The sequence below is a fragment of the Pelecanus crispus genome, chromosome 1 (genome assembly GCF_030463565.1).
Source record: "Pelecanus crispus isolate bPelCri1 chromosome 1, bPelCri1.pri, whole genome shotgun sequence".
NCBI classification, from domain to species: Eukaryota; Metazoa; Chordata; class Aves; order Pelecaniformes; family Pelecanidae; genus Pelecanus; species Pelecanus crispus.
In genome coordinates this window covers 102,521,543-102,652,978 of record NC_134643.1, presented here as the reverse complement: position 1 = coordinate 102,652,978, position 131,436 = coordinate 102,521,543, and the positions used below count along the sequence as shown (strand labels likewise).

At 43.4% G+C, this 131,436-nt stretch overlaps 1 protein-coding gene across 1 annotated transcript; it reads right to left on the bottom strand.

Moving 5' to 3' along the window:
* Positions 1-47,712: 47,712 nt before the first annotated feature.
* BBX (BBX high mobility group box domain containing) lies at positions 47,713-115,245 on the bottom strand. Its single transcript, XM_009488291.2, has 14 exons — positions 115,235-115,245; positions 106,876-107,046; positions 105,083-105,325; positions 98,677-98,875; positions 92,212-92,279; positions 85,572-85,652; positions 83,276-83,356; positions 77,936-78,016; positions 71,438-72,356; positions 70,405-70,543; positions 66,974-67,122; positions 51,692-51,889; positions 50,818-51,010; positions 47,713-47,985 (listed from the first exon to the last, which is right to left on the bottom strand). Exons 2-14 carry the CDS (start codon positions 107,035-107,037, stop codon positions 47,898-47,900), a joined length of 2,601 nt encoding a protein of 866 aa, XP_009486566.1. The 5' UTR covers positions 107,038-107,046; positions 115,235-115,245; the 3' UTR covers positions 47,713-47,897.
* Positions 115,246-131,436: the final 16,191 nt, after the last annotated feature.

Below are 131,436 nucleotides of genomic sequence, written 5' to 3'. Positions count from 1 at the left end.
GAGTAAGAGGAGCGGCAGTGCAGCAAGCAGGGAAAGCAAAAAGCAGTCACTAAGGAGCGCTAGGCTGATACACAGTGAGGCGAGCAAGCCCAGGGGCCTGCCAATTAATAGCTAAAGAGCAATAACAGCTCTAAATTCAATCTAGCGCATTCCAATCAAACCTGTTGCTATCTCAAACCCTTCATGCCCCACGTCGGGCACCAAAAAGGAGTGTTGTGGTTTAACCCCAGCTGGCAGCTCAGCCCCCATAGCCACTCGCTCACTCCCCCCCAGTGGGATGGGGGAGAGAATCGGAAGGATAAAAGTGAGAAAACTCGTGGGTTGAGATAAAGACAGTTTAATAGGCAAAGCAAAAGCTGCACACGCAAGCAAAGCAAAACAAGGAATTCATTCACTGCTTCCCATGGCAGGCAGGTGTTCAGCCATCTCCAGGAAAGCAGGGCTCCATCATGCGTAGTGGTGACTTGGGAAGACAAAAGCCATCACGTCCTCCCTTCCTTCTTCCTCCAGATTTTATTGCTGAGCATGACGCCATATTGTATGGAATATCCCTTTGGTCAGTTGGGGTCAGCTGTCCCGGCTCAGCAACAACGAAAACATCTCTCTGTTACTAACACTGTTAACCACAAATCCAAAACACAGCCCCATACTAGCTACTGTGACAAAAATTAACTCTGTCCCAGTCAAAACCAGCACAGAGATCTTAGTGTTTTCCCTTAAAAAGGTCATCCAGTTGGGGAAGGAAGTATGTAGGTTGCCCTCTGACAACTCAAACTGGGCTAACCAAGCATCAAATGTCACCAGAATATGCTGTGGGAGGAAAAGTGAGCTGAATAACAAGCTCCTAGTGTAACTTTAAAAACAGAGTGGAGCGGTGCATACTTCTAGTCAGTCTTCACAATGCTGAAATACTTCTGTGAGAAGATAATTTTTTGTGTTGCTGCTAAAGCACTACTGCATAAGTTCCAGATTTTCTGAAGTTGTGTTTGATATTCGGTTGAGAGTGGAGAAATGAGAGAGGGCTGTAAGTCGTGTCTGGAAGTGTTTCCCCTCACACATCCCTTTCACTGGAGCTGTGCTGATGGGATCAGTTACAATTATTAGCAATTCCCTACTTGTTCAGGGTGATTTGAACCATGGCTGTTACTGCATGATCTCTTCTAAAATCTTGTGATTTCCCTGCGCACACACTTCTGTCCTTAAAGGAGCAATGAGCCACAGTTTGAGCTATGAAATTTAGAAGTTTTAGAATTTTGCTGTGCAGGGACCTAACTGCAGGGTAAGCTCTGAGCTCAGAGTGACCCTGGTCCTAAAGCTCAGAAAAACTGTGTGCTTGAGCCTTGGGGTGAGAAAAATGGTGCTAATCTAAATGTAAGTGGTTGGAGACTATCTCAATGCAACCACATCTCATGCCTGTAATTCAGACTGTTCCAACCAAGGAACAGTTCAGGAAAACCAACCTGAACCTGAACTGTCCAGAAGCCTTCTGAAAGAGCGTCAGTGCTTTAGCAGAGCTCCATGGTTGAACATTTGCTACCGTAGTTACCTGCCTAATAGCAAAAGTGGGCATCCTCTAGTTCCTTCCGCTTAACAGAAGAATTTTTTTTTTTTTTTCCCTAAATAACTCTTGTGCTTAGTGTTCTTTTGCCTTTGTCTTATGCCTTACCATACAGCTAGTGTGGTCTTGGAGTTAAATACATCTTGCTTCAAAACTTTCACAATGAAAGAAGTGCATGAGCTGGACTGTCTCTTTGCTAAGTGCTCACGGTTGTCTTGTTGCCTACTGTGCGCGCTCCTGAAATCTGGCGAGGGTACGGCGTGACCTGGTAGGCGCGCTCCAGACCCGCCACGAGGCGCTTGCAGTGCCTGCAGCCGTGTGTCAGCGCTGAGGGTTGGCTTTCACAGGCCACCTTGTCTGCCACAGCTGGGCTGTAGTATAAGGGGAAGGAGTAGTCATAAAGTGGGAGAAAAGGGCAGAAACAGACTGTATTTCAGTGGACTGATGAATTAGCAAGAAACTGTAATGCACAAATGTAAATAGCACGGAGGCAAGGGTCCTCTGCTTTGGGGGAGGAGAGCTGCAGCGTTGAAGCAAGTTTTGGTTTCCTTCTATTCTTGCGCTTGCTTGCTTGTTTTTGAAGACTGCAGAAAGGAGGCTTTTGAAATTACTGGGCTGGAGAGTGGATGCAGTGAAGGGAAGAGAGAGACTGTCATGAATACACATTTGGTGGGAGAAGTATTTTAAAGAGCTTAGGAACTGCAGATTTGCTGGAAGAGCGTGAACCATTTCTCCAACTTGACTCCAATAGTGGCACTTTTGGACCCTTTGGGAGTTGTAGGACTATTTATATAGTGCCGGCTTCTGTGCGTGACCAACCAACTGACCGAGTAGAGGTACCTGGGGACATATAGTTGTCATGTGAAGTCAGCATGCTACCTCCACACCTCAGTGATGTCACTCGGGCATAGTAACTAACTGGTGCAGAGTAAGGTCTGGCATGCCTTCGACTTGAATTGGGACTTGTATTTAAAGAAGTACTAAAGTTTACCTGTCATTCACAATTTATGGACTTGCAGATAATGAAAGATTTTGAAACTGATTGTTGTAACTAGTTCATCTTTTTTTTCCCCTTTCTTTTAAGATTGCACAATAGGTAGGTGCAGGTTAAACTTTGAATGATTACCAGACCTGTGGAAAAATGAAGGATGACAACATTTTCCAGAACTTCTTACCTTAGGGTCAGCTTGGTAGTAGTTTAAGTTGGTTACATTCATTTCACTTGCCTTTTTTTCTTTCATAAATGCAGCAGGAATAGCTTTTAGAGGAAGAGCATTTGGTTGTATTTTGGACGTTTGGGATTTTGTTGTGTGTGTTTGTTTGTTTGTTTTCTGTGTAAGAAAGCAGTATTCTTTAATAAATCAGGTATATGCAAAAAACCCAGCAGAAATTCACTCTGCTGTTGACCAGAAGATTCATCCGAGCACAAACAATGAAAAGCTCAAAGACAACAGTATGGAGAATCAGGATCTTTAAGGTCTATTCATTACAGTTAATTTCATTTAAGGTCGGGCATGGCCAGTCAAGATAGGGTTTCAGTGAAGCAAAAGGTGATTTAGGATTTTCTGACGTCTCTTACAAGTTGAGCTCTGTGGAAAAGAGAAAATTCATCACATTAAACATGAAGTGGAAGGAAAGGTGCTGTGTGGTGGTGTACAGACCTCTGCAGGTACTGGGAATCAGGCTAGGTGGAACTTGGAAGCTTTGATTCAAGAAACACTGAGAATTTAAGGATTATAATAAAATTGTATCAGTTATAATTAAAGGAGCCCAGCATGGAAACAGATTCCTCTGAACCCTACACTGCAATTGTAAAATAGTGAAGTTTTCCAAAACACAACCCCTCTATAGCTGGAGTTACTGCTAAGAACGGAAATGTTGCAGCAAGTACGTGGGGCTTTGACAGAGCAAGGCAGTTTCTATTCTAGGAAGTTTGTGAGGTTTTGGCTGGCATAGAAACAGATAAGCAGGTACAACTGTAGGAACCTAAAATGTCCTTCCTGCTTCCTCCCCCCTTACCTGGTATGTAGATAGTAAAAAAGAAATTGTTTTTTGGTAGGCTGAGGAAGCTGAACAGTACCGTGATACTGCTTTTTATCGTAACAATGTAAAGAAATTTGGATAGAAATGGTTGAGAGGAGGAAGAGGGCAATTGGTTTTTCTCTACAGTACCCCTTATCTGCCCTTTTGTCTGATACTGCAGTCACTGGAGAACATCCCAGCAGAACAAGATTGGGCAGGGGGGCACCGGGCCCCCGCTGCCTTCCGGCGCCTGGTTTGTCCCCCCCGGTGCCTCCTCCACTGCTTCCCCAGCGGCAGCGTGGCTCGTCCTCTCTCAGGCGGTGGGGGAGAGGTGGGCACGCATCTCGTCATCTCCTGCCTGACTGCCCACAGGAGGTGGGGAAGGGAGCCCCAGCCTAGCTTTGAGGAAGAGGACGAGGATGAGTAGGGATGGATGTGCAGTAGGGCCAGTTGTTTGGAGCAGGGTGCAGGATTTGCCTCGTAGATGTGCCACCCTGCCACCCTTGCAGCTGTGTTTAATAAAGGCGATACCTTGATACTGCCATAGCCCTGTTAGGTTGCCCTTCGTGCTACCCTTTTTTCCTCCTACCAGCTCTCCAGTGAATGATATAAACCAAATAGTAATGGGCAATCGGGGAATAAAAAAAAAATCACCAAATAATTCTGGACCATGAGGCTGCTTTTGGTATTTGCAATGACAGTACACCAGAGCGCCAAGGGATGAACAGCTTTAAATGTCATACTGAGTGTGAAATGAAGCTGGTTACAGCATCAGTAGGGAAGTATGATTAATGTATGATAGGCTATGTCATGACTCTGCCAGTCACAGTGAAGGCGACGGGGGAGAAGGTGGTTCCTGTCCCCCTGGGCTGGCTAGATGAACTACATATAATTCATTGGAGACGGTGTGAGCTCTTGCCAGGCTCTGCAGGTGAATTAATAGCATGATGCATGTCAAAAAGCCAGGAGGGAAAAGATGCTAAACCAAACCAAGCAGCACAAGAGAAAAGCCCTGCGCCAAAAGGTACAAGACGCTACTTGTTTATTTACCAACAGTATGAAAACACCCTCTTCACCACGTGCACTTGGTGAGGGACTGCTCCACACCTGAAGCTGCTCTTAATCCAGATTGCAGCCTCAGGCTGGGAAACCTGAACAGAATAACCTTCTCAGTACATAGCAGGATCTGCCGGGCCAAAATCTGGCTCTGAGTGAGCAGCAAAGAGAAAGCGCTGGGAGCTCACAAAGCTTGAAGAAAAGAGCTGACACTGGCAAAAGGGAGGAGGTGGGGGAGGCTTCAGCTGCATCTTTTCCATGTCAAGCTGGTTGGGGGGGTTTAGAGGGTGGTCGCATCAGCATGAAGCAGCTGCAATTGGTGATATAGTTTGCCAAAGTATGGTGCTAGGCCTTCCCTTGCCTTTAGCACAGCTCTGTGCGGCTCCGACACCTTTAACTTCCCCAGACGTGCTCCAACAGGACACTCGGGCCCCTTCGGCAGGTGACAGAATCCTCTGTCTTACTTTGATACTTACCCCTGTTCTTTGCCATCACCAGTTCAGCTCAGGTTGGTTTCAGCCTTCCTGAAGACGAGGAATGAGACCAGCTGTTTCGTTCCAAAGCATCCCAGCATCTCAAAGTTGCACCTCAATATAAATTTCTTCATTTGAAAAGTGTCCCCGCCTCCCCAGCCTCCTCCCCAGGGAATGATGCTGCCAGCGAGATGCAGCCCATTGCAAGGCTTGCACTTGTGGAATCCCGCAGTGCTAGAGAGATCAATGTTAAGCCTACAGGACAAGAGGAGAGTGTCAAAATTGCGAGCTCTGAAAGCATCGCCCTAGAAGGATTTCATACCAATTTGAAGACCTGCGAACCTTTTGCTGAAATATTTCCTGATCGCAAGAGGTACGGTTTCTACCAGGAGCTGGTATGCATTCTGCTTTGATGGGACTTGATGATCCACACAAAAAAAAAATCAAGCAGAAAGGGAGCTATTTTCTGGATTTTTAGGTAACTTTACTGGGCCAGTCCATCTGTGGCTAATTTTTATTTTTTAATAAAGCAAATGTACATGCATTTGCTGTTGTAAGCATGTCTTTAGCATACCACTCCTGAATGTGGTGCTCTCACAGATCTGAAAAGGATCCCTGTAAAAAAGTAGCTTTGCCAATGGAAAGATTTTAAAAGCCGTACATGTAGGCGACAGTCATATCTCGTTGGAGTCTGAGCATCCCTAGGTGCCAAAGGTCCCTCTGGGCCAGCGAGGAACTGGTCACATTTGCAAGCCCTTGAGGTCCGCGTCTTCCAGTAGCTGGATGTCTGGAGAGAACATCGCTGCCTCTGAGATGACCTCTTACTGGCCAGCTTCCTGAAGGTGTTATGGGGATCCCAAAGGAAGCAAAAAAAACAGTTTTGCCAGTGAAGGACTGAAGATGAGAGCAAGGCTGAGTGTTGTCACCAAAGTGGCACGGGGGGGCGGGGGGGATGGAGTGCAGCAGTGAGCAGAGCTCCACTTCCATCACCTTATTCATAGCGATTACTCGATCTCTTTACACCTGCCACAACAGTGATCTTAGGGAAGTATAATGGTGGCCTACCTAATGCAGTAAAAAATGGGCTTTTTTACTACAGTGCTAATAACCTACCTCTTTTACAGTACTGGATCATGCTTCCCGTGGTCTGATTGTACCAAAGTGACCTTCTTCTAACTCTAATGTGTAATCAGGTCACCCAAAATACACAAGTAAGAGCAGTGGGAGAGATGGGGAAAGAAGACAGCAGCTTTGAAGGCACAGCCACTGCATCATGCAGATAGTACGAGACCAGTGCTTGTTCCCAGGCTGCTCAGTCTGGAAACCCAAACTCACAGAGGCTCTGAGAGCTGTGCTGTGCAAAACACTCTTGGCTAAAAGAGGCAATCCCTCTTCCTGTTACTACAGAGTTACTCCTTAGCAGATTTCCCCATATTCTAGCCTAAAATAGCCTGAGTGGGGATGTTGTCTTTGCTTCCCTTGGGAGCCCACACATGTGCTCGTGAGCCTCCAAAGGGTGGCTGGCGGATCAGGCTCCTGTTTTAGATTTTGCCTCGTCACTTTTAACCCTCACCCAAAGCAGCTGCTGCTGGAGCCCCCACATCCCCATAGGCTGCCCATGTGGCCAACGCTGCCAGCATGGAGCCGCTCCCCATTATGCGGCCAAGCTGGCCAGATTCTGTGAAATGCCAGTTAAAGCATCCAAGACTCCTACAACATGACACCAGTACCAGATTTCATTTGCTTTTGATTTAATAGCAGGTCTTCCTCTGTTGGCACTGCATGAGTAAACTGAAACTGCTCATAAAGAAATTGCCTGTGCCAACAAAAGCAAAAGGTTATTTTCACTTTGGTGAAAAGGCGAATAAAGAAAAAAACCCATGCTTTTAGGCTTGAGCCTGCTAGATGTTTGAGGGCTATGGTAAGAAATGTAGGTTGTCTGCCTGGGAACCTGTAGTCCCTTCCAGTGCTCTAGTCCTAAACCTATTCCCATTTTGAGACCTGTCAGTGCTTTTGAGTCTCAAAGGAATTTTATAGTCCACAGGTGAGAGAGAGAGAGAGAGAGAGAGGCCACAAGCAATGAATAAAGAAAGAATGCAGACCGAGTCAAAAGCTGCTCTTAGAGCAACACGTCAGAACATCGATACAAAATAAATACCTTGGAAGCTGTTAAATTATTTAACTTGAATGTACAACTATGTGTATTTACACGTTCAGGTACATATGTACAAGAACCACGTAAGTAGTTCAACCATGTAAGTATTTTCTGTGCATTTGCAGTTAGGAGGAGATGGATGACATGCAGCCGCCTTCAGCGGGCTGGGAACAGCGGCGCAAGTGCCACCACCTGGAAATGGTCATCTGTAGCTATAGGAGAGGTCACGGAAGGAAAGGAGAAAAAAGGGATGTGCCACAGCAGGCAGATGCACACCAAAATCCAGATGGTGTAAGCAGAGAGGTGACTCTGTAGCGTTTGAAGAATTTGACTGAATCACAAGCTGGCTGAGTCACCTCGTGCTGTTGTTGAGAAACGCATCGCATCAGGCTGGAGGAAGAAGAGGATGGCCTAGAAGAGGCTTGTCACTCTTCCCTTCTGCTCAGAGGCATTAGGGTCCCAGCTGGATTTCAGGGGCTGTAGATCAGCTGTGGCTCTGTTGGAGGCAATCCTGGGGAGCCCAGGGGAAAAATGACTCTAAGTCTAGAAAAACATGGCATTAGAGGAAGGATCAGAACTAACAGGTTGTTTAATTTGAAAAAAAAAAAAAAGTCTGGGGCAAGGCATGACAACAGAAGGGATGAATGGGGCAATAATCACCTCCCCAGACCTCTGGCAGAGAGGACAAAAAGCTGACTCTGCGCTGGGGTGGAGAGACAGCCCAGACAATTTTAAAGCTACTTTTCTGCCATGCAAATGTTTATGTTTTAACAGCTCAGAAAGAGCAACCGAGGAAAAAAACCTTCCACCGTGGCAGTTCCTTCCCAGCTGTCCCAGTGGGGAGCTGCTGCCACGTGCGGGGCCGGGAGCAGGCACCGACAGGCTCCGTGGGCTTGCGGAGCCGGGCACGGCACCAGCACATGGCGGGAATGATGGCCTGTGGAGACCTCTGGTCCCTGCTGACCTCTCATCCCGGGGATGGTCAGCCACCGCCGTGGTCCGGGGAACAGAGCAGCCGAAGGCGAGGGACGGTGAGGACGGGGGGAACTGGCACCAGTGAGCTGCTTAAAAATGGTGGTTGAGAACTGCTGGTCTTGCAGAATATGAAGGACTCAAAGCGACAACAAAAATGAGGCAATATGTCTTTAGCTGTTACTTCCTCTGCAGCCGCTTGTGAGATCAGTGAAGCAGCACCTCAAGGAAGCAAATTTTAAAGGTTTGTCCGACTTTAAAAAAGTCAACCTGTCTGATTGATGAAGTGGTTGATTTTTGGAGAGTCAGCAAAGAGACGGGCAGAAATCCATACCACCTGTTCTGCCATCAGATACACCCAGTGCTGACTCCGAGCTTGCACGGTGCTGTGGGTGAGCCCTGGTGGGCAGCTCAGCCCCCATAGCCACTCGCTCACTCCCCCCCGGTGGGATGGGGGAGAGAATCGGAAGGGTAAAAGTGAGAAAACTCGTGGGTTGAGATAAAGACAGTTTAATAGGCAAAGCAAAAGCTGCACACGCAAGCAAAGCAAAACAAGGAATTCATTCACTGCTTCCCATGGCAGGCAGGTGTTCAGCCATCTCCAGGAAAGCAGGGCTCCATCATGCGTAGTGGTGACCTGGGAAGACAGATGCCATCACTCCGAATGTCCCCCCTTCCTCCTTCTGCCCCCAGCTTTATATGCTGAGCACGACATTATATGGTGTGGAATATCCCTTTGGTCAGTTGGGGTCAGCTGTCCCCGCTGTGTCCCCTCCCAGCTTCTTGTGCGCCCCCAGCCTGCTCGCTGGTGGGCTGAGAAGAAGAAAAGGCCTTGACTGTGTAAGCGCTGCTCAGCAACAATGAAAACATCCCTGTATTATCAACACTGTTTTGCTCACAAGTCCAAAACACAGCACCATAGGAGCTGCTACAAAGAAAATTAACTCAATCCTAGCCAGAATCAGTACACATGGGAATCCCAGTCTTCCCTCCCAGAGCAACAGTAACAGCCGTAGGTCTGCAGCCCCCATGGCCATAGCTGGGAAAAATCAAATGCTGCAAAATCTACAAACTAAAATAACCTGCACCTTTTTTCCTCTCTTTCTTTTATTTTGTTCTCCGACATTTTTGAAAACTCAAGGCTTGTGATAATGGGAATGGCATGCTATTTGTATTTCCTCTAGCTTACTTACGGTTCTTCCTTGCAAAAGGAAAACTGGTTATCAAGACTGAGTGTAGTGCAACTATTTAACCTCATCCTAAATTTTAACCACTCTCAGTTCCTAAACTCCTTCTAATGTCATATGGCATATGCGATGCCTAGAGAGATCCCCATGCACATTTCAGAGTCCTTGCTCTTCCTGCAGATTACACCTAATGAGGTAATCCTGCAGATTACATCTGATTACATCCCACAGTAGTCATCTAGCAGCTGAACAGCTGAGTGTCAACCCCTCACCTAAGCTCCCTCAAGAGCCAAAAAAGAGAAAAAGAACATCCACAAGGCAAGAAATGTCACCTGTTTTAGGATGGGAATGAGTCACCCTTGGGCAAGTTTGATGTTCATAGCCGAGCGGTAGATGATTGGAAGAGCAAGGCCAGGCCAGGTGATCGCCACCATCAGGGACAGCCACTAGCTGGATGTCTCAAAAGGGGAATGGCCACTCTTAATTTAATCATGAGTCTTTTTGCTGGTGGTGCTTTCTTTAAAGCTTCAGTTCCTGGTGTCACATAACTACGTGGGAATCTCTGCTTTCATTAAATGAAAGGCCATCCCCCCTGGCAATTGAATCCTTGAAGATGTCAACCTTCCATTTATCGTAAACATATATATGTGCACACATGCACTCATACCAGCTAGGTGGTATCCCAGTGCAGTTATTTTTAAAGGCACTGTCCTGGTTTCAGCTGGGATAGAGTTAATTTTCTTCCTAGTAGCAGGCATAGTGCTGTGTTTTGGATTTAGTAGAAGAATGTTGATAACACGCTGACGTTTTTAGTTGTTGCTGAGTACTGCTTATGCTAGTCAAGGACTTTTTCAGCTTCCCATGCTCTGCCAGGTGCACAAGAAATTGGGAGGGGTCACAGCCAGAAGAGTTGATCCAAACTGACCAAAGGGCTATTCCATACCATATGACGTCACGCTCAGTATATAAACTGGGGGGGGGGTGGCCAGGGAGCAGGGATCGCTGCTCGGGAACTGTCTGGGTATCAGTCGGCGGGTGGTGAGCAATTGCATTGTGCATCACTTGCTTCGTGTATCATTATTATTATTATCATTATTATACTGTTACTATTAGCATTACTATTTTACTTTATTTCAATTATTAAACTGTTCTTATCTCAACCCAGGAGTGTTTCTCACTCTTACTCCTCCGATTCTCTCCCCCATCCCATCAGTGTAGGGGGAGTGAGCGAGCGGCTGCGTGGTGCTTAGTTGCTGGCTGGGGCTAAACCACGACAGGCACCTAATGGGTTTTGGCAGACCTGGCACGTAATTTCTGAGGTTACATTTCACGGGTTGGTATGGTGAGAAGGTATAAGGTCAAAACAGAAGGTTTGGATGGACTGAGCTCCTCAAACAATGTATTGATGCAGCAGAATGGTCTCCTACATGTGTACACTTCCAGTGACGTAGGACTCGGAGCTGCACTGATTGACTTCTCCATTTTGCAAAGCCATACTACAGTCCCATTGCTTTATCTTGGCCTGTAGGAGGTCAGAGAGATTTGTAAAAATGGTAATCAGATTGTGAGGATGGATATTGCTATTCTGAGGGCTAGACCTGCAGGCAAAACCTTCTGTCAAGATTGGACAGACATGACTACAGCTGGGGAAAAGTGTGTGAGAAAGGACACAGTGGAGGGTGAAATTAAGTTTTTACTTTCATTAAAAAAAAGTCCAGCCACCAAGCCAGGAAACATGAAATTACTACTCCACCCTTAATTGCTTTAGTGGTGGACTTGGTAGTGTTAGGTTAATGGTTGGACTGGATGATCTTAAAGGTCTTTTCCAACCTAAACGATTCTATGATTCTATGATTCTAAGTTTCTATGATTCTATGATTCTAAGTTTCATGGAAAGGGAAAAAAACCCCTTGTGATTCCAGGGAAGGTGTGCATTTGACTGGAAGCAGACTGGGGACTTGAGGACTCGAGGACTCATGCATGAGGCCAAATAGGCTTCTGCGTCATTAGAGATCATGAGGACAGTGGGAGCAGTGAAAATCATTTCCATGAGGTGTATCTGCACCCAACTATTGCTTTGGTTTGTAGCAGCTCCTTTTTTGGGGAACAGCCTGCAGGACTCACAAAAAGAGAAGCAAAACACTGTTTTTCCCTGGGAATACCTCTGAAAATATGTGTATGTCCCATGCCAAAAAGGCACACAGCCATCCTCCTGTGAGGAGGAGGATGGCCAGCATGACATTTTAATGACCGGTCCATGTGTTTTGGAGAGCGGGGCCCATCTTACCTTCAGAGGCTGTTTGTCTTTGAGGACAATGCTCTTCAAACTGGCTGGGGTTCTTTTATGCAGTGGATTATATCTGCTAAAACAAAACTAAGAGAGCAATTGGGGAAATATGTCATGATTATTCATAAAGGCCAATTAAAAAAATGTTTTTAGTGGCTTAATTCTCCCTTAGCGAGTGTGGTTGTTGGATCCGTGCTTTGTTTTGATTCAGATGGGATCTGCAGCAGGGTGAATCACTTGAACTGAAGCCCTGAGCTTTTGAAATACCAACTTTTCTTTTGGGAAGCAGAAAAACAGAGCCAAAATTTAAATTCAGCTGATTAAAATAAGCAGTTCAAAAATACCTGCTTAAAAACTCTAGTGTATTTTAACCTCTCAACTTATTAAAGCAAAGACAAACCAGCTTTTGGGCAGGCTGTTTCAATAAATATGCAGGTCCTTAAACTGCTTTGAAACCTTGTGATGTTACCAAACGTAGACTTTGGGGCTGGGGGGTGGGATGGAAAGGTTAGCAGAAGGAAATGTCTACCTTTCTTGGTGTATTTTTTGGGTTTTACACAAGAGAAAGACAATGTGGAAGGCTTATAGGAACTGCTTCAGCCCAGACAAGCACAAAGCAGGTAAGACCGAGCACCACAACAGCCTTTGGCACCACACCTGGCTTTCCCAGCCTACAAGGGGCCAAGGTCCAGGAAAAACCCTAATCTTTGTTCCCTAGGGGCAGGGGATGCTGGCAGCATTTTGCCTGCTGGTGTGCTACTGACAAATGAAAAAGTCATTAGTATTACTAGAAGATTATTTTTTCCAGCCCCAGCAGTGTGACACACCGAAATAAGTCCTGCGCACTCACCTGAGAGCTGAAGTGCAGGAAATGCAGTGCCATCTCTTATGCAGCACCACTTTTAAGGTACAACAGGTAGAAAACCAGCCTTGAGGTACTGGTTAACGCTGCCTCGAGCCCTCTCCCCACACTGTGCTTTTCATGCAGTCGTGGAACTCAGAGCAGTGAAACATGGTAGGAAACAGGGTTACCGGCACTGAGCACGCCAGGTGTTGGCACTGCTCACTGCGGACCGGTGCGTTCCTCCCTTGCTCGTGGGTGATACAGCTGAGGGCACGCCGCGGCTGCCCTCTCCTGTCCCAGCCATGTGGGACTCAAGCTGGGAGGAGTCAAAGCTGCCTTTCTGTTTTATTTTTCTTTAGCAATGTGTTGGCGGTGGTGTGGCCCCTATTGCAGCTGTAGTTATGCAGACGCAAGGAGCCCAGTGCACATTCCTGCTTTTCTGTATGGTAACAAATATGAGGAGATAGAGGGACTTTTACCATTGTACTGGTGTATATAAGGTAAGTTATCAGATATATGCACACACATATGTACATAAATACATATATGCGTATGGTATGTACATTATACCATACAGTGAGTGCACCGTACTCTGGGAATACAGGCAAGGGTGGCCTTATTTTGGAATCAGAGATGTGGTACATCAGCTTGGAAAACAAATAAAGAGATGGTTAATCAGATCTTTTTTTCTTTTTCTTTTTTTTTTTTTTTCACTGTACATTTGCTTCACTCCAACAGCTTGCAGGCTTTATTAATACACTTTATTAAAAGCCTAATCCTTCCATCCACTCAGCTAAAGGCTGAGAAGCCCTTAATGCATGGTCCCAAAGGCAAACCTTCAGCAGAAACCAAGGAAGGAAACTTGATAGCCCAACCAGACATTTTAAGGGCCAAAACTATGTTTCCCCCTCCCAGGAGAGCTTCTACCTACAACAAGCCATTTATAGAGCTTTCCTTGGCTTAGAGAGGTGGAAAGAACTCCTCCGGCAGCATCCAGAGCATCAGCTGGGCTCCTCGCTGTCAGGGCCAGGGGCTTGCAGGCGGGCAGGCACGAGCTGGCATCACCCCACCACCAGCAGCAGATATGGTCTTGGGTTCCCCGACCTCTGGGTGAGGCCGAGGAGGGGTGCCCATGCGGGACGTGCGCAGCAGTCGTGCGGTGCCAGCTCTCTTGGCAGCCGTGCTGCAAAGGCTTGGGCAAGGGAAAAGCATCTGCACTGCCACCCCAGCTGTAGCTGCTCCCTGTTAGCCACAAAAATTACACTATGAGGAACAAGCAGTCAGTCAAAATCGGTAAATGAAAAGTGTATCTGCAGATGTAAGTTGTATTTTATTCGAGTCAAAGCCTACCTAATATTGCAACAGCTATGCCACGTTTGGTAAGCCGCAAGGAAGGTATGTGGGCATTTTGGAGGTTTCCAGCAGAACGTGAACACTGCAGAGTAACACAAGCTTTTCTAAGAGGAGTGAAAGCATCAAGTCTCAGAAGGAGAGGGTAGAGCAGCAGGTATTTGCAAAAGTAGCCAGTGGAAAGGAAGAAGCACAGGCTTGGGGCTGGCCAGTAGCCAAAAATGACAAAAGGAAAGAATTCAGTGAGTTTGCAAGGGTAGAAAAGGAGAATTAACGCATAAAAGCTATGGTGAAAACAGCCATATCCTACAATTTCCCCCAAATAAAGGTGTCCTGGTTTCGGCTGGGATAGAGTTAGTTTTCTTCCTAGTAGCAGGCATAGTGCTGTGTTTTGGATTTAGTAGGAGAAGAATGTTGATAACGTGCTGATGTTTTTAGTTGTTGCTGAGTACTGCTTATGCTAGTCAAGGACTTTTCAGCTTCCCATGCTCTGCCAGGGGCACAAGAAACTGGGAGGGGGCACAGCCAGAACAGTTGATCCAAACTGACCAAAGGTCTATTCCATACCATATGACATCATGCTCAGTATAGAAACTGGGGGGGAGTTGGCCAGGGAGCAGGGATCGCTGCTCGGGAACTGTCTGGAGATCAGTCAGCAGGTGGTGAGCAATTGCATTGTGCATCACTTGCTTTGTATATTATTAGTACTATTAGTACTATTATATTATTATTATATTGTTGCTACTATCATTACTATTTTACTTTATTTCAATTATTAAACTGATCTTATCTCAGCCCAGGAGTGTTTCTCAGTCTTACTCCTCCAATTCCCTCCCCGATCCCATTGGGGTAGGGGGAGTGAGCGAGCGGTTGCGTGGTGCTTAGTTGCTGGCTGGGGCTAAACCACGACAAAAAGAAAAAACAAAGATGCTACAGAAGTGACTGAAACCAAGAATCTGAAGGTATTTATGGAAATCCTGGTGCCCTGGGAGTTTGTAAGTAGTATAACTCCATACTGAAATACAACAGGTAATAAATCAGTTTCTGGCATGTCCCACACCCCACCCTTGCACAGATGGACCACCAAGCTGGTGCTAGATTGGAGAAGCTAAACCTTTTTTATCTCTTAAATGACATCTGTGAGTGCTCTTTTTTCCTTCCATTTTTCCTAGATAGGCTCATCACCATGGTGTGTCATTTTTTTCTAAATGGCAAACCACGGTTGCTTTTCAGCTAGCTTGTAGCAGGGGGAGTATTTTATCTGAGTCACCAGAGCCATCTGTTTCAGACAAATATTTTAGTGAATGATCTCTCTTTTATAGTTAGACAATTTCTTTATTCTCCTGTTAAAGGACCGATTGCGTGAAGAAAAAGGTGGGCTGGCCTCTCACTGTCTTGCTCACCCTCCCTCCATGAGCACCTGCTAGCATTAACCCATGCACCTCAACACCACCAAATATTAAAATGGTCCATGGAAATATTTTCAAAGCTGGGTTGGAACTATGGCTTAAAGTTTAAAAAGAAACATTTTTGGCCTCCTGGGCAGCTGCAAACAATTTCTCTCATTCCCTGTGGACCGCTCAGGAGATAAGAACATCATGTGGAGGTGGGGGTTCCTCAAAACATTGACCTGTGCCTGCTTCTTGTGGCACTCAGACTTCATTCAAGGCCCACAGCCAACTTGCCTCAGTATGGCAAGTTTCTCCCCTCTTTGCAAGGAGTTTAAGTGGCTTCAGCCTCAACTTCTTCCCTTGGTTCCTGCTATCGGCAGCATTTGCTTCCCCTTCTCCTTTCTGCCCATCCATAAAACCGCAAGTGAAAATCCCTTCACAACACATGCGTCGGGGTGGTTTCCCCTCATGGTTGGCACCGTGAGACTCGGCAGCATCCTCTCCCATACCACGCTGCAGGCAAGACTGGTGCCGCCGGGCTGGCCACCTTCCTAGGGTCCCTCCACACACAGCTGTGCAGGGTGGGGGGCTTCAGCTCAGCGGGGCTTCTGCCCCCAAACTTGCTGCAGTGCCAGGCCAATGCCCAGGCTCCCGGCAGCAGTTTTGGCCGAGGCCAGTAAGGAAGGTGGCACACACGGGGTTTCTGTCGGCAACATGTTGTCACCCATAGCCATGACCATACCCATCACATCTCTGAGGCCAGCTGTCCCTGAGCCACGGGATGTGGCACTCCAGGGTGGCCAGCCCAGTTACAGGCCTTTACAGCCTTGGGATATTGTTTAATATGATGTTTAAAAAAAAAAAATCCACTGTTGCTGGTTAGTGGCAGTGTTACACATCGTGTCTCCACCACTAGCCCTGCCATTCTCACACAGCACCAGAATTGCAAATATGTGATCCAATAAAAAATATTTGATCGGATAAAAACCTTCCACAGAAGCAGCATAAGAAAACCATAAAGCAGTTAGTTAGAAATAACATTTTCTCTGCATAGCAATAGGCTAGCTGTTTCAGAAAAACAGCTGTTTCAGAGACTTCTGCATTTATAGCCTTAGCAGTGTTTAAGTCCCTGCTTGTGGTAATGCCACGCAAATGCAGAAGGAAAAGAGAGCCCAAACTTGCAGCTGAAGACCCCACATCAACATGGTTCTAGAGGAGACGCCACCACTGCTGCTCTCGCTCAGCCCATGTTACCTGAGGCATGTGGCCCAGACCCTGGTGCCTTGCTCCTACTTGCACACCAGCCGCTAGACCCCAGCACGTGGAGGCATGATGCTCTGGGGTGAAGGCCAGAGAAAAAAATGACCTTTTTTTTTTTTTTGTCATGGGCCAGTGTTTGCCCTTGGTTTCAGCGCAGCTCAAAGCTGGCTCTGCACAGAGATGGGTTTGGCTTTCCCTTGTCTGCAGCACAGCCTGCACGTAAAAACTGGGAGGTGCACACCCCGCTGAGGTGTGTGAAGTCTGGACTTTCATCTGCACTTGCTCTCCTTCGCACCCAAGGGTGGGTGACGCTGCTCTGCTGGCTCGGCGGCGCTCCCGGACAGGCGCCTGAGCTGAGGTGGGCTCTCCAAAAGGCCCCTCTCCCTCCCCACTAGCCAGCAAGGTGAAGCAGCACAACGAGCTCAGCTGTGGCTAAGTCATTTTTCAAATGACTCATTAGCAAGTAATTTGCTGCAACAGACCAGAAGATCAAGACAGCTGAGTGGCTGACTCTACATTGAAATTCCAGGTGTTTTACATATGACTAGATGTAGCCTGTCCATCCGTCCCCACGCACACGCACTGCAGGTCCCCAGTGCATGCGTGGCCGGAAGATGCCCAAAGGAGGATCCCGTACGTCCCCCTTGGGGCTGGCTTGCATTTGGGGCACGCTGGCCCAGAGCTGCCAGGTTATTAAATGCCAGAAGAAAATCAATGCATGTGCACCACCATCTCCCCCCACCGTGCAGCGGAGTGGGGTCACCACAGCAGCTGATCCAACGTCACACAACTCCTCCACACCAGCACAGCCAGGAGGAGGTGGACTGAGCCGACACACTATCGAGTGCACCAGTTAAACAGCAAATCTGGCACGCCTTGGTGGTTGCATGGGGTCCCTTGGGCTTGGGTGGGATCAACCCACCCTTACTGGGTGTTTTGGGCCAGTTCCACTGTGCTTGCCTATGGTAAGCTGCAAATTGTTAGTGTGGACATCAGGCCAGGGCTTGCTTATGTTTCAGTTTTGTACTAAATAGATTTAACAGTGCCTTGTTGTGGCTTGGCTTGAAACAGCAACTAATCAGTGTGAACTGTATGGATGTAAGCGGCTCTGAAACCATGATGTGAGTGTAATCACCCAAGTATGTGCTACTTAAAAAGCATTGGTGCTTGGCTGGGTCTGCAGAAGACCAATAACCTAGGGGCACACTGGGCTGTCAGAGAGTTTGAGAATCACTGAATTTGCTGAATAATGAAAATTAAGAGAAAGCTACAGATTGGGTTGCATTATTTTTAATGATTCTGCACTGATTTTAGTCTTATTGCAATAGCAAACTCCTCTCCCAGCAACTCAGGAGTACTTCCAGGAGTGTCACACCTGATGTTTGATGCTGCTCTCAGAAGCATGACCCCTAAATCTTGACTGCAGAGTCAAAAAATGATGAAACTACAGCTGAGCCTAAGAGCTTGGCCTCTTTATGCTGCGCTTAAACCTGTAGCACTTTACTTGGGAGAGGCTCGACTTGTGCCACAGCTCCCTCCATAGGGCTAATTATTTGCGTTATCATCAAACGCTGTCGCTGAACTATGCCTTTACCAACCAGCCAAAGTCTTTTCATGTTCAGCCTGGATCACGTCACTGGCTGAAACAAGTTGGGGGAATAGCGATGAGAGTGAAATAAACTGGTTTCCATGTAAATGAGTGGTGCCAGTTTAACAATTCCCAAGAGTTGGAACAAGACCGGTGAGAGCTCAGAAATATCGAGTGCCTCACCAGGCTTGCAGTGATTTAAACTGACTCTATTTGATAAAAAATGGCCGAGTCAGACGGGAGGGGTGCTTTCCCACCCCCCACCCCCGCTCCTGGAAATGGGAGGAACTGACTCTATTTGATAAAAAATGGCTGAGTCAGACGGGAGGGGTGCTTTCCCACCCCCCCCCACTCCTGGTAATGGGAGGTGGTTTACCTTCAATGGCTGGTTATAAAAAGGGAAAATAAAAGAAAAAGCTGCCTCAAAATCAGATATCTATTGGGAAAGACTTTACTGGGCAAAGAGGAACCATTGGAGGCACTCTCGAAGTCAAACATTTTGGGGAGTAGGAATTGACTGCAGGGACAGAGCCAGGGCCCTGGGGTAAACCTCTTCAATAAAATACACCCGCAAGCGGGCGGCAGCTCAGTGCCACGAGGTCTGGTGCCTTGGACAAACTTATTTTGGGCAGTCTTGACCTTCTTTCAGCTTGTATTTTGCTGTAAGAGCAAATTGCCTGACTGTTGCCTAACTTGCTTTTTTGCTTTAGCTTTGCTTTGTGCAAGGAAATGACAGCAAGGGTTCGTCAGACCCTTACCAACCACGTGATCACCGTGTAACTATGCCTGCAGACAATTAAAAAAAAAAAGGCAAGATTGCTCAACCAGACTGCTTAAAATGTGTAGAAAATACCCTCAAACGGGCTCTTGACCAAGGAGGAAGAAACCCTGCCATCAATGTCCTTCTCCTGGCAAAAAACCAGGGATGTAGAGCATATGCCATACCAATGCATAGAAAAGGTAAAATAATAAATAATCAGCAGTAATTAGATGACTGGGATTATGGATTTCAGTAACATGGTAACTGAATTAATAGAACCTGTTGGGTTTTATTTTGATTAGACTGGCAAGGCTTTGTTAGAAGATGAATATACTTGTTGCTCCACATAGCGGATGTGGTTCCTCAGCCCACGTAAATCAAATTAAACTTGTGTGGTGCAGCAAAGCAGAACAGCTTTCCATCAAGGTACTCACAGAACCTTTTCTGACCAGACCTAGGAGAAAATTGTGGGGCCAAGTGCATCAGCTAGGGAGCAGGGAAAAGCAAGCAGCATTGTCTTTCATATCCTTCTATTAAATGGCTCGATCAGGAGATTAGTCCTGCTCTACATGATGACAATCATTTCCAACACTAACACCAACACCTGGAAAATGGGAAAAGGGGTTGGAGTGGGGGCCAGCAGGAGGGGTGGTGGCACACTGCAGGGGTGGGGATTCACACCCATTGAAGCTCTGCAGTCCTGGCCTTTAAAGGCATAAACCTTGTGGCAGGATTATTCAACTCCCACTGGGGATTTTCCCTTTTCCTTTTTTTTTTTCTTTTTTTCTCCTGTGTAGACATCCCCAGCTGTGCTGCAGGGGATCTTCCCCTCCCTCCCAGTTTAATCTTTAAATCATCTTTGTCACTGGTGCTTTTCCAGAGCTGCTGTACCCAGCCCTGGTGCTTTCGGAAGAAGAAGAAAGCAAAGCGCATTGGAAACGGGTGTCAGTAGTGGCTGCGTGCCCTGGGGGGCAGTGGCAGTGGGGCAGCTGCTGACTGTGAGCCTTTGCATGCATGTGCTCTGCATGCTTATTTAAGGAAAATATTGAAGTTGAGATTTTTCAAAAACATCAGCAGGATAAGCATGTCTAATTCTTATTAAAATCAACAGGAACTAGACCTCCAGCCAGCTGGGGGAAAAAGAAAAGGAAAAGGACATTAAACACCTGGCTCAAGCTGTGGTGATGACTCAACCATACACCAGCCACCGAGGATGAATCAAGTATACCTGTAATCCAGCCTATTCTAGCAACTAAAATTTGCCTTAAAAGTCCATGTGTTATGAACATGCCACTTTTTTTCAGTAACATGCAAAACAAGGGAATAATTATATTACACATAAATACATACTGATATTTTCCATTAGCCTTTAAAGGACCTGGTTTTAAAAAGATCTTTCCTGGCCTTCACTCAATTATACAAATAATTTGGAGATTTAGAAACCAAAACCGGGTGCCAAGCCAGGCCACTTTCTCATGTGGTGAAACTCCACCAACTGCAAGTGCATTCAGGGCACGGCAGCGAAAGCATCCCTCCCAGAAACAAAAGGAAAATACTGGGGAAAACTAAATCCCCTCCGACAGCCGCCTGGCGTGCTGCCTTCCTGCTGTGGGGCCGTAGCTTTTACATCAAGCCCGCCATCACTGTTACCGGTGGCTGTTGAAGAGACCCAAGGACTAATGAGCTGACCAGCAACGCATCGTTGGACAATGAAGTGTGCAGGTGATAAAAACAGGGCTATTGACAGAAGTCTGGGTTTCTATAGCTCTGGGCTCCAGACCCCCGCCCGGCAAAGTGATTTACCGGCTCCAGATTGAAAGCAGCTCTGCTCTGCCCGCCCCATGCGAATCACAGATGAAAGGCAATCACCTCTGGGGTGGATGATGGCAAACACGACACGGTCTCAAAATCGGCTTACAAGCAACAGGGAAACCAGAAGAGCCAGAAGGAGAGATGAGCACCTGCGGGGAAACGCCTGCCAGCAGCTCGCGGGCTTTTCGGCAGAGACGGAGGCAGGAAGCCCTGTGGTGAAGCTGCCGAGATGGAGACCCACCACCGCCGAGGGAAGGCCTGAAATCGCTTGGGGCTCCGGATGAGGAGGCTGGGAAAGGAGGGAGCATGTCTGCAAGCGGCAGGCCACGAGGCAGTGGCCGCGGTGGATGGGATCGCTGCCGGGAGCAGCAGTAGCAGGCTGTGTGTGTGTTGTGTTGTGTGTGTGTGTGTGTGTGTGTGTGTTGTGTTGTGTGTGTGTGTGTGTGTGTGTGTGTTGTGTTGTGTGTGCACGTGTTGTGTGCGTGTGCAGTTTGGGGGGAGGGCTGGCTTGTAGCTCCCTGCCACAAAAATGCAAACACAAAGACCAAACTTCTGCATTTACCACACTCTGGAGAAGAGACAGTGACTGAGGGCAGGGGTAATCCAGACTCAACAGCTGAACTTTCCTTTGCAACATCCTAAAAAAATAACCAACCCCACGCCAGCCTCTGACAGCTGGTGCTTGATTACTGTTATCTGTAGGAGACTTTGGTGGGTTACTGTGGCCCTCTCCTTGCTTTGCTTCCCAGCCCACCGCCCTTTCAGAAAGCTTATTTTGGGAGACCCCGCTTCCGAGGGCCTCCGACAGCTCCCTTTTCCCCCAGGCCTGGTGACACCCCTCTATCTGAGCTCTGCCGCCTCCAGGGCCGCGCAGCCCTACCGTGCTGTGCCTGTGCCACGGGAGCCTGCCTGCACCGGTTTTTTGGGAAACCAGCCTTTGATGTCTTTAGGGGCAACTCTTCCTGACCACCACTTTGCAGAGAAGGAATTGTTTGTCTTCAGAAATGGCTCAGAAACAGAAGATTTTTCACACAGCTTCAAACCCGAGCAACTCAGCTTACATAGCTCTACTTCTTTCTTCTTTCCCTCTTGCAGTATGGGGAAAAAAAAAGGATATAATCAGAGGCTCAAGTGCCAGCTTTGCGTCCTTGTGCTCTGCACCCCATGTTTGCCTTATGTGCCTCTTCATTACATGTGTTCAAAAAACGGGTAGACGTGGCACTTTGGGACATGGTTTAGCGGGCGTGGTGGTGAGTTGATGGTCAGAATGATGATCTTGGAGACCCTTTCCAACCTTGATGATTCCTAGTTTTTACTTTCATTAAAAATAATCCACCCACCGAGCCAGGAAACATGAAATTATTACTTTACCCTTAACTGGTTTAGTGGTGGACTTGGTAGTGTTAGGTTAATGGTTGGACTGGATGATCTTAAAGGTCTTTTCCAACCTAAACGATTCTATGATGCTATAATCTCCTGGGAGGTTGGCACAGTTAAATCTCACTTAGTAACTAAAGGCATCACAAGCACATTTGTGGCATATTTGCAGAGCCCCCCCACCCCTCCTGCTGCTCGTAACTGCTGGAGACCCTGGGAGAAAAACCCTCTTCCCAGGCTGGTACAATAAGAGATTTCCCTTCCAAAGGGATGGCTGGCACTGAGAATATTTGCATTTGGTTTCCCTTTCTCCAACTCCATCTGAATAAAAAGGAATTGCTGAAAGTTCACAGGCAAATTTCCCGTCCCAAGTGTCCATGGTATTTTAAATCTCACGGCGTGCCATCAGGAGAAAAGCAGACTCGATAGCAACCATTTGTAGCATAGAAAGTTCAAGAAAGTTTAAGGAGTGAGACATATTAGTGAAAAAAAATCCATTTTTATTTGGCTAGGGAGAAATTAAGACCAGGAAAGGTGGAGCACTTTGGTTAAGATTTTTACATCCATGAATGCTGCTGCCCCTTAGGATTCCTCTCTGTGCCTTGCAATATCAGGCTTTTAATTAAAGACTCAGGTCCTTAAGACAAGCAATAAAGTGCCAGCCCAAGCGTGCCCTCAAATCTATCTGAATGAACAATAGGAAGCTGATGAGATGCAGTAAAGGGGAGGAGGATTTCTGCCCCAAATGGTTTGCAGTCCCTAGCTTTATTTTGGTTGCATTTAATTTTTAAATTGGAGGTTATCACCACCGCTCAGTGACACACAACCAAAGCTTCCCTTTGGTTATCAGACGACAAGGAAGCCATTCGCTTTTCACAGAACAAGTCCAACGCAAGGTAGCACTTGCGTGCCAGGTGCGTGGGCTGCCCTGTCCTGCTCTTGCAACCGGCCCCCCAAAAAGTCCCTGTGGTGCCAGGGCAGGCTGCATTACAGGGTGTGTGCCTCCCTGCAACACCCACCGGGAGGAACAGGGTTTAAGGGATTTGCCTTGGGCACCTGGGTGCCAGTGTTTCCACCCCAGCAGCAGCCTTTTCCATAAACGTTAAAGTGACAGAAAACGAGCTCCCGGTGCCAGTAGCGACCTTCTACCAGGGAGGGGAAATGCGGTCGGTGCAAGCGTTTCACCACCAGCCACCGCTGGTGGGTCTCGCTGCTCGAAGGGGGCCTGGCTGGCACGGCCACGGGTCGGAAACGAGCCCTGGGTGCAGGGACCCGGATCAAGGGTCTTGACCAACCCAGCCCCCGCGCAGCGGGGTGGAAAGCCACGAGCTGTGCCGATGCTCTCACAGCTGAGCTCCAGGGCTTGCAGGCTGCAACAGCGTCTGTTTTTTACCCTGAACCAATTGGTTTAATTAAAGATACCTCCCCAAAATCCTGCCAGAAGTATGCCCTGAGACCACTGAGCCCATAACCAACGCTACTACCCAAACCCACTGGGTTGGTACAGCCAAGGGACTGGTCATTCTCTGACCCACTCCGATTTCACCCAAAACAAGCCTGTCTGCAGAGACTTTTGTTGGACTTCAAATCAGCTTGAAAGTGCTCCTTAGTTCACAAGGGTGAGCCAGTTTGAAGTGCTCACCACATGGTGAAACACTTGAATCACAGAAATGCAGCAGCCTGTGCCTGAATGCCTGGAGTTTGCCAAACCACAGCTTCTGGAGGAGCCTGGAGCACACCCAAGCCTTCCCTCCACAAACCTGGGAGCATCTGCTGCCCGGGGTTTCCTTGGAGGACACAAGGCCCAGCATGAACACAGAATTCATTTTATCGTACAAATGCTCCCTGTGACTGCCAGATGGATTAATCTGGAGAGGAAGGCATTAACCTCCCTAAGCACCTGCAGCAACCCTTCTTTTCTTACATCTAATTCGTACTGGCAAAAAAGCCTGTGTCGGATCCAATTTGTTCTATGGAAAAAAAAAAAAAGAAATCCCATCAATCATAAATATGCCATAATAAGCAATTTTAAAAAGGAAAAAAATACATAGAGACATGCATATAAAATATGCTTAATAAGTGAGGTTTTATTCCAGCACTCACTAGTTGCTGAATATAGATGTTGTGGGCTGTTGTACTTACTCAGAGCCGCCAGCTTTGCTGCTGCCTACGCTACCAAGTAATTTCTCCAGGTGGAATGTGAAAGTAAGGCCAAGTCTTGGCACAGGCACCTGAGGATGTTACCGCTGTGTTTTAGGTCCAAGGGAGAAGCACCACTGCTTAGACAGGGGAACCAGCTTTTATTCCTGTTCCCCCCCCTTCCTCCCAAGGCAGCAAGCACAGCACGATGAAGTCAGGCATTTTCCAGGTGCAAGTCTCTGGTTTGCCTTCTCTGTTGACTTCAAAACAAATCGAATAGTCCTCCACACACTTTTATTAACAAAAAACACTTTTTTTCCCAGCAGGAGGTGCGCCAGTGGTAGAGGACCAAACTGAAGGTTCCTTTCAAGGGGTCATGTTGTATTCCCACTTCTAAACAAGGACAGGACAGCTCAAAAATGAGCAGAAAATAATTTTTTGACTTGCTGAGCCCTTTGATTGTAATGGTGTAAAATGAAGAGGTGCCCCCCTGTGGAGTAATTGCTGGAGGTGACTTAGACATTAGACTTAGATTTACGATTTCAAGAAAGGCACAGCATTGAAGAAGCTTTCCGGGTGGAATGCAACTGGATGCAAGGAATCTATCCCACAGGGAGTTCCCTAAGCCTGCAACCTTGGATGTCGGCAACATCAGGGGAGCCTGGTGCACTGGCTCTAAGGGGAGTTGCCCAGAGGGAGGAGTGGTGTGGAGACGCCACGGCCAAGCTCTGTGATAAGGGACTCAGAAGAGGACCATGGCACTGCATAAGCTGCATAATTGATACCCTGAGCCAACAAACTGTCATGATTTTAACGAAATGCTGTCCTTTTGGTAAACTTTGCTCATTATAATATCATTATAATACCAAAACACACCTCCATCCCAAAACCTACCCGCCTCTAAGGTGAGACCACTCCTCACTGAGCCTGCGCTCTGAATTTTTCCGAGCCTGTACCTGTAAAACGAAGTGAGAAAGTTTTACACCAATCGTAACAGAAGTATGTATGACTAGAGTCCCTCAAGTTCCACCTGAAAGGTAAAAGTACTATAAATTGGCCTAACAGAGAGGGGATGTTAGGGAAGACATCATCGTGTACTACTGTGACTTCTGGGATCAGTCGACGGGCTGAGCCTCTCTTCCCCCCCATCGGGACGCCTTTGGGTAAGAATCTAACACTCGGTTATACCAAGTGCCTCCCCGGGAAACTTAGAAACCTCTATATAGAGTCGCTTGATATCTTTTGATGCATCTGTGTTACCTATGCTTTGGTATTTGCATGTGCCTTGCAGTCAGTGAATTTATCGCCAGTAATCCAAAGAACCTGTGTGTCTGTTGCTTTAATAAATTGCTTTGATTCATTGGTCTAGCTGTGATAGTTCTCACTGAATGCAACCAGATGCTTTAAGTGTGGCCATGGTAGTTCATGCAGCATGACTAGACAGAAGGTGCCTACGTTATTTGTGCATCCGTAATCGTGATAGTTCAGTGCACTGAACGCGACCGGAGTTAGAACGACAAATTGGGTACCTTCCAAAGCCCTCTTGATGCAACACCCCCCCCTTGCCCCTGCATCCCCACCTCGAACACTTACTGGTGAGGAGCCCCTCTGTCCCCCTGCCAGCAGCCACGGGGCACCCCTTGCCATGGGGCTGGCTCCCCAGTGTCCCCGTGTGATGGCAAGGGCACTTTTGGGGCCCTTTTTTGCCCTCACTGAGGGCGCTCCGTCCCTCCACGGAGGGCAGTAGCTCCTTGTTCCATGGTGCGCACGTGGGCCACTTTGCAGCTGCCCAGCTGGGCACCAGGGCTGGGGTGGGTGCAGCAGCCTGTGTCAGTCCCTGTCCCCCCCAAAAAACCCACCATGTGGTGCAGGGACCAGAGCGGTGCTCAGGCATATGGACTAAGGCTTTTCAGCTGTCCTTCCTTGTGTACCTGAATACGCATACATTCGCCCACACAAAAACTAGCAAAATAGGTGAACATCAGCACCGAAGTAAAAAAATTCCATTTGATTTACAAATGAGGGTTTGGTTTTTGGGTTTTTTTTTTTTTTTACTGCTTTTTGGGAAGCTTTGCTGCACAGGCAGCACCACCATTTCAACCTTTGCTCCAGGGTGGAACGGGGAAAAATAAACACCAGGAAATCCTGTTGACCAACGAAGGCTGAGTTTTTTAGCAGCTTCACCTCCCCAGACACCAAAGCTGTTTGCTTCTTACAAGATTTAGCGGGAAGCAGCTTTGTCCTCTTACACCCCGTCCCCTGAGCCACCGCACGGGAGCGGGGCCACGCGCCCAGGTCCAGGTGAGTGACCTGATCGCAACCCCCCGGAGCTGCTGAGAGGAGGGCAGAGCACAGGTGATGCTGTGTGTCCCCTCGGGAGGTGGCAGGCGACCTCTGAGCAGCGACAGCTGAGGAAGAGGAAGGGAATGGGGTAGCAGAAGGATGCGCTCCTCCTGCAAATGCAGTACCTGGCATGCTCCCACTAGTTGCTTCTGGGATTGAAGTTTTTGAAACGCGAAAAAAAATGCCACGGATGTCAGGAGGGAGAGGAATTGCCATACAGAACTTGACTCCCCATTAAAAACAGAACAAACCAAAGCAATAAAAACCCAAACAAGTGGACCAGGTAAGTTCAGGCAATTTGACATGTGCACGAGCGTGATCCCAGGAGCAGGGTTTCGGCACACGCTGCCTGGGTGTGTGGCTGCTGAGGATGGATGATGCATTGCCTCGTGTGTGGGTGTCCTGGTTTCGGCTGGGATAGAGTTAATTTTCTTCCTAGTAGCTGGCATAGTGCTGTGGTTTGGATTTAGGATGAGAAGAATGCTGATAACACACTGATGGTTTAGCTGTTGCCAAGTACTGCTTAGGCCAGTCAAGGACTTTTCAGCTTCCCATGCTCTGCCAGGTGCACAAGAAGCTGGGAAGGGGGCACAGCCAGGACAGCTGACCCAGACTGACCAAAGGGCTATTCCATACCATATGACGTCATGCTCAGTGTAGAAACTGGGGGGGGTTGGCTGGGGGGCTATGGTCGCTGCTTGGGGACTGGCTGGGTATCGGTTGGCGGGTGGTGAGCAATTGCATTGTGCATCACTTGCTTTGTATATTATTATTGCTATTATTACTACTACTATTTTACTTTATTTTATTTCAATTATTAAACTGTTCTTATCTCAGCCCAGGAGTGTTTCTCACTCTTACTCCTCCGATTCTCTCCCACATCCCACCGGGGGAGAGGGAGTGAGCGAGCGGCTGCGTGGTGCTTAGCTGCTGGCTGGGGCTAAGCCACAACAGCAGGAAAGCATGGAGTGTCCCCACTGTTCCTGGCCAGGCCGTGGACCCGAGCTTGGCATATGCGCTGAGCTCTGCCGATCTCCGTACCCTGGGGCAAAAACCCAGCACTGCCGGGGCACCAGGCTGTTGAGCGAGCCAGAAGCTGCCAGTGGCAGCGGTGATACCTGCCACTGCCACCACTGTCTGCGCTGGAGAAGTAAAAAGGGTTGTTGTGTGAAATCAGAAGATACGCAGTAATTCCTCTGTGTCCACGCGGTCTCCTCGTGTCCTTAGGGACGGCTGGGAAGCAAGGCTATGACTGCTCCTGGCTGCAGCTCCTTCCTTTTCAGTAGGAAATGCCAGGTTTTTGTCTTGGGCGCTTGCCTGGCCCCTGCCTTGTCCAAAAGCTGCTGTGGGAGAGGAGCCAGCCGCGGCTGGAGAGCTGTCCTCCTGCCAGGCAGCAGCCGCAACTCCACCGTACTGACTCCCCCTTCATGGACAATTAAGAAGCACACCGCTTGGCTTCAAAACATACAATATACTTTATTGCCTGCTAGATAATCAAAGTGAGGAGTAAACACCATAGCTGGAAAAAGCAGAAAAGGACCAGGAGAAGGAAAAGAATATCCAGTCACCAAACAAGTTATCAGGCAATAAACCATACACAATATAAATAATCTGTTTCCCAAACAACTAAATCTTTATTTTGCTAATGGCCATTATATGGTTAATTATCAGTAGTAAAATCTCTGGATTTCCGTTTCTACACAGCATTAGTAGTAAGAAATATATAAGGGACTCTGCAGAAAGCAATACAAAGGAGTTATATACACAGGCACCTTCTGTGGAGCAAGAACAGAACCTCATCTAATAAGGAAGGGCTATCTACAAACCAGAAGACCATGGTAATACAATATTAGCTCAGACTTAGTTTAGCTGCAGCCTTTCCACAAGGTAGGCTAGCCAACTTATGTATACATATATATTTTAATATAGATATATATATAGATTTATTATTTTAAAAATAATGTGAACTACCTGTAGTTCCTAGACTAATTTTAAAGAGGCAGTGTACCTTTCTGAAGCTTCATTTCAGGAAGTATATTAAAAATGGTATATAAAAGACTAGCAGACCCAAGCTCGCGTTTCAACTTCCGATATCTTCCCTCCAAGTTTTTCTCTAATGCTATAGCTGCCATCCGCATTGACAGCAATGCCTTTAGTCATCCGGATTGCTATTTATGTTGCTGTAATTGCTACCACTAAGTTTACTGGATTATAGTGTTAGTAATTGTTGATTATAAATAGCAATAATGCTGCAGTACACTGTCAAAGCCTGGCCGCGTTATGAAGATCTAGTCTGTATGTGCATGCAGAGTTTTGTTGTTTAATCTAGAAGAATATTTCTCAATCAAAGTGCTTCCCCTGCCAACCCCCACATGTTGTTCAAACCACGTCGCAAGGGCTCCTCTCTCTAAGGAAGATGCGATGCCTCTCACCCACACCAAACTCTCAGCACTCCTTCGCGCAGCATCCGTCCATCCATCCAACCTATTTTATGTTTAGGGCATAATCCTTCCCTCTCCCACAGCCGGTGTCCTGAGGGCTACTAAATATGACTTATTCAAATTGAAGCTGGCTATTTGAGGAAGCGCTTTTAACACATTTTGGGCCACATCTCCAGCTGGGCTATTTCGGCCTCGTGCTCCCCACAGCAGGCAGGCAGGCAGGCAGCAGGGCGCTGCCCGTTGCCGCTGCCCAAGAGCCCAGCCCAAGCCACCGAGCAGGGATGGGGAAGGGAGAGATGTTTGCTGGGGACACCATTAGGACCCTGCGAGACCAAGGGTGCTTTTTGTGCCACCCATTTCCAGTCTGCTCTCTGTTTGTGTCTTGGGGTCCACTCGCAAAGGCAAAGCGGGAGCATGGACGTGCAGACGGGCAGCAACTCTTCCGATGGGACTTTCTATTAAAAACAGGCATCAAGGGGCAAGGCCCCTTTCATAAGAAATGTCATTTTGCTCTTGGCCCAACCCTCCCCAGGCTTTGCTGATCCTGAAGTGCTACATCACTTTTGTTCATGACGCAGACGTCACTTAACCCGTCCCTGGCCATAAAGGTTTCCAGAAGCCTCTTCCCAAATCAGTGATGACACCCTGACACACAGTTTTTCTACTTTGGGTACCACCCCGGTGGTGAGGAGCCGGGCTTGCATGACCTAAGTGGCTCAGACCCAGGGAAGACCTGAAACACAGCAGCGCAAGCACAGGGGTCTCCCACTCAGGCAGAAAACCCGGTGGAGAGAGATGGCTGGGCGGGTGGGAGGGATGTTTTCTGGCTTTGGCTCCATTTTCACATATGCCCAGGTATCCCCCCAACCCTGCCACGTTTCCTTGTGAGCTGCAATGCCAGGATCTGTCCCGCGTGACTCAGCACGGTCCCGCCAGTGCGAGGGACCGCTCTGCTCCCCTGGGAGCCCCGGCTTGGCACAGGATGCTGGGCAGAAACGACCTCCAGCACCAGCACCAACATCCAACCAAAAGCGTACAACACACCCGCAACAGAAGCTGTCTTGTGAGTATAGCAGAAAATGTGTATCAAGAAACATGTGGCAATAAATAAACGGCTTCCCATACTAAGCCTAGCATTTTGATAGGGAATCTTAAAACCGGGTATTTTTCAAGAAGGACACCCTGGCAGAACAGGATGTATTTGCAGTATTACAGAATGAAGGATGGACCCTATTTAAAAGCATACCTGTCATTAGCACTTTGCCAGGCAAAAACGTCCTTGCTGAATTCAGCATTACCCTCTGCACCTTTGCTTACGAAACAGTAAAGCCAGAAAATTCCTGACTGATATTTCATAGTGACCTCAGAAGCAATCGTAGCTATCCAAGCAGCAGGTATCCTTCTCTATCTCATCCAGGTACCCATCCGGAGCATGCAGGTAAGTACCATAAGAAGAGAGGCACACACAACAGCTAGAAGCTGACCTGTACGATGTAAATTCTTCTGCCTAGACTGGGAAAGCCACTGTGTACAGATGCTGTTTAAAACTCAGTCACCTCAGTTCCCGCATCACCACAGAGTATTACTTCATCTTATGAACCTATCTGGACCTTCTCATACCCTTGGTGTTACGTGGATGGATGTGCAAGCACAGCAGAAAGGAAATGCTCCTTTTTTTTATATTTTGGTAAGAATTTTGTGCCCGCAAGGGTTACAGGATTAGTGTTATTTTTTCAGTTCTGTTAGTAATTCCTGTTCAGCTTTACAGGACTCAAAGCACATGCTGATACTGAACAGCAGGGAAAACACGAGAAACACCCTGCTACATTGGGAAGAAAAGAAAAAAAGGCAAATAGAGAAGCACTTATATTGGATATAAAATCAACTAAAGATTCACCTTTACTGGCTGCTCTTGTGGTTTTTTGACTAGGGAGGAAAAGGGTGTAATTTGGAAGTCATGCTCCGGTTGATCTGCTGCAAAATGCAGCTTTTTTTGTCGCTTTTGACTGTGCCGCAACCTATTTTTGCTTATCCCGGTTGCTAGGGCTGAGCAGGAGTGAGGAAATCAGGGGGAGCGTGAAGGATTAAGAGTCTATTGGAGCAGGAGAGAAACCATGAGAAACGGAGGGAAACACTTTTCCTTCTCCAGGCATCGCTGAAGAGTATATCGATCATGAAAGCCAGGAACTGCTGAACATATTGGTTCATTTGCAACTGAAGTGCAGTTTGATGGGCATCCACTGTATTACATAGTTTGTGTGTAAAACCAGGAGCCAAAAATTCCTAGTGCTAGGCCTTCCTTGCTGGGGTGATTACTGCGCTTGGGGAAAATCAGTTCATCCCTTCCACATACCTTGTTGCCCCTTTTATAGGAGTGCCATTTCTGCCACTCAGAAGGTTTGTGAGGAAATTGCATTTTCTGAACTGCTCCATTGCACCCATTTCCTTTTTAGCCATTAAATGCTGCTTCTTGCAACACTCCGAGATTGTCAACTACTGCAGCAGGTTGTCTGTGGAGATACTGCCCTTAAAAGTCAGCCTCTGGTCGGTACACAGTTGCACTGGGTTTTGTCAAACGCTCTTACTGGAACTAAATAGACTTGGGTCCCTCACCCATCTGTGCTCCTTGCCATACTCATGCCCATAACTGGGCCAGGTACCACTGGGAGCAAGCACCCGGAGGAGTCCAATGCTACTAGGGCCTCTGCTTTGTGCCCTGCCTACGGTTTCACTTATTTTAGCTCTTCGATACAGCACCCAGTCCCTGCTTTTCTTTGTTCTCCCTCCCTGGCTGTCAGTGCCGGGGTCCGTGCCACCACACGGAGCAGCTTAAAGGGGGCCTTGGGGCCACGACGACAACCGATGGGCACTGCACGCCTCCGGCAGCACCCGCAGGGCCACCTCTGCCGCAGCTTGCTGCTGTTTCTTGTTGGGCTCCCAGCAGCCTGTACAGCCCTCGGCGGTGCCGCTGGCCCCTGCCGTGGCGGCGCAGGGCCGGCGAGGGGCTGCCGTGCATTGCAGAAGGTGCCAACGCTGCTTGATGCCGGAGCCAGGGGACTTTGCCGTTGCCTCCCCCTGCCTCCAAGCTGTGCGGTGCCATGTAGAAGAAGAGCAGGACTGGTGCGACTTGGGGCTAGGGCCCAGCAGCATGTTGCCACGTCCGGGGCGACCTTCGCCCGGTGCCTGGACCATTAGTGCGGAAGAGGTTTGCCGACCCGTTCCTGTAAGCCTACAACTTTTGCTGAGTGCAGCAAAACTCTGCCCTGGTGCCAGGCACAGCGACCAGGAGTGCAGGCAGGGAGCTTCCCGACACACCGGCATGGACAGAAAATGAAGGAAATTGCCTCCCTTGCTTGAGGGATGTGCTCTCCACTTTGCTTCCCCGTTGGAAGCCTCTTCCCTGGTATTGGGTATTCTGCACGGAAAAAAGCATGGTCTGTCCCCGGGCGACTCCTTGGCAAACCATGGCATCTCCCCGGGTAAATCAGCGCACTGTCAGCAAGGAAGCGCACTGCTCTTGCTAACACACTGGACTTGCTCCATTAGTCTCCTAACTGTTTCAAAACTATTCCACTAGTCCTGGTTTTGGAGGTGGAGAGACTATCACAGGTACAGCCATGGGTCCCCGTCCCAAAGCGAAGACCCAGGGATGTCCCGGTCCCTGCGCTGCTGACACCATCACGGGCAGCTTTTCCCAGGTCTCCTGGGGAGAGGCTGGATCGGACACCAGCAGGGACCTCACTGCGAGTGCAGGCGATGCCTTGCCAGCAGCATCGCACCAGAGGACAGCCACAAAAATGCCCGTTTGCAAGCCTGGAGGCAGCTGAAAGAGGATGGCCACAGAGCGAGGGCAGGCTCTGGCACCCACCCGCTCACCAGCCTCCCGGCATGGCCTAATGAAATGCATGCTGTTCTCCTTTGGTTCCTCCTCGCAATATGGCTTTAACGATGGACTCGTAGTGTCTGAAAAGGGTACCAAGGAAAAAGCTGGCAAGCTGGGTTGTTTTGGGTTGGTTTTTTTTTTTTTTTTCTATTTTTTACTGTCAGAACTCTGTAAAAAAACTTAAAGGCAACTGCTAGATAGAAAACACAGCACAAGGAGAAAGGTCTCTTTGAACCTCTCTGGTATGGCTATTAAGCGTCAACCTGACACACCATTCAAAGGAAGAGATTTTCAAAGGAATGGAGGAGTCCTGTGACTAGAAATAAGGTTGGGTTGGTGCTCCTTGAAAATCTCATCTCAGATTTTATCTGATCATTATTTCTAAGGTTGCATTTACAGAAACAGCTAAAATGCTTCTCTAACATCTTTTGAGGACACCATCTTTTTCTCCTATACCTTAAAATTTTATACTTAGGCACTGGGGGAATAAACCACCCTCAAAATGTAAAGATAATCAAGCACTGGAAAAAACAGCATGGGAAAATGGTTGAGGCTCCACTATTAAAGGCTTTTAAGGACAGGTTCAACACCCACCCGTCAGGTATATGATAAGTATAGCTGAACCTGCCTGAGGGCAAAGAAACTCTCTAGCTGACGTCTCCAAGTCCCTTTTGGCCCTGTGGCTCTGTGCCAAGTAACTACTGCCAAGATCTCATCCTGCCACCACCCGGGATGTGTTTAATATCCTGACTGGCTGCTCGGTTTTCTGCCTTGGCTTGCTGTTTGTCCAGGAACACACATAAGCTCTTCAGACATCCTATTAAGAGTCAGCTTACATCTTCCTCACAAATCATCAGAAGCCTGTCTACTTTTACAGTCTCCCTGAAAAAAGTTGGGGAGCAGCAAACCAAGAAGAACGCAGAGAAATGTTCACCCTAACATTTCAAAAGCTGCCATGGAAAGCTTTCCTTCAGCCTTTTGTCGTCTTGAAAAATGTTGACCGAACTGTTGGCAAGTTGATAACGAGCAAGAAAACCCCACACTGATAAGAATCACCAAATCTTTTCAATATTTGCTGCCGGTTCTTGCCGATAGCTTGCACGGGCTGGGCCTTCAAAGAAAAAAGAAAAAAAGCCAAGCTAGGAGCCTGGGACATCTAACAGGCACTCACAAACATGGAGATGAAACATCATTAGGAAATACCAACACTACTGCGAAGATGGATCTGCGACATTGCATTTCATGTAATACGACTGCCCAAAGCTGACCTCGCACACCGAGCTCCTATCAGCTGGCTTACAGTGTGCAATTAATGTTGACAACATTAACAGCAATCAACTTACAAGGAGTAAAAGGAAGAGAATAAACAGCAGCAGCGGCAGCACCGGTCCGCTACAGTCCCCTACGGATGGCTGTGAGAATCCATCTGTTTCCCATTTCTGCAGCGAACAGTTATTGTAGCAGCTTGCTAACCTGCCCTCACCATAGACACGCAAGCAGAAAACGCAGAATTTGATGCTGGCCTTTCCTATAAGCTTGTCTGCACCCTGAATTATTTTTTTCCCCCAATTTATACATTCCACGTGGGTTAAAAAAGACCATCTGGTGACACATTTAATTACGAAAGTCTGTGGCACCCTTCCCGATTTCATGTTTCTTGATGAAATCAATGCCCAGTAACAATAATAGAAGGATAAAAATGTCTTTGCATCAGCAGTAACTCCATGCACACAGGGCCTTGAGACAACCACCACCACAGTATTTCAGGGAGACGGCCGGAGATTACAACGGCAAGTATCCAGTGCTGCTACAGCCTGCATGAAATCTTGGACCGTAACAACTCAAAACCATGGAGAACTGCTCACCCGACACAAGCTCTGTCACGCAAAGCGCCCAGGACAGCTTTCAAACAGAAGTAGCCGAAAGATACGGAAATTAAAAGCAATGTTTTACTGACTGACAAGACATGCAGAGCAACGGCCCTTCCTTTGATCCAAGAATCCTGCAGGTGCAACTCTTACTGCAGCTTTCTGCAGCGGGCGCTGAGGGGGCCTCTCCACACCCTTCAGCTGGCATCCCCATCCGATCCTTTCGGATGCAGTGGGGCTGCTGCACCGCGCTTCCCAACGGCCAGGGTGCCTGCTCCAGAGGGAAAGTGGTGATGCTTCACGTAAATGTGGTCCTGATCCCGCAGGCTTCCACCACATGTACCTGTTGGCCTAGGTGAGGCTATATGGGCAAGGTAACTGGAAAAGCTGGTATTAACATTTATTTGGTCTGAAGGTTTCTTCAGTAATTTCGAAGAAAGAAAATCTAATTGACTTTTTTCCCCTCTAGGAAAGAAATTTAGAAATGTGGCAAGAGTTTTACTTTGCAAGTTAAGGCTTATTATGAGTTAACGCAAACGTCGCAGGTCTAATGCAGTGCTGAAGGGGGTTGTGGTTTGTTTTTTAAAAAACGCACGCGACTTCAAGGTACGTTAGTTGCTATAACAAGCCGTGCACTAAAAAAATGAACCTGGCCAAATCCGCAGAAACTGTGAAACAAGTGTGAAACTATTCTCAACAATAAACTGTTAGGAGAAGGAAATAATTTATCCTATTTCAAAAGCCTGCCGGGTTCCCAACACTGCCGCTGCTTGGGCTTTTCTACAGAAAGCCGGGGCGCAAGACGGGCCCAGGGAGCCCAGCTTTGCTGCTATACCCACTTCGCTAGAGGATCCCACCTCCTTGTGCCTATCTTTTTGTAGAAGCTGCGTTTGATGTTCAGCCACAGTTGGGGAAAATTGTTGTTAAAATACCACTAGTTAAAAAAATGTGGGTTTGTTTGAGAGTTATGCACTAGCTCGGGAAGGTCTGGGACACTGTCCATCCTACTGAAAATCAGTAGGACGTTTTGCTACTGATGGCTGTCAAGTTTTTAGCTGCTTGAAAAAAGAGAGGAGACGGAAGGCAAGATGACTGAAAAGGAAGGTGAGAAATTTGTAAGTGAAGCTCAACATTCCCAACTCCCAGCAACGCAAACAAAACCATACAGCGAAGAGATTTGCCTCTATCAAATAAAAAGCATTTTCAGTTGGACAGTAGAATTGACAAAAGTGACAAAACCCAACCGGTTCTTATTTTTAAACAGCTTTTATGCTGTTTATGCCCCTTCTATCTTGATGGCAATAGATTTCCAGCGGCTGAGATTTACAAGGCGGTGGTTTGACGCCGAAGGCAGCTGCACATTCCAGACATGCCACCACGTCCTCACACAAGCACTGCCAAGTGTGACGGGCTGGTGCTGCCAAGGGGCCCCCACCTAGGCCTGAGGCAACGTGTGGCATCTAAAAAACGACATCCACCATTTTCTACCTATTTGAGGATTGTTAAAATAACTGTATTTGTGGTTTTATTAATCAAAAGTAGTAAAAAGTTACTCATCTTGCAAAGCACTTGGAGTATTTTCTGAATTGTCTAAAAGCCCAGAAATTTTTATTTAAGAACACATTTTTCTCTCACTATTAAAGATGCTTTTAAATCCCTGCTGGCAACCCTTGGCTGTCAATTATAGAATCACTTTGCCAAGGTGGGACAGCACACATGTATTTTTGTCTAAGTTTTTTAAACTAGTTGCAGATTAACAGAGTCTGTGCATATGAAACGACTGCTTTTATATTGACTCTTACATATTATGGTGTTTTCATGGTTCTTACACATGAAACATATGAGTACCACGCTCACAAATTAATTATTTCGAAAATGCATCTGCATATATGCTATCTGTTTGAAAATGGTAAAATAAGGACCCAGCCCTACAGATAATCTGGAGATTATTGTTCTTCTAACCACCCGACAACCAAGGTACGTCAGGTACATTTTGCCATCTGGTAGATACAGAAATCTGTAAAATGTATGTATACTTTCCCCTCACTTGTTTATAAGAAACCAAGTGCACAGCGCACACTGCACGAGTAGTGCAGCTGTCAGAGCTCGTGGCAGCAAAGACGGTGTATTCCAGGCAATTTTTATACAAAAGCCATAAAAGACTGAATGGATCCTGTTGCTACGTGTGTATGGATGCAACTGAGTAAAATTCTGCTTCACTTTTATAAGGACTTTTTGTGAGCACCCTCTATTTCTGCTGTTCCCAGAGCCCGGCCCAAGCGAAGCAGTCGGTGACCCAAGGACAGACCGCCTTCTCCCTGCGTGCTCCTGCAGCACGGAGGGCAACACAGCCCGTCCAAGTGACTCGCTCAGGCTTGCCAGGGCTGCCACCATAAAACCAGCACCCCATCCTCTGAAGCAGGCAGTAACTGCACTTGGCCACCCCAAGGAGGCAATCCCGGAGGACCTCGAGAACTGCTGGTTACCACTTCATTGCCTTAAATCTACAGTGGGGCTGCTGCACCCATCAGTGGACAACACTGTTGTACCAAGTATCACTATACCTCAGCTGTGACTGATCTAGGAAGCCGTGACCACCTTCATATCCAGCTGTAAGCTAGAAATGCTGAGTTTCAGAAAACCAACAAACAACAAATACTTAGGACAAGCAGCACAGCAATGGAGCCTCCCGCCACAGCAACCCTCAAACTCCCTGTGGCAAGGGCACATGGTGCCGACGACAACGTGTTGGACTCAGTGAATCAAACGGGTTTAAAATACAGCTGTCCTGACATTTAAACCATAGGCTCTGTTGTTTTCCCCTCATGCAATCAGCACAATTACACGGTGAACCTGTGCCGATACCTGCCAATGCCTGGCTCCTAGGTCTGCAATCACACATCTTGTATGCCACCCATCTTAAAGAGATCTAGCATTTGCATATGGCATCCTTTAGCAATCCTCTTCTAAGAGATTCCCTTGCTGGTGTGGATTTCTGCATGAGAATTAAGTGGTTATCTTCACTTTAAAAGATCCCAGAGCTGAATTAACTATATCCTAAATACAGTACACTAAAGATAGTTACTAGTAAAGATGTTTTGAAAAAAAATATGCACCAAGATTAAACAGTCGCAGAGCGAATGCTTCCAACCATTACTTTCCAGGGTAAAACTATGCCCTGTGCCAGCCAAGCACAGTATATTTTCCTGAAACACAGCAGGAAGAATTTTCTTAAGCACTGATTAAAATGACAATGAACACTCAGTATTATTTATGACATACATACAAGGAAGCACTTAGCAACACTTATGCCACATGCCAGATACATCTGTCATCTAGAAGCAAATGGGATGGTTTAGAACTGCATCATACCTCAAGTAGCTCACATACTACTTCTGACTGAAAAACTATTGCTACAGTCACTGAAGCAAAACAAGGCATCCATTCCAAGCCACAGACTAGAATTGCAATTTCTCCTTGGTTTTTTTTTTTTTTTTTCAGACCGGCTGGCAAACCTCGCTCTTGAAATTGGAACCTCCTGAAGGTTGATGGAAATAAGTCCATCTGCTGCGATGGTAATTTCCCTGCCACCTTACTTCCACTAGAAAACACTGCTCTCCAAAACAAAAGGAAACCCAGCTTTGTTGGCATAACCTGTCAATCTCTGCACACAATTTACATAGCTGCTCTAACTGAAGACACGTTACACCCCTCACTCAAAACTATCGCCTACTGAAACTTGTTGAGCTCCCAGCTAGGTTTGTTTTAAAAAATTGTATCTGAGCAGCTGTGGGCAAAAAGAGATCCCGGCTGCATGGACAAAGTTGCTGTGGCATAGAAAACTTTGCTATCCTGGAGAGGCTGGGAGGCTTGTGGGGAAAGAGTGTCCCTCTGCCAGAGCCCTGCTTCATGACAAACGCCACAACTGGGAGTCCCAGTAAGGTTCACCCATGGGCAAGAACGGGTGTTTGACCAAGCCAGCAAGGACCAAAACAGGTGGAACATCTCAGCCAGTATTACTGGACACCAACACCAAAAATAAATCTTAAACTGCTGACAGACTGGGACTATCTGACTTCCAAATCCTCCTTAACTCCGGAAAGATAGTAAGATGTTTTAATAATCCACAGTGACAAGACAGCAGCATTTAGAGGGCCCCAATTAGAACAGAAATCCCATTATAGTAAACTTGCTGAGGTTGGTATCTGAGATACTAGACCTTGAAACTTTTGGCAACGTGCTGCTGAGTTTTAAGACCTCCAGCAGCAGTACCATTTTAAGAATCTCACTTATGAAAACACCCAGGAATCAAGATTTTTCATACAAGGAAAGCCTGAAATGAAATCGTAACTCTAGATGTTGACCAGGTATTAAAGGAACCCACCCCGACCTTGGAAGGAAGGTAATTGATGCTCGGATTAATCTGACTGGATCCTGATGGTCTGCCATGACTGGGAAGCCTTTGGTGGGCCATATATCAAACTTTTAAGATGTACTCCAACTAATTGTTTTGGATCAGAAGGACATCTCCTGAGAGCTCAATTTTTTTCTTTCCTCCTTTTTTTTTCTTAAACCGGATGTTGTTTGATCCCACACCAGCCTTCTCTTAGCGTGCAAACCGTAATAAATGCCCCTGACACTCTCGATGTTGCTTCTCCATATCCAAACACTAAGGTAACAAAAGTAATAAACAAAATGCCACGGAGTGGATTAAAACATTAGGTGTTTGCATTCATAAAATTACACTTCGGTGCTAAGCCTGACACTAACTCAACTGGTTTGATTTTTGGGTCTAGTTCAAATAGTTCCTCCTGTTTCATGGGCTGACAAGTAGGTTGAAGTGCTGCTCTGTGTGGAATAAACTTTTTGTATCACTTTATATAGGCTGGATTTTCAACTGGAGTTTCAGCTGGGGTTGACAGCTACACCTTGTGCTAGCTTACTTCTGCTGAAGAGCTAAGATTATCTTCTCCTATCAGAAAGTAACTAATGAAGCCTAGCTGAAATCTAGAGTACATCTTAAATACAACTACATTAGAATTCAATTTCTTACTGTTTCTGTGCCAAGAACAGTCCACCAAAAGAAGCTGACACTGAATAGACAGTAGGCGTTATCTCTTACAGGTTTTATTTCCGAAGACAAAACAAAATAGAACTTTGCAGCAGATATAGGAATGCATCTCATATTTTGTTACAAAGTGCTAGTGTCCTACTGAAGAATCGAAAGCTTCACGAGCTATAGCATGGTTATGGTATGCTGAAGTATACTTTGTGTTTCAATGTTGTCACACTGTAGGAAAAAAAAAAAAAAGTGTTTGAAAGCAGGGTTAGCTGCACGTTAAAAAACCCTGGGATGAACAACGGAGAAGAACCCAACAAATGGTATCGAGGGGAGAATGTTGGAGTGCCTGGCAGAAGCATGGTGCTTTAGGAGGATGATGCCTTTCTAACCCGTGTTTTTCCAAAAGTATTAGGGGAAATTTATCTTACCTGACAGTTAAGAGAGTGTCAGTGTAATGCCATGCAGCTGCAAGAAGCAACATGAGTGAGAGCTGGGTAACAAACTAGATGTACCGAGAGTTAGCTGAATTCAGCAGGTGTTTTGTTGGAAGAACAAAATGAGAGCAGATGAAAGAAGATGGGAGTTTGAGGAATGAAGATGACTGGTTTAAGGTAATTTGGTAATCAAAAAACCAGAATAGTGACTTCAATGTCCCTGACTGGGCATACTATACTGAGAGAATATATACTTTACAAAGAAGATTCCTTCCAGCTTTTTTTGCTCACTGAATCAGAGCTCTTCTCTCCCTTCCCAAAGTATGACCTTTATATGGCCTTTAATGCTGAAGCTCTTCCATTCCTGGTGTTTCTTTGCAGACATACCGATGCATACCCAGTAAAGGCAGTGCAAGATTGCATACATTTCTTCTTCCCTGAGTAAATGGCACAGTTAAAAAAAAAACCCGACAAACCCAACCTAAAGGCTTCCCTTCTGCTACTTTTGACTCGTAGACAGGAGTTCTGCTCCCATGTGAACAACTGGTGTCTACTGGCTTCATGAATTCTGTACTCGGGTCTTCTGTGATCAGAAAAACACATTGCAATCAAAGAGGCTTCAGGCATCCAAGGACAGGAAAAGACAAGATCCCCAATGGTCTAATTTTCAAGCCTCAAGAGGGTAAAATATATGGGCAGAACACAGTCCTGGTTTAAATGAGTTTCTAAAGTAGTGGGGACCTTTATGTTTATAACATTGATGACACTTGCTACTTATTTCTAGAAGAGAATCCATTTCCGAGTAAGTTCTCTTAGTGTCCAAAGACACAAAACATAGCAAGGGCTTCTTCACGTGACATGACTTCTTATACTTGTGTGGACTACAAATGAGATTCCCAATTGCGCAAAGAAGACAAAATCCAGAAACATGACATGGATACCTGGACAGCTCAGGAGAAAAGGCAAACTTCTCCCACAGCCCAACTGCACTGAGTCCTGTCTCTCCCTGTCCCACAATCTCCAGCTTTATGCCAATATAACTCCTTGAACTCTGGGGCACTTGCAGGGGTCTATGGATCTTCCCAACAATGTCAACAGTGCTGAACCAGGCTCAAAAGTTTTTAAAAATAAAATGGAAGCTCCCATTATAGACATGTGTAAGCAAGAACAAATAGGCAGAAGTTCTTTACAAAATATGTGACGACTTTATAGTCATTGTGTAGAAGTTGAATGGATGAGCTGACAGGAAACTACAGCTTACAGTTCTGAGGATCCATCTCTGGGTTTTGGCATCTTGCATTTTCAGGTGGAAAATGAGCTTGTTTAAGTATAAAAAAAGTCAACAAATTCATACTGTAGCTAAAAACAAATTCTGCAAATACTGCTAACTCAGCCATTTGTTAAAGTAAACAATCATTTGATAGTAAAGCAGGTGAAGTATCAAAGAAGCTCCATTTGAATAGTATTTATTTGCAATCATTAGGTTTAAATGGGAAACTGTTTACAGGCACACACTAGATAACCAAAATAGAATGAACATAAAGAAATCTATTTGAAGGTCCTTTTCAAATATTTCAAATATTTTATTAAATATTTTATTCAGTTTAATTATCACAGTTTAATGTACTTTAGCATGTTATACACATGACTTAACATGTGCACTTAAAAATATCAAATTAGAGGTTTCTGAAGAAACTATGACATTCTATAAATGTGCTTATTGACTTTTAACTACACACATCTAAGAAGGCAGTAGCTCTGTTATACCATTGATGGAGATGAACTATTGTAAGGCATGTTTACACCAAACTTTGGAGAGAATAAAGCCAAATACTGGGTCAAAATTCAGTGGAATTATGTGTGAGAATAGACGCTGAAGGATTGGGCCCTAGGAAGAAAGACCAGAGCAAATCAGTTGTGTTAAAACTGTCAACAGATACTGGTTATTAAAAGCAAGCACTGCTGAGAAAGAAGGTTTTGGTAGCATCCAGGTCAGCAGGATCTGTGGTTTTTTTCAGGTGTGATTTTTGAAAATCACACCTTATGGTGTAATGTGAAGGAAGGAGACTGAAATCTAGCAAGAAAGTTGGAAAACTATCATCTGAGAAACCTCATGTTGTTTTATGACCTAATATGGGAACACTTTTCTACAGAGAACATGTTGCAAGTCACTGCCCTCTGATGCGTGTGTGTATGCGTATGTATACATACACACAGACACATGCACGTATGTGCCGCTCTTGCTTTTGTCACCTTCAAAGCCCCAACCACTGATTAAAGTGTAGCAGTGTGTGGGAGAAAATAAGGTTTCAGTTGCAGGGGTGAAAAGAGTAGATTAGACCATTAGATTTGGAAGCCTAGTTAGTTAGTTAGCCTCTACAGGTGTGTTTTTTTCCGGTAGAGTACAGTGTGGGTCTGCTGATATATGGTAACAGTTAAGACCCAGAAACTACAAAACAATTCTTTGGAAGAACTCAAGAAATGATAAACTATTTGCAGTCGTTTTTAAAATTCTGCGTCAAAGAAGGCCCTAAGTCACAATGATGTGCCTCCCCCAGGAACATCACACGCAAGCCCAAGCTTAACTCCAAGAGCGTAGTGGTCCGTAATCAGGGCTCCTGCACTGTCACAGTGCAAACAACAATGCTGCCCCGTAAGTAAGGATGGTTTTCAGCGTAAGCTTAGGTGTGTTGCTGAGTGGAGATCGCATGTCAAGTCTTCCTAGGCTTCTGCCTTACAAGAATTAGTGGGGGAACATAAAATATACATCCATCTCATAAGCTTCTTCGAAGTTGCAATTCAGTAGAAAATACTGAGTATATAAATGACTATAATAGTACTTAGGTGACAGCATAAACCTCACTGTGCCTTTTTATTGGGGAATTCAGCGGAGGAGGCAAGTGACTCTTTCACAGACTAAATGCACTCATTCACGGCGCTCAGTGTCCTGAAGTGCCTCAGCATCCTGGCAGCTGTAGGTGACAGTTCCACAATATGTACAAGGTAGGGAGAATGCCACAAGTATTACAAAACATGGCAAAGGTACCTAGGAGCTCTACAGTCTAACAAACAAGCACGGCAATCAAACGGCATCTAATGGATAACATACGGTATACAACACACAAGTTGCACAGTTACGTTTCCTTGTGAAATCAGGATTGCAAACGTAAACTCCAGAATAAGTTTCAAGAGCAGCATCGGGCTTAGTGCGTCACCTCTGGCAATATCTGAAGTCCACCGCCCCATGAGAACTGCATTTTCTGCTGTTACAAAAACCGATCTCACTGAACCAACTAGAGCTAGCGGGCCCATGTCCTGCAACCCATATGACTATGGCAGAGGTTAAACAAAAATGCTCCAGCAACATAATTTGGCTACCACTGTATATTCAGCCTTTACGTTGTCTGCGCTATATAAACGTTGCTCTTGCAAAGTAAAGCACACAGTGATATACAAATGATATCAATGGCTGAAGAGATTACACGATCAGGCCTGAAAGCAAATGGAAGTTAACGAAAGTAGTCTTTTAGAAGAGGTAGCCATATTAGACTCAGCATTCAAAAAAAGGGAGTGCACTCAAAGGGTCAACATACGTTACAGTCTCTTGCAGACCCATCATGGTTTTGTTTTTCCTACATTTTTTTTTGCAGAATGTACACACCCAGGCACACACGCACACACGCATACACACATATATATACATATACACATTTATCTTTTTTCCTAATTCCCCTTTCTTGCCATAACTTTGCCATACTGAGAACAAAGGCCAGCTTTCCTTTCATCCTCAATCTTATCTGTCCCACGTCTACAACTGTTGCCTCCAGTCTGTTCAGTATCCGTACAGTAGCTAAACAGGCAGTGGAAATCAAAACTGCTTCAATTTAATATCCTGTTCCAAAAGATAGCATCCAAACTGTAAGGCATTCCCTCGTTCTGGTGTGAGTTACAACTCTCTTGGGTTTCTACTTGATACAAACTGCAGAGTGCTCTTCAGCCTTGTGCTACAAAGGCAGCTTTCACCCAAATAATAAAGACCAAAGCTGGAATTTAAACACCGCAAGTTCACATGCTTCTACCAGTCCCTTGTTCCTGTGCCCATTTCCAACAACGCTTATCACTTTAATTTCAAAAGTCATGCACCAATGCTAGAAAATAGATACCCAAACTACCAAGAAGTCTCTTGCTCATGACTTTGGGATATTGTATTAGTATAAAAGAGCATTCAGTCATCTTAAATAAATATATTCTATTTCTGAAATCACAGCACATTCAAGGGGTAGTTACTGCCATAAGCAGAGCATTAAGTAATCTCCATAGATGTTTTTAGAATCATAGAATCATTTAAGTTGGAAAACATCTTTAAGATCATTGAGTTTTGATTGATTTGGTCTAATATCTGGAAAATAACCTACTGTGGGGATAAGAATCTGCATCTCAAATGTTCTGCAGAACATTTTTCCCATATTTGTATACAGTACTAGAACAATTAAGAAGACATTACAGTCATTTTCTCCCAGCTGTTTAGATCTGTAGCTTTGGCTACGACAATGCATTTTGAATACCTCAAAACTCCATATGAAATATCAAAGATCACTAAATAAATAAAAGCCAAGGAAAACTGGGACAGTACTGCATTTTACACTTGAGACAAGATTCCCCCCTCCCATGGGTAAGTCACAGAGGACAACTATGGTAAATGCTTTTTTTTTTTAAAGAAAGATTTATACACAGGTTCAGATCCAGAAAATAATGTGAAATGCATAAATATCGATAGCTTTAGCTAAGTTAAAATGGGTTCAGTAAAGTATGATACAACATATTCAGAATAAACAAAGCAGAAAAGCATCATATTTTGGTTTGCTTGAGATATACATAAGGTGCAACAATTTCTTCTCTAGAGGCATTTGTGGACAATGTGTTAACGGGTAACAGTGTTTGCTGGTATACTGAAGTACACACAATAGCAATAAGATTTTCCAAAATGAAAGCAGCTGAAATTAATAAAAATTAAAACAAAACAAACAAGGAAAAAACCCAACCCCAATACAGTAAGATATTGGTCTGAAATTTTTGTTGTGCTAACAGACTTTGTTACCTGAAAATACTGATACCCCTTCTAGTAGATTCAGGGAAAATTCTACCTACTGAAATCAAGACATCACTCAGAGAACCAATAAAGGCAAATGCCTAGTGAACTATAAAGCTTTGCAGGATTTCTGCTACTCTCAGTGCCTAATCGCTTAAAAATTAAGCATATCTACAAAAAGGTTTATAAGTATCTGAAAACAGTCATATCCAGTAAACTGACCCAATCCTACCCCCTCTCTAAGGGAAAGTCAAGGAAAAGCAGATCAAGATATTAATTCATATAGTAAAAAGTAATTTTCTGTTTCTTTTAAAAAAGGTACCATTAATATACAGAAATATCTTCAGGAACAATATTGAAATTTAAATCGAGGAAGGATGGGGTGCTTTGACAAAAATATATCTACTCTAAAGGCTTCTAGAGAAATAAGTTAGTACCATTGTCAACGTGAACGGCCTGCACTGTAACATATTTGGATTTCAGCTAATTATAAAGTGGTCCAAAACTCCAACAGCCACCTTGCTGTGACCCAACAGTTTTAAGTCTTTTAAGTTTTTCCTGTCTTGTTAAAATAACTTATAAAACTTTAATAAAATCTTATTAAAAATACTGCCATAGGCTGCAATGGCATTCTAAGGGGTCTTAGTCATATATTCACCTGAATTTTCAAAAAGCCTTTTCACTGACTCATTGGCTCGTAAATTTTGTTGTTCTTTTGCTGTTGTTCCCTTCTTCCCACACATGCATCCTCGACGGTGCTGTTTCAGTGACACTTCCCCAGCTACCTGCCTTCTGTCAGACCTTCAATCCTTTGTTACAACTCGTGTGGTATGTTGTATATTGTTTCCCGACACTGAACCAAAGACTTTCACTTAACTACAACAATGAAAGGCTAAACCTAGCAAGCATTAATAGAGTTACTGTCCATATGGCTATTACATCAAATTAGTTACAAAATAACCCCAAAACACATTATCAATTCAGTCAAGTATAAATAAGAATGCCTGATAGAATGATGTAAACTCGCATCATTTAAAGACTTAATTCAAAGAACTTCAAACTCAATCTAATACTATCAAAAGTTCAGCCGGTATGACGAAGACTAATAGAAAATTATTGCTGGAGTCCAATTTGGTAAATTGTTGTGCTACAATGCAAAAAGTAGGGAAACATCTTGTGCTATAGAAGAAGTACCCTGTTGAATTTGTAGCTTTAGATCAATTACTAGTGATCGTTTTGCATCTGTTGGTAGGAATCAATGCTTGGTTATACAATAGTGTAAGTCAAGATAGCGAAGATAACAGGCCAAGTGATACACTTGGCCTGCTTTTGGGATGTATTTATGAGAGCAAAACACAAAAATTCAACATAAGCAAAGACAGAAACTGGCAGATGGATCTGTTTGGTAGTCTGAATTCAGTCAAACGTTACTCTTCGGTTGTAGTTTATCTGTATACAACTTGCCACTTTACCAACACAAACTGTAATTGGCCCTTTATGCAAACTCTGAAGCCGATTTGGACTGTGCATAGTAACTACAACAATGCCAGTGTCTGTAAAATGTAAAAGGTATGTGTATCGGTGTACATGTATATCAAAAGTCACGGTTTTAGGTTTTTCAGAACGGTGAAATAATACTAAGGTCACTTTTGAAAAACGCATTTGCAGTACTTTTTGTTTACAGGAAAGTTTCACCAAGTTGCTCAGGTATCTATGCAAAAATAAAGGAACCCTCCAAGGCATGAAAGACAAGTCAATTATCTGCAGTATTTTCTTTTCCATACACCACTCTTTTTTCTAATGCACGTCATCCTGGTTATTCAAAGCTAAATTAAAAAGAAACAAACCCAAACATAGCCTGTCAGAATTTTTGCCAGTAAACTCTACCACCCTGGTGGCAAATATAAAAGTGCAGAACATCTGGACCACATGGCTGCCCAAACACCGCTAACAATGGTACATCTGTCCAGGCTGCCTTGAGTTCTCTGGAACAGGTTTTAAATTTATTCTACAATATAAACGTAGGCATAACCTATTAATATAAACCATCTTAGAACTTAAATCTTCATGTACAAAAATGACTAAGAATATCTAATAATAACTAGTGCAGTGCGTCAGTGTTTTTGTTGTTGTTGGTTTTTTTTTTTTTTCATTTTCATTTAGAATAGCTAGGTATTATACGAAACTAGTTGCCATACTCTCTGGTTGGTAAAAGAGATGCTGTGTGAGCTAACAGTAAAGGCAGCCTTTTTCACATCAACCACCTATTTACTGTTTAAAAGCCTTCAATAGAAAGCAAGCTCTGGGATCATTCCATTTCTGTTCATTAATAGACAATTAATATCACCCTCCTACATACTGGGTTCCGATTTGAGGACCTGGCCCAAGTTGCTAACGTCTGGCTTCCAGTGAATTCTGGGCCACTCAGAGCAATAAGCACTTGCTTGCAGTCTATAGTTTCCATCATATGGACTGACTAGCTTCCCTTGGTAAAGACAAGGCTAGGATATTAGGTAAAGCACAATGTTTTACAATAAAGTGGAGCTTCACTGGTCAGCGCAGGAAATAAGCACTGGAGCCTGAGACATTTCATTTGGCTGTCCGTCATGTGGGAGAGGTGTGGCCCTCTGACTTCTGCAAAAGAGGAAAACAAAGCCACCATCATTATCTGGAGCATGGGAAGTGCTTTTGTGAGACCAGAAAGGACGGAAAACGACATGTGATATGGTTTAACATCTGACATTACAGCACTGTAACTCCCTGCTACTACAGTTGCCCACATACTCCTGTTACACGCTCTTTTTAAAGGTATTCCTGCAACAGCAACACAATATCCTGAGGACAACCTGCAACACAATGCAAAGTCAGGCAAAACCAAGACATGATGGTATTTGACTACACAAAGCAAAATGCACAGCTGAAGAGCAAGTTAAGAGTGCACAAGTGCTGTTACTCATTTTGTAAGGGAGTGGCTTCAGCCCTCAGAAGCAGAGAATACAGCTCATGTGTGGCAAAAGAAGGTAAATGCAGAGAGGCATATATCATGTTAATTCAAGTCATTAACCAGCTTTTAAGCAATATGGAAATATACTCATCAACAGAGTTGCACACTGGGATTACTCCAAGTTTCATGACTTAACACTTCATCAGCCCAGCACAACATCTCTTTCATTACTACAGCAGTGTTAATTTACAAATGATCCCCTGGCACAGGGTATCATAAAAATAAACTGTGCCAGAATTATGTGCTGGAAATCAACATCAATCATTATAGCAGATGGACTTGGGAGAGCTCCTTTGCAGCTTGCCTTTTAAAACACATACATAGAGCACATCATCGCCTGTTATCTAATCTCACAAGTCAGGTTCTATTTTTGTTACAGTATGTGTCATTTGCAGCAATGACAACCTGGGGCCCACTTCTTACTTACACAAGGGTCACTCTACTTCACTCTGGCACAGCTAAGACCCCAGCAGAAACGAAAGCACCAATGTGCTTTGCACAGCTGGACTCCTGTGAAGTGACCTTGGCATAAAATGCAGCTCAGGCTCACAGCACTTAACTGGGGCATGCACAAGGTCAATAAAGCTAAACAGAAGCCTTCAAATGGAAAGCATGATGCCACTTCCAGGCAAGCTCTAACTACAGTTAAAAAGGAGTTTGGCTTCCATGGCCCAAGGCTCTGTGAAATTATTTAATAATTAAATTCAGACACTGAAGAAACACATCAAGCAAACCTCTAATGCTGTTCTTCTCATTTCCGGCTATTTGCAAATAAAGAAGAGAGTTGCAAAAGACAACAAGCAGTCAACAGAGTAGAAAACAGAGAAGCATCTAGACCATCAGACTTAGGTTTTTGTTTTGACTTCCATTTGCCGAGTCTGTGAGAGACATGGCTGTTTCTACTGGGAAAAAGTCCTCCCCTGTTTTCATTCCCCCCGGGGTGATGACAAGCTGGCATTTGCAACAGTTGCTGGACATTTGGCGGTTTGGTGTTTTCAGGCCTCATGGAAGGTGCTGCATGATGAGATGACAAAAGGTGGGAATGAAAAAGAAAGACCTGAAAAGAAGGCTGTGTAGAACATTAGCTCACTTCAACAGGGACAAGAGGAGGACAAGAACTCTTAGAGGAACAAAGAGGGAAAAACCACAGCGAAGCGAATCCTGTTGCTCTTGTGCAATTCTGGTCAGTGCTAATGGAAATCAATGAAACCACAAGGGTGTGAGTGAGAGTAGGCCTTAGTACAGCACTTCTGCAAGTCTCATGTTGTGGCTTTGGACCACAGAAGACAACAGAATCGAGTTCAGACTTTTGCGTCTTGATAACAGACACTTGTTTTGCAGTGCTGGGAGGAAAGGCCAGGCTGACTGCAGTGTGAAAACACTTCTCACCCAAAACAATGTTGCTTCAGCAAGACAACAGTTTCTGCAGAGAAGAGCTAGCAGGCTGGGTTCAGCTGACTTTTCTTCTTGTAGGGCCCCTGGGCTTCTAAGAAGCCTTTCAATTTTTGATCCGCAGCCTGAACACACAGGACTGGGTTGGCCAATGGGGACCATGAGATCAGCAGTAACCTAAGGCTGTGAATGTTTTCATCAACTGCTGCCTTGTGGAGTTTCTTAGGCAGCCAGCAATCTGTCAAATGCCATTTGCAAAGGCTGTGATGGTTTTGAACTGGCCCCAACATTTCCTCACTGACTTTCCACTGCCGGAAACGATGGGGTTTTACCTTCAGTAAGCTGCAGCATCGAAGAACAACACCAGATAACTAAGAGCCAAGGAGGAGTTGCTGTCATTGGTTTCCTCCCATCACAGGTCTAGCAGGCACAATCTGACCATGCTGAACTGATCCAACAGCCCTAAGCAAGCTGCACATTTTCCAACTTATCTGTGCGGATGGTCTACTCAGTAACTGAGAGGACCAATCCAAACTAACACGGCTTTCCATCATCCAGCGTTGTTCTGCCCTATGCCATTCTGCAGACGCTTTGCCTCCTACACAGCAAAGCACAAGAGTAAAAATAACAAGCTAGCTTCCATCAGCCACATTCAGCATAAAAACTTCAGCTGAAGTTATATGAAATTCTCTTCACAGTGTTAGGCCACTGAAAAAAGCAAATTAGTATGCAATAGCTACTTAAATCTGCTATTATCTGACAAATGGCATCTGATAATAACAAACCCTCAATCATTAGGATCTCAAGGAGCATATGAACATGTTTATATACAAAAATTGGTAGGTAAACTTACCAGGGAGGATCATTTTACCGAGTACTGAAATAGATTACATTGTCATTTAGGTGAAGACTTAACACTACTAAGCAAGTGATGTAAACCAGACATTCACAGAAAGCTGTGGAAGAGGAAACACAGGCCAAATTACAGAGTCTGCAATTCACATGCTTTCTGAACAAGCTGGCAGCCACATACTATTCACTTAGACAGCAAGGGGAAAAGAAAACCATACCTGTGTACATTTTCCATGGCTGCTACTTCTGCCAGAGCAGCTAAGCTAAAAAATGCAGACACTGCTGGCATATCTGATGTAATACTATGATTTTCTTCTGTCTCTGCATTTCTGGAGCATTCACTGTTGCAATCTGCTTCTGCACTTGATGTTTTTTGAAGAGTACTTTGCGGCAGCTCTTTTGGCTTCTCCTCTGCAATAAAAGAAATCTCAGCTTGCAAATCTAGCCCTTAAATTCACAGCAGCCCATCAATATACTGACTAGTCTGGTGTTAACAGAATCTTTACCTTTAGGACTTTGATTTTGCAAGTGTAATCTGATTCATGCTGCAACCTCTCCTGACCCAAGCTATTGGCAGGAGCATGGTACTAAGGTTTATGAAGCAGTTTACTGGTTTTGCATTCAACGGAGTTTTATCTTTTAGGTCAGGCAAGAGAGCTTTTGTGTATGTTTTCGATACAGAAGCCCTGAAAGACTCTCTTAACTGCAGAGGACTCCTGCAAGGACTGTGGCATTGATTGTCATATTATGGAATTCATTTTTACATCCTGTAACTAGGTGCAGTGTAATTTCTTTGCTGGACTGCAAACAAATTATGAAAGGTAATAGTTTTCCATTTCTCTCTATATCAGCTCTCAGTTCTTAGAGAGGAATATCCAGGGAGAGAAGACAGATTTGGGCATTCAAACAAAAGAAATTGGCTATTAGGGACTGATTTCCTAGTTGATTGATACCTGTATTTTAAAGAATTACCTTTCTGAAGCAGGTATGAAACCAAGCTAACTGAAAAATACTTCCCTGACAGGTTGCTTGTACTCCCAAATCTTCTCCAACCATGCAGTTTAACAAAGTTTAAACTCCCAATTTCCTTACCCAGTGTCCCTCCCGCTGGTGAAACTCGACCATCTGCTGTTCGGACAAGATGTGTGATCTTAGTTTTCCTTGCTTTCCTTTTCTGGCTGCCAACTAAAGGCTCATGCATCATTGCTGGCTCTGGAGTGTTTAGGGCAGATATAGAAATTTTATTCTTCCAGGCGGACTCACTGGAATTTCTGTCTTCTGAGAATATGGCTGAAAGAGGATAAAAACGCAGTTTTACACATAGAATAATTCAGCTACTAGCTATGCTCATTTACCATTTTGCATCTATCTGCATAAAGCCTTCCCTCAAAGGTACTCAGAGCATAACCCTCAGCAAGATACGATCCAAATGCTGCAGATATTTGCAGGGCGATAGTAGCATCAGCTCTTAAAGATATCCCGGAAGGTTCAAGTTTCTAACATTTGCAAAGAAAACTGTGAGCCGGGCAGTAGCACTTCAGCTGGGAGCAGGGTATCAGTCTGTATAAAACACTCTGCGACAGAAGATGCCAGCAAATAGCTGAGAGACAAAACGTATTTAAGGAACAATAATGGTCCCCACGTAAGCTTATCTTAGCTCACAGACAGACTCACAAGCAGAATTCAGGAATTCCTGACTAACCCCCAGTCTTCCCTCTATAGTCACTCTACCTCATCTCCTCTAAGCAGAGGGAAATACTGCCTTTTACAAAACAACAAGCCTCAAAAAACACGCGAAAGGCAGCAAATACAAAAGCAGAGCTGGATCACAGTTGAAGACAAGAATGCTAAAAAAAGGAAGCAAGCATGGGATACTGTGACGGAAATACTGCCTACATAAAGTCAGAGAGTGAGAAAGGAACATTTTGAATCTTTCTCAACAGTACCAGTGTTGGCGTTTTGAGATAGCTTTCTGTCCTGAACTGGAACAGGATCACAAATTTTCACCTGACTGAACAGTCACTTTAATCTTGTTCATGAAGAAATTGGTCAGACAGCAATCACAAAATGTATTTAAGCTTCCAAAGTCTGAGATCAGTGCATAGTCGTCAATCGTTTGTAATTTCCACTGATTTAAAAAGCCATATTGCTGATACCATAGGGTATCGCTAGTCCATAAATTCAATCTGTGACATCTTTTTTCCTCCTTTGATAGACGTATTATGAGGCCTACCCCATCTGCGATCACTGTAAGCTAGGGTTAGAAATGGAGTACAGGTAGCAAGGGCAATGCCCAAGTCATTTCTTACAGATGCCTGTCTAACCTGTTTTGAAACTGGGAGCACTCATGGCATCTGCACCAAGTCCTTGGGGCATTTTTTCCCAGTGCACTGCCATCCTGAATTATTTTGTATTTTTTCCTAATGCCTGCACCTCACCTTCCCTGCTGCATTTTCAACTTGTTATTTTCTTTACTACCTGTCAGGTTATACCCCATCTCTTTGCAACAGTCTTTTATATATTTCAGAGCTGTTACTGTGTCTACAGTTAGCTTTCTCTTCCCCACAATTTCTTTCAATCTTTCTTCCCATTTTAAAGATATATTTAAGACCCATTTGTTAATTTTCTGGGTGGTAGGACCAACAAAAATTACATGCACCAAATTCAAGCTGGAGTGCAAACACTGCTCTTTCAGAAGGGTTGATGCTGAACAAGATGAACCTCCTACACTGAGAGTCGCCGTGTCATGCGGGAGCACCCAGCCCCACAAACCATGCATAACAGCCAAGCAGTCTGCACAGACTTTGCCCTCTTTCATTTTAGTGTGTATTTACTGTTTATTTATCGTTTGTTTTGTACATTTAATGAGCTTCCTATTCAAACCTATGGCTAACATAATCTCTGTCTTTTGCCAGCTTCTTTAACTGTTAACTGTGAGGATGTGGACTGAGTGAAGTGAATAGCTCTAACACATTTTATCTTGTTAGCTGTTGCCCTTTGCTCTTTTGTTTTAAGTGGGAAGGGACCTTTTAATGTTTTATGGCATAAGAATACAATCAAATCTAGTACGTGTGTGTCAAAACATTTCGAAATGTTTCAAACCTTAATTCATTTATGTTCTTAATTCACCTTCATATCTTGTCTTGTAAAACATCTTTGAACTTGTGCATGCTCTTTATTTTGAAAAAAAGCACACAGCTTCAATTAGCTTTTCTCAGTGTTTAGCTGTAGCTGCTAACCTTTCCAGAGCAGAGTTACACTATAAAACTTACTTTTTGTAAAGAGAACAAGAGAAATCACAAGAAAAGATCTCCCCATAACAGTCCAATTAAGTAGAAGTGCCAGTGACTGCAAATGTGACTCTTAGGTAACTCAACTGGGCTAACAGCGAGATGTTCAGATAAGCTTACTGCTCTGAGACCAAAATCTTAATTGGAATGTATAATTAAATGGGCAGTTTTCTCTCTAGATTTCTTATTTGGGAATTCATAAGTGTTGATTATGTATTAATGTAATGGTTTGGTTGTAGTTCAACAGTATTTGTTAATTCTGATTTGGGGATTTGCTGTAATTAGATAGTACTTTGACAGTGCTGTTTCATTCTAGCTTGAGTTTATAATGGCTTTAATCTTAATAATACAAGTAATATTTTTATTAAACGTAAAAAAAAGAAGTTAAGACATGATTTCAAACAATAAACAACATACGATAGAAAGAAACCTGATGGGGTACATTTTTAATTAGATGCGTTGTATATTACAAGCCATTCAGGTCACTGGAAATTAACTTGATTGGTCAATAGAGTAGACAGTTCCCTTTTACATTTGTTTTCTTTCTCATATGGTATGTGTCAAAAAGCCCAAGAAATTAAAGATAAGAAAAAACCTTGAAAGGTAAAATAAAGAGGTGATAGTTATTAAAGACATAAGAAGGAGTATACGATGTTAGTGTGTTTGACTAAGAAATAGCAGAAGGTGGCTGACAAACTCAGGATGCAGCAAGTATATTCCCTCTTCATGTTTTAAGGTTTTTCAGTCCTTGAAATGAGACTTGAGAGTCCTCTACTTTTTCTCCTCCTCTAGCTCTAACGTAAGCTCTTTATCACTTCATAACATTGCTGCCATACAATTTTGAAGAAGGAAGGATTAAAGGTGAACAATGAATGAGTATTTTTGTGTATGTGTGTGGGTGGAGGGTGTATGCTGAAGGGAAGAGCTTCTTTTTTCTTCTCGAGCAGTCTTAGTGGACATTGGGTAAAAGATCATTTTCATTGACTTCTTTACAGTTTATTATTCAAGCAGACATAAAACCTAACTTGGAGGAAATCACACAAAGGCTTCACTCAAAGACCCTTGGCACTGAACTCCAGAGGAGAAAGGAGTCCATGCTTCAACAACTGTATAGCTAAGCTAGGTGCTTAGGAGTCCTCCTGCACCTCCTTCAAGAGGAACAGTATGCCACTGCTTCAGCTGAGAAAGGTATATCCATATGGATGCTGCAAACCAGGACTTGGTTTTGCTGCGCAGAAAGGACAGGGCTAAACAAGTTTAATTCCCTGTATTTTTCTTTAATAATTTCTTTAATCCATTTCACATCCCTTCTGCTTCCAGACAGTTCAAGAGCTGTCCCATGTAGAGCTCAGCTAGTTTTTAGGAGAATGCTGTCTAGAAATGAAATGAGGTTCCACAGCTGCTGTGCAGTCCTGCAAACAGGTATTTACATGGTTAGCTTTCCACATGACAGTAGCGCATGCAGAACTACAGGGCTATTTTGGCAAGCAGGGCTGAGCACATGACATGAAGATGTGGGCCTTTTGGCATGCTTACACCACAGTGACAAAAATGACTTTGAGAGAAAAACATGAGAGCTCTATGCCAGATGGTTTCCTGAGCTAGATTTGTTGAAAGTTAGCATGGACAGTTTACCCTATTCTGCAGGCATGCAGAGTACATGTAGTCTCATTTCCCACCCATCTTTGTGAACAAGAAAAATGAAGTCAATTGGACTGACTCAGTACGCCACAGAAGAGGACAAGCTTTTCAGATTGCATCCCAGCAAGGCACAAACAGATTTAAAAGAATTTCTTCAGCAATGCCTATCTGTTACGAGAGAGCGCTGCAGAAGTTTAACCACATTTAGTGGAGAATGAATGCTCTGTGGGTCTAAGCACATCGAGAAAGTGTCGAGAAAGAAAGGTGGGCTGTAATGCTTTAGTGGTCTTTATGAAGTTAAAAAGGGGAAGCCTAGCCAGGCAGAGCAAAGCTTCAAGTCACCAGTGCCTGGGGAACCACTTTACCAAGGAAGTGACACCAAGCACACTCTGACCTACAGCCTGGCAGAAATTCCAGCTCTTCTGACAACAGGACGCTGCCACGATACTGCTCACGGGGTCAGGCGGCACACAGAGCTGCAGCAAGGGCTGGGGACTAGCAAGCAAAGAGACACCAGCTGACAAAGCAGCAGATGGTCAAGCCAGGTGTATGGAACAGCTGCCTGGATGGGAAGCTCTGCTGAACCAGCCTATGCTGACCCAGCCCTCTTCCAGCCTGGATGGATGCCAAAAGCACAGTGGCACAGACTGCTGGCTCCTTCTGGGCTGCAGGCCCCACGCAACAGGGCTTTCTCAGCAGGGAAGGGGGGAAAAAAAAAAAAAAAAAAAAAAAGAGCAGAAAGTACAGAAAATTAGCAGAATGACCTTTCTCAAACATATGTGCTAAGGCTGTACAGACTGCTGGGCGTGTGGAGGATCAGTGGCAGGCAGTTAGCTCTACCAGCCACAGGAGACGGGGCTCCTTCACGCATCAGCCAGCGTTGAGACTGCTGCGTACGTTCATCTCCTCTTCTGGTGCAAAGGCCAGCATTGCATCTGGTTGTTACACAAACCATGCAGAGCCCTCAGCACAGCTTGCTCAATGCACCTGCAAGGAGTCAACGGTTGTGGTTTACCCCTTGTTATTTAAAGTATTGTTTCCCACCAGAAAGCCTTGACAGTGTGGCAGAAAATAAATCTCTCAGCTGACTGGTGTTCAACCTCCCCAAACAGGGATGGGTCCAGCTGTGCTTCTGTCAGCCTTCCCAAGGAAGGGACATCTCTCTTAACATATTCAGCTGCATTACTGTGTGCTCTCTGCTAGGAGGAGCGGGGATTGTGGCATGTCCACTGGCACTTTACTGGGCTGCATCTACCTCTCTAAAACCTGCAAACTCATAATATGGTGATTTGCACTGGTGATGCTGTGTATGATGTGGTCACATGGAATCAAAATTCACTGAGATACTCAAACTAGAGACAGACCCAGACAACATGATCCAAATACATCAAAATTTACCTTTTCTGCACTTACTTTTCTTCGTTCAAAACACAAATGCACACAGGTACACGTTTTTCAAGATGACAAAACATGAATCCAGTATGACCTCTGCTGACAGCAACCATTCCAAGTGTCTCCTCTCCAGCTAGAATAATATTCAAGCTCCTTCCTCCAGCAAAATTAACTCCATAAAAAACAAACCCACACATTATAGACTTGTGAGTCCCCACAAGTATAGACTAACCACAAAAAGGAGTTGAAATTTTCATTTAGTGTTCACTAAATCCTTGTATATTTGAATTGAAATGAAGATGCTGGGATTCCCAGCTTGAATGCTGCAGGATATGGGACAGTGGAGTCAAAGAGTTTAGTGCCCCGCTGCCTAGGAACTCATGAAAGGACAAAGTTATGTAGGCAGCACATGATGGCGAGGCTGTACGCCACCTGCCAAGGCCATACCCACACTGCACTTTGCTGATCAACGCTTCGCTTTCAGTGGCACTATGTGGTACACTTAAGAGTAGGCAAGACCCCAGATTTTCTTCCCTTTGCAACTCAGAGAAAATGCAGTTCCCCACCAACATATATATCCACTGCCTTTCCTTTGGTGATTTCTACGTGGGCTGTGTAAGACTGGTAAGTTCCTCCTGTCTTTGCTGCAGTCTTGGGAGGAACTTAGCAAACTGGCCCTACTCCAGCAAATGCACAGACACATCTTCAATGTTTAGACACGATGACATTATTCACATGCTTAACTTCCAAGGACATGCCTCTGTGTTATGCTGGAATGAGGCCAGGGTACTCAACACTCGCCAGGCTTGAATCTTTGATCATAGTACACACTTCACTTTATATCAAAACAGGCTGGTTTCTTTTAATCAAATGGAGGTTTTGACACATTTTATATCTGCAGATTTTAAGATATTTGTGTTTTTTATGCTACCATGTATTAAATGCTTTCTGTTTCTTTTCCTATAGGGGAATGTAAACACCCATTTTTCTTACTGATTTGTCTTCATGGTCTATTAATAATTCAGAGATAAAAATCTGAACGACACCCAATAAAAGCTATGTTAATATATGATGCCATTTTCACACCAGCATGGAAGCAAGATAGTTACTTCTCATGAGTGACTCCCACAACATGTTTGTTGTACAAATACAATGTAACAGAGCAAGTAATTTCAAAATATTTGCACTGTTGAACGCAGCAGAGCTGGCAGAGCCTATGTGGAAAAATAGTGCATGTGCACCATAGAGGCATAAAATATAGCATCAGGAAAGGAGAGAAAATGACGTGGCCAAGCACTAAGGAAAGATACTAAGCATAAAGGTAGCTGGGGGAACTGGAGACAGGGATAGTAATTTTATTATCTTAAAAAGAGACAGATATGGATGGGGAAAAAAATGGAAGAAATTAATGGAGCTACCTAAATAAGAAGAACCAGAGAGGCTCTTCTATACCACAGGGACGATATGGGAGAGAACTCCACCATGGAAGGGCTAAGAAACAGCCTGGGTGTGATTTGGATAGCATGGGCAACGTGACTACAAAAGTGGGGGGCGGGAGGGAAGGGCCCAGGGAAGCAGGCTAAGCTATAATCCTGTACATACTGTACACCTGAAAATGCTCCTCAGTGTTGTGAGTATGTAGGTATGCAGGACCACAATACTGTAACAAGAAAAAGACTTTGGAGAGCTACCAGCAGGACAGTGGGCAGAGCAAGTCCAGGACATAACTTAAAAAACTGTTGAAGTTATATTCAACCTGAGGCAAACAAAGTTCCTTAAGATTTCTACAGAGGGAGGGTTTAGTTTAGGTTAGTATTTCTGAGAGCTGGTGCAGAAACAAGCTCTTACATGCTGACCAGCTGCAGTCTGCAAGTTCTAGACAGTGGGAAATCACAGGGAGAAGAGATAGGGATGTGGATAAATGCTCTGGCCAAGGGACAAATAATAAGGTCTCTGATACAGAAGGGATGGAGAGAAGAGGAACCAAAGGACTAAAGAGTTATGGGCTGTGGAAGATAAAGAGTTCAGGGCCAACTGCAGAACTGCCCTTGCTTTGTCAGCTCTGCTGCATGGCGTCTGGAGCAGGGAAACTGTAATTAAGGTAGATGCCAATTAAAACCAGAACAGCATCATACTACAATAAGGTAATATGATCAACTGGAACCAGGAGCTAATGGAATCAAAGCAGACAGGGAAATAAGGGACCAAAGCAATCGAAGACTAGAGAGCTGAGCAGCCTCTGTCTAGAAGCATTTCCCCAAGACTGAATTCAGAGAGAAGGCGGCCCAAAACCTTAACTAAGTAATGCACCAGTACCTGTGTCCGGAACATTAAGCTTCTCCTTCCTGTGCTTACATTTGCTGACAATTTTGTGGAATAAGTTCTTTTTCTGAGACTGGAATGAACCTACAGACAACATTAATAATACATACTTTTAATTAGCAGTTTTAAAAAGAGTACAACAGTCACAGTATGTACTATACAACCTCCCCTTCCACTAATACAGGATGCCACTTCATGGGGAAGCACAAAACCTGACCTTCTACCAGAATGGACTCTGAAGGCTTTCAGCAGGCTGTACTTCAACCCATCAGCTCCCACTGCTTAAGTGCATACAAAGCATTTGAGAATGATGACCTTAGGAAAGCTCAGCCATACAATAAAACATGGTTTTTGCTTGCTTGTTTGTTTAAAGATGTGCTCTCTTTTGGATGTGTACTGTGTTTGGCTGGAACAGAGTAAACTCTCCCCACAGCAGCCTGGATGGTGCTGTGTTTTAGTCCAGTGACCAAGCCAGCATTGGTAACACACCAACGTTTTAGTTACTGCTGAACAGTGTTTACAGAGCATCAAGATCTCTCTTTCTCACTCTGCCACCCCAGCGAGTCAGCTAAGGGTGCGCAAGAGGTTGGCAGAGGACATAGGTGGGATGGCTGACCCACACTGACCAAGAGGTATTTCATACCACGTAACATCATGCTCAGCAATAAAACTGGGGGGAAAGTTTTTTCCAAAGTTGTCATTGCTCAGGGACTGGCTGGGCATCAGCTTGTTGGTGGTGAGTGCTAGCTTTTGCATCACTTGTTTTTCCCCAGCCCCCTTCACTTATTAAACTGTCTTTATCTTGACCCATGAGTTTTTTTTTCTTGCTTTTGCCCTTCCAATTCTCTCCTCCATCCCACTGGGGAAGGGTGAGCTAGTGACAGTGTGGGGGCTTGCATCCTGTGGTGGGTTGGCCCTGGCTGGTAGGTAAGAGTTACATTTGCCTTTTTAGTGACCAGAAATGAGTTTACACTAAGTGCAGAAGTAAAAGCTCCCAGGAGAGGAAGGTGAGGTTATGCCCAGCTCATGGTATCATTCCTATTTTTGATAGCAGAGTCTTTGCTAGGGGTAGTCAGAAGACTTCTTATGTGATATCAGACCACAAAGTATGCCACTAGCAGAGGTCATCAAGAAGCCATCCTTTGTCTCATTAATGGAGTAAACAGTGATATAGCAGCAACATAAGACGTAACAGACCAAAGATACAACACATGCATAATCTCTACACTGCAAAGCCATTTTTATGGAGTTACTTTTCAGACACTGCACTTTAAAATCTTATTTCCAAAGATACAGCAGGCAAGCAAGTCTTCAGGCTAGCTAAGAACAGACCTGCCCAAACACCAATGAGATGCACAGCAGGTGACAAGACGGCTTATAGCCTAACAAGAGGGTGTCCTTCCCATCTGCAGCTGACTTGGAACAGGATTCTACCCACCACAAACACCAGCCTCCTCCACTCCTCCTCATCCTTAAAAGGAACCAGATGCACACATTAGCTACTGAGACACAGCTGCAACCATGTAGCAACATGCGATCAAAGTAAGTCTACATCACGCATCTGCAATTTGCCATCACTGACTCTCTATATGCAGGGAAAGAAGAGAAGTGTGTGCAGCACATGGAAGGATCTAGTCTTATGAGGGGAAAACCATTCATAGGCACTAGGCTGTTTGAATAACATTGAAAATTACTGAGAGAAAGCTAAAATCCAGCCAGAAACAGGCATAGCAACCCTAACATTTTGTACATGTTGGCTTTGTGGCTCACTGCTGCTTGGTTTTTTACTACTGAAGAAATCAAAACTTTGGGAAAAGATTAATAATCTCCCAAAAATCTAGAAGTCAAACAACAAACCAAATAAAGTCCAAGTGAGAAACCATCTTAGGCAACATCAGCTTGAATCTGAATGGCTTCACTAGAACTTGTATAGAAAATATCAGAATAGAAGAGGCCATATTCACTCAAACTGATTCAAGTGTCATTCTGCAAATTTTACAATAGCTTCCTGAGTATCACAGAGTTGCATAAGCAGTCTAGTGTCAGTGCAATAAAAATGCAAAACAAGGAATGAAAAAGCTCAGGCAGATTGAGGGAAAGCCTAAGTGAAAAAAATGAGCTTTTCGGGAGGCTAAGGTCAAACACTTCAGCCACATCAACAGAGACAAGCCTTTCCACAACAGATCCACAAGAAGACAGAGGCAGAGGTACATAACTAGATGATTCTTATGACAGTCTTATTATTTTATTTTAAATTAGCAAATTAGTTATTTTTGCAGGTGCTTGGAATAAGCAACACATTACAGAGTATCACAGAAGTCTCCATTTCTACAGCTCAACCTGCACACTGTAGACCGTTTCAATCAGTATACTGACTGTCAGCCAGTGCCAGCAACTCCAAACAGAATAACTGAGAACAAAAACTCACAAAAAGATGCAAGCATTGCATGAAGAAGGAAACCCGTGTCTTTCATCTCTTTTCTACCGCCCAAGACACCTGTCATAAGCTTGCATCTGCAACATGTAGGGTACTCCAAGGCACATGCCACTTGCATGTAAAATTTTGTTCCCAAATGGAAAATCCAAGGACACTGACTTCAGTGGGGTCAAAAGAGAAGCCGCCTTTTCATAAGGAAACTTCCAATTTCCTACCCTTTTAGCTGTTATTCCTGTGAGACAGTGCCCACTGACACTTGAATACCCTTCGGCCATGACTGCAGTGAAAGAGAAGATGGGCTAATAGCTAAATAGGTCAACATGTCATACTCACACCTGAGAATGTAGCTTCTGACTCCATGAGAAACTTCATCCACACTCCCTGCCTGAACTACTTAGAGTGAACTAGAGGATATGCTCGCTGTCCTCTCTGAAAAGCCAAATCACAAGCACTCTCACACTTACACATACAAATTGCCTAGTAATTACTGAATAGACTATCTGGCGGTTCTTTGAAAATGGCCACACCCCATCCTGCCTTTAGATTAAGGCTTAAGCCAATGCACTGCCAAATACAGGATCTCTGCACGGTGTATTCAGGTATGAAACACAGAGCTTTTCTTTTACTAGAAATTAACTGAACTAAACCAATATGGAGAAGGCAAAATATAGTCTGGACCAGAGAGGATATCTGCATGTAGGGAAAGCTGAACAAGGGGACATGCCTGAGATCATGTGCTGGTTTTGGCTGGAATAGAGTCAATATCCCTTTTCAGGCTCGCCCTAGCAGGTGCCCCAAGGGGCACAGTTTAGGCACACTCACCCATGCAGGATTTTACAGGAGGGCTGGCTGGGCTACACCTGTTTCATGGGGACAGCACGCAAGTGCTCCTAGACTTTGAACAAATCCCACTTGTCAACATTCAATCCAGAGAAAATCCATGACCGAAAAAACTAACTCATCTAAAAGGCTTGCTGTTAGGCAGTGGACCCTGGATGTGACTGCCAACAGAAAGCTGAAAAAAACTTTCAATGTTAGTTTACTCGCTATTGTTACACAGCCATCTGCAAGCAAGTCCTTTTCTCCTGCTTATCGTTCTCTATTGGAAATATTCTACATGTCTCTTCCTTTCCCTAGCACGTCAGCAGTTGCCACAGGATTTAACCACCTGCTAATCCCTGGCTTGTCCATTGTGCTCACTGAGGGTGGTAAGAATTTCATCCGGGGAATACTCACTACAGCCAACGGCAACTGCTCGGGGAAGCAGCAGGCAAGAAAATGAACCCACCACACATAACAAACCATAACTGCACTTCCTCCATGTTTCTAGGCATACGCCCCTCTGCTCTCACGAAGTTCCCTATTTTAAAGGGCCTGATCAAATAGAGAACACTTCAACATGATTGTAAGAAAACCAGGACAAACGGATTTGTCTGTGCATTTCTGTATCTCTCAGGAGGAATATGCTGTATTTTTAGGTCATGATCTTTGGAATGTTATGGCATGCGATCTCCAGGCATCTGAATGCTTTGAACTGAGCCAAAAAAACCCCCAAGCTAAGACCAAGAGGAATGCCACAAATAAGCATCCATTTTAAGCTGATGCTTTATTTCTAGTCCTAGAGGCCACGGACAAAAAAAAATTGTAGACAATCCCTTTCCCAAATAAAAGCACACTATGCATTCCTGTCCTTGCCTTCCCAAAATGAAAGCTTTAGTGAAGTGCTTAGTGTGTAAGTGAGCATTTCTGCATAGCACAAGGCAGAAATAATGACTATGCCTGTTGCTCATTTTTGCATACAAGGGGATTAGTGACTCACTGCAGACTGCTGACTTCTGTGTGGTGGGATGTTTTGGCACATATGCCGTTGGAAAAATCAGTCACAGCTCCAGCAAATGTCGGAGCAGGCCATCTGCACAGATTCAGTATAGCTGTATCTTTCAGCCATTTTGTGCCATTATTATTGTATATGCACACTCCCAGTTCACAATGCTTATGGTAGAATTTGCCAAAGCATTATGGCTTGTTCAATCCTACTACCACTGAAGAAAGACCCCCCCACTAATTTCAGTGGGAGCAGAATTTGGACAATTTGGAAAGCTCTGGGGAAAAAACTGCCTCTCATTTAAGAAAATTCAAATTTTCCCTTATACATGTGGATATTTCACGTTACAGTGTTCTTAAGGTGTTTTTATATAAAAAGAACTGGCTGAAGCGAGGACTGGACATGACAAACACAATGGAAGGAGTCAGTGGGCACTGACCCACTCATTTTCTGCTTAGGAGTAGGAAAACACTCTGACAATCCTGACTGTTTGGGTAAGGTAGCAGATCAGGCCTCTTGTAGGTATAGGTTAATGACATTTGACAGAAAATCAATCTGGCACCATTTACTCCAAAATAAAACATATTAAGGCATACAGCCCTAGTTATGGGGGGTGGGTGGGTGAGGAAAACACCCGAAAACCAACAAACAAAAACATTTATCCATTTTTATTCACCTAACATCCTGGGGAAGTTTTAGTGTGCAGCACTCCAACCTATTTTCCAAATTTTAAATGTAATTTAGTAGGCACTGATCTGTAGACTGCAAAAATTAAGTACTTAGCTAAGAACTGAGAATGCCTGGGAAGTTTATGATCCTGCACATGCTCATTCAGAAAAAGCAGGGAATGATTTTAAACAGTGTTTACTAAACCTACCCCTAGTGATTATTATCTGTTGTTTGGAAACACCCAGAGGCTGAAACCACTAGTAGGCACTATTTGTGCTGGACATCTCTTCTAACTAACAGCAAAGTTAAGGTCTCCTACTTCCCAAGACAGTCACACCCATAAGACTAGATTAACCCATCACTGTTCATGCTCATCACATCGCATAAGATGTTACTTTTGTTTAATTCTGATGGTGTAAGAAACCATGATAATTCAAAAAGCCCAGAACCATTCCAAACCACGCTCTTATCATTTTGCACAATACACCATTTTCATTTCCTGCACTACTTTCAGGAGCCTAGTTTGCAGACCTGTATGCTCAGCTTAACACCTTTGGAAGTCAGTATTCTCTAACCGTCTTTGGACTCGTCACAGTTCACAGGCAAGCCAACAGCATGACAAAGCTCAATGGCCTGTCAGTACACCACAAATTAAATTGAGGATTCAGCTTAATGAATATTTGGCTCAGCTGGAACAGTTTCCCTACTAAGCTAGTAAGCTTGCTTGTATGCAGTTTCGTTCAGGTAATTTCAAATGCACAACTTGCATCCTAATTTTAAGCATCCTAACAAAACAAAACAAATTAAAATCAACCCATTGCCTTGGAATATTTACTTTTTAGAAATCTTTCTTTTCCAAAAGAAAAATGGTTTGTTGCAAAGTTTTTCAGCTACCTCTTGAGGGCTGAACGTCACTCTCCAGGGAGCTGGAATGACTGACACAAGCTGACAGCTTGCCCAGCTAACTTGAGTGAATTCAACATTCACTGGAATTAGGAGCAGATATCACTAGCTTCATCTGGATTTAGTTCGTGGCTGCGGTTAGATGTTCACTACAGAAACAGCAGTGTCACAATCAGATAGATATTCCTGCCCTGGGGCTGCTTGTTGCAAGCTCACAGCTCAGTTGGTGGAAAAGTTCTTGTGACTGTTTACCATCTACTTCAGTGCAAAGTCAGCTGGCTTAGTTTAAAGAGCACTTATTATCAGCTAGAGGCAAATGCTCCATGGCTTCTTCCACAGGGCTGTGCCAGAACTACTTGTATCAGGCTTGTAACCTGCCTGCAGTTATGCTTCTGACCTTCCCTTGAGACATGGACAAATATATTCCTAAGCTTTTTAAGTGATGCAAACAAGGAGAAAAAAATAAGCTTTCATGTATTTCTATTGTATTTCATTGTATTTGTATTTGGCTTTTCTAACCAAAAGCAGAACGCAGTTCTGGGCTACCTGACTTGAGGTAACATTCTAGCATGCCATTCCCAAACAACGTAGGGCCTGCAAATTTTTTAGACATACAGACACCTGAACAGCTAAATACTGTAGCGAGAAATCCAAGGAACTGCTATTACAACTTCAACTGCCAGATCACAGTAGATGAGGAGATCTTGTTCTCAACAGATGTTGCTTAATTACAGTATGATAATACAGTGGTTAAAGCAATTCATTCATGCTCACTGAAGAAGTTCTGTCAAATATACACCATAAAAAAACCGAAAGGCATTTGAATTCAGAACTCACTTGGTATTAGCACAAGTCTAATTTTGCAAAAGTGAGTGTTCCACATGTAATTATATAAATACAAAAATCAATACCAAACTTGGCATGCACTAGAAAAGAACAGCTGCTCAATCCTGCATACTGTAATGTGATTATTTGTGAAGCATTCAAAAGGCATAGATCTAATCCAGGGTCACCTGGCTAAAATAGCAGTATTAGATCTGAAAACCTGTCAGTCAGTGGAACTACCATAGTAGCAGAAAAGGAAACCAGCTTCACACTGTGAACTGTGCATAATGAGGATTCTTTTGAGCATCCTTTTATCTTGTAGGATTACTGGTACATCATTCCCTCATTTTGTGATGCTTCTGCACTGTATGTATCCACCAGTATTTCTGCCACAGTCTAAAAGTAGTTTTCCCTACCATATTCTCACTTCTCTACCACCCCTATGTTGCAGGTTGTCTGTATATAAAACAGCCAAATGTGTCATGAGTTTCTCTCTCCAAGAGCCTCAGCAACAGAGCTGGGTATGGAATTGGTGTTCTGTCGTCTAACCTTTTTTATCACGTCAGGACATTTTTGCTCCAAACTTTATTAGAGAGTTAAAATCTTGATGGAAGAAAAAATCCAAATGTTTCATTCAGACATCTCTGGTATTTTATGTTTTAATTTAAAGAGCCTAAAATTACAGTGAAATGCAAACCAGCATAAGACTACGTTTTGAAAAATGTCAAAATATAGCCTTTTGATCATCTGCCATTTTTTCCCCTTTTTCTCCTGGGAGAACTTGTCAAATTCACTTACCTCACAAATATTCATCTTTTTGATAAATTTGCTTGCTATGAGGAATATATTTCACGTACAAACTCCAACCACTTCTATTCAGCATGAAAACCAGGAGTCAAGAGTACAGCCTGAAAACTAACCCAGCTGAGAACCAACTAACTTCAGTCCTAGAAAAACATTTTCTTTGACTTGACACTTTTCACATGTAACAGTAAAGTAAGAAAGTATGAAGTCCTGAGCTTGTCGTAGCACTGTTGTGGCTTAAGAATGTATTGCACATGTTAATTTACCTTTGTTGGATTTTGGTTGTTCAGATGAGCCGCTTCCAACCTTTCTCTTTTTCCTTGGAACAGCTGAATTTTTCCTGTCAAAGGTAATAGGACTGTATTGAGGGAGGCTGTTGAATTTCTTTGCAAATTCTTCTTCCAACTTTGCTAAGCTAAAGGGGAAACAAAACCAATCAAATTAAATGTAACTCCATTTGTGGAGAAAAAAAAAATGTTTAGGAGCACGTGTGCGTATATACATACCTACCTACACAGAGAGAGTGGGAAAGAGGTAAGTGTACACACACTGTAAACAAACTAGTATATATTAATCCAACTTTGGGATGAGAATGCACACTCCAGCTTCTGCATGTGTAACTCAGTACAAATTGATTACATGAGTTGCATATATTAAAATTGGGGGGGGGGGGGGGCAGGGATCAATGTCACGCTGGTGACATGTAGCTCTGTTGCTGCACAGATTCGTACAGGAGATTTGTCTGTTCTGTGAGGGGAATGAAAAAAAGACAGTAAAACCAACAGATAAACAAACCGATAAAATAACTTCACATAAAAGTCCTTATACTGGCATGAAAACAACAATAATTCAAACCAGAAGAAAAATGTCAAACTATTCAATCTTCTGGGGATATTCTAAAACCTGATGCTTTGGGGTGGGAATTAGCTTTCTATTTTTTCTGAGGGATTATACTTCCTCCCCTCATTTTTTATTCGTTGCAAGATGAAAAATGCAACTAGCTCATGCTTCCAGGAAACTCAACATCCCTCATACTTCAGCCCAACCTGAATGACTGTAACTAGATTACCTAAATTCAAGAAATCCACAGACATGGTATTGTTGTTCCTAGTAGCCAGATGAAAACAAACCACTCAAACAGGATGGTATGGCATGGCATTTCTGGCTGTAATGACTACACTGTCTTGTAAAAGCACTCTGTTCAGGCGAATTTTTTGCAGCCAGGCAGGAGCATAGGAAGGAATTGTATTTTAATAAAAGGCAGTGCGCACAGCTAGGCAGATTATAAATATTGCTGTCAATAATGGGAACGATGATATTTTCTACTCGTCTTTTAATTCTGTTTGCTACGGAAAACCTGAACTTGACAGAAGTTGGCATGACTGTTGGAGGGATGGCCCTTACACACTGTACACTTGGAAGTATCACAAGAAACATGGCATTTCTCGCTGTTCTCTGAAGCAGCGCTTCAAACAAATTGCATTCTGAAAGATCTAGTACACAGAATTCACTTGGTACACTTCATTTTCTCTCCATAATCATTACTTCTTTCAGTAAGCCATCTTCCATCTTAAAATTACAGCCTTGGCTCTTGGCAGCCTGTGTGCATGGTGGGGTTTGTTTGTTTTGTGGTTATTTTTGTGTGTGTGCGTGCATGTTTTGTTTTGTTTTTAAATGACAAAGATACCTGACATTAGTGGTGCTCAGTACTCCTACCTTTCTCTTCCACATAGATGTTCCCTGACAACCACAAAACAAGCCAATCTTCTGCTCCGACAGCTGTCACGCAATCCCATCCTCTGCCCCAGCTCCTCTCGCACTGCCTGTTGCCACCTGCCTCGTCTCCTGCCCCAAGGGCATATAAGCGGCTGCAGCTCTAATTAGGAAGGATCTACCCTGAAAGCAGACGAGCTGCCATCCTGGCTAGTAATTTATAGCTTGTGCGACATGGAGACAGTGGAGAGTGCTGCTATCGCTATGTCAGTGATTAATTATTTAAAAAAAAAAAAAGCAGCAAACCAAAAACCAAACAGTCACATTGTCATGAATTTTCAGAGCATCTCACAAGCCTGGTTAGACAGACGTAGCTGAGCTGAGGTCTTCATGCCGTACAGCCTAGTCCTGCCAGGAGATACAGGCAGGCAGAGAGAGCGCCGCTCAGCAAAGGAGCGGGCTGCACCTGGCCAAAGCACGCTTGACAGGGACCATCGAGGAAGTGTGGGCAACTACTGATGGAGAAGGTAAGAGGACATGGGGAGAAAGACATAATTCCAAAGGGGTGAGGACCCTCCCCCCTACACACACACAAAATGAGGCTGAAAGGTGATGCTGAAGGGAGAAGAGGTCAAACCAGCTCTACAAGTAGCCAGAAGATCAGGTAGTGCAATGAACAGGGATAATGGATACCTTGTCCAGCACTTACACTCCACAAATTACTGATTCTGCCTTTACAGAGTTCACTAAATAATATTCATTAATGACATGACTGAATCAAGAAGCAAGACTGGCAAATATGTATTTTCCCCATCCAGCCAGCTAATGATGGTAGAACAGTATTTGTCGAATGAATTATTTACACACTTTTCCTAGGTACTTTGAATAAATCATTTGTTAGCTACATTTTTTTTTTTTTTTGCTAGGAGATGTCTTCAGTTTTCACACTATTAGGTGTGAAGAGACTTCAATCTTTCAATTTAGATTTAAAAAAATATTTACTAAACTTATATACAATGCACTAAAAATACAAGAAGTGTTCCATTAATTTTTCTTGACTATTCCAAGCAAACAAGACTTGGAGATTTTCATCAATTTAATATCTTTGCTTAAAGTGAGCTGCAGCTAAATTTCACATAGACTAGGTTATAAAAAAGGCTACCGCAAGCCTGCACGAAAGAAACACATTACAATTCTAAGCATGAAGTGTGGAAAATCTACTCCTTTTTAATTCATTTTCACCCTCTGAATTCAGATAATTGGAAGTCTTCAAGAATTTGCAAGTAAGTGTGAATGGCTAAGTAGATTTAACAACTACGCCTACAGTTAGATAAATCTGTAATACTCTGACAAAAATTGTTATTCATACACTAGAAAAGTAATTATGTGGCCTTGCTAAATTTTAATGCATTTGTAATAATTAATTATTCTTCTGATGTATTTAATTTCTTCATGGTGTACACGAACAGTTTAAGTATCTTGTCTCTACAATGGAAAAATGATATATTTATGATAATTATTTGCCAATACTAGAACACTGTTTACTCCTCCTCTGTAAGCAATCTCTCCAAGCAGGCAAAGAGATTTACTCTTTTTAGTCTAATTCTGTTTATGATGATTGAACACCTACACATAACTTTAAATACTGCTTGCAAAGTGCTCTGAAAATGTAAATAACCCTCTTCTTCACCTCTTGAGCAGGTAAATATTGCGTGCTTTTTTTAGAAGTGAGTAAATAACGTCATTCAAATTTGTTTACATTAGTGTAAACGAGGAAAAATCTCAAAGGAATTACTTCGGTATATAAACAACAGGTATCTAGAGCATGACTCAGCCCAGCAGGGTTTGTAATTTTCAGGAATTCTGCCTAATTGTGATTATTTGGGTGTTGGATGCAGTTCACTTGCTGCAATGAGGAGGGCTCACTCTTAAGCTACCAGGCTGACCTGCCTAAAACTTTGAACAGTGTTAAGCTGCAACTTACCCAAAAACAAACTCTTCCTTTGGCTTAGGCTTTTTCAGTTTTTTGTTCCCACTTGTCCCACTTTGGCAAAAAGCCCAGTTTTCTTCATTCCAGCATCCTTCATGATCTGAGGAGTTGCCTTTTCCTGAGCTTCTTTTTCCTGGGATGAAGGCAGAAAATTGTTTCTCATCTTTAGAAAAACGCGCCAAAACAAAGTGGGCTCAGAAGGAACTTGTGCACCCATTCAGTACTGCAACTTATGATGCTTGACCTTCTTGAAGGGGTTACAAAACATTTACTTATTTACTTTAAACTAGATAATGACGATATTGGCAACTATTTCCCCTCCTCCCTCCCGCCCCGTTCTTATATCACCTGTAAAGTCAGGATCTCTTGAGGTATAAAGGAGGAGAAAGAGATGAGTATATTTACAGTAATAAACTTCCCTAAATTACAAACATCTTTTTCTTTTCTGACTGTTCTCATTACACATGTAAGTCTACTAATTGCAAAAATACATTTCAAGACATCTCACTGAAACCTTCCAGAAATTATCTCAAATTTGTTCTTCCACAAGGTAAAGGGTTCTCGCTCACCACCTACGCCAAGACTAACAACCAAAGCAAAAGCACAATGTATTTGCCTCTCGTAGGACTGAGAACTATGCTCACAAGAGTTGTGTATATAGAAACAAGCTAACTGTTCAGGGTTACATACAACACAAGTCCTGCGTACATCTATCAGCAGGCTGACAAATGAACCAACAAAGCCTTCAGTCAAAAAGCTAAATCTCAGATCATGAAAGACAAAAAGGGAGCGGTTAAGAGCTTGTGAGGTAAATATGAACACAGACGGCAGCAGGACTTGAGAAGACCTGTCCTGGACCATGGAGTCCATCCCCTCCACCTGCCCCAGGCATCTCAGGAGACCAGACACAGCATTCCCATCACACATTGCTCAAACTCCAGCTTAAACACGGACTTTTGCTCTTCTCCCCCACTCCAGGCAGGCTTTTGCAGTTCATGCTGTAAATGAAACACTCAAAGCCACCCACCTCTGTCCACGTTAGCACGCAGAGATGTGAGCATGCCCTCTGACACCAGAGTTTTATAAAGAGCACCTTTGCAAGATCTCTCCGATTTCCTGGAGCCACAGGTTTCTATCTTTTTAACACAGTCACTGTCCTCGGTTTTGACCTGTCCTGGTAAGCTCTGGGGTACCACCTCCTCTGTTGGGGTCAGTGGTTCCACTTTAATGTTATCAGAAGCCTCACAGGGTACTTCCTTGCTGGCTGCAATACTAAGGAAATCGGGAGGCTTTGATTCTTTGGTGGTCTCCATGGGTTTCTCCTTTGATGTTTTCTTCTCTTTCGATTTCACTTTTTTCTTTGGTGATTTTGTATCCAACACACTTCCCTTCACATTTGAAACAGGGCGGGGTTTTTTGCGGGGAGATTCCGCAAGTCTCTCAGCACCCCAGTCCCCCTTTGCAACGGCTTCAATTGTATACATTACACTTTCAATGTCCGACTCGGAGGACTGCCTCTTTTTACAAGGTTTCTTGGGGGTGGATTTTTCATTTGTGTGCCGGTCCAACTTATTTTTTTTCTTTTTCTTCTTTATCTTTTCTGGCTTTATCCCAAGGATATTTATGTCAGCCATCGAAAGCTCTGGAGAACAGCACATGTGATCCTTTATGTTATCGTTTCTCTCAAAAGCACTGCTCTCCATTGCAAGACTAGTAAAATCTCTGCATTTTGCAGTTTCTGATTCCTCAGCTTTTGTCTCGTCCTGGTTTTGCATTTTCTCTATCTCTGATTGTTCTATTTTTCCTTTACAGGAGTCTTTTGTTGTTGTTTTCTCCAGTTCTTCTACTTCCATGTCCTCTGGAACTTCCCTTCCCACATCTTCCGGTGCTTCCACTTTTGTTTTCCCAGGTTCTTTCACTTTTACTCCTTCTGAAGCAAGGCACATCTAAAACAAATTTAAAAAATGGTCCCATAAAACAAACATCAACTACTACCATTACTTATCTATATTAATGGGAGCATTACACAGAGAATCTCTCTGATATCTTAGTTCAGGAAAGCAAACTATGCTAAAGGACAATACTGAAAAAGACGCTGAAGCCCTACGGAAACTCATGTGACACAATGATGGCTAAGTGCTAGAATAAGGCTGGCAGGCTCTACTGCTCTAATAGAAAAAGACTCCAGCTGATCTCAGTGGCGTTTCCATGATCCATGAACCTGGAAATCCACTGCTAGATTGATTTTCAGAATACCCTAAATGCAACAGAACAATACAGTATCTCTCACTATTGCTACAGACAAGTTACTTGAAATCTCACATCCACACCCCCTTCAACTCCCAAGTGTCCCTATATACAATTCTTTCCTCCATCTTCCAAATGACCAGGGAGGGGGGGAGTTAATCGAATCTCGGTAATTGAGATTATTTTCTTTTACTTGAATGTGCAGAATAATTTGGAAGGTAGTAAAAAAGCCTTCCAAATCTTTCTTCTCATGTCACAGACTTATTTTGTAAAGAACTGCAAAGCAGCAGTGGTTGCCATGGTTATCTCCTCCTGGAGGTAACATTAATGGAAACCAAAACCCTCATACTGAGGAACAGTGATATTCAAAAAAAGAGCTGTAACAAGGTCCTCAAACTGCCATGTTCCTAAAACACTGACTTGGGAGATCCTCTGTCTTGGATCACCTGACGCTGCTACAGAGGGCAGTCCTTCAGAGCACCAAGCACTTGCCCTTGGGAAGACATGCTTTCTTCTTCTTACTCTCCCTCCCAAAGCCCTCAAGCTGAATTCCCAGTGCTATTTTATTTTTAAAACAAATGGCAACCAAACAGCCACCTGGAGAAAAACCAGATGGAAGAGGCTTGCTTTGAACCAGACACCAGGAGCTTCCCTATCCTACAGCTCAGCCCTCGGGCCATGCAGTCAGTATGGATGTACCCCCCAGATCACTGGGTTCTCTTTAGGTCAATTTTAGATTTCTCAAATCAGCAAGGCATTTTTTTCTTGCAAACCAAAAATATCTCTTACACCGATACACGTATGAGCATAATACCAATGACAGAATGCTTTGTAGTAAGTTTCCGAAATTCTTGCTGTACAGGGTAGAAACTCCTGATCTGGCTCACGTCAAGCTAGGCTGAGCACTGGAAACACCAGAGCTTGGGCAGCACAATGTCTATTAGGAAGCAGGTTAAATTATGCAGAGGAGAACCCCACAGCTATGCTGAGGTGGGTTCTTGGTACCAAGGTATTTCTGTGACTTTTTTACTGCACTGCAACGTAAACACAGCCTGTGATTTTCAAAAGCTAATGATCAATCTTTAAAAGGCAACTCATTGGACAGCAATAGTATTTTCTCAATTAAACACCCCCCCCAATGGATTTTTTTTTTCCTCTTTACACCTTTGCTGCTTCTGCAATAGCCAACAGTACAGAGGGCTACAGATGTGGCTACAAAAAAAGAGACTTCTGTTTTGTGAGCTCTAAATTCAGTGTCTTTAAGATTAGGAAAGCTTAAAAAAAAAAAGCTTAGAAACAAAAGAAATAGAACATTTCAATAGGCCACTGGTTTTAACTGTTTGCAGAAGGAGGACCTGCTGAGAGTATCACAGCAGAGTTTCTGTAGAAGCTATTGACCTGTTTATTCCCCACTTCAAAAAGCAGTAGGCATAAAAAGCAAAAATAAATGAAAGCAACTAATGACCTTTAGCAGGTATTTGTAATGGCAACGCCCTAATCCGAGTAACAGACTAATCCAGCCCTCTCTCTCAACTCCTTGCGCCTCCCTGGCCAAACCAGTCAAAACCCCAAACCCTGAAACAAGGAATTGAAAGAATTTCAACTGTGATTGGAAAGTCCCTTTGCCACCAGGGACTGGTGCTTCTCAGCTGCAGCACAGACTCTTAGAAACCTCCAAGCTGATGGCTAGTCTGGGGAAATCTTGACTTGCGGCACCCAAGCGACGATAATTTATGCTTCTATAAGCAACAGTGTAATTACAACTGTAGCACTGTTCTGCCTTCCAGACTTCAGGAATCAACATCATTAGCTTCTCTGCCCCACTGCACCTGTGGTAATTAGTCACCAGTATTTTAATATTACCTCTGCCAGCTGAAATAATGCTGATGTTCCGCACTGTTTTGTTAAATCAGAAGGACCTGAATGGGATGTACTTGAAGAAATCTAAAGAAAAAACAGAGGGGGAGAAAAAAGAAAACCATTATTTTACCAGCACAATTCTTTTATGTTTACCACACAGCTTTTGAATGGATTATTTCCTCCCTCTTCCAAAAATTCATTCATAAGATCATATACTGAAAAAGAAGTGCAGACCTGCGCTGCTGTTATAAATAGAACCCTGCTCCACCATTGCTCCGGTGGATAATACCACTGGACACTAAAAGCTATTTCCAGATTTGGGGATCTTCTTGTCAGGACTCCCTTTGACGAGCAGGATGAACTGAAGCATGTGCTCTCTCACATATAAACAGACTCCAGCAGCTAAGCACCAATCTACACCAGTATGCAACCCAGCTGGTGGTGTTTTTGAAGCCTTAGTTGGACATTTGATTGCAGAATCATTTCATTATCATAGTTTAAGAAGGTTACTCCTGTTGGGCTTTGGCACTGCCTGTTGGTGTCCTACAGGACTCATATAAAAGAGATGCTACGAAACCAAAGTGAAGTAGGAGCCCTCAAGACTTTGGTAACCTTTACTACTCCTCAAGAGTACAGAAGGCTGTCTGGCAAGCAGGTAGCTGATTATTCCCCAGAATCTTTTTCCTGTATCAGGTCGTGATCCTCTTGATACTTTAGAGTGTTTTGTATCGTTTTGGGCTTGGTGCAAAGAAATGATCTTTTTCTGAACAAGTTAAAAGGATTAAAAGTCTCAGGATTGGCCACTAGTATAAAGAAGAAAATGTTCTATTTTTAAGGACATATCCCATAATCTCTGATCAGGCTTGCAGTTTTCTTATACTTGCTTCCTTAGAAAGAGGGGGATTTCTAGGGACTGAGGAACTAAAGCTTTTACAACCTTTTAGCTCCCCTTATCCCCCTCAAACTCCATTTTCACTGCTGTCAACCATCACAGGCCCACAAAGTCGATTTTTGCAGAAATGAACCCATCACTGCCATAAAGGAAATAAACAAAAAAGGTTAACAATGCTGTATCTCTACATCTCCTGCAAGCTGCAGCTCTCCACAGCATCTCCCAAGCTCTGACCATCACAGCGCAAGACTCCAAACGCCGCTTACGGCCGAGCGCTGTCAGTGCTGTTAGCCCTCTGTGGCAGAAGTGGCCTCCTTGCCTTGTGGCGGCGAGGCGCAGCCCCACCACTGCCGGCCTTCGCTCTCGTGCCTCCCTCCACGCTGAAGGCTAAAGACAAAGCACGCATTTAGGCACAGCAAGGGACTCAGCAGAGCTGATCAACAACAGCCTCCCAGGCTTCAGACTGCAGAGCGGCTGCGCCAACCATCTTTAGAAACTTAGAAATTCTCAGAAATTTGTAGAAAATAATTTAACCCACTTCTGCATGTTATTTTATCACCATCTGTGAAATACTGCGAAATATATCAAAAAGGAAGGCATAGCAAAGGTGGGGGTGGGGGGAAGGAAGATAAAATTGGTTAATCCACATAGCAGAGAGACGAAGGAGGAGCAGAGCAGTGTGGTGTGCTGAAGCAGACAGGCTTCCACGTGCCAGACCCCTGCCATGCCAGCAGCATGGACACAGCAATCCAGTCCCCTCCAGTGCACAGCATCTGCGGTTTGGAGTTACAGCGGCATGGCACAGATGTCTGCCAAATGAACTTGCAAACCTAAAACACCCTCGAGGTGATAGTGAACAGAGTTTATTTGGGATGCTCCAAACCAGGTCCTGAACTGCTACCTGAAAATGGAATCTCTCACAATTCATTTATCCAATTATTACAATCCAGCATTACAGAGATTGCCAAAATGGGGGAGGGGCGGGGGGGGGGAAGCACTAAATGTCCTACAAGAGCTAGAGACAAGGAGGATGTGCTTAACACATCTGCCATGCTTTTCTCAGTTTGAATCAGAGCCTTTAACATCAATTTTGTATATTAAATTAGGCTTGTAGGAATCCATCTGAGCGATCACCGAGAGAGACACCAGGGAAACCTGTCCAACATGCAAACGTCACGCTGCCAGACTTAGCTTCACTTTTTCCACCAGCTGCAGTACAAACTCTGCACTCCTGTGGACAAGCACCTGTCCTTCCCCCAAATTAGGGCTTCACAAGCTTCAGTCACATCACAGCTTGTAATGCCGACTTCCAAAAGTCAGGCAGCACCCAGCAACAGCCTTACTCCAGAACAGCACTACTCAAAGCCTGCTGCTCTCCTGTAAGAGGACACCTCAAAAACCTCTGGTGCCCCTGACTAAATATTACCAGCCTTTCTGCTGTAGCAGGACTGCAATAGTCAAATGCCCTTATGGATCACTGATCACAGTTAGGTGTAATCACCCTTGCATAGGTACTGCTGACAACATAGCACACACCCACAAACTCTACTACTGCCAGGGACTGCCTGTAGAGTAAGGCAGGTTTTCTTCCACTCATACAAGTTCCTATAAAGTCAGACAGTAGCATTACTACCCATGGAACAAGGCATGAAATATTTTTCTTCCAGTGCTTCCACATCTTCCCTGAGAGGGATTAATGTCACCTGCAAGAATATATGGCTGGATGCCACTGGATGGGATCCAGAGAACCATTCTTCTCACTGAAACAGAAAGTGATTTTGGGGAAGAGGAAATAGGAAAAAAAAAAATTGTACGAGTAAGGTGCTAGCATCCTCCCTTATTTACATGGAACGCAGCATGGATTTTCATCTTTCAATCATCAAGAAGAATAATATTTGCACACCAAGCCTCAAAGGTTTTTGAGTCATTCATACATATCAAAGGGGAGACCTCTACAAGGTCATTTTAAGACTCACAGAGAATTTCTAGGACTGTTGGGAAACCTGACCTAGTATTCTTGATTACTGCTGACAGCTGACAATTTCAGAACTTAATACACTGCTTCAACTTCCAGCTCTTCATAGATTCCTGATGATCTCAAAGGCTACTTTTCTCTTCTTATGCTTGGTCCCCATTCAGCAATGCACCTTCCAGTCCTTACACCAAAACTTTACTTTCTGAATCCTGGTATTCAGCTCCTCATTAAGAAGAATGCTGTTGTCTCTTGTCTTTACTATTGTCCTGAGCATTGTTTTTATTATAGTTATAAGGCTGATTTTTCTAAAAAGAAGCATAACTTTTCCTGTGCAGTCTCCAAGAAACTGTGCACAATAACAAGCGTATAAAGAAAAGCTAGGTCCCTGGGGCCATTGCCACTGCCTAATTCTCTTGCCATTCCATTACTTACTAATTTATGTTTCTGGAAATACTAAATTTGATACTAGAGCAAACCTTACACAATTCATACTTTTTGGGGGAAAAGATACACACACCTTCCCATTGTGACACTAATGTGTATAACTTTACCTCTGCCAACTGGAAGAGTGCCGACTTCCCATAGTGCTTTACTGGCTCAGGACTTGACAACTGGGAAGTATTTGATGAGATCTAGGTTTTAAATGAACAGAGGAGAAAATATTTCAGTGGCACACAGGAAAGAGAGAAAGGAAGGGAGAAAAAGAATGAAAAAATTAAGGAGTTAGTTAAATCGGTTACTTTAAGATCTTTCTGCCAGAAGGCCCTACTTCAGGTAGGCAATCCCATCCAAGAAACACCTAACAGGCATTTAGAAGTCAGCAGGATACAAGCAAATACAGAATTTCTTCCTTAGAGTAGACTCATGGATTCTCTTCTATGTTTGTACTGTCCACAGCTAATATCCTATCATGCCATGTGTTTCACGTGTGTTTTATGTGACTAAGTGAACAAGACATACCTATTGCTTAAAAACATGAACTGTGGTGGTCAAGGTTAAATAAAACTCTCCTGGAAAGCCTGGGCAGTATTTCCCATTTGGTTAGATATAGAAGAGGACCATTTGTCCTTACAGGCACTGCTTGTTTCACTTTCTTTAGTTAGAAAAAAGAAGTAAGACCTTATGTCTGGAGATCAAATCTAGCCTCCTAAATAGACGTTGGTGTGCCAGCACCAGTGCTGAGTAAGTAACTACCACTGCACTTCAGGGAATTGCTTTTGCAGCCAAATTTTTTCTGACCTGTTTCCAAGTGCAGCATTATGAGTTCACCAATGCAAGAATTAATCATTATTTCTCATATTTGATCTTTTTTTGGCATGGCATTATATGGTAGTATTTGACCTGGAAGCCTTGAAAAGCCCTAAGACTAGGGGCAAGACCACCAGTGTTTCCATGGTATCTGCCTCATCACAAAAATCACACTTATGACCATGATCTCAGATGCAAAAATTATCAGCTTAGCCTTTCTCTTTATTTTTAATGTCTTTCTTTTGAACTAGATTACTGGAAGAGTTTACTTTTCAATTGTCAAGGAGATTCATTACACACACACCACACCCCTCCCCCCCAAATCCAGAACATCCATTTTACTGCAAGCTATTTAAAATACAGTGAGTAATACTTGAATGTGCATTAATAATAATTTTTAATATTAAACTAAAAAAATTCAAAATCCTAGCTTTGCTTTGAGACAGTTCAGTGAACAAGCTCAGGACCCCACTGGAGTAAGTGACCTTGTACGCTGCACTTTGCAGGAAGAGGGCCTCAACTTTTTATCTTTCTACTGTAATAAATTCTCAGCTCTTAATGATGTTTTCAGTGCAATATGAATGGCAGAAAAGGGACAGAAAAACACCCACACACTGAAGTATAACTTAAGAATGTGCAGGCATATCTTGCCTCCTGATGCACAATGTGACGAAAGAGTAAAGAATTTTGTTTTGACAATAGAATGGGTACTCCTAACAAAATGCGAGCGAGATCCTTGAAGCACTAATAAAAGAGAGGAATCCAACATTTCACGTCGGCAAAAAAAATTATCTTCATAGTCAAGAAAACAAACTGCAAGAGACAAGCTTAGAACTCGTTCTGAAGTTGCTGGCCAAACATCACAAGAGGATGGCTGATCAATCGGCTCTCAGTGAAATTACAGATCTTATTCCCTGTCTCAGCACCATCGTCCAGTTTTAATAAGAATAATCAGAACCTGCAGTACTACAATCACAAATAGCCCCTACTTATGTAGAGGTTTAACTTGGGGATCCTTAGGATCAAGTTATTACCTTCTATTACAATGCAGGTCAGCATTTTAGCTACTGTATTACATTCTAGTTTGCATCAGAAGCATGTGCCATGGTATCAACTTTTCATTTTCCTCCTAGAATAGGCATTTCACTTCAACACAGATACTTAATAATTTCAATATACAGGCAAGCAAATATATTTGTCTATTTTATGTAACAGCTTTACCTGGGAAGATTACAGCTTTACCTAAAGGAAGGCTGGAAAAGAAGATACTGACTAGCTCTCACATTCCCAATTTCAAGGCATTTTGAGCAAAAGTTCTGGATTCAAACCTTCCGTTCAGCACAGAAATAAACAGAAAGGGTTGCCCACAAGCCCGCTCAAAGTGAGTACGTGAGAATGCAGAAGGGACAAAATCATCCTCAAGCACGCATTTTTCTTAAAAGATAGTAACCTGCTGGACTAGCAAAGAAAATTCCACCATGCTGCATGCTATTGTTTTTTTGATTCAATCACCTAGAGAAAAACTTCAGAAAAGCAGCTGAAAGTGAGAAGTTTGTGGGTTTTGGCTTAATTTGGTTTTTAAGATGGGTAAACTAGCAATTTTATTGCTTCCACTCTCAGGAAGCATTTTTTTGTTGTTGTTTAGTAATGGATGAGAGTTTAGCTAAGTAAATCTAAGAGGTACTTGTGTTTCTTCTCTATGAAGCAGTCATCACCATCTGTTCACGTTTGCCAAACACACATCCAGTAAAACCAAGAGAGCAAGGGGTCCCATCTGCTCTGCTTCCCTCACATAGCCAGGAGGATGACAGCACCCAGCCCATGTGAGCAGACAGCTTGCAAACAGCCACGGCGCTAAGGAACACAGCCCACTGCTCAGAAATCACTGGCCTATATAATGGCTTTCCATAAAGGTACAAATGAGAAGGACAAAAGTAGAGCCAAGTATTTCCAAGATCAGAGCGGAACACGAAAGCCAAGAGCATCGCTTGGCAACACTCCAAGTTTCAAAAAACTCTTATGAGGCCATCACATCATCGTCAAAGACCTCCAAGGTGCTTGCCTGCGCACCCGCAGGACCCAGCGAAGTTTTACTCCCGGCATTTTCATTATCTGCTGTGGCATGTCACTGGGCAGGCCTCATTAGCCACATCCTCAACAGCTTTAATTGAAGACTATAGCACTTGGGACAGACAAACAGATGAAAGGCTAATCGAGGCTGCAAAGAAGGAAGAATCCCATGCTACGTCTACATATAACGAGCTGTTTCCGAGTGGCAGGGGACTTGTACTCCTGGGGCAAAGGTGTCCATTTTAAATGACAAGTCTACTCAATGGGATCGCTGTCTTCACAAAGAGGCACTCTTACTCACCCTGCCGCAAAAGCGGCAAAGAGAAAGGGAACATATGAAGAACACCCAGCCAGAACCAAAACTGAGCTGGGATGTCTGCCAAAAGTCTCCAGGCACATCAGACCACAGCACACTTCACATTTCTTCACAGGTCTACTTGGCTACTGGCTAAATAACTACTTTTTCTCCCTCTCTCTTTTCTTTTGTAGCTCCGTACGTTGCTGACAGCAGCCTACTGCAAATTGCTTACCATAATTTAGCTTACTAAATGCAGTAATGCATTCATATAGACAGGACCCAGTAAGAAGTGGCACAGTAAGGAATGGGATTTTTGCCAAACTTGACAAAGACACCCTGTGCAAATGAAAGCCCTTATATTTGAAAGGGTACAAGCAGCTTTAGTAGCGGGGGTAGAAAGCTTAAAGAGGTTCTGCAGCATGCTCAATACTTTTCCCTGGAACAACCTAAATGAAATCAGGCTGTAATCTTGAAAAAATGCCATTTCTCTATTGCTATAGGTAAAACATGATGTTAGTCACTGCCATTAAGGTTTCACAACAACAGTATAACACAGGGGGAATAACCATGGCCAACGTGGGGTTTTTGTTTTTCTTTTGTTTTGCTTTTTTGCTTTTCCAGATTTTTGTCCCTTATTTCCAGACACTGAACAAACAACCAAAAAAATACAACCCCCTCCAGACTGCACACACTTTTTAATATTTTTACAGGAAAAAGGGATTAGCCCTGACTTTAAAACTGTCCTCTCCAGTTTCTAATTAACTTTCTAAGCACCTCTTCTACCTAACATTTGATGATTCATAGATGCACTCCACGTGCCAAATGAGCTGGCTCAGTGTGGCAGTATGCAACTCAATGCACTGGCACATCTGTATGACAATTCACGTTTGTCATTTTACTGTTCGTTCAATTAGGAGAGGAAATGATTTTAGGTTCCATGAAATTTTGAAAGTATGGCTAAGTCAGGTTTTACACGACAATTTGAAAATGCTGTACTAAAGGCAATTCACACACTGTTCAACTCCGCAGATATCCAAAATTGTTGTTTAATTAAAATGTAAGATGGCTAGGATTTTTGAAACTAAGTGAGCAGATTCACTCATGTAATATTTTGCAATAAAATTCACTAGAATTGTTTTCCAGCTTATATCTTTTACTTGGTTTTAAAGGTTGGCTTCAGCACATGGCTTCATCCTGCTCAGTTCCACCAATTTTCTCAAAAGAACTTTCCAAATTACCGTGTAACTTTTAAAAAAGGTGGCATGTATGAAAACGTTTTCATGGTTAGGGATATTAACTCTATGGTATCTTTTATAGGGGTGTTTGTAGTCAGGTATTTTATTGCACCTGAATCAGTAAATTGTTTTTTCTTAATTGGGCCTCCTAAGAAATACATCAAGGCCCATCCTAGCCAAGCTAAAACCACACAGTACACAATTAGCTTAACATTTAACAGAAAGAAGCATGTTGTATGTAGTCAAACCCCTAAGCACACGGAATAACAAACAGGGTATCTTTTCATCCCATTAAGCTCCTCCACAAAAGCATCAGCTCCAATCCCAGTCTTTTCAGACACACCCTGAATATACCTTTAGCATAACTGACTCTGCAAGCAGTACCAGACTCCCCCAAACGGGCAAGAAGAGTATATGTGTGGAAAGTCAATTCCTAGAGGCACATTAAACACATGGGAGAAGAAATTCTTAAGAGGAATCTTTAAGAACTCCAGATCTTCAATACGTGGAGGAAGGAGGATAGCTTACAGACTTAAGGTAATTTATAGACTTTATAAGTCACCACCTAACAGTGCTGTTACATATCCTTGTAGCTGTTGTGACAAGCTTCCTTTGACCTGCAAGGTTATTTTTCAAAGGATTCCTGCCTCTAGGGGAGTCGCCATTTTGCACTGCTGCAGCCTCTTCCACAGGCAGTGCGTAGTGTCATTTTGGAATGTCTTTTATTTGCTGTTTTCCTAGATGTAAATTAAAACGCCATTTGGGAAATATCTCTGCGGTGGTCCTTTGGCATGGAAGGCCAGGTAATGTTCACAAGCGCAGTATCTTTTGTGCTACATGCTACAGCTGGTAGAACTGGCCAACATCTCTTCCAATCACTGGTTATTCCCCCCACGATTTTCTTAACACAATGCTGTCATGAAGAGAAACATCTACTGATGGGAATCCCTCGTAAGATAGGATGCTTAGCCATTCAGTGACAACTCTTACCGGTTCCTTGCTTCCTCCCATCCTCCCCCACCATATTTCAGCCATTATACCTCAGCAAACTGAAACAGTGCAGACTCCTCAGTTTGTTTTACGGCTCCCGGGACTCCAGGCTGTGATGTGCATGAAGAGATCTGTCAGGAAAACAATTATGTTTGTATTACCTAACTCTTCCACTTCAGTATCAAACTTCAATGTGCTAGATTTCTGATCCATCATGCAGAAAGACTCCTGCTACCTAAGAGCATACAAACAAGTCCCAGCACACCTGTACAAAGAACAGTATCTGCTTTCTAGGAGAGACATAAATGGGTGATCTGTGCAATGGTGATTTTGAGTAATTTTTCAACAAGGAAAATCTTTCCTAGGATCAATAGAACAGGCTAAGGGTATTTTGAAGGGCTTTTATTTGCCCACTGATATGTTGAAAGTGGGTTAGCAACAAAAACTTAACACTATATTGTATTTCACAGCTGAGAGAGCACAAATTGCTTCCTAGCAAGGAAGGTACGTGTGGGACAGGAACACAATGCGCGCAGGTACTTTGAGATACCAGAGCTATCCCAGACACCAACGTAACTGCATTTTATACTGTTTAACTTGTGTCAATTATTTTTTGTTGCAAATGACACCTCTGATTAGTGTCAGACCTTGGTACAAGTACCAATTATTTCACCACTGACACACATTCCTACCATGCACTGATTAGGTGCAGCCTCACTACAGACTGTTTAACATCCTTAAAAAGTAAGACTAGCTAATACGCATTTCTAATTACTGATCATCAGTGAGCTACTTCTAAACCTCATGTTTTAGCGGTGCAGATGAGCTTGTTTCCTGGCACCCACTGAAGTTGTTTGAGGTTTAAGAAAAAGCCAGGGGTCACAAGCCATTAGCACAAGCCCATCTTGCAGCCCACAACACAATTCCTGCCTACTACCACACGGCTCTGGCACCTTCCTGCTTTGGCACTGTAAAATGAACTGGAACAATTAAGTGAGCTGGTATTTGTCTTACTCTTTCAAAGACTTAGCAGTGAAATTCAAGAGACAGACGGTTATCAAGAGGAAGTATACAAAGTATGACATTGCTCTACTGACAGTGTAAGTATGCAAAAGCATCTTAGAAATAGAAGGATGATAAATTATTACCATAGAAGTATCATAAGTGACACTGGAATTAACCCATTTTAAGAAGCTTCTAAGTATTGCTTTTTATTGCTGGCACACCAGGCATTTCCTCTTCCTAACAAGAAAAGCCAGCAGGTTGTTTAAGAGCCTAATTACAGGTTGTGTACTTCACTGTGGTCATTACCTTTAATCAGAAATAAAGGATCAGTGCTTTATTTCTAATACCTTTTGAAAGCCTCAGATCTTTTGGAACTCAAGGTCTTGTGGTCTGATGTTAAAACAGACAAAAACCAAAACAAAACAAATCACGTTTTCTGTGTGCTAGGATTGCAATGTATGTGCTACATAAGTGATTACATTTAGGGAGGAGTATGAAGGTGCACACAGCAATGAGTATTAAAGAAACGGGAGTCAGATTCACAGCTGGTGTGAAAACAGGAATAAAAAGAAGCCCCTGCTACGACAAAATTTCTTTCCACATGCACTCACTCAAACACCACCCAGCGTCCTGTACAATCAATATTTATATAGCTAAACAGTTGTATGTCACTTGATTATGATAATTTCAAAAGTTGAAAAGATAAAAACAAGCAGGTGAGGGTTGCAAAGAACCAGGATTCTTTGCAACCTCATTCTTGTCATGTTGGTTATGTCAATGAAATTCATTCAAACTTGGATGAAATAGTGTATACTTTAAAAAGCAAAACAAAACACCACAGTTGCACTTCTAGCAGTAACTGGAAATATGTTGACAAAACCATTGTACATTGCAAAACTAAAGCATAGTTGCATAGAGCTATTTGGTGCTTATAGAATAGAAGAAAATTTTGGAAATTCCAAACTACCATTATTTTTGATGGAGTCAACAACTAAAGCAGCCACAAGAAAGGACATCATGTAACATCCGAATATACGTGTTAAAATGTTAGTAAGATTATAGTTTAAAACTACGTGCAGGAATGACACGTCTCTAAATCATTGCTTAAACCACAGCTCCATTATTGCACTAGGGTTTCCACCATGTTCCTGAACACACACTACTGCACTTCCAGTCTGCCCTACCTACCTGATAAATGATACAGTACCGTAAATCCAAAAAGAAGAAACAAATAGAAGCATGAATTTTAGTTAAAGATTTTTGATTTCTCCTTCAGCTGAACATCAGATGCTTCTTAAAATGAAAACACTGGGGAAGACAACCCTTTTTAAAGAAACTCACCTCTGCAAACTGAAACAATGATGACTTCTGACAGGTTTCCGCTGAGTTAGCTGCATCAGACTCGCAAGTACTTGAGGAAACCTGAAACAAGGAGTGTGCAGAGTAAGACCTCAAACATGCTTCTTTCAAGCTAAAGAACAACAGTGAGCAAAGCAAAATAGAAGGCAGCAGTAACAAGAAGCAGTGTTTAAGAGAAGATGGGTAATCTAATGTTTCACAGTCATAGACAGGTTAAATCAAATTTATAGGTGCAAACATAGTTTATCATTTTTAACACATCTGAAAATCACTTAAGAAGAAAGACCACAAAATACCACTTTTTTTTTCCTTTTATAATTCCAAACTTTGCAAAAGAGCTTTATGCAATAGAACACTCAACTGATGATACTGGGCTACACACAGAGCTATGCTGTATTGGTGATGCTATCAACACTGCAATATCTGTAATTTGTATTACCATTCTGAATATGAAAATTACTTAGAAGCTAAAAAAAATTTTTTCTGAAGACACTGGGTGTTGCTAAGTGACAGAAATACTTAGTAGAAAAATAATCTCCAATCACCTGACAGCATGAAAATAAGTAGTTAAGGGTACCACAAGCCTAAAATCGCTCAAATAATGTACCTAAATGTCCATTTAGGGGTGCTTGTGAGAAACTGTGCAAGAAAGAGTCGTAATTTCTGAAATCAAAACACAAAGAAATGACTGTTCAAAACCAACAGCCTTATTCAAACTAACACAGAGCTTAGCTGTACTATTCTTATTAGGCAGAAATGTGTTAATCAAACATCATTCTGTAAAGGAATTGTATCAAATATGATACATTCATTAAATGTCACATTGAGTGTAAGATTTACATCTGCAACTCCTAGAAGCATAAGGTACTGTTAGTATAAAATAAGGTATGTAACATGGCTTACAGGAAACAAGAAAGGAAGGAAACTTTGTGGGATTTTAGAAAGAGTAACAGGACAGTTTTTTTTTTTCCCTAACCCTTTTAAATTTATCATGAAATTTCAGTTTATTTAAAACATTTCCATGCGAGTATGTTTTTTCTCTTATTTATTACCAAAACAAGTATGTCAATAGCATTTATTAGTAAATGTACACATGAGATTTAACTAGCAACTGCATCTGTTGCCAGTAAGCACAAAGCACCACAGAATAAGCAGGCCTACAGCATATGCAGTTTGTACTGCTGCTCCTGCTGCGATTTGTCCGAGATGCTTAAGCACTGCAACAGCACAAGTGGCATTTCGTTTCAGGAATCTGCTACCCATACTCCCCTGAAAACACGAAATCCAAGTGTAGCAACCCACAGGCCAAGGGGAACTATACCACATGACAATTTGCTTATGTACACAGTCGAACTTGTTTCTTCCCTGCCACAAAACCAAGCAGTAACAGTGCCTCCTATGATCTAGGCTTCCATTATATTTATTAAACACCAAGCAGGATGTTTTATCAATGTACAATGGGAGTATACCAACCCAAAGGGTTACAAAGAATGTACTTTTAATGCCTGTTTTTTGCTTTTTTAACGGTTTGTGTTACTGTTTTCTCTGATGTCATGTTTAGTACTGCTTTTCTCATGCTTCTGTATGATCTGTTTAAGATGTCTGCACCTCAGCAGTGGTGTGGATTGTACCAGGGGTACATACTGATCTTGTTGCTGTTGAGTGACCCATCTCTGAAGGTCTGAATCTCTGCACTGGTGTGAGATATGTAAGGATGCTGCTTGCACATCTGAGCACTCATTTGGTTATTTCAGGCCACTTTGCTGTTGGGATTCTCCCAGGAGTAATCAAATTTGGGGTTTGGTTCCCCATACAACTTAAATTTTATGCAGTTCAACCAGCTGCCTCACATAGTTGAGTTTGTGGTGCCTACTGAAGCAGTTTGTTCACAAACAGAGCCTATTCAATGCGCCGTACAAAAGGGCATTATTTTGCTTAGTAGAAGCGATGTGAACGAGGAAGCCGTGTGATACCTCTCCGCTCCCTGAGGCAAGCGCTGCAGGGCCGTGCGTGCCTGAACTCTGCCCACCCGCCGTAACGGAGACCGTGGCTTCGCACCTTCCTCTGCCTATCCAGGGGCACGTCCACACGAACGTGTCAACGCACGCCCGAGCTGGCGCGGCACAAACCAGCTCCGAGCTGGGAGCCACTGACCCATGCCAGCCCAGGAGCACCGTGCTGGAGCGGAGAAGCCCTCCCCAGAGCGGCTATCAGGGCGCAGCCCCTGCAACACAAGCGCCGTAAAGCACTCGCTCCCCGGGGCGGGCGCAGAGGGGGAGGGCGAGCCTTCTCGCTGCCTCCGAGGCCACGTGCCGTGCCGGGGCTCCAGCGCAGCTTGTTCACCTTGCGCTATGGGAACCACAAGCCGTGGAAGGTGTGAAGCCCGGTTTCCTATAGCTTTGCGTGTAAAGGACAGATTGCTGGCGCCCAGTAACTCAGAGGCGATTTTGTGGTTAGCACAACCATACTTTTCTTATCAATTTCCTTTATCTTTAGAAGTTTATGCTGTCGCCTTTGCTTGACAGAAGCACTAATTCGAGCTTGTTTCTTCCACTCTGCTTCTCCCCACATGCTCCTGACTTGTGGGAAATCTATTATCTTCAGGACTCCTAACCTCCGCCAGGCTGAACCTGATCAAAGTGTTAAAATAATTACCGGAGGGAATGGATGCACAGATAGCGCCACTGCATACGTCTTATTTCCTGCCGTAATAAAACATCCTCAACATCTCCTTCATTTCTTCTCCTCTTTCCTCCTCCCAGCTTACCCGCAGCTGCACCGAGAGATTTTTTCACTTCCGATTTGCACCCTGGGCAATACCATCCTGCGCAGACCTGGCATCACATGCAAGAACCTTTTGTTCTCGAAGAGAAGGAAACTGTAAGGATAATGCCTCCATAGCCTCTCCGTAGCCTCCCTTTCCCTGCAGGTCACCGTAACCTGCTCTAAAACAGATCACGCCGAACGAAGGCGAAGGACAGCCCCTGGCTCACCTTCTGCACTGACTGATGCGAGGCTTTAATGCCGCCCTGATGTGCCAGGCAGCGGCAAGGAGGTAGCTGGTAGAAGCGCCGGGTTTTGGACTATACCACAAATTCTGGGATTTCTGGGCAGTAACCTACAGACAGGCCACTAGGTGCTGCTGTAAGGCAAGCAAAGGGCCCGACGGGCAAGCAAGGGAGATGCGCAGGGAGGGAGGTGAGGCTGCAAGCAAGGAGCGCTCCTCACCCAGCTTCAGCCTTTCGGCTACTAAACCTGCTGTGAGGGCCAGGCTTTGCCTCGCACAGCGACAGCAGCTGGAGCAGACCCGTCTGGCACCTCAGCTGGGGTGTTCAACAAAATATACTCACATACGCACCCCAGTCTTGTGTAACTGATGAAAGGACCCAAAAGCCAGGTGGAAACTCACTGCATAGGCAAGTCCTTTGTTTACTACTGGTAAGGTCTGTAGCTTCTCTTGCCTATCTGCTTAGTAACTCCAGCTGCTGCTTGGAAATCAATCATGTACTGACACTGAATTCTGTTACCAGAAGGAAAACTCTCTAGTCTATTGAAAAAAATTACAAAAAAAGGAACATAACTGGCGACATAGAGAGATGGCGACTGGAGCCTCAAGGCAATTTTATAAATCTCACTGTTGTACTTCTTCCTGTCCTCTCACTGGCGCCTGTTCACTTTGTTACCTGACATCTGGCCTTCTGACAACTCGAAGGTTAAACACCTGATTTGAAAAGTCCCTATACATCCATTTAACATACACTTGACAGAAAATCAGCAGGCACTGAATACATTTATGTGGGATTAGCAGACCTGCAAGTATTATTTCCCTCATCTTCTCCCAAATTCTAAGCAAATTATGCCAGTGCTGCCCTCCTTTCTAGTAACGCTTTTTAAGATGATAATAGTATTTAAGACCTATGCTTACAAGGCCACCCAAGTCTGCACAACCATACATATGCACAAGCAGTCAAACTGCATGTTGACAGGTTATCTTATGTCTGGCGGTCCCCCAGGTTAAGGAACATGTATATGCATGTGTATCTTACAGTACATGCACATGCTTTAATGATAATGAAGCCTACAGGATATCATTTAGAGCATTCTTTTAAAAATGACACTGCATCTGTCCTTTTTTTTTTAAAATAGAAATGCCATGGTTTTAGATACACAACATATATTTATATACTTACATGCATATAAAAACTATACCTGTATTTTCCATAGGTAAGCAAATTCTGAACATCTTCACTGACAATACCTCAGCAGTCACCTTAGTACACCAAATTCTCCCCATGTCAACACAACTATCCCCCTCCACTGAAGAAGAAAGCAGCTTACCAATTCTACAATGAATTCTTGAGCTTCTTACTAAGCCTGTCATACCACTTCTTAGCATGTCCTGCTAACCCCCCAAATGCCAGTTTCGGTGTGAAACTGTTTTCAAGCATAAACATGGAAATTGAACCACGGGTTGTCCCATAGGCATGCAAAGATGAACATCGTATGTCTCCTCTGTCCACACGCCCAAGGATGGGATGCCAGAAGTGCTGTTCAGTTATCCAAGTCTAAATAGGTTTAGGATCTTACTGCATTTGGGGAAACACAAGCCTAAGAAATATTTGCTCCCTATCTGATCACCACTGAAACACTAAATCAAAAGGAAACAAAGGAAAATGGAAGACACACCAGGGCTGCCACGCAAAGAAACTGAGGAAGTTTCCCAGTGCACAGGAACACAGCTGGAGACTTAATTCCTGCTGACATGCAGTTAGGAGGCCTGAACTTCATCCATTTGGGTCCCTTTGAGAATACTAACCACCCAGATTGTTCTGGAGGATGTATTTTACACAGGGGACCCTCTGAAATAATCAGAGGTGTGCAGTTTTGTTCTCTGGGAAAGTGCTCTGATACTTAACCTGCTTCTCAGATACTGTAGGACAATTAAAATACGGTAACTTATTAGTAAGTACGGGCTAATTTCTGGCCTGTCATGATTCTAACAACAGCCAACAAACCCCTCAACTAGTTTCGTTCAGGCTGTATTTATGACAATTAGTTTGCTCCACATTTTGGGGGAAAGCAGATTATGCAGGTTGGCTCTTCAATGTGGAGGGCCAGGTTTCAAAAGAAGTCTACAGGCCCTAAAGAGCACTGCATAATATAGCTTATACATAAAGTAAACATTACATCACAAGCCATATTGCATGCTTCTATCAGAAAAAATGGGGTTTACGAAGGTGCATGGGAAACATGTCTTTTGCTCAATAAAAAGAAAATCCTGATTAAAAAAAATGTTCATATACCAAAATAATCACACAACATCCTTTTTGATTTGTCTCTAAATCCCCATGCAGATTTTATTCCTTTACTGCCATCTGAAATTGTACTACTTGTGGCACTTTTCATGTAAACCCAAGAAAGGTCAACTCACAAGGTCATAGCAAAGACCCTTCTTAATGGAACTGAGTATCTGTGACTATAATACACCTTCCCTCCCATTTAAACATAACAGCATAGTAAACCCAGTTTTTAAACTCCAAGCCGAGAGATTCAAAGTTTGAAAACTACAGGACGTTCTCATTTTAGCACAAAAGAATCAATTTGTTTTCACTTCTCTGCCAACCTCACCCCAGTGTTTCTTATTTTTCACACTGCAGCATAGAAAGCCAGTACCCACATCTGCACAAAGACTTCCATTGCTCAAACTGGTGTGCAAAGCATTGAGGTGTCTTGGTTCAGTCTTGGCAGTACAGGAGCAATCCATCTCAAATGCACTACACATTTTGCATTTGGGGGTATCACATGTGGATAGTTAAGTATTGCTTTTCCTCCCAATAACAACAAAAGAAGTAAAAAGAAACCCTCCTCACTTCCACAGCTCTTCTTTCCAGGCTAGATATTTATGGCAGTGACTACCTATTTTACCCAACATACAAGCCACCTTTTGAACAATTTTCAAAGCTGGCCCAAAAAAATACATCATAAATGATAATCAGTCTAAAGAATTTCCAGAGGTCTCTGCAGTAGTGGAGATATGCAGAAACACTTCTATTTACTAGACTCCTTCGTAAAAACAAAATGTTTGTGATGGCAACGAACTACAAACTTCTTTTTAGACATAAAGACTTAGTGAATAGGACTAGACTGCAATATTTTGATTACCTGTTAGCACTTGCATAGTTTCAGAATGCATATATAATGACAGACTGACGGAAATTATTAGGCATTTATTTGGCTATTAGTGCCAAGGCCACAGTTGTGTGAGGCATTGCAGAAGCATATGAAATCCTTGCCCAAAAGAGCTTGCAAACCACCTGTTCGTTAACACAGTCACTGTATTTCAACCCTTCCACCTGTGACAACATTCTCTCAGGGGGCAGACTTGCCTAGTCTGATCAAATATTTAGTCAGCAGAGCTAATATTGAACCGATATAAAAACTGGGCCCAACCTCTATGTTCACAGTTGGGATACAAGACTTGTATCACAGGGCGCACACTTCGGTCCCACCTGAGGTTACCCAAGATGTATCTTACACTTCATTTCCCACTGGTCAAATATTCCTCTTCAGAGCTCTCTTTAAACTGAGGGCTCGTGGTAAGGGAGAGAAGAGAGTTCCTTACCTCCTGTGCAGTCAGGGCGTGTTCCCCTGCTAGAAGCAGCATACTCAGGCCTCCCATTTGTGTAGGATCTGTTAAAAGAGTAAAACCAAATCTTAAGTTTATTCATTTGCTTGTTTAAAGAACCTACCATTTGCAGCATTAAACCCCCAGACGACTACTTGTCACAGACACTCTAAGCAAGCTGCCATAAAAGGCGGTTCAAGAAAATCACAAATAACCATTTCTCTACCCTCTGGGAGAGGCTTTCAAAGCTGTTTGAAGGATTTAATTGGATTTGTGTGCTTAACACCCCACTGCATGGATTTACAATTTTACTGCCAAAGGTTTTATGTACTACAGAGATGGATATCTTTAAAACAGCAACTGTAATGATCTCATACATAAATATACACAAAGATGCTCTAGTATCACACATGTTTAACTCAATGAATGCTCCTACTGAGGGAGTGGCTCCCTTCTTTGGCCACTGAACAAGTAAAAGGATGGAACAAAATGACATGATCAAGTTCTGAAGCAAGATTTCTATTTTCATTTAGCTTTAATTTAGAGCTGCGTTTAGTGGTGAAAAGTGCCAGCCTGACAGCTCTGAAGCATGAAGTGCTTGATCCTCTGTGCCAGAACAGTGCAGGCACCGGCCAGGCAAGCTGCCTGCCTACTTGTTGCCCTGCCAATACAATATATAATTGAAGAAAGTAAAATGGAGATATAAATGTTCTTTCTCCAAGTATTTGATGCTGACAGCTTCTCGCCCCCAGCCTTCCTGCACCTCAGGAGCTTGGAAAATGACAAGAAGTGAAAGCAATGAACACTGGCACTGCGTTACTCATGGAGTAGCTTTTCCACTCAGAACAGTGATTGTCTGATTTTGGGGGAGTGCCTTGGAAACAATGCAGGGGCCCGATTTAACAGAGCGCCATGTAGAGAGAAGGAGACAGTCTGTAGCACAAATGTCTCCCACAACAGCCAGAACCTGAGAAAAAGGGAAGCATTATCCTTGCTGTATTGCTGAGACACCAACTTCAGTAATGACGAGATACCAAAGATAAGTGACTTTCCCTAGGTTTCACTAAGCGTGCACTCAGGTTTTCCAATTTCCTTTCACCAAACTATACAAAACCCCTCTCTACAACAATAAATTACATGTGCCCAGGACCACTCCCTGGAATGGAGGCCAACTGGAACAATTACCCTTGTCCATTTGGTTGCATTTTGTTACGCAAAATCTGGATGCAGAATAGCTGCATCCAAAATGCCCCCTGGGAAATCCCCTAGCCCATTCCCAGTCATGAGTGGTGCTGAGGAATTTGTTGAGCTTTTCAGCTGACATGGGTCAACCATGTACCTGTAAACCTCCAAACGATTTAGTGCTACAGGTGATCAAAGTCCAGTTCATGGGAATACTCACTAGTGCTGTTTAATTCAATACCACAGATGCTGCCTGTTGTGGTTTAACCCGGCAGGCAGCTGAACACCACACAGCCATTCACACAAACTTTTATTGGGCTCTCTTTTGTCTCCCCACCCCACAGTGGGATCAGGGAGAGAATCGAGGGCAGGGGAGGACCCAAACCAGTACCCAAACCAGTAAAATTTGTGGGTTGAGATAGTTTAATAGGACAGAAAAGGAAAGCGTGTGTGTGTGAGAATATACAAAACAAGTGATGCACAATGCAATTGCTCACCACCCGCCGACCGATGCCCATCCCATCCCAGAGCAGTGATCGCTGCCCCCTGGCCAACCCCCCCCAGTTTCTATACTGAGCATCACATCGTATGGTACGGAATAGCCCTTTGGCCAGTCTGGATCAGCTGTCCTGGCTGTGCCCCCTTCCCAGCTTCTTGTGCACCTGGCAGAGCATGGGAAGCTGAAGAGTCCTTGGCTAGCATAAGCAGTACTTAACAACAACTAAACCATCAGTGTGTTATCAGCATTATTCTCATCCTAAATCCAAAACACAGCACTGTGCTAGCTACTAGGAAGAAAATTAACTCTATCCCAGCTGAAACCAGGACACTGCCAAAAGTTCTCCCTCAGACAGCATCTTGCACTGACATTCACAGGGTAAGTTTTTTTCAATACTTTCTTAAATCAGCAGTAAAAGAAGCAGAGGAAACCACTGTGAATAAACCAGGCTCATCTACTATCTCAAGGATAGAAGAGTGGCTCATTTTCTTAAGAACACAGCCTAAATAGCATCTCACTTCAAACCCAATGTTCAACTGGCTTTACTTTTTTCCTTTACCATAATAAACAGGTAGAAGGTGTGTGGCATTTTCTGTATAGATTTTTTTTTTAAATCTTTTTATTTTTAAATAAAAAAGGGAACAAAAGACATTAAGTTTCTACAAAGAGACAAGGCACTATCAGAAGTGTAGGATCTAGTAACAAGAAGTGGTTGAAGAAATGGAGACAGAAAATGGGAAGGGCCAGCAAGTACCTAAGCACAATTTGCAAGTGAAGCGATCCTGTCAGCACAGCACTTTCTGCCATCAAGATACTTCATCAGAAACAATTCAGTCCTTCAAACAAGAGGACATCAGACCAATTAAGAAGTGACATGTGAACACCTATCTTTGCCTTAGCAGGCAGTTAATTTGGAGGAAGGAGAGATGGGAAGAGATCTCCGGGTCCATCATAAACTTACTGAGCTCCATACTAAACAGTACTGGCTGCTTTCTACTTTCTGTATTCCCATTGGAAAGCTGTTGCAGAACTCAAATCTTTTAAGTATTAAGAGTTTTCTTCCAGTTTTCAGCTTAAATTTACTCAGGGCCAGGTGGTACACATTTTTTTCTGGTGCCCACATCTTTAAATAACTGTTCTCCCTAAATGATATTTCCCTCCTCTGCGTTTATGGAGTCACCCTACTCTTCTTCCACCTGCTTTCCTAGCCTAAGCAAATCAAGATCTCCTGATGTCATCAAGCATGTCTATCTCCCACGGTCCCAGCTATCCCTGTAGCTCTCCTCTCCAGCTGTTCCAGGTGGAGTTCATCTTTCTTGCATGTGAATGACCAGCAGGGCAACCCCGTCAGATGAGCTGTGCTCTGTTCAATGGAATTAACTTCCATACAGTTCCTCAAAACACTTTGACTGACACACTGCAGGACAGCACTTTTTTATGCCCACATCACACTGATGGCTCACAGCTACTCTCTTATGCTTCACTTTAGTTACCTGTGGGTCTTCTTCCCCCTCCTCAGTTTTGGCCAACTGGAGAACACCCAGCTTATGGCTCTGAAGTTCTTCCCCTCTTCTAAATACCTTCTTGGTGGTCTCAGCTTTCTGCCCTTCAAATTAGTAGCTTATCATAACAGGACAAGGATAGGACTGTTCTTTCCCCAGCTAAAAAATACTTAAACTGTTTATTTAAATATAATAATTAAGAGGAAGGAAAAAAAATGACAGCTAAGTGGAAAGTGAAAGTTTAATTTGGTGCTTAAAAAACTTGAATACTTATGCTGCAGCTGTAGCAGAGGGCTGGCATTTAGATGTCTGATCATGATAAAAACAAAAATCTTTTCACTAAGGTTTCAAATTACTAAATAACTTCATCTAAGGGAAGACAAAATGTACATATGCAAACACTGCCGTATGTTTATAGTGCCTTCTCAGCACAACAATGTTTCTCTTATGGTACTAAGAACTTACTGGTATGAAAAATTAAGAATTTAAATGCTATTTTAAAGCAATTTGTGTTTAAATCAACAGTAGTGAGAAAATAGCACACATATTTGACTTGCAGAATGGGAGGCGATTTGTGACTTTCTCAACAGCTTTATATAATAATATTGATGAAACTTCAAACCATCTCACTACTTGGGAATGACATACTTTGTTAGTATTGGTCTGGTTAGAAACTCAGCAGGCTGGCTTGTTCATCATTGCAATTTTTCAGAGGAAAGAACGAACTGACAAAGAACTAAGCAGAAAGAAGGCGAGCAGGTACCACTTTCAACTGACTTTTACCTGGGTGCAGAATTAAGCGTCTTTCTAGAAAACAAAAATTGCTTCTCTGTCAGAATACCGCCTACTCTAGGAAGTGTCTTTTTTCTACCCTTTGCTTCACTAAAAAGCTTTTTGGCTCAGACAGTTTTCTTCTGATGAGAAATGTGAAAGTATTGGGATTGGGAATCTTGTGCATTTGTATAGCAAAGCTGTTGCTCACTTCGCTCTGTAGTTGCAAGGGTAGATGCTGCAATGGTCACGTTCACCTGCGAACAGCAGTTGTCTTTGCCCTACGCCCTACAACAGATCACAGGTGAGCCATGTCATAAAAAGCCATGCTCAGTTACAACTTCCAGGTTGGATGAGCAAGGACTCCACTAGTGGGTCTGCAGGTCAGAAGCCGAATACTGGTGCCACACCTCAGGTTCTTGACACAAGACAGGTCAACACGAGAGGCTTAGAAGTGGGGTGTGTATTGTTGGAATGCCAAAAAAATGGGATATGGCCTGTGTGAGACTTAAAAAAAGAAGGGAAGATCTTACTCTCTATATATTACATTTTCCAAAACGAAACATAATATGTAAAAAGCAATCGAGACAGGATTAATGACTGCCAACAAGTAAAACAGATTTCCTGGAATGATTCTGAAATCATATAATCCCTGTCCTAAGGAAGCTATCTGCCCTGAAGATGCAAGACACTCAGTGGCATTTCAAATGTAAAAGTGTTTCTGAGCTGGTTCAGCCACATTTTAGTTCATCAGCTAGTATACAGCCTGGATTTTAAAAGAGGTTGTGCTGGATAGAAGAGTCGGAGTTGAACTGAACTACCACATGAAGTCAAGGAGAGAAGAACACAACAAAACACATTCAGCATGAACTGGTATGTAGTTGACAAAACAGCAATCCATTTGGCATGGCAGACTTCTCATGATTTGGATGCTGCAAACATCTCTGTCAGAAGCTGTTTTTATTTTATGAGCTATTGGTATACTCAAGAAATAGCCAGCCTTCATTGGCATGAGGACTGGAGTGAGACCCATATGAATTACTATGCTCACTGACTCAGTCTGCAGTAAAAAAAATAAGTAATAATAATAAAAAAAATTTAAATCATATGTAGCACAAAAGGGCCTTCTTCTGAAATGAATGGCTCTATAGATAAACAATAAATTAGTTTCTAATTAATCCTTAAGTTCTCTGTCCTCTGCTCTGACAAGTGCTGATTCAAGACCTCTCTGTACTCAGAAACTCCACATTTGGACAGCTCAGCAGGAGCGGTGGGGGATGGCAGACACGTAGACCAAGGCCTATTACCTGTTCTTTGCGTTAAGTCAATAAACCCTAAAGGAGTGTAGAAGTTACTCCTCTGATAGCAAAAGCAGACAGGATGAAGGGGCTTGCAATTTTTAGAACTGGTCTCCCATGTATCGTAACTATATAGCATGAAAAACTTTATTTTGATCACATGTCACAGTTCCTTCAAAGCCACAAGGAATTTCATTACAGGAATTTTCATACCACTATACTGGCAAAAAGGTATACATGCCTTTTAATCCCTTTTTATCCTTTTACACTTGTTCCATAAAACCATCTTCCACTCTCCAGCTCATGATCTCTCTAAGCAGAAAAGTCCTTCCTGCCACACACTTGTCATAAACTAGGTAGGATACGACAAAGTTTCAAATACACCAGTATTTATAAAATTAGAAACTTTAAACCTCAAAAGAAAAAAAGAAAAAAAAGAAAAAAGGGTGGTAGGGGAAAAATTATTTTCTACCTTGACTGTTAGGTTCTTGAGCTGCCAGTATTTAAGATTAATGTCTCTGTATTTCAAGGTCATGATTGCAACAGTTCTGCTATTTGTGGATACCAGTGAGAGATTATCTGCCTTTCACTAGTTCAGGCACTCCCACCTACACTTACTCACAGATCTGATTTTTTTTTTTTTGAAGTTTAAAAGGTTAGAATACACCCCTCCAAGGTATAATGGGCAAAAGAGCATATTTTAAGTGAAATTATATTACTCTTCTCTTGGTTTAAATACAAAAAGTTAGCTCCAGCCGTACATTCATCCACAAGAATGTTAACACCTCCAACTTCATAGACACCCATAAATTATTTTTGTAAACAGCAAATTACTAAACATAGTACAATGCTCTATGAAAAAGAATGCTCACAATCAACATTTTCCTTTTTGACTAGAAAATTAAAATCTCTAACAGCAGATAAGCTGGAATTAAAAATCAGTCAAATCTGGACCCCAAATGGGGTATGGGTTATGATGCCACATATCTGGACTTGACTCTTGAAAGCAATCATGCCTTAAGGAAAATTTTAGACACTTGTCATGCAGAGGTTTAACTACAGTCCTGGCAACCTAATGTGGGACATTAAAGTTATTTGCACTACAGTACCATGTGCAGTAAAGAAAACTGGTATCACAGTATGATTTCAACACCACATCCTCAAACAAAATGAGGATGCTATGTCTGAGTAACATGGACGGAAATCTCACCTGCCATCCCGAAGTTAAGCTGTGGCATTTCTTCACTTTTTGTTACTTTCCTCGGGCTTGGTAAATCTTTTGCAGAGTCTGATGCAAAGGCCCATAGCTTTTTCCTGTTTGTAACAGTGGATGTCTGGGTTTTCACAGGTTTGTTTGTTGTGGGGCACCACTTGTACCCTGGATTTGCCTTCATAAATGCATCCTTGTACTAGAAAAGAAAAACAAAATTACCAGTCATGACATTATACTATCCACAGGGAAATAGAGTGCACTGTGTATAAGAGGATTTAATGTAGTAAATAATCCTTAAATATCGTGATTTTTTTAACAGTTTAATCACATGCTTAGAGTCTGACCACCAACACAATCTATTAAGAAGAAATATTAAGATAAGTAGAGCTGTATTTAAAGAAGTGGGGTTTCTCTTTCCTCTCCTGAGGGTTTATCACCCAGAGCAGGCTGGAGTTCTGATCCTGCAAACTGCTCCCCAGTGCTTGTATGCTCACTCTCTGGGAAACAAAGATAGCTATTTGAATTCTTTTGCAGGTACCATCTTTGTTTACTCTCTAGTTTGAACGAAATGAAAACATACATTCAGCAATAAATGCAGCATGATGCTCCTTACCTTGCACTCATTTTTCTCTAACAGTTCTGTATTTTAGAATATTGGAGTATATGCTCTCCCAAACCAGGCACCGAAAACAAACCACTACCAGTATCCTCTCATTTTCAGTAACTTCTGATAACATCATCCCAGCGTTCCTTCCAAAATGTACCATGCTGCATGGCTGCATAAAATAAACTGGGACGATTTAAAACTTTCTCTGGCCTTGAGCACACAGCACACATCTCAGTTGTTTGCTATGTTCTTGGTGTAAGGCAGGAAAACAAACCAAGCTAGACTACACATGGGGGGTGGGGAGAAAAGGTCTGTATCTTACACAGTTTGGGGGGTAATGGGAAGGATGGGGACCTATTTTATTAACAAAATGCAACAGTGATGTTTTCCAAGTATCTTGCTGACTGGACCAAAACATGATTTTTGAATGTTAACAGCAACAAAAAGAACACATTTCAGTATTTTAAACATGTTGCTATACAAGGTGGAGAACGGACAAATCAGAAGAACATGCCACACATTCCAGCTGCAAATGTTTGCCTAACAACTGATAGGGGCGTTACAGCACTGGCTGCTGCGGGAGCCTACCCAGTAAGTACCAGTGCTGACCGCAGGGAGAAGGAACCCAATGCCTCCTCATGCACTAGGTAGCTCTCCATGGCAGCAAACGACCAAAAGAACGGTTTTATCCTGAAGTACACGGCAGGGCAGCTGCAGGAAGTTTCTTCTGTGATTACACGTTCCCACCCACCCAGCTGTCACCAGTCCCAGTTACAGCACAGAGAAGCACCTATGTTTCAGGCTGTATGCCTGCACAGAAACACATGCAGAAGGGGAAAAAAAAAAAATATCCCTTGGGTATGAAATAGAGAAATAGCACTGAAAACCTTGTCTTCTGATAAAGTCACTGCAGTGTTTTCCCAGATCAATAAGCAGCATGCCTTGTGGCAGAATCACCATCGCATGTTTTTCCCTTACTTTCATTTCCATCTTAATCTATCAGCTGGCACTTGCTACCTCCAGACTGTAGGAAGGATAAAAACAATTCAGTTTACAACAAGCACAGCACCGTGTGAACCCGCTGTGTGAAGTCCTGTATTTATAGAAATGGCTATAAATAATAAAAATCTGCAGGGACTGCTGACCCACATACACACTGTATTTTCTGAATGTGGTGTATGAATTAAATCCACAAAGTAAGGACTGCGACACCTCTCACCTCGCCCCTTCTCCCTTTCCCTCAGTTTGGTTTAGGAGCTCAGTATACCACAAAAATAGCCTGGTGGAGGGAAGGGGAGGGGGTAAGGGAAGAGGCGGAAAGGCAATACAGAGAGAAGCAGCTTTGCCATCCATTGTTAAAGCCACAGCCCACTCACAAATCATGTTTCCAGCCTGCAGAGTGAAAAGCACGGAATTGCTAGCAATGAGGTACATAAGCTCTTCATATCAGCATTGCTGCTTTGAGTAATTGAATTATTCTGTGGAGTAATTTGACAAGCCGACAGGCTGCCCATCAAATGAGAACCAGAATGCATGCCATTTGCAAGAGGAGGCAGCAATAAGCTTTTAATCAGCTTCTAACAAGAACAATTCGAGTGAGGTGGCGTATTAATGGATTTTTTCCTCTGCAAAGCCAAGTAGTGAACATTAACTGCACTCTCTGAAGGGGAGGGAGCAGACTGGGGGACGAGAAGTCATCAGCCCCTTTCACGTTTCAGCACTCAAGACAAATGACAATGTAAAAAGTTAAACAATGGCCAAGAAGTAGTTTTATAAAATGCATACAGGGGCCTGATCCAAATCTCCGAAAGACTTTCAGTATTGATTTTTGCACCTATTAGACCAAGGCCTAAAATAAAATGATAGATTCTGCTTGCCAGGTCATGAGAAGATAACTTAAATGAGCTACACAGCAATGAGAAAATGCCAAAGGCAACAGCAGAGCTTACTGTTTTCCTCCATTCAACAAACTGTGCAGTAAACCAACTTAAGACAGCCAGTCTGAGGACATCTCAAGTCCCTTGGAAAAAAAAAAAAAAAAAAGGTAAGTCCTTAACCTGGAATGCAAAGACACGGGATGGCAGGGATGGCCTGGAAGGATCATGTCCCAAAGTTCCAGGTAAGATAGAAAAAGCACAGGATATGTTTGTGGTATCAGCCTGATGTATCATTTCTGTTTTGTGAAAGCCTGGGGAAGGATGCGTTACGGGGTGGGACTGGTACCACCTTAGAGCTGAGCTTAAAAAAAGGTGCTGCACTTCAGTGCAACTCCCTGAGTTGCTTTCATCACCAAATAAAAACAAGATTTGCTTTCTCCAGTGCGGTGGGAATAGGAGCTCACAAGTGGATTACAGCTACACCTCAGGGTAGCAGTTAGCACATGCTTAACTTTAAATGTATGCTTAAATCCCACCAACTGACTATTAAATGTCACATGACTCCCAGAGATCTAACAAAAAAAAAAAAAAATCCCCAGAAAATACTACACTCTGTTTTCCACTCCTGAGTGATGCAGGGTTCACATTACATGTTATGGTCTGTACGTCACCCAGTGAACTTGTCAGACTCCGGCCGGAAAGCCAGAACATTTGTCTGCCCCTACCCCGAGGCGGCTGCCAAAGCAGCGGCACAGCAAGGACAGCAAGCTCCCAGCCGGGCTGACTGTACCTGCGAAACCACTGGCCGAGCACTTGCAGGGAGAGTGTTCAACTCTGCCACTGAATGGCAGCGGCTTGGATTTATCAGGCTGCTCCCTACAAGAAACAATCCTGACCGCCTGGATCTTGCTGATGCAAAGACGTATTTGAAAATGAAGTTTTCCAGCAAGGGAAACAGGGCTTGAACAATAATAATCTCACTGGATATTTTCCAAGGCAACTGAATATTCCCAGTAGTCCTGTAAGAGTTAACAGGAGAACACGACCCCTATTATTGTAGTAACTAAAAATGCTGGAGTGTATTTATGAGCGGCCAGAATTCATCTTCCCCTCAGTGAAGGGAAATGCTAAGAAACGGCAGGAACACTTGTGGTTCCACTTGGGAGTATTTATCAGCTACTAGGCTTAAATCCTCCAGAATGAAAGTTTCAAAGTTAATTGATCTACAAAGTCTGTAGGATACAAACAGAAAACCTGCTCTAAAGAAAACACCAGCAGAAGCTGACATGGAGCTCTGCAGGCACAGTGTGAGGTCTCTAGGGCAGGTGTTGCTACAAGAGACCATAAACCATAAGAGTGAAAATAGAGAGATCATGGGGACAGTTCTAGGAAATTAAGGCACCCCAAGGTACAGACAAGTACATAATAGGTTTTTCCAAAAATGCCTAAATGAACCATATATCCTCTCAGTGGGAATCACGGATAGCTGTCCAACCCAATAGAAAACTTCTCATAATTCCACTTGGCAAAATGTTCGGGTGCCTCACTATCTTCCAAAATCCTAGATCTTGCATATAGCTACATATGTGTAAGTAAATATGTCAATGCCTTGATCTGCACACTGCTTGAGACAGTATCAGTTGCTGGTACTAAGCAGGAGAGAAACTGAAAGCTGCTTGCTGGAAGCTTGATCTGAGCTAAATGGCTGTGTGAACTCTGGCTTCAAGTAGTAAAAACATTCTCCAGACTGTAAAACAACAGGGATTGTAGCCACTGCAGTAGGGACCACTTCTGTCAGGCCCATTTATATCTCTGGAAAAGCAATTCAGATGCTCAGGGTAAACAAAACACATTGTGGGGGTAGCGGATACGACACAGGGTCCCTTTGGAGATGTGAGCCCTGCCAGGGCAGTGGCGAGAGGCTATGCAGTAAAAACTGGAAGTCAGAGGGCACCAAAAAGCTACATTTAGGTAACAGAAGCTCATCCACTGTATACTAAACCTCAATGAACTTATACATATACGTACTCAAATGGAAGATTATTGCTGCAATGGTAATTTTATGTCCTTCCAGAGGCATTCACCTTCTTGACTTTTAAATGAGCTCTCCTTAGGAAAAATACCAATAAATGGTTCACACTAGAGTTGACATTAACATCTTTTTGACAGTCTCAGCAATATGCCTAACTACAAAAGTGAGTGTTAAAACAAAACCACACACACAGAACAGGCCTGTTGGTGAAGAAGGCCCAAATATATTGAATAGCACATTATAGCTGCTAATTATTGTTGTAACATACAACTGTTTAAAGAATAAAAATTATACGCTATCTCTCTTCTACACATTCTTGGAACTAGTCGTAATGATGTAAACTACTTAGATTCGTTGTTTCACTTTGACACTGAATATGCAATTTGTTCTTCATGCCAAGAAAAATAAATAAATCACTACAGGAACGATGATTTCTACAACAATATGATTAATAGTTTCAGATCTGTCACTTCATACAGAAGTTCTGCAATTATTTTCTTTCTTAATGAATGAGTTTCCTTCAGCAAGACAAAAGGCTAAGAAAAACGGTCACATCAGGGTTTGTTTCTTCCAAAAATTATTTCTTCATTTTCATCTTTCCTTCCTCTGTATCTGGACTGGATCTCCTAATTGCCCTTTTCCCACACATTTCAAGAAGCATCGCTAGTTTGTAAGTGGGAATTTAGAACAAAACAGGAATAATTGGACAAAGCTGAGACTCAAGTATTCAACACTGTGTCACAGATGGGTCACAGAGGTACTACAGACTGTGCTTCAAAAAGGACCTGCCATGCAGAACACTTTGTTTTTCCTGTGGACCTTTCCATGCAGACACAAACTACCAAAGAGCCAGACATTATATACATGTGTTAACAGTAGCAGACAACTTCTGGTGACGGGGCAGGTACGGATAATAGTTTCCGCGATCGTTTCACAGCTATCTGTACTTCTTGTAATGCGCTAGCATTACTCGACAAATGAGAGATGTTCCTCCTTCTCACTGGCCCTCCATTGTTTTTCCTAAGATTGAATTCAATGGTTATCCGTAATCTACATCCCACACATAATTACAGGGATCTGTTTTGGGGTGATGTTATCAGCCTAAGTAACTGGCTGTGTCTTTCTTGCTCTACTATTGATATCCGCCGCCTTTCTGGGGCCAGCGTACCAAGCAAGCTCTTTCTTAAAAAGCCCCATTTATAAATTTTGAGCTGATGTAAAGATACTTTGTGAAATACAGGGATAAATCTCTTTTCCTTGCTCCCAGTTAAAGGACTCTGACTATGTATTGCTCTCTGATTTGGGTACTGGACTCCGCCTCACCAAAGGTTGCTCTATCAGAAATTGGTTAACAATACATACGGAGAGTACTTCATGAAAGACTAATAATTTTTAAATTCTTTAGCAAAGGTAAAAAGGGACTACATTTCTTGAATATGCTTTTGGTTTGGTCCACCTGCATTATAATAGCAACCTGCATTATCAAAAGCAAATGCACAGCTTGAGCTAAGTATCACTAGTCAGCTGACACTGAACTGTATATTAGTGTTTTCAGTGGCCACTACCCACACCCTATACACATGTTAATGCTTGTACCCGCAGTAATTATCAGGTGATATCTATCACAAAGTGCATACGTATATTTGTGCCAATGACTACTAGAGCCAGGTTAGTTCGTGTACACAGACCAATTTCTTTTCATTCTGGTCCAAAGGATCAAGTGAACCAAAGCAAGAGCAGCAGCTGCTCTGGGCACCATAATCCCACTGGGGAAGCTGAGGAACTCAGGGAAGAGAAAGACCTCACAGAAAACATTTAATACACAGAGAAACAGAAGACAAATATGTAATGAACTCCCTTTACATCCACCATTCAGACAGAACATACCTCCTTGGCCATGTCAGTGTATTTCTGCTTTTCTTTTGGATCTAGAACAGCCCACCAATCTGCCAAGATCTTGGTTGCGCCACGATTATCGAGGCGAGGGTGTTCTTTTCGCACGAGAGAGCGATGGCGTTTGCAGAACAAGAGAAATGCATTCATTGGTCGGCGAGCTCGTTGCTCTGAGGACTCGTCATCTTCGGTTTCATCAGCATCCTGCTCTAAAACATCAGCGCCAAGGAGCGGCACCTAGCAGAACCAAAAGGGAAGGGGTGTAAACTCAGTTATCCATGCTTCTGACGGAGACTGAGAGTCTGTGTGTGCTGTGTGTGAACAAGGGAGACGCACACAGATACACACAGCTGTCTCCAAAGGCCATCCATTCTGTCCAGAAGACCCAGTGTTCTACATCAAACCTCCTCACCTGATGGTCCAAGGTTCATTCATGCTCTCTGCAAGACAAAACTCCGACTTGCAATTGGAGCAGGTTTCTAAGCTGAGGACCGTTCTCTAGTAGCAGTCCTAAAAGGGCTGGAGGGCGGAGAACTTTCCTACCCCCCTCCTACAACTTAGAAATCGTCTCAGTGGCATGAGGTGAGCAGCGCCTACCTTGGACCTCAATCACTTGTGTTCGCAAGTGCATCAGTAACAGTTGTTTCCCCATCTCCTGCCATTCATTACTCAGCCTGTGAGCTGTGCTACAGTGCAGCCACTGCACAGCTGTCCTGTCAGAGCCACAGGGCAAATCTCAACAAAATACACTGCCAAAATAGGCTCTCTCCGCTTACAGGCCAGCGTATCATTTCTACAAGGGACGCACCCCAGAAGACTAGTTCTGGCTGAATGAAATGAATTACCATGTGAGACAGAAAAACATCTCCTACCTAACTGCAACACTGCTATTTTATACCACATTATGAAAGTGACCTGTAAGGTCAACAGAAAGCACTGTCACAGTATTAGGCTCCTCCTTGCTGCTCCTTATCCTTGTCAAAGTCACTCTTCCTTATCAGTATGTGGCTCAAGGCAGTCTCCTCAGCACTGACTTGTCCCTTCCTGCCTTAGGAAGGAATCAAGGAGATGCAGATATGAGCGTTAGCCACATGATGGACACATCGCATCTTCATAACCCATTTCCACTTCTTGTTACAGAGGATGAGTCTAACTGTACATCTGTGAGGTGCTAGATTGTGGCATCCTTACAAAAAAAGGGTAAGGCCAGCATCATTGAACAATACCAAAATACTAAGCGTCAAACCAGAGACAGATTATTCCACCTGTGCTCTCACTATTCTGGAGGGTAAGTTGCATTTCACATACAAAGATAGTAAAAATTGTTGACAGCTTTTTCCTTCTTTTTCCTTTTCGATTTTTGGATTTTTTTAATCTTTAAAAAAAGAAAGAAAATTATTAGCTTGGTATGTCCTCAGAGCCACTAAAAGCAGGTATCAAGCACAGGCTAACTTAATGTCTAAAATAGACAGTTTAAAAAAAGTCAAAACCCCACCTTGAGCAATCAAGATCGAGATGTGTAACATGTTATTAAAACAACGCAGTTAAAACTCTTACAAGTCTAACTCTAAAAAAGAGAGTTTTGTCCGAGATTTTAAAAGCACGATTGACAGTTCACTTTTCTGTGTAATTTGCTACTTGCCTCTATGAGCACAGCATCACTTCTTTTAATTGGCTGTATCTGTTCACAAAAGAGAACAGCAAGAAGCAAACAAAACAAAAACACGGCTAGGGAGAATCTGACCCACCATTAACCTTCTACGGTCAAAGCATCCAATGAAGTCTACCTTATCAATATCTTCCTCTTCCTCTTCTTCTTCCTCCTCTTCAGAGAAGTCAAGGAGTTTCTTGGCAAGCAGGGGATGCCACTGAAGACACTTTCTTTTTGGTCGCTTCCCAGTTCCTTCTCCTTCTGTCGAATGATCCTTATTCCTACTACTGCCTTTCATTACTGTGACCTGTCATGCAAAAATAGTTATAAGTTCACAACAAACCCTTAAGCATAAATGACCACCATATAGATACTTAAACCAGTGACAAATATGGGGGGCACTAATGCAAGACTCTCAGAAGTTTTTTGGCAAGGTAATAGAGGTTTATTCCAATTATCAACAACAGCATGAAGTATCTTTTCCAATCTTAACATTTCCACCTAATGCCCAGATTAACTAGCAATATACAACTGAAGAGCACGAAGCAGGGACACTAGCCAGTCTAGCTCTCGAATGGGCTCCTGTCTGAAGGATAGCAGAAAAGCCCTCACACTTCACTGGTCAAACGAGTCCACAGCTCTCTCGCACCTGTGTGCACTGTAGTTTTTCATATTTTGCCACTGAAAATGTCAGGACATCCATCTTTTCAGCAGTGGAACATATTGCCAGCCGCTCATCTGTTAATCATGCATTTATATATAGCAATGTTGATGCAGAACCCCATGACACTATGAGCTAGGATTTCCCAAGTGCCATTAAAAAGTGCAACAGGGAAATCTGACTCCCTGCCTAAGAGAAGTGAATTTTAATACATGAATTTGAAGCAAACAACCAGAGGTAGTTATCCTGACACTTCCAAAGTACTCACCAACAAGAGCCCCCACACAGCAAACAAACTAAAACAGCCGCCGAACCAAGTACATGCAGAAGCTAAATAACACTTACACACTTATCTTGTGTGTGTCCTCATCTAAAAAATACCTCAGAACCACCTCAGTAAAAATACATGCTTAACACATGCTAACAACCAATTTGAGAGGTGGCTTAAGAGATCTGCTACCCAAGTAAGGGGCAAATAAATCAAAAAATAAAACTAGCACATCACATCCAAGTACCGAAGCCCACAGGAAGCAAGTGCTGCTGACAGAGTCTGGTCCTTCGTAGCCTTCTGTTTATGCTCTGTAATGTCAATGATACTCCTGACAGAAGCATGGCTGGCTTTCCAAGAAAACAACACAAACATCAAAACAAACTGAACCTGGAGAGTGGTCAGCCAGCTAGGTCTTTATAAAGCTGACAAAAATTAATGAAGTCTCACAGGGGCTTCCCACCAGCAGGATGAAGGAGCTGGGCTAAGTCCTGGTCCCATAGACAAAGCCAGAAGAAGCTCTGTTGTTGACTCTCAGGAGAAGGGCATGAATAGAGATCAAGCCTTGTAACTGCAAGGCCACATCGCCTTTTAGGATACCGCTTTCTGGAAGACGCCTGCTAGAGCACTAATGTTTCAGCCTATGTCGGCAGAAGGGAAAGCTGTGACACCTGTACTTACACCGGTTGCCCAAGCCCTAGTGCCAGGATTGGGGCGAATGTCTCACCAGAACCATCTCGCACAGCGGCTGCAGCCTGTACAGCTCCGGCCACGCTCCCACGTATCCCACCCATTTAGCAATCACCAGTTCTGGTTTTGGCTGATGTCTTCCATGTGCATTTCTCGCCGGTTAACTTACTGGCATTTTGGCAATACGCCCTTGTTTGCACCAGAAATGGGTGCAAGCAGCTGCTTCCCCTGCAGACTCCAACAGCACAGAAAGCTGAAGGACCTTCAGACACTGCTAGTTGGAGGAAACAACTGAACCCTGAAGGAAGCAGGTTCAAAAATTTTAACCTACATTTAGAAATGGCATTTTCCTGGATGTGTATTAGACTTTGTTAGTTCCTCCCCGCTTGTCAGCAGTCCCTGGCCCCCACCAGTTACGGAGGCCCTGTAACTTCGTAGCAGCTTGCCCTTAAGCTCCACACTTTGCTGTTCCCATCACACTGCTTCTACCTGGAGCACATTTAAACTTTGATTTCACAGCACCCGCTCCTCTGCCCATTTTCTGTAGCCAACTCCTTTTCAGCGAGTATTATATGGCACATAATCGCGCACCATTTCACCTAGATCTTTGTCCATGACTTGCAAAGCAGATCCAAATACACAGAAACGAACAACTTTGGCTTTAAAAGAACATTAAAGTGTGGAAAATCAATCCGCAATCCAGTATCACGAAATGCAAGTTTGACATTGTTTCTGTCCCACTGTGACCTCCGCCATGTACCACGCTGCACCATGCTCCCCATCTGTCTTTCTTCTTAAAGTGCTGAACCACCATTTGCTTTTGTTTGGGGTATTTTTGGACACAAATTGACAAAGTAGCCGAGTTATTGTTTGAGCAGGAACTTCAGCTTCTGTGGGTAGCAGAGATTTGTTAAGTCTTGGAGTTTGTTAAATCATAGAGATCTGCCTATTACTGTAGTCAATAAAAGTAAGTGGCCTATTTCTGAGCAGGACAAACGCACTACAAGTGCGACAGGGAGTCAGCTACTCCAGCCCTTACCACTGACTTATCTAGGCGAGCTAATCCTATGGTTTCCACCTACACTCAGTCCTAAGTAAGATGGGTATTACTGGTAGCCTTCTACCTTGTTAGCGTGAAACTAAATTAATGTTTGAAGAGTGCTCCATGATCCTCCTTTACAAAGCTCAGCTGAAGTCTCAGTGCTATTTCAACAATAGCATCACCTTTAGCTGCCACCTCTCTGCCTGCTGCCCTTCGAAAATGAGCAAGAGAAAACTTCACAGGACTTAGGTGATGCCACGGTGTATTTTACCCATGTTCTCCATCATCCCTGAGGCCCTGCCTATGCTCCATGCTGAGCTCGGCAAGGCAGCACAGACCCTAGGCACCGTCACCTTGCAAATCCCAAAGGGGGTCTCAGTACGTTATGTCTCTTTCCTGTATCCCAGCTCACAAATAATTTTTGTTTTCCATGCATGACAGCTAGGTATTGAACACCGAGTTACTCCTAAAATAAATTAACCAAAGTTCACTGCACATTAGTGCCGAAACAGAAACATATGCTCAGCTCCAGGAATTCAAGCGATGTTCGCTAGGTTGTTTTCTTAAATTGTGAACCATTTTACCCTAGCTGTCACCCTGAAGCAGGAGTTCTACTGTAAAGAGGCTTTATAGCAAGATGGGTTGTCACCCTATCAGCTGAACAAGCATTTAGGAGATCCAAGTAAGTCAGATCCTGGCTGTTATACAGGCACCATTTACTACAGAAAAACACAGTCGCTCTTTGCTCCCACTTTGGAGTGAATGTCTGCAACTGTCAGCAACAAAAATCCTCCTGATTTAACCCCGCTGATGGAAGGGCTGAGGCCACAGACTGACTTCAAGCTTTACTTTTACAGCATGGCCTGGAAGCCCCCCACCCCTTAGGTATGTCAAGCTACATACTCTATCCTCTATGCCCTCTCTTCTCTCCTATAAAATAGGGGGTTATTCTTAACATGAACAGATAAATTATTTCAGACCTTATTTTTTTTTTTAATACTGCCATGTTTCCAAATCCTTTTTCCCCATTTTTGCTTATTCAAGTTCTCGGAAGTTTTGACCTACATTTCACAGACTTTTTTGGTGTCCACTTTTTGCTGATGCCTCTCGCAGTCAAATGTAGGATTGGCATCACGAAAAATGTTCTAATTCTCTATTACATCACATGGGACTTTTCCTCTTAAAAATGGATGCTGACATAGTGTGATGAACTTGTTTGCCTTTGGATTGCTTCATCTTCCATATTACTACCCCCACACTTCATGGGCACTTCTGTCATAATTGTTGATATATTCTCATACAACTATATAAGTATGAGAGAAGCTGTCCCATTAAAAAAAAAAATCTAGTCAAATGCAAAGCACAGCTAACACGGACAATTTCATTCATTTTATTGTATGGAAGATTTTGGCAAGACATAGCGTGACTACTTAAGACACTCCATGGTCAAGTGAATAGACATATGATTAAATGACAGCGCAAGTTTTACTGGTATTATTTACTTGTTGAATGGCAAAACATCAACAGAATCCATTTACTGGACTCTTCAGATTCTATTTACCTACCTGATTTTTTTCCCCTAGACACATCATCAATAGCATGTTAGTTGCTTGCTTTGTATGGGAGAAGGGAAGCTGCAAGACAGTAGCAAGTGAAAAATATCAGCTCCTTCTCTCCCTCTCAGGGATCCCTGATGCTGGCAAGCATCCCTACCACCAGGCTTTTGAATGGATCCTACAGGAACTGAAGCATGCGTTTAAGCTCGACAATTGAACAGTTCCACAGAAAGTCACAGAACAAGTCATGAGCAGTCTTTGCAGGATTTGTGGCTTAAAAGTATAGGAAAATACACAGCACCCAAAGTGCAAACTTTGCAATAACTGGAATTTATGAACCATATCACAAAAAAAAAAGGTAATTTCTTCTGCAGTATCAGTAAAAATATCATGTATCTTTTAAGGCAGATGAGGCTTTTAGAAGTTAGCAAGAAGAAAAACAATTAAAACCAGCTAACAAGATTTTAGAAGATTATTTCTCAGCTTAAGGATGACAAAAAAGCAACAGACACTAGGGATAAAGTAGGAATATTCCAACGAGACAAAAGTAGGGACAGTTTTGCTTAAAATAACCACATATGCTTTATAACGTCACTAGAGGATACCTGTCAAGACTGACATTCATGATCCACTGACAGCAAGAGATACCTTCAGGGTGATTTTCTACACCTACCTTTCGTGCAGATATGGATCAAACGTTACAGAGATATTACACCAGTAAAAAAAGGTAACAAATTTTTTTTTTTCTTTGTGTGTGTTGGCTGTATTACTTCCTTTCCGGTCCTGGAAACATTAATCAAAGAATCACAGTTTTCTTGAATGTCTTATAAATATGTATACCTAATAGGGCTTCAGAGACAAAAAATTAAGATTCCTTAAGAAAAAGATTGGGATGGTGTGGGGGAGCAGGGGAGAAGAGTGATTGTTTAGCTTTTTCACAGCAGTGGCGCTGCCCTCCTGCAGCACCCTGATTCCTCTTCTAGGGTCTGGGTGCTGTGCAGCCTCCAGAGACCCTCCAGTCTATGATTCTCTCTATATGTTTCCATTTCAATTACACAACTGTATGCAAGTCTTCTTTTTTTAAGTGTTCATTAACAACAAGTGTTGGATTACCTTCATTAACATTAAGTTTTGTTTTCCTCCTATCTTCCTCTTATTTACAAAACATGATACAGACAGGTGACCAACTTCTGCAGTCCTAATTTTGGGACTATCTCACCCCACGGTTGATCTGTCACCAAGAATGCTCCTAGTGCTTGCGCCAAACACACCAGGCGCTCCCCAAACTATGTCCACAAACACCAAAATCCTTACAAAGGTCTTTAAAAGTAACCAAGCACTGCAAGGCACATGTTGTAATATAGGCTAAAAAGAAATCCCAGTCTGCAAAAGCAGAACCCCAGAGACATGAATTGTGGCTATGGTGTAGTCCCTGTTGCAATGTTCTCCATGGAAGAATGTCTGAACTTCAGCACCACTCATTTCCATGAGGAGAGTGGAAATGAATTTCTGTTTTCCTGTTACCTTAAAACATTTCCTGGAGTCCAGCTGCACCCTCAGCTGACTCCATGCAGATTACTGGTACAAAGGAGCAAAGGGAAAATTTCAACACTTTCTGCTCTGTTTTATACTGTCTAAATTTTCTACTACTTTATAAAAGCAAACACCAACGAGGCAAAAGAGGACCGAACTATGACACTAATGGCTTGGTGTTTCGGGGGCTACTGAGTCAATGAACTGAGCTGTTTCAACAAAGAAGCCAGAGACTGGGAAATGGAGTTCATGTTCTCATAGGTCTACTGGGCTGAAGAGGTATTTGAATTTTCAAATAAAAGCAAAAGGAGACTGCTGGCAGTAAAAAACACCTACACAAATGCAAAAGGGTTTTTTTTTTAAAAAAAAAATTTCTTTTAGCTCTGGAATAACTGAACCAGAATATTTCTGGACAAAAACTAGTTGGCACTAATTACTGACCAGTCAGTGAATATATTCTTTATTGTTTCACAGTGGAAAGCCATTAATGAGCTTTCTAACTTTTGGAGATGTGATGGTTTAATGGGGGACATGCTGAGACTCAATGGAGTCCTGTTTGCTAGCAGAGGTTTGGGATAGACTGTCACCACATGAAACGCTTAGCAACACAGCAACAAGTCTTACTTAATTTTTAATGACACACTCTTCCATCTTCATAAATTATTTTAAATTATTCCTTATTCTCTTACACATGGATCTGAATTGCTTGCTTTCTTTGTTCTCTAATACATAAAATTAAACCCCAAGATCATCAAAAGAATGAAAGAATGTCAACAGCACTTTTTTGAATTTTGGGGGTTTTTTAAAGTGCATCTTTCATGCCTACCAAAGGGGAATAAAAGCAACATATAATAAAAGTAATAAACAAACTAAATAATAAAATAAACTTCAGCTCTACTCCTTCTCTGCTCATCCACACAGGCACAAAAAGTAAGATGCTCTTTGGGGTTTTTTAATACAAAGAAATCAACCAGGTTTTATCTCGTACAAAAAGCACTTTGTATTGGAATAGCTGTACTCACCATTAGCATGCTATCAGGATGCTTCAATTTAAAAAAAAGAAGAAAAGTAAAAAAAAGGTGTGGGGGAATAAATTTGTTACTAGTGTTCACTTGCCTTTTTATGTGCATATTTTTTAGTTTTGCTTTTGGTTAACACTGTTATAGTTAATTCTTCAGAGCTATCAGTCAGAATGGTTTTAAGGTCACTTCCAGTGCTATGTCTCTCCAAATCTGCTTTTGAAATGGAAACCACACAGACAGCATGTGCACAGGATGGTACAAGAAAACCTCACACTGAACAAGAAAACCTCACGCATTCAATAAATACAAAAAACTTGCCTATTCTGTGCAAGGAACACTCTGCCCACGTGTGCTTCTGTCACCCATTTCAGGCAACTGTGTTTTAAAATATACTAAATGAACATGAATCTTTCCATGAGACTTAAGGATAATAGAGGAAATAAAGCTTGAAAAAGTCATGTGGATATAATGTACTGCAAAGTCTTTTAATGATGGCTGATTTTAAATAACAATTTCTCATTTGTTTTTCTTTCTAGTTCTCTTGTTTTCTCTTATAGAAGACGATAGTATTTTACTTTGTAGGGAGTTCTTCAGCCTTTAGAAATGTCCTCATTGAAGTAAGTGTAAGACAGGCAAACCCTGCCTGCTACAAAGCTGCCCTCAAAAGACACACTTAGGAACTGGATCCTGTTGCTACAGTGCATGAGTAAACTGATAAGGAAATTAAAAAGACAAAACTTAGCACAGATCTCAACTATTGGGTTTTCCTTATGCCCCTGCCAGAGACAAACACAGCTGACTGGACCCTACTCCGCCAAGTGAGTATTTCAACCTACACTCGGCCTGAAATTCAGTATGTAACCCAAGCCTGGGAGTGCTACATTAGGCTGCTAGCAAATGCTTGTTGTCAGTAGGGCAAACTACTTAAACTACATGTTAAACTACAACTTGGTAGTTGTAGCCTAGAAGATACACTCCAAAAAGGGGGGGGGAGGGAGGAAAACAGAATGAACAGTAGAAAAACAGGGAAAGATGGGGGAAGAAAAAAGGGTGAAAAAGGGCAAAGAAAAGAAAAGAAAAAAAAGAATGTGGAGAGAGGAAAAGCTCTGTGAAGACTAGCATCTTTTAGCTTGACAAAGACGAAGTAACAGGCTTCGAATACATAAAAGACATCAGCAAACAATCTATTTTCCACATCCACAACATAGAGCACAAGTGGGTGGCCTCTGCCAACAGGAAGGAAAAACGGAGGCCAAGCCCCGGCGAGGGCTGCCTCGCAGGCTGCCGAACGGGAGCAGCAGAAGGGAAGCGTCTGCCGGGGGGTCACCCAGCACCCCGGGACCCTCGGGGCTGTGGCGGGCAGGGAAACGGCACTGCTGAGCAAACTGCCTAAGCTGTCGGGTGTCATCCCCCTCACCCCATACGCTAAATGTAAAAAAAAAAAAAAAAAAAAAAAAAAAAATCTAATCTAATTATGAAAACCTAGTGGTGCATGGCATTTCAAATGTAATTAAAATACGAAGTATTTTAAAATGTACTCAAAATGCACAGAATGCAAGGAGGATGTTCAGATGGGAGTTTGGACAAGTCTTTATATAAAACGACAACACTCCAGTTCTCTAAAGTCTTTCATTTTTTCCCCCCCCCTATTTGGATGTTTTTTCCCCAGTCTGAATGCTAGGTAACAGCCACTTATTAGGTAAAACCCAATCAGTACATTTACCTTGACATCAGGGCTGGAAGGTACCAACTACCAGGCTTGCAGGAATCAGCTCCCAGACCTACAAAAACAACCTTTATGAAGCGAGAAATGGTTCAGGAAACGGCCAAGCTTTTATTTTCTACTATGCTTTATCCTAAATAAACCTAGTCTCTGAGAAAAGTCAGGACTTCGAGCACTAATAATGAATTTTTAAAAAAATAACAAAGCGACAAACGCTTTTCAAACGGACTTGCTGAGGCTGGGCGCAACGGGTTCGGCTGTATTTTAGACCAAGCTTTTAATGAAAATCCTGTGGATGAAATGGCAAGCCACCGGACCCCAGAGGAAACATTTGCCCTCTCTGGGCCACAAGAGTTTCTGCTTGGCAGAAACATGCCGTTTGCACGTCAAAACAAAACACGGACGCCACTCAAAAGCAAGGCACATCCACAACCCCGACCGCCTGTCAGTAGGTGAGCATTAAATCCAGGAGGAGGAGGAGGAGGAGGGTCCGGGGTGCCGGACCCGGCGCTTGTGCCATGGCCAGGAGCCAGGGAGGCGCGGGGAGGCGAGGGCTGGGGGTAGCCCGGGGCAGGGCAGGGCAGCCCCCCCGGCCGGCTGCGCCCCCCCCCCCCCCCCCCCGGCTCGGCAGCGCTGCTGGGGCACAGCGAGGGGGTGCGGGGGTGCACCCCGCAGCTGCTGGGGCGCGGGGGGGCGGGGGGGGGACACACGACGACAGGTCCCCTGGCCGGCCAGGCACCGCTCCCGCTGCGCTGAACCCAGCGAGCGGCTGGGCAGGCTGGCTGTTCCGGGCTCCCGCACCCACGGGGCCAACCCTCCAAATCGTATCAAGCCCCCAGCCGGTGCTTTGGGAAGCGGGGGCTGGCAGTGAGTACCTGCGGTGGGGAAGAGGAAAAGCCACGCCGGCATTCGGCAGCTCTGCTGAGCGATGCCCTCGCAGGAGACCTTCGCAGGCCCCGGGGAAAGCCAGCGGGGTGCCCAGGCCTCCCGGGGGCAGGCCCCCCACCAGCTCGGGGCTGGAGGCGGGGGAGGGAGGGCGCCGAGCGGCAGCCGAGCCCCGGCAGCAGGTGAAGGGGTTGGAGGTGTTTACGTCCAAACCGGCCCCAGCCCCCGGGGTTCCAAACTGGCAGCCCGGGGGGGGAGGGGGGAGCGGGGGTGGGGGGGAGCAGCCAGGCAGGGAGGGGAAGGGAAGCTTGCACTTCAGGCTCGCCCTTTTAAAAGTAAACTTAACACCACCACCCCCCAACAACGAAAACCTTGAAAATAAAACACCAGCCAGCCCACCCAACCGATTTGGGTGCAATCGTCTGTGCGAAGCGGCGCTGGTGCAGGTGAGGGGAAAGCTGCTCGTCCCCCCCTGTGCTGCAGGGTGCATGTTTTCGATGGAAGAGTTCGCCTTCCAGAAATAGGTTTGGGGGTGTAAATCACTAACATCTTTATCCAAACGCATTAGTGTCTCCAAAGAGGAGCCTCCACAAAAGGATGCAATTTAAACAGTTTGAAGTAACCGGCCATAACCCTTTTGTGTTACCTTTTTTTTTTTTTCCCCCCCAGATTGTGTGGCTTTCTCCCGGAGTCACTTGAAAAAAAGCAGTTGTCCAAAGACTCAGGTCTTAACCAAAACAGGCCTTTTATCGCCTTGAATTTAAGTTAGAGTAAGACATTTGCTATTGCAGGATTCATTTCAGCCTTCAGCAGCTGCAGAGGCAGAAACAACAAAATAAGCAGCCCAGCGAGACACAGGCCACAGCTACAGTTCACCGAAATGTCAGCGAAGACTCCAGCAATACACTCTGCTAGCCAAAATTTCTGGGTCATAAAGTGCAGAAGACAAGCATTTGTCAAGGTGAGAGCCGCCTTTCCGGACACCAGGCGCTAACCACCCAGTGTCCCAACCGGCCACCACAGCAGGTCTGCCCGCAGCCACGTGCATCCCCTGGGAAAATCCACCTGGATTAGCCTCGCAGAGCTCCTGGAGAGCAGGCAAGGGTTTTTGGGTTTCTCCTTGCTGCATGCTCTGCGCAGTGCAAGCGCAAAGGAGCCAGGCACTGGGGAGCGGCGCCAGGCTTGCCGCTTATGTAGGTGAGCTCAGTCACCCAGGGGATGGATACGCTGGGACACCTGCGCTGCTAAACCTGGCCCTGCTCCTAGACCAGGGAGACGCGACCCACCCAGCCAGAAAGCTTTGGCATCCTTTTGCTCCAAAGCAGCGTTTCTTTTTGCTCCAACATCTGCTGCCACAACAGGAGAGCGCGCCAACTAACCCAGGAAGATGAGCAGAATAAATGCCTGAAATTCGAAACACAGAGGAGGCAGAGCCCAACCTACTTTGCAATGCTTCCTCCCACGGAGAGTGGGATAATGACAACACGCGCTACAAAAGCCCTCTGCTGACGCCAGAGCAATTTATCAATAGCACACTTTTCCTCCAGGAACACAGAGTAGACTGTGAAATGCAACCACCTCTCAGACAGGGGACGAGTGCTTGTCTGCAGAGCATCACAGACCATAGCAACAGCACAATCCAAAAACCACTGGCTTTTACCAAGTTAAAGCAGGGGAGAAATTTTGACAGAGAGAATAGCTGCCTGACAGCAATGAAAACAGGGGTGCAGAACTGAGAGAGCATTCACATACCCCCAAAAAATGTGCTTTGTGCTCCTGTGTGATCAGGACTATCTAAGCCTGCATGAACAGCAGCTTTTCTAGAAAGACAGCTATCATTCCTGTGTTTTGCCGTTATTTTAATATCGTCCTAAAATGAGAATCTTTGTGATTTGTTAACTGGATCACCAGGGGTTCCCTCTAGCTTTTGCAAGTCACTAAACGGTTAATGTCCGTGTAAAAGAGCTTTAGAGCCAGTGAGATCACAGGTAGGATGGCCACAGGAAATACTTCATGACTTTCAGTGCCTGGGTGGTACTCCCATCGGCTCATTCCCTGGAGGGCATCTGCAGTTCAGCAACAGCTTCCTCACTGAAGGGCCTATTGGGTAAGAACTCAAAGTCAAATTGAAATTTTATGGGAACAAGAGGGATGGCCTGGAGTTCTGCTCACAGCCTTCAGAGGATGAGACCCTCTGAATGGAGGTGGTGGTGGTGGGGAAGCTAAATCTTTTCGACTTGCCACTCCCAAAGCTTCATTTTTAGCTTTGATTGGTAGGCATACAAATTGCTCTAGAATCCAGTCATGGCAGAAACACAGCCAAGTGCTTCCGCGCAGCACGGAGCAGCACAAAAGAGGAGACGTTCCTACAGCAGACGTCGCAGGGTGAGCATGGCTGAATGGGAAAATTGTTTGACTCTCCTTTTCACCTCTTGTTGATTGTGTCCTAGCGTCTTCTGCAAAACCGGGACAATGTGGCTGTGTCCATCGCTACTGTAATCCATTCTGAGGTTCACCATGTGCGTAACGAAGCTTTCATAATAAAATTCAGTCATAATTACTACCAGTGTCAAGGGAACCATATACAGCTGTATGAGCAAATGAAAGAATTAGTCCCTTAATACATATTTAATAAGCCATAAAATATCCTTGCACAACCCGGTGTTATAGTTCATCTACTTTCGCCCTCTTCAACTCAAGTACGATAGGATAAGACAGCTGTCCACACTACCCCTCGAAACAGCTACTACCCACCACTGCTACGGAAGAAGAATCAAATTAATGGCTACGGACAGTATTTACTCCGCTTTGCTCATTTTCAATATTATTAGCTCATACATCATTGTAATGCAACTCTTATGCATCTCAGAAACAACAATAAAGAGGCTACATGAAAATTTCAAATAGAACAGGCTTGTGCAATGATCACTGACAGAAATACCACAAGACTGACCTGATAGTAAATTCCTATCTACTGTCATATTTTCTGCAAAATCAAATTGTCACAATCTCCTTCCATCCTCTCCCCCTACCAAGAGATAAAGCGGGTAAAGCAAAAAATTAGTGAAAAGTGAATCCTTGGACTCTGTTCCCTGCCTGAACCCTCCCCTACCGGACTCTGGGTTAATTTCCAAGATATCGACCTAAAATAATATTAAAAGAAATATTAAAGCAGCAACACTTTGTCAAAATACATTGTATCTCAAATCAGGCATAACCCAAGAAGGTAAACAGCATGCCAGGGCAGAGCAGGATTTTGTTTAAAAGCGGGATATAAATAAGTGGAAAACAAACAAATCTGCACATATTTATCAGTTATACAGGCTTTTCTCTTCTATCTAAGGGCAGCATTCTAAGCATCAGAACAAGATTTTAATGCAGACTAGATTCCTTAGCACAGTGGTTTAATTTGATCACAGAAGAAGGAGATACAGCTAAAGGAACTTTGACTCTGTTTTTGGAAACACCACCATCTCTCAGAACTATGCAGATCCACATAAAATCCTTTTGGGCCTATCAAAATACATAATGATTTTGAGAGCAGATGTACTATCTCAATATACAATTTTCAAGTGCCATCTAGTGGTTATTTTCATTTTTATTTCAATTTGGTATTTAAAGATAACTTTTCCCACTTTTCAAATTTAAAAAAAAGTTTGTCATTTCTATCACTTACTGCTAATTTTATTATGTGACTCTTGGTCCTGCAATGGTAAGTAGATGCTTAAAGCCTAAGTTTAAGCATTCGGATGGACTGAATTTGGGCCAGAAGAGAGCTGATTTCAGGACTAAAGAATTAAAAGGGAAAAAAAAAAATCTTACCCTTCAAAACACAACAGGGCACAAATGTCAGTTCATTATTTAGAGCTTTTTCAGCACAACTTAATGACTTATCAGGAGAAAATTCTGACATGTTAAAGTCCGTAATTAATTCGGGCCTCAACTGAACATGAGAAAATCCTGAGGAATAAAGCACGTTCTAAGCATTCCTCACACCAGATAAAGCCAAAAATCCACAGTGCCATATCAAAAGGATTCTGTTTTACACTCAACCCAACCTGCAATCTTACAATGGCCCAAAATTTGATACTCAGCTAAGTCTGGTGACTTAACATATTAGTCTCATAATGGGAACAATTACTTCAGGTCTTCTGTCTCTCACCTCAAATACCCTCTTATTCTCCAAGTATAAGGAATTGGGCTGACTAGGTATCCCAAAAAATGGCTAAATGTGCACATGCAATACAGTGGTGCCCAAGAAGGCATCAAACCTGCAATGCGTACCATGCAGACAACCTGTGTGAAACATGCACAGCACAGCAAATCCTAAATTCAGTGTGTACAGAAAGACACATATGTGCTTCTGTCTCCACCTGGAAAGCCTCAGACACAAATATGGAAGTCAGTGCCAGGTCACCGACCAACCAGTAAAATTACCTGGGCTTCTTTACAATGGACCTCTGAGAGCCTAAAAGGAAGATGTTGTTCTACTTCTGTAACATACTTTGATAGTGCTACAGTAATATACATATAATTTTGTGTCCGTATCTCTGTAAAGTATTAGAACACAGAGTTTGAGACAAAGCCGAAGTTAAAAGCATACCATTACCAAACACCATCTTCTCTTCTTTTTCTAGTGAAAGACTTGTTAGCTACCTTGCTGTGGCAGAATCAAATTCACTGGAGAAAAGAAAATTAAAGAAAAAAAATTCTTAGCTCTTATTCATTCTGTCTTGAATCCAGATTTCAAAGCACTTTCATAAGAGGTGGGAACATTGATACCTTCCTAATTTTTCCAGTTAGGAAAGAGTCTGAGAGAGATGAAATCTCTTGAAATAAAAGGTCAGAAACAAATTCATGGTAAAACCAGGAAGGGAGCTTGTAACTCTGATCCCAGCCCCTCCTCCTTTTGGCCGTTTCACCTCTTCCAGAAGACGTAAGAAGAAGAAACTGAAAAGAAAACTTTGACATCCAGCAATCTTTTTCTGTGCTTGTTACATAGGTAATTACAGAGGCATTAAACATCCCCTGTGAGGCTTGCTTTATATCCACCTCCAGGCAGGCCTCCACGGAGCTGCAGAATTCAGATGATGAAGCGCACACGCATGTACCACTCTGCAGGCGCACGCTGCTGCCCGTGCGCCGAGCGGCCCGTGCTAACCCACCCCCGTGCAGGTGACCGCTACGGTTCATGAGCAAGCCAGATGCATCGCCCCAACACCACACCGCCAGCAAGGAGTTTGCTGGGCAACCCAAATTGCTTGTACCGACAAAACACTGCACGGACAAACCCGTAAGCATCTCACTTTAGACCTGAGCACCGTCTCCCATTCGTAAAGCATACAAGCCCTTAAACACACCGTGGAATGTGTTTATCTGATTTGGGGCTTATCCAACATCCTCAGCATAATAATCCACATACAGCTCCTGGAAAATTTACAGGACAGTGCAGCTACCTCTGGACAATTAGATAAAAAGCAATGCTAAGATTTGGAGATGCAGGAAATCACAAAGCTGCCCCTGAATACAAGAACAGGGCATACACAATGCCAGAAAGAGTAGTAAAAATTCATAATGCACAGATTAAAAAAAAAAAAGGAATAAACAACATTACTTTAAAAAACCCTCAGAAGGAAGAGTATTATCTTATTGCAGGTCTAGCTCCAAAAAGGCAGCCTCAGCTACTCAGCACATGAAATTCTCCTCTCACATTAAACACCTAAAGCACAAAATCGAAGCATTTTCAAGTCCCATAGATCCCATATGTCGCTGCCTAAATTTTGCACATCACCATTCAATTGATCCATCAAACCAAAAACATGCATTTAATTTGGAAGACATGGAAGTTCTGGCCTACCTGGCTGCTAGCCCTTTTTAGGATACAAGTATTTTGTGTATTGTCTCAGCTGTGTGCCCACTCAGAGCCCACGCATCAAAATGATCTGAGCTAAGTTAGCAAAGAACTTTCCCCAGGATGCCATGCAACACCAAGCCCAGGTCTACTGCTTTTCTGCAGGTGAAATGTAGATGCAGGTGAAAAATAAGCTAAAATCCTGCATGCAGTCTTAAGCTCCTTCATTTGATGGAAAAGGTCTAAAGGTCAAACCCACAGAGGTTAAGCAAAGAAAAAAAAAAAAAGGAATTTTTTTTACTCTCTGTCATACAATAATTTTAAAAACAGCTTTATTTGAGAGCTACATGATTAACAGTATGAATTAGGAAATCCTGTAGCATGACAAACTACATTCACAAAGAAGTGCATAACTGAATGCACCCATATTTAATGGTGGGCATTTCACTGTAGTCTTACAGCCATGTTCTGCTGAAGCTTGAGGTCATTCATGCTCAGCATCCATCAAACTCCTGGAAGAAAGCAAGCTACCAAGAAAGTCTGTTCTTTGCCGAAGAGTTAGCTTTATGCCATAAGCCATAGTGTTCAGAGTTTTTCCCTAAAAATCACTCTCTCAAATAAGCGTCAAACTAAACCATCAGAAGTAAGCAGGGCTGTAGACAATGCTCCCATTCTTAAGCCATATGCATGCTCACTAACGTTGCAAAAATGCATCACCACCTCGAGTTCTGCTGAACATAACAGTCTCTTTTAAGGAGAACGAGACTTGGCTTATTTTTAATTCATGGAAGCACAATCACAATTCAGCAACATCCACTTGAAAAGATGCAAAGCTAAGAATTTGACACGAGCCGCATGTAAAAGATTTAAGGCAAAATATTTTTGCATCTTTTCCCTTAAAATTAGATGATATAATTACTAGTTTTCATGCACTAAAAAAACATTGTTTCAAGAAAAGGGAAATATTAAAGACTACATTCATAGCACCTGGAGATGTCTAGTCCCACTCAAGGCAGGCCTAGCTCCAAAGCTGGATCACGCTGCACATGCGTGCCCGGAAATGGAGAATCCACCACCTCTCTGGCACCTGTTCCACCACCCTCACAATGGAGACTATTTTTCCTTATGCTCAATCACAAATTTCCCCTGCCTTAACTTGTGACTACTGCCTCTTGCCTGTCCTTTCACTGTGCACCTCTAAGAGAAGGCTAGCTCCATCTTCTTCATAATTGCCCTACAGGTAGTTGGAGTCAACTTGAGCCTCCCTCAGCCTTCTCTTCTCAGCCCAAACACAACCAGCTCTCACAGCCTTTCCTAGTATGTCACATGCTCCAGACTCAACCACCTCGGCAGTCCTCAGCTATGCTCCCTCCAGTTCTTCAGTCTCTCTTGTACAGGGGTCCACAGTCTCAGAAGCGCAGACCAGAGCGGGAAATCCCCTTCTCTCAACCTGCGGGCTATGTTCTTGCTCACACAGCCCAGCCTGCAGTTTGCTTTTGTGGCTACACGGTCATGCTGCCGAGTCCAATTTACTGCTCATTAGGCTCTCCAGGTCATCTCTGCAAAGCTGTTTTCTGCCTTTCTTTTTGTTGAACTTTGTGGGGTTCTGTTAGCCTGCTCCAACTTTCTGAAGTCCCTCTGAATGGCAGCTCTGCCCTCCTGCATATCCACTATTTCCATCAATTTGGTGTCACCTTTGACTTGTTGAGGGTGCACTCCATCCCATCACCTGTTACCACTAATGAAAATACTAAACAACACTGGCACCAGTATCAGCCCCCAAGGAATACCACCAGTAACTCTCTGCCAGTTCAGTGCTGAAACACTGGTTAAGCCAGTTTTTCATACACTGTGTAATCCATCCAACCATCCATCCAGTCTCTATCCAGTTTGGCTCCAGGGATGCTAATGGAAGTGTCAAAAACCTTGATACCATCAAAACAAGGCCCTCTGCTCTCCTCTTGCCCACAGCACCTTGTCTCCATCACGTCTCCACATTGATCAGGCACAGTTTGCCCACGGTAAAGCCATGCTTGGCCATTCCGAGTCACCTTCTTGTCCTTCATGTGCCTGGAAATGGCTTCCATGAAGACTGGTGCCACAATCCTCCCAGGGACTGAGCTGAGATCAACCAGCCTGCTGTCTCCCAGATGTTTCTTTGTGCCTTAGAGCACAATTAAATGCCTCAGGGTCTGATTTCTTCCTCTTGCATGATCCATGAGAATGATGACCCTGTTTCACTTGACCTGCAGTAACCTGAGATTACAACCATGTTAGAGTATTTGCCAACATTTCTAAATGCAGAACAGCTGGAAATACTGGTAGCCGGAGAACAGGTAGCACAGCTTGTTTGGCTCAACCCTTCCCGTATTTTTTCAGAAAGCTACCCAATACTACAAATCCAAGTCTGCAAACACCTCTCCCGGACTCAAAAAAACCCAAACAAACAAACAAAAAAAACCAAACCATGAGCTTTAAACATAGCTTGGTATTTTCATTGTGTTTGGAAATGTGAGTCCAATTTAGTCCAAGCTTTCCTTCATGTTTTGATTTTTAGAAAAGTTTGTTTTCCAGTAGAGGGAAGAGCATGAAGTTACCATGATTCTGAGGAAAGCCCTAAAAAACCTCAGCGGGCAATAGGGCAAGAGTAAGCAAGTGAGCTTCCTGGTCAAGTAATGTGTGTAATTTAAGAATAAGATAAGAGCGCCTGACACCTAATGAACAAATTATTTTTAAAATCCAGATGTTTAACATCCTCAGAGATCTGCTGTGGACAGGCCAGTTCAGAAGTCTGTTGCTCTGTGCTCAAGGGCTTAACCACAAACAACTCTTCCTTGAAAGTTCAGGTCCCTGATGAGCTGGTAAGCAACTGGACAGACAACCCCACATGATTTGCTGATCAAAAGCTTACCAGAAACAGTGAAGATGCCCAAGGACTTCAGTAAGCTTAGACAGGACTTTCCAACTCAAGTTTCAAAAATAACTTAACTTGCTCTGTTTGCCATGGTTTGGAGTTTGGGAGAAAACAGGTGGAAGTTCTTTTAAATACTCTAGAATTGCTATGGGATGCATTAATTTGGTAGCAATCTCTGTGACACGTGGGTCTCTCACAAGCCTTAAGTGGTGATACAAAGGATCTCACTGCAAGAGACTGAAGTCAGCTCACTGAAGAATCAAACACTTAAAATCAACTGAGATGGTTCCTTCTAGGAGTAGTCCAGCTTTGTACTGCAATTTCCTTGGGAAGCAGGAAAGGGTTTTTCTTTTCTTTTTAAAAGATTTTAAGTGGAGGGGCACTTTGGAACACAAAGAACCTCTCAAACCTGGCTGTGGATCATTGCTTATTAAATGCTGAGCTCTTAACAAAGCCCTCTCAGAATGGGTGGATTTCATGCATATGTGAACGCAAACACATACCATTCATTAAGCAGGAACTCAGAAACCTCCGTCTTTGAAACACTGAGTGGTTCTTTGTCTTTATCTTCTGATGCCCACTCACACTGCAATACAACTCACAAAACTGGACACTTTTTACCATGTAATAAACCAAGATCTTAAAAAAATCTCAGTTAAAGGAAAAACAGCTCTTAAAATACAAGCCAACAAGCCACAACTCATTTAGGCTCTCATCACTCTCAAAAAATTATCCCTATGTGTATCTGATGCTTTCAAAAGCCTGGGAAACAGATGGGTTTCTCCCGAATGCTTTGGGTATCAATAATGGCAGGCTACTGTGGACAAGAAAAGACTTGTCATGCAGCTTACTGTTCCTTGTGCTCCTGTAGAGGGTACATCCTACCACCTATGCTATGGTCATTATCTGTGACCTGAGTTCCTCTGCTGATTTAAACTGTGACATTATGGTAAGGGAAAGAAGCGAACTTAACTGTGGATGTGCCAGCTTATTTGATCAATCCTACCTTCTTCATGCTACTATATAAACTCAGTAGGGGGACTCCTTTAGTTCAGTGGACTCTTAAGGACATTTTTTTTCATCAACAGTAACAGAGTCCTGAATTCCTGCTCTTTGGGAAACACCACAGTTTAGAGTTACACTGCAGACAGCTTAAAAATTTCCTTCTGATGGGCAAGATTTTCTCTGGAACGTGAACAGTGGAAGATGAACTGACACCTCTGTGCTTCAGCATCTTTCCTGCTTTTCTGTTTTCATTGCATCAGATTAAATGACTCATCCCAGTCTTAAAGCCCAAAACTGGATTTGTGAAAACTGGCTCTTGGCAACCCTTTCTGACATTGGCATTAAATACCTCAGTTTGCCTTATATCACAGTTAAATTATGACAAGTCAAACATTTGGCTAAAGCTTAGGAAGAGCAAACGAGTTCTCATCATTGTAAATATTCGCAGTACAAGGGCAAAGTCAGATCAGAGGAAAAAGTACACCACTTCCAAAGTCAATTATTTTTAATTTGAACTTCCACTGCACAGGCCTACCACTGAAGAAAAAACCCACAGAGATAGCACAAAGATTCACAAAACGTAAAGGCGAAGTACTCAGTAAAACAACTACACACTGAATATTTTCTTGAAAGGAAGGACACCTCAGGACCACCCACGGTAGCAACAGCAACTTCCAGTAACAACACAACAATCCAGAAAGCTGATTTAAAGAAAAAAGTAAAGGAAAAAAAAAATGTAGGAAAACATTTGATGTCGGCACTCCTAACTAACACTGAAGCCTGGAAAGAGAGCGCTAACACATAAAACACAGGTTCCCTCTGCTGCCAAGTCCCATGGCCTGGGATTCAGCTCTTTGTACTCATTACAAATATAAAAAGTGTGGAAAACAGCTGCCTTTTCATTTTGGGTTTTGTTGTTGTCAGCTATTCTTTTTTAATCAAGCCTTGTACACCTCAAAAATATGGAGTGAAATTGTAACTGGAAGAGCTGCAGGCAAAGACGATGTTGCCACAAGTAGAGGATCTCAGCCTGCACTGTTTAGTTGTATCTCCTTTTGGCAAGGTTTTCTGGAGAACCACCAAGAAAGCACCAGAGGCCCATAAAAACTGAAAGGAGAAGTCCTCTTTAAGTAAGATAGGTTATTTAAACTTTGGGTTCTCATTTAATTTACATTATCACCTATTTAAAACTCACTTTTCTTAACTGACAGTCAAAGAAGAAGTGGCTTCATGAAAAAAACTCCAACAGTCTGGCTCCAGGGGGGTGGTGAAAACGGTTTCTGTAGTCCTCCAGTGGAAAAAACCCCAAAACAATAAACCTCCAGCCAACATAAAAAAGCCACTTCACAAGTAAGCCACACCTCAAGCAAGATTGGATAGTTAAGATTACATGTAGGTATTACGGTTTTTATCTTTATATCTTTATGACCACAGAGAAACAAAGATGGGAATATTGTTTTTCCTGGTTCTTTTGATCACTGGGGATCTTTGCTGATTGTTTAACACATGTAAAATTGAGTTTTTGAGAATGCCTCCTAAGTTTTTATGAGCTTTATAAAATGTATTATTATGCCTATGCAGATATTGCTAGATAGAAATACAGATATATGTTTAGACAAGATATATCTACATCTAACTACGTACACACGTTAGGTCTTAAACTCAAGGTTTTACATCTAGCTACGCTGCCACCAGCCAAGGAGAAACTGCAGCTGTGCCCACAAGTAAGTCAAAATATAGTTTACTGAAATGAAACTATCAATACAAAACTACTCCTGTAAAGAGAACAATTGCTGATGAAGCCCCTTCCTCTAGGGTTAAGGACTGGATCTGGTTGAGTGGAGGTGTATTTCTTGTTTTCTTTGTTGAGTGGCACAATGACATCAAGGTTTGCCCTTTTAATAACCATTTGCTACACAGTCAATGATCAGTTAAAGAACTGATCATGTCAAAGTAATTGTAAATGATACAATGAAGTCACAGATTGTGGAATATTTCCTATTTGCTGTAATTTTTGTTTACTCAAATGTGGTAAATCTGCCTTTCGTTTTTCTCCAGAGCCAATCAAACTCCCTTTTCTGTTTGCATAAGGAACCAAAGCAGGTTGTTTTAAACTACAGAACAGTAACAGCCACCCTCCACCTTCCTGCAGTGAATTCACTTGTTGCAGCAGGAAAACTATTTGCCCATCAACCCTCCCCCAAACTTTGCCTTGCCAAGAACATTCAGCCATCCCCTGCAACAGAGAGGAGCAGAAGCCGAGAGGACGGGACACTGACCACCCAGTACTGAAATAATGAACATAAATAAAAAAATAAATAAAGAAATAAATAAAGAAAGAAAGAAATAATGAACACCCCCCACTGCACCCAAACAGTAACTGCCAAGTCTTCCTTACTCCTGCTGTGTCCTTACGAACGCAGCTTTCTTTGAAAACACCCAGGTCGGTGCAGTAGTCACCATCCCACAGCATTCCTTTAATCACACTGCCTTGTGGCAGGCGAGTGGCTTTGGCCACCCATAACCCTGCCTGCAGCTACCGCAGGGCAACCCGCTGCGTTGGAGCCACCAGTGCAGCTGAAGGGCACCTTGGGCCCTTCTCGCTGCACCCGAGGGGCCGCAGGAAGGCGAGCACGGGTGTCCTTCCAATGTCCAAGGATGACAACTACTGTGGCAGGGCCGACAAGCGCTTCCAGCTGCTGGATTAACTTCTAGGTGGTGTGGTTTCTTACGCTGCAGATTCCCTTCCTCACTACAAACCTCAATGATCTTCCTACGTCACCAAAGTCAGCAGAGATTTCACTTGACACAGCCCCAGCTGCCTCAGAGCAGTGCCACACATGGGGCTATACATGGCCCCATCCACGCCACAAAGCCCGCTGCTGGTCCACCACCAGCCTCCTCTCTGAGGGCTTCAAGTTAGGACTTCTGTACACTTTCCTGTCTGCAAGACTGTCACCTGTAATGGTGACTACAAAACAGCCTAAAATCATTAGGAGAGAAGCAGCTGCACAGCAAATAAGCAAACAAAAAGGCCCTAAACGCTAGTATTTTCCAGTTGTTATTATTTAGGTGTTTCCTCTAAGGTTGATAGAAGAGCGTGTGTGTGTGTGTGGAGAGGGAGGATGGGACAGCAGATGTCTTACACCTTGGAGATCATCTGTTTTCTAATGAAAGCTGCCATCACTTAACTGTTATGCAAGTAACAGCACACCAAGTATACAAAGTATCTGCTAGTACTCAGGACGACTCCAGGCAAAACTCCAGAGGACGTCTCCTGAAGTCCCAAGGTGATGTTAGGTCTTTGTCTTACAGAGAACCGTAGACTTGAATTTACTCTGTTCAGCTTCAAAAACATCTTTAGAAAGCAGTGTAATGCCTGGGGGAGGGCAGGGGGGGGAATCTCTTCTTATTAAAAAGACTGCGCATTTAAGTAATTAATTTTTTTCCTTGACATTCATTAAAAGAGAACAGCATCCTCACACGCGAAATTATAAACAAGCTGTGTCTGCAATAACCACCACACAAAAAACCAACCCCAACAAGACATCTCTCTGGAGAAGAGATAAGGGATCAAAACAAAGAAAAATCCCAGGCTTCTCCCCCCCTGCCCTGTCTTGTTTTGCTATGGCAGCCCTAAAGTCTCTACTGTGTTATCAGAGAAACCCCATAAAAATATATAAGGTTACACCAAGCTTAGACTCAAAAATAATTTAAATCATCATGCAGGAGAGAAGGGAATACAGACAGACCATTACTGAACTACTGACACCCTTGTATTCAAAGGGTTTTCTTATTCATCCTCAGACAATTTGAGATTGTGCCTTCCCTGTTGCATGGAAAAGCAGCTTTTACAATTCAGATAACAACCTGCAATACCTTTACCAGGCTACAGAAATCAAATCTTGCTGAAGGAGAAAGATCCAGAAAGAGTGAAAACAAACTGACAGCTATATGATGCTTGAAGACCTCTGCTGCACCGCTCTATGACATTACTCTGGAGCATCTCTTCACCATACAGAGCCCCCAGCAAAGCCAAAGATAAATGAGACAGGTAAGATAGGATAAATAAGATAAATACGTTCAGGTTTGTAATTTTGTATTTTGTAGACTCTACAATATAACTGAGCATCCTGTATGCATTATTAGCACCTCGAATAGGTATTTGGTGAAGAAAAACTGTCTTCTGCTGTTTTTTTAACTCCTACCTGATAAAGTTCTAATGCAGTTTTTATTGCTTTGCACAACAAAAGCATACAGGAATGCAGAGTGTTTTAAAATGGTCTCACTGGAGAAAGTAAACAAGTAATTTGACAGAAATCAGACTTTTTATTCTGTTGTATTATACATGTAGTGAAGTAATGTCTAAATTGAAATTGTTGAGATACAGTTTAACATGTACAACTTTTGGATTTTGTGGCTCTATCAAACTTGTTTATTTTACTGTACACATGTATCTACAAGAACTGGGAAAGGGGATTTTTACCCCCTGGGGAAGGGGGGGTGTGGGAACAGGCTCTTCCGAATTATTAATTGCTTTATGACATTAAAGCTTAGCAAGATGTATCTCAGAAGACCATTTATGCTGCAGCCTGCTAGAACTCAGTGACAAGACACACTGTATGCAAGCTCTACATCAAATTAGAAGCCAGTTACATCACTAAGTGAGTATTTGGTATTTGACATATTGCTTTCCCCACATCACCTGTGTCACATAACTTTTCATAGGCCATTGTGGAAATTCAAATCAGCAAACAGACTTCTAAAATTTCCTACTTGTTTAGGCTATGGAAGTTACATTACATATATAAGCATAAGCCCTTATTTACACAGGAACTCACATTAGTAAATTAAAACCAACTCAGATGCTTCCAATTCTTATTTCAGTCTAAGAGTCATTTATTCTCAGTTAGCTTAGGCTGGTTCCTCAATACCATGAAGCTCAGAGGATGCCAGGGGAATAAAGCTGTACTGAATGTTTGAATTTACATCCATGGCACATGTGACTGTCAGGGTGTCACAAAAGCCAGATTGATTTCTGATGAAAGAAGCCACAAAGCTGAAGCCTCACAAGACAAATCATTTAAGAGTTCACCACTTTGATTTAGGTTAAATGGATTTATGAGCTTAGAAACAGAACTAAGTTACTGCAATTTGAGTAGCTGAGCTGTGTGGCTGACCATACATGCACACTTTAGCCTACAGCAAAAGCCAGGTCAAGCACATTTTTGGCTTATGAAAGTCAAATGATAGGAGATTTGAATGGAGAAAATTCAGTGAAAGGAGATTTGTGGAGTTTACCTACTTTACCTCACCACCGGGACAAAGAGTATTCCCAGCAGAAGCTGCAGATCATCAGTTATCAAAACTTTCTGCTGAAACATACCCTCAACCAGTGGTCTGCTGCAAGGTCCATCCCACCAGAGCACCAGACTGGTGTTCACAACACAACACCCACCAGGCGTCCACATTCTGGAGACCACTGTGACCGTACAGAAGTCTCCATGTGTGAAAACAATGTGCATGGTGTGTCCCACCACATGCCTG

Coding starts and splice junctions, on each gene's coding strand:
- BBX (XM_009488291.2), bottom strand. CDS start 107,037: ATGAAAGGCAGTAGTAGGAATAAGGATCATTCGACAGAAGGAGAAGGA. Junction 72,357..77,935: donor CACTCTTCCAGTTGGCAGAG/GTAAAGTTATAC, acceptor AATTTGTTTTAG/ATGTGCCTTGCTTCAGAAGG. Junction 47,986..50,817: donor GCCATGGAAAATGTACACAG/GTATGGTTTTCT, acceptor CCTCTTTTGCAG/AAGTCAGAGGGCCACACCTC.